This window comes from Thamnophis sirtalis, unplaced genomic scaffold, assembly GCF_051295495.1.
Source record: "Thamnophis sirtalis isolate CommonGarterSnake01/CBP01778 unplaced genomic scaffold, rThaSir2_p1.2 scaffold_9, whole genome shotgun sequence".
NCBI classification, from domain to species: domain Eukaryota; kingdom Metazoa; phylum Chordata; class Lepidosauria; order Squamata; family Natricidae; genus Thamnophis; species Thamnophis sirtalis.
Window position 1 is genome coordinate 48,095,045 of NW_028261389.1, and position 144,179 is coordinate 48,239,223.

The 144,179-nt window shown below is 39.3% G+C and overlaps 2 protein-coding genes and 1 pseudogene across 9 annotated transcripts; all 3 read right to left on the bottom strand.

Annotated features, from left to right (window-relative positions):
• Positions 1 to 14,159: 14,159 nt before the first annotated feature.
• On the bottom strand, positions 14,160 to 78,762 carry MSRB3 (methionine sulfoxide reductase B3). Of its 8 annotated transcripts, none has more exons than XM_087723485.1 (9): positions 72,796 to 72,937; positions 71,820 to 71,925; positions 70,762 to 70,882; positions 70,273 to 70,399; positions 59,646 to 59,754; positions 56,976 to 57,053; positions 54,204 to 54,232; positions 20,214 to 20,311; positions 14,160 to 18,057 (listed from the first exon to the last, which is right to left on the bottom strand). In XM_087723485.1, exons 4-9 carry the CDS (start codon positions 70,346 to 70,348, stop codon positions 17,893 to 17,895), a joined length of 555 nt encoding a protein of 184 aa, XP_087579611.1. In that variant the 5' UTR covers positions 70,349 to 70,399; positions 70,762 to 70,882; positions 71,820 to 71,925; positions 72,796 to 72,937; the 3' UTR covers positions 14,160 to 17,892. The 8 variants fall into 8 exon arrangements, with proteins under 8 accessions (XP_087579611.1, XP_087579612.1, XP_013914816.2 ...); XM_087723486.1 differs by having other exon boundaries at positions 70,745 to 70,882; XM_014059341.2 differs by lacking the exon at positions 71,820 to 71,925 and having other exon boundaries at positions 72,796 to 72,934.
• Positions 78,763 to 80,762: 2,000 nt separating this feature from the next.
• Positions 80,763 to 120,012, bottom strand: LEMD3 (LEM domain containing 3). The gene is made up of 13 exons (XM_014052873.2): positions 118,466 to 120,012; positions 115,126 to 115,154; positions 114,090 to 114,153; positions 110,124 to 110,191; positions 107,070 to 107,149; positions 103,118 to 103,266; positions 95,147 to 95,248; positions 94,767 to 94,869; positions 94,466 to 94,644; positions 88,707 to 88,788; positions 83,118 to 83,223; positions 82,956 to 83,034; positions 80,763 to 82,801 (listed from the first exon to the last, which is right to left on the bottom strand). Exons 1-13 carry the CDS (start codon positions 119,982 to 119,984, stop codon positions 82,638 to 82,640), a joined length of 2,724 nt encoding a protein of 907 aa, XP_013908348.2. The 5' UTR covers positions 119,985 to 120,012; the 3' UTR covers positions 80,763 to 82,637.
• Positions 120,013 to 135,049: 15,037 nt separating this feature from the next.
• Positions 135,050 to 135,112, bottom strand: LOC148044112 (U4 spliceosomal RNA; annotated as a pseudogene).
• Positions 135,113 to 144,179: the final 9,067 nt, after the last annotated feature.

Consider the following 144,179-nt stretch of genomic DNA (forward strand, 5'->3'; position numbering starts at 1 on the left):
ATTATTACCTAGACAATATCATGTTATAAGAGAGGACAATATACATGTGCAATCATCTTGCTTTAAAATCAAGCCTAGTATACTTCCCCCCCCACCCTCCCCCCGAGCCCCCACAACTTACCCTCCCCCGGACTTCCCAGAACCCGTACATGGCATAGATATTTAACAACCACAGTCTAAGATATATTGATAAAAAATAAAAGTAAGAAGTTAATAACATCTTTACGTTGAACTTAGCTCCACCTTGCTAAACTAACTTGAAAGGTTAACTAGGTTTCTTTTATGAACATTTAGCAAAATATTAGACATCATTATACATATTGATGCAACTATTGTCTGCAAATACCAAGATTCAAATATTCATACATATCATGCTATACTCTTTTAGGGTAAGCATATTAGATAAAATGCAGGGTGAAAATAAGAATCAGAAAGCAAAATAATGAAGGATATAAAAGGAAATCCAAGTAAGTCTAGTTTATTCCAGCACTGGTCATTCTCTTTCTCCCTATCTTCTGTCCCTGGAAACTATCTTTGCTCCTTCCATACACTGTCCTGTGTTCTTTAACTTTTTTTTTTGAGAAACTTATCACCTCCATCCAATCACAACTTTCTTAATCTTTCTCTTCCTCTCAAGTCATTCATTTTACCTTCATATATTTATTTTATGATTTGATCCTCATACATTCGCTCGGTATGACAAACCATCTCAATGAACTGCTTTCATACTATATCATTTTTAACTAGGGCTCAGATCTTTCTGTAAATCTTAGGCAAACTCTCACTATTCACTTTCAGCTCCAGCAGGGTTCTCTCAACCAATTGAGCTCTGATAGTGACTGGAAAAGCCATAGGATTTTATATTCAAATTTATCCCAGATGTCCTTGAGGATCCCAATGACTCAAGAAGGCTAAGAGACAGTATTTCAAGGCAGCGAACCTGCATTGAAGCCTTTATCAAAACCAGGTGAAAATCCAGCTTTAAGGAAACAGATATGCTGTGGGGCATACACAATGAAGACTATAAACTTTTTGTTTGAATAACTCCATTACGGCCCACATTATAAACTTTACAAACCTATGGGACTTAGATTAAATGGTTCGTAATCTTGGTTACACAGATCTCAACTGCTGCCTAATTGCTTATTGCCATTCCTGGAGGAGGAGAAAGGGTAAAATGCAAAGCAATATTTGCCAGACACCCACATGCATACTATTCCCAAGTGTCAGTGCCCAGAAAGAGACTTTCAAATAGTTGAGACTTCATTTAATTAATGCTAATGTCATCAATTTTCCACAAATGATTGTCTATATTTTTGAGAGAACACAACTATTTTTATTGTAATGATCGTGAGGTAATTATCTCCATAATACAGAAAGTGGCCTGAATCAACATCTGAGTCTCATTTGAAAAATAAAAGAATGAGCACACTGTCTGCATGCAACCAGACCAACAAATTATGTACTAACATAGAACAGTAATCTTGAGCAGGTTAACACAAGTCGAAAAGTAAATAGAATACCCTGTTTCCCCAAAAATAAGACCTCCCTTTGTTAATAAGCCCAATTTGGCTTTTGAGTGCATGTGCTAAAATAAGCCCTCCTCAAAAATATTACAACACAGCAGCAGCTATGAAGTGACCACGTTTGCCGCCTCATGCAACTCAAAAATAATAAGACCTCCCCAAAATAAGGCCAAGTGCTTCTTTTGGGGGTCAAACCTGGTAGGTGCCAGAATACAGCCCTGTTTCAACTGTTTTTGAATGGGAATAAATAAATAAATAAATAGTTCAATTTCTTTTGAACCTGTCTGTCAGCCTCTGCTTTGCTACTGCTTCGGCTGCCATTGAAACGGGGAGGGGAGGCATGGTATTTGGGAGGGGAATCATTGTTGTGCTGGAGGAAGTTTATAGACACTGAACTGACCACCTTACTGCACATGTCGAGGAGGAGTGTTTCCCGCCAAGGCCAACAGTCCAGCATTCCATCCTGGTGATGCCTTTCAAAGTTATCTCACACCTGACATTTGGGAGAATTATGATTGGACTGTGCACGGGGATGCCAAGGGGAGGGGAATGAATTATACAATATATTATTCGCTTTCGCGCCTAATTAACCAGACTTAGCTTAGCTTCGTATCTGTTCATTTATAATTAGTAAAAGTACAATTGATTTCAACAAATGGAGTACAGTGGTTTTCTTTCCTGATTATTGAATGAAGAAAGGCTGACAATAAGCTAAGTCTCATTTCCACCCCACCCGGAGCTACAACCTACCGAGGGGGGTGCCCCTCACAAGAAGAAAAGAAATGTCTTTGCATGTGAGTGACCAAGAAGAAGATGAGGGGGCAACGGCAGGACCATCTTTAACTGAAAGGCTGGCTGGGCTAAGAATGGAAGAGCCTACTGTTCGTCCCAGATGGACTTTGGGTGTGGGACAAAAAGAGGAGTCGGAGGAGTTGGATGCTGGAGTCACGAGAAGGAGACCAAAGAAAAAGTCAGCGGATTGGGGTGACTCTGGGGAAGAGGATTACAAGCTGTCCCACACCATGAGACTCCTTGAGGAAGCTTGATCTGAGCGCAAGAGCCGTGAAAGAGCAGTGGAAAGGGAGCCGGCTGAAGATCTTGAGCAAAGGTACTCGATGCATAGGTTAAGGGAGGGTGAAGAAGCCGAGGGGGGTTGGGCACAAGAAAACCCAGAACCAGCCTCCCCCTCTCCAGCTAGGGCCACTCAAAGAATAGGGGGGCCCCAGGCGACGTCGAATGGCAAAAGTCCCTCCCTTAACTGTAAAATACGATGGAGATCCTAAGACTTTAGGACTTTTTATCATTCAGGTCTGGAATTATATGGAAATCTATGGACCTGATTTAGAGACTGATGAAATGAAAGTAAGAATGGTGTTAATGTCCTTAGAAAAAAAGGCAGCCGAATGGATGGTGAGCCTACACAAATGCAATTCCCCTCTCCTGAGGAATTTTAATGACTTTATGGCAGCCATGAAGAGGAGGTTTGATGACCTGCTGACCGAGAAACGCGGGCGCCTGAAATTTATGGCCCTGAAGCAGGGAAATAATTTGGTGGCAGATTATGTCCAGGAATTTCAACAGTTGTCAGCCTATATGAGGGGGTGGTCAGAAGACGCTTTGTTGGATCAGTTCGCTGAGGGATTGAATGAAAAAATTTACCAGCAGTGCATAAACAGACACATTCCTCGCCGGGTGACTGCTTGGTATGAACACGCGGCAGATGTTGAGTTGGATTTGGCCAGGCTTCAATGCATGAAAGAGGGAGAAGCGGAGAAATCCCCCCCAGCAGCTCCAGAAGCCCAGAAGTGAGGGAAAAGGGAGTTTCACCAGCAAAACCAAGCCTTTTATGTGCTTCCGCTGCGGAAAGGAAGGCCATTGCGCCATGAATTGCTGCGTAAAATTGGCTCAGACCGCTCCACCCCCTCCCCGAAAAGAGGGAAGAGCAAGTAAGGCCCCGGGCAAGAGGAGAGAGGTTGCATGCGCCACTGAATATGTTCCCCAGCATTTCCAGCCGGAGGAGGAGGGAGGCGTTAGCTCCAGCTCATCTGACGAATCAGATGAGGACCAGTCTCATCACTGGATAAGTTCCAAAAGGGGCCCCATGCTTATTCCAATTGAACTAAGAGTGCCACCTTCTGGTGCGACTGAAAAACTTTTAGCTCTCTTGGATTCGGGCTGTTCTCGCTGTATGATAAGTCCTGACATGGTGGGAAAACTTGGCTTAAAATTGAGGACTTTGAAAACCCCTATTGTTTTTTGCCAAATTGATGGTTCTATTGCAGGAGGGGGTCCTGCTCATTTTTCATCTCTAAGGGCTCAGTAGAAAAATGAGCCCCTTATTTTGGGGGCCCTTATTTTGGGACTCCCCTGGCTTCGTAAGTGGAACCCTTGCATTAACTAGAGAAAGGGGTGGTTACGTATTTGCACTAACACACCCCCTGAATGGGAGGTTGAGACTCCAGATGCTGCTGATTCTAACCCCGCATTGGCCGCCAGGGGGCAGGAAAGGATCGAAGGGGAGGAGAAAATTCCGAAAGAATATTGGGACCTAAGGGGAGTGTTTAGTGTGAAATCTTCTGATAAACTCCCCCCCCCCACAGACCCACTGATTGCACCATTGATATTTTGCCTGGGGTAAAGCTTCACAAGCCCCAAATATATTCAATGTCCCCTAGGGAAATGGAGGAAATGAGAAGATTCATTGATAAAAATTTGGAAAGGGGGTTTATAGAACCGGCTAGACCCAAGGTGGCGGCTCCTGTGCTATTCAGGGAGAAGAAGGATGGCTCTCTTCGTCTGTGTGTTAATTTTAAGAACCTTAACGGAATATCGGCTCAAAACCTCTATCCGCTGCCACTGATGAAGGACATGCTGGCCCAATTGGGGAAGGGCCGCATTTTCACTAAACTGGACTTGAGGGAAGCATAATATAGAGTCCATATAAAAGAGGGAGACGAGTGGGAAACAGCTTTCAACTGCCCCCTTGGCTGTTTCCAGTTTCGTGTAATGCCGTTTGGCCTACAGGGGGCGCCTGCGGTCTTCATGCAATTAATTAATGAGGTATTACATGACCATCTTTACAAAGACGTTATCGTATATTTAGATGATATCCTTATTTACACGGAAACACGTGAGGAACACGTAAAGCTGGTTCGTACCGTGCTGAAGAAACTTTGGGCCGCAGAGCTTTACGCCAAATTGTCCAAATGTGAATTCCATCAGGAGAAGGTTGACTACCTGGGCTATCATAACTCACATGCAGGTGTTGAGATGGTTCCCGCTAAGGTCAAAGCGGTCACTGAGTGGGAGGCCCCTCGTACACGCAGGCAATTGCAAAAAAATTTGGGGTTTGCCAATTTCTATCGCCAGTTCATCCCCTCTTTTGCTAAGATAGCTCTTCCCATAATTAACCTTTTGAAGTCCAAAGGTGGGACGAAACCCAAGCCTAGCAAGCTGTTGGATTGGACCATGAAATGTCAAGCTGGCTTTGAGAAGTTAAAAACTGCTTTTTGCCGAGGAACCTGTCCTCAAACACCCGGACATGGACGCGCCTTTTGTGGTTCAAGCTGACACCAGCGACGTGGCAGTGGGGGCCGTATTGCTTCAAGCCAACAATCAAGGTAACTTACAATCCTGCGCATACATCTCTCGCAAACTGACTGACATGGAGAGACGTTGGGCCATTTGGGAGAAAGAGGTGTTTGCTGTTCGTTGGGCTTTAACCACTTGGCGCCATTTTCTAGAAGGTGCCAAACACCCGTTCGAGGTGTGGACTGACCATACAAATTTGGAAGCTTTGAGAACTCTCAGGAGACTTTCTCCTAAACAGATGTGCTGGGCTCAGCATTTCAATCGTTTTAATTTTACCCTGAAATACATTCTAGGGGGGAAAATTTTTATGGCTGATGCTTTATCCAGGCTTCCTCAGTACAACTGTTCTAAACTCAGCATGCTCCAGCCTCTCTTTCCCACGACGAGCCTCGCTGCTCCAGTTGTTACTAGGAATCAGGCACGCTCTAAAGTGGAGATGTCCCAGGACTTTCTTTCTGATCTCAAGAAAGCCCTCCCGGATGATGATTGGTTCCAGCAGCACGTGACTAAATGTATTATGAGGGACGAGTTGCCCTGGATTTGGGCAAAACTTTACGTTCCTGCGTCTCTTCGATTAATTGTTCTTCAGCGAGCTGATGATTCCCGAATGGCAGGACATTTTGGTTTCGTTCAAACGCTCCATCTCATCAAAAGACAGTTTTGGTGGCCTTCTTTGAAAAAGGACATTGAACGGTATGTTGCCAGTTGTCCCATTTGTGCTGCTGCTAAACGCCCGTCGGGGAAACCGCAAGGACTGCTCCAGGTTGTAGCTCGCCCTGTCGCCCCTTGGAAGGAGATCTCTATGGACTTCATTGTCGAATTTCCTGAGAGTCAGGGTCACACTGTTATCTGGGTTGTTACCGACTTGTTCTCCAAGCAAGTCCATTTCATCCCTTGCTCCAAAATTCCTTCTGCTAAGACTCTTGCTAAGATGTTCATCTCCCACATTTACTGCTTACATGGGGTGCCCGACCGCATCATTTCGGATAGAGATGTGCAGTTCACCTCCATATTCTGGAAGGAGTTTCTGAAGTGGATTGGCTCAGCCCAGGGCTTAAGCTCCGCCCACCACCCTCAGACTAATGGGGCTTGTGAGAGGACTAATTCTGTACTGGAACAATATTTACGTTGTTTCATCAACTACCAGCAAGATGATTGGGTGGATTTGTTGTCGCATGCGGAGGTGGCTTATAATAATTCTGTGCATAGCAGCACTGGGTTCACCCCTTTCCATGTGGTGTTTGGCCAGGACTTTGTGCCCATTCCTGAGGTTCCTCGTGAGCAGCCCCAAGTATCGTCTCTGTCCGAGTGGAGTGATCGCCTTCGTCGCATTTGGCCTTTAGTTCTCCGAACTTTGGATGCTGCGCATCATGCCCATAAGAAACAGGCTGATAAGAAGCGGACTACGCCATATGATTACAAAGTTGGTGATCAAGTTTATTTGTCCACCAGGTTTCTTCAGACTCCACAAAAGTCAAAGAAGTTGGGGCCTAAATATGTTGGCCCATTTCCCATTGTCAAGATCATCAATCCTGTTTCTGTCCGGCTGCAACTGCCTAAACACCTCAACCGGGTTTACCCGGTTTTTCATGTTAACCTCATAAAACCTGTCTGCACTTCGTCGTTGCGTCTGCCTGCTCCTCCACCTCCCTCTCCGCTTTTGATTGATGGTGAACAACATTTCGAGGTTCGTAAGATTTTGGACTCTCGTAAATGCCAGAATCGTGTCCAGTACCTGGTGGCTTGGAAGCATTTCCCCGCCTCTCACGCAGAATGGGTGGACGGGTCCCATGTTCGGGCCCCTGTTACTCCACAAGTTCTATTCTGCTTATCCTGACAAGCCCTGATTTGGCCAATTTCCTGACAAATTTTTTTTTCTCTTCTCTCTTTTCTCTCTCTCTTCTCCCTTTTTCCCCTTTTCATGTTTTGTTGTTTGTCTGTTTGTTTGTGCTTTGTCGTTTCTGCAGGTCTGACTGCCTTTTTCTGGAGGAGGGCCGGATGTCAGCCTCTGCTTTGCTACTGCTTCGGCTACCATTGAAACAGGGAGGGTATTTGGGAGGGGAATCATTGTTGTGCTGGAGGAAGTTTATAGACACTGAACTGACCACCTTACTGCGCATGTCGAGGAGGAGTGTTTCCCGCCAAGGCCAACGGTTCAGCATTCCATCCTGGTGATGCCTTTCAAAGTTATCTCACACCTGACATTTGGGTGAATTATGATTGGACTGTGCACGGGGATGCCAAGGGGAGGGGAATGAATTATACAATATATTATTCGCTTTCGCGCCTAATTAACCAGACTTAGCTTAGCTTCGCATCTGTTCATTTATAATTAGTAAAAGTACACTTGATTTCAACAAATGGAGTCCAGTGGTTTTCTTTCCTGATTATTGAATGAAGAAAGGCTGACACTGTCACTCATTTTTGCATTTAGGCATTCACAGAAAATAAAAATGGAGGCTATAGTATAGTACTTTGTTTGAAACTGTTCTCACTAACCTAGAACAAAGACAAACTGGGATAATAAGCAATCTCAAGCGGTAAATCCAAGATGAAAAGCAGAGTTATACTTTTCTTTTTGTTTTGCTTTTGTTTTTTGGCTTTTGTTTTTTTTTCCTGTGGAATGTTGCAGCTCTTCCAAGAGAGCATTACTCTGAACCATGCTCTGAATATTTGAAATGTTCCCTATAGCATTTCTTACCAATAGTTACTCATTTCTAAAGACACCGGAAGAATCATCTGAGATTAGACCAGCATTCCATTCCCTTCAGCAATTCACCAGATGCCTTAGAAAATCCATCTGAAGAATATAAATATAACAGCATCTACCCACTAGATTCTACAACTACTGACATTCAAAGTAAGGTAAGTCCTAATTATAAATAACCACAGATAACTTTGTCCTCCATAAATTTATGAAAATGTTTTAAGTTCATGACCATGTAGCACGTGGTCATTTTCTCATCTGTGGTTGTGAATGTCATAAATTTAATATATAAAATTAACTTGTTGGAATTCATTACTATAAAATTAGTAAAAGTACTTGTAGAGAATCTGACAAGATACATTACCTTTTTGCCAGTCTTCAATATTGTTCTGAATCCAAAATAATGCTGGTTTCTACTATTCTTTAAAAAGGAGAAAACTATCTATTCACTTTTGCATACTGTGAAAAATCTTTTATAATCATATCACATATACTCAACATAGTTGTCAACTCTTTCAAATTACAAACAAGAAAAGATCATGACTTTTTCTAAGTTGCTCCAAGTTTGTTCTGTACCTGTTCCAGCACTAAATCTTTTTTAAAAAGATATAGCTATTTAGATTTAACCAGTACTCCATGTATGACAGTATGATTAAAAATGCTTCTATCCTTATGGACTACAGTTTCTAAAAGTGTACAAATTGTCAGAAAAGTAAGCTAATATATAAAGAACTCAAGGGCTGGTTCCTCCATTTGGCAGAATAACCTCACAATATCAGAGGACAGGGGACATGAAGCATGTAGCAAGCTATTGAGAATGGAACTATACGCGCAAACATACAAACTATTCTGCATCCCTCAAGCTAATATGCTACTCTAAATTCTATTGCTAGTTTATAATACTCAACTACCAGTATATTTGGTTTGTTATTTTCCATTAATGGGCTAAAACTGCCTGTTTTCAACCTACCTCTGCAAAGGAGACTGGACCAGGATGGAATTGCATTTTAGTATTAACTGCATCATGCTTTTAACTTATGACTCAACTAGAGATCACCATCAAATAAATGATGTATGTAAAAGTAAAAATCATTAGCATGAAAGGAGGCTTAATTATATTGTTTTATAAAATAATAAAATGCAAAAGTAAGCACATGGCATAACTCTACATATTATTTTCCTTTCAGTTAAGCGACTCTTAGACACTCAATTATAGTTTTGACTATAAAGCAACTATTATATGTTAGCCTGAGATTTCCAGTTACTTTTCAACCCCTCAGAATTAGGTACTTGAAAACTAGATCCATCAAAATCAATATGACAATTAAATCACAGTAAGTTCAGTGGATCTGTTGTGCACCACACTGAAATTGGTTTCAAATGTATATTGATCCCAATAGTTGCCAAGACTTCAGCTGAATCACTTAAATTTCCATGCTTAATTTTGAGATTCTTTATTTCAGTGGATGACCCCATTAAAATATTCAAAGGAATAAGGGCAAGATGAGGAAATGATAGCAGAATTTCTTCACTGCCATTCTTTCATATGTATGTGACAAGTAATGTTGATTTCATATTAATTCCATAGGGGCCTTTATCTTTACTTTTTAAAAAAGTCTATTCTATCTGCTGAATAAATTATTATTCAGTAGATGCATTCAAAGATTGTTTTAGAAATATGTTTGAAATTTTCCCCACATATAGATTGGACCTGTAAGATTTAGATTTTAACTACCGTATTTTTCAGACTATAAGACGCACCGGAGTATAAGAAGCACCAAGATTTTGAAGAGGTAAATTTTTTTTAAAAAGTTTTTGCCCTCCCTCCCCCAGGAACACTAAAGGCCTCCCAAACTCTCTGCATGCCCTGTTTTTCTGCAAAGCGCTCCTGGGGGCCAGGAAGGGCAAAAATGCAATGCATGGGGGGGGGGGTGTTGGGAGGTAAAAAATGGGCCAGTTTTTCATGAAAATGGGGCGTGCAGAGAGTTTGGGAGGCCTGCAAAGTGCTCCTGGAGGCTGGGGAGGGCAAACACACCCTCATTTTTGTGGAAAACGGGTTTGTTTTCTACTCATTTGTGGCCCCCCCCAGCTCCCAGGAGCACTCTACAGGCCTCCCAAACCCTCTACACGACAATTTTTGCGAAAAATGGGATGTGCAGGGTGGGGTTTTGGGAGGCCAAAAATTAAGACGCACCAACATTTCCATCCTCTTTTAGGGGGGGGGAGGTGCATATTATACTCCAAAAAATAGTGTATATGATTTTAGCTTGAAAAATCTTGCTAACAAATCATTTATATACTGCAGCTGACAGCCCAGAGATAAATATTCAGCTAGTGGGCAGGGGGGAAAAAAACAGAACATAGTATCTACAGGGAAAGGTAAAAATGCAGCCTCAGGAGCTGAGATTGGACTGAGGAAACCAGATTATTCCATGGAGAGCAAAAGGGAGAGAAACAAACATCTCTAGCAAAACACCTTAGTGATTCTTACTGCTTTTCAAGGCCCAATGTAATTGGTGCCTCTTTAGCCCAGCTGGTGCTTGTTAACGTGAAGGCAGCTATCTCTCCCAAGATGCCTGCCCCTTAGCTTGGAGCTTAACTTGGAGCTGCTCCAGCCTTTGTTCTTTGATTTGGTGGTGTCACAGGTTGTGACTTTGGGTCAGAGAACTGAGCTGCTAGGTTTATGGGATGTGCAAAGCTCAGAACTACATCATCTTCCACTCTTTCTGAACTTGGCAGCTCCACCAAGTATTTGCTTTTAGATATCTATCCTTCTGAGCAGCTTCCAGCTGAAATATACCTCACCACAAACTTCCACTTAATGTTCTAACAGTTAGAACTGAAGATGTTTCTTGGATGAGAAGAGAGAATGTTAAAAAAAAAAAAAAAACCAAGGATGTCCTTTTGAGAAAAAGCACCTTTGTGACAATCACGACCTGGATGACTGAGAATCTCTACAGAAGGCAGAGGGAGCTAGAAATGCCAATGTCCCATAACTGTATCATCTCAACTGGAATTTCTAGTTCCAAAAAGAAACTGTAAATCACAGCAGCAACACCTTATTTTAATTTGAAATCCTTAAAATTTTATCCAATTTTTTTATAATTTCACTTTGTAGAAATTATAAAAAAATAGGATAAAATTTTCAGTTTCATTGAAATTGGTTGCTAGCTAAATAAAAATATAGTTAAATGTTTATGAATTTCCCCTCTCAAATATTACCAAATTTTTGGTTTAATCAGCCCAACACATTTTGCAGAGCAGCAGACAATGTTATGTCCATCCTAGATAAGGAAAGAAATATTGAAGGGACATTAAAATGAGGACCCAAATTGTTGGGGGCAATATGTTGACTCTGTAAATCACTTAAAGGGGGCTGTAAAGCATTGGGAAGCAATGAAGCAGTGCTATTGCTATTAATTTATTTTAGCATTTGAGGAGGAAAGTATTAGAATCCTAATTTATTCTCCACTTCCTTACAGTTACAAATAAATTGTTTAGGGAACAATATTGCTGCCCTTTTACAACACAAATCAAAACATATTCACTTGCCTAATAGTAGATGCAAAAATGCTTAGTTATTTTTACTTATTAAAATAACTTGTCCTTTAAAAAATGTTTTCCTTGAACAACTTGCAGTCACTTTAAAATGACAATAAAATATTAAATAAAAACACTGGGTAAAACTACAGAGCATATAGACATAAAGAGGTAATATAAATATAATTAGATACAGAATTCTATTGCAGAATGTTATATATTAATTATTTCAATGTTTGTCTAGTCCTAGAAAGAAAATATGCCACTGGATGTCCCTTATAAAGGAAACAATATGAAAACTGGGAATTAGTTAAGAAGGTTACACCCTTCTGTACAGTTGCTTCCAAACCTCAACAAGACAGGACAGCTGATGCCTGGCCAAGGTCCAGGGTTTGGGTTGGAATTTTCAGGAAGTGGTTTTCTTCAGATACTGAGACCCAAGTCACAAAGGATTTTTAGGTTAATGTTAGCAACTTGAATCTGGTCTGTAAGTGAACTGGGACCAACCAAAAATACTGCAGAACTGGCATAAAATGGCCATAAAGTTCCAGTTAACATAATGCTATACTGATTCAAGTCTCCAGAGCATCTTTAAAGATATACCTACATATAAGCCACTGCAGTAATCTATAAGGGCATTAATGGACAGTGATTAATGAAGTATTTGTTTATTTAGAGGAAATGTGTTAAGTCATCCATCAAAAGCAAAATATCACTCTATGGATTATGGATTAAGAAAGATGGATGCCATTTACTTGTGTCAGTTTCAATTTATTTCACAGCAAATTGAGATTCTTTGGGGAAAAGGTACCAATACTTTTGGCTGTGCCTTCAAGCACTATGGAGAATAATGCACAGCTATTTAGAAATATTTTTAAAATGAAATTTGTGATCACATTACTTTGTGTCTATATTCTAAATTATATCTGTCTCTTTAGAGGCACCTTCTTCACGTGCCAATTTTTGAGATTCCAATCCAACAAAGGAATACTACATTCTTATGCTACTTTCTTTGTTCAGTGCAGCACAACATTCAGATTATGGCCACTTTTCAGAATAGAAGGTTTTCTAAAGTATTTAAAATAAGTTTTAAATTAAATAAACATAAAATTATTTCTTCCTTGGGATTTTAAATGCCACTTTGAACTTAGTGTATATTTTAACAACCTGCCCCAAACCTAACAGACCTTTAAGTTCAAAAACCTTTCAGAATTTTATAAAATCTTGACAATATTTATCATTCATACAGGCGTAGTTCATGAATATATTAATAAATGAACATTGCATAGATTTCAAAATGTAGAACTATGAATAAAGTTGACACTATATGCTTGAATTTTTAGAAAGTATTTCAACTATTTGGTCAATAACTGTAGATATGAAAACATTTGTCCAGAATGAACAAAGCTTCTTGAAAAGCATACATACCAATAGTTGATAGTTTAATTCTTTTGCATGAACTTTTTCAAAATAACCAACATAAAATATTTCACAATGTTATTTTTGCTTTACTCTGAATAATTCTGAAGACATCCTACAAAATTTCTAAAACAAATGAAGTTGTCAGTTCAAATATATTTTTTAAGTTGGGTGCAATATGAACCCACATTATCTGTTTCTCAGAAAGTATATTCTTAGTTAATGTCTAACCTTTGAAATAGTAATTCCTTCAGCTGATTCCAGGGCAGAGGTGGTATTCAACTGCTTTGGACCTGTTTGGGCGATCCAGTAGCAGAAATTTTGAATAGCTTGGAGAACCGGCAAATACCACCCCTGGTTGGCCCTGCCTTCCCGCCCTCGTCGTTGCCTGTCCTATATTCCCTTGTTTTTTAGTTCAGCTGATTTGTGCAGCAGAGCGGATTACCACGCTTCAGCTGAGCTAAAAAACAGCTCAACTCACCAACCCTGACACCGAGGGCGGTCTTTGAGTGCTGTGTGCGAAGTGCTCTCTCATAGAACCAGTAGGAAAAGATTTGGAATCCCACCATTGTTCCAGGGATATCAAAGGATTAACCTGTAAACAATGCCAGATTTGTTTTTTGCAAATGTCCTGTAGTTGGCTTCTTATTCTTCAAAACTTGATATTCTTGCTGAAAATAATAATACTAATAATTGTTCTTTGTAATGCTAAACAAACTCTGTGGACTTAATACTAAGAAATCCTATCCTTTTGAATTCATTGAGCCTCGATGAGAAACCTGTTGCTGACAATAAGTTCCATTAAATCTGGCTAGGGTGTTTTAATTCAGCAATTTTATACAAGCCATGTTTCTCTACCAAGTCAAACATGACTGAATCTCAGCCAAACCTCTAGGATTATATAATAAAAATTAAAGCATCTGCATTTGAGAAATAATAAGTATATCTTTTAATGGTTTTTTGGCTATAGGAGCAGTATCAAATCCCATTTATGATAATTACATTGATCAATGGATGAATAGCTTTTCATCAATTTCAGTGAGAACTAAGAAACTTAATTTTGTATATCCCCCCTCCCCCAAGATAAAATTAGAGTAGTTTTGTCAATTGCTCCTCCTTTCAACTACAGCTAAAAACATGAAGTATATTCCTGGGAACATGGCATGTGCAGATAATTATATTCTATATTATCAATTTGCTTTTCTTCCTTTTAATGCATGGGTGGTGAACAATGGCCCTCTGGGAATTGAAGTCCACAATCCATAGTTTCCCAACCATTATAATGACTGCTTAATACCAGAGTGCCCCCCCTCCCCACATAGGACCTAAGATATAGACCATTCTTGAGTGAGAAATAATGAATCAAAAGCAGAGAATATAGAGAGAAATATTTATTTATAAATTAAATATATATCTGTGTTCAGCAAACATATTAAAAGGCATCTTCACTGAATAAAACCTAATGTTTTAAAAGCAAAAAACTAGTTCTGATGGCAAGTTCCAAATATACTAAAATAATCACTTTCTTTTTTTTTCAATATCTGTATAAACTCTTATATAATATAGATCAGAGCTGTCAAACTCCCAGCCTGTGGGCCGAATGTGTCAGGTGCTGGTCACACCCACACCTGGTTTAGCCAAGGGGGAAAAAGTCCTGATATGTCACGTGACGCCGCCGTGACATGAGTTTGACACCCCTGATATAGACTGAAACATGTGCATTCAGTAGTATCAGTCACACAATACAAAATATCCAGGAGACACCAACAGATTCCCCAGTCACATATTGCGCTCAATCCAAGGTATAGCAAAGCCATAAACAAAGTGATATTTTGGGCTCTGTAGTATTGTAAGTGTTACGCTCACATTATTTCTAACACATATTATTAATGGAAAACAATCTATACCCAGGGCTTCTGTTTATTAATGAAGTTATACTCTTATAGCATACCAATATGTGGCCATACTGATTCAATTCACTGCATTTCATAAACTGTAAATATAAATTAACTTATGAAAAGCTTACATTATTGCTTATTAGAGTCTGAGGAATACATTCCTTTAAGAAGACAGAAATAGGTTGAAAGTGAAACATTAACTGAAAGTTATCTCAAAAATCAATGCCCCATATTTTCACTGATGTTACAAATCAGTGATTTCATTTCAGAAAATATAATTGGAGAAAATTAACTAGTAATAAAAATACAATCTCTTGGCAAATGGCAAAGATTCACCCAACAAATGAGAAAGCAATCACATGCCTTAGAATAATGCTATAAAATAACTCTTATGTATATGGTTGCATTCCTAAATCCTATATCAATCTATAATTCAATTTTTGTTGTTAAGAGGCATGAGGCTAATAGATAGCAATTTTAACTATTTGTGTGCCTGATACAGGTGATCTGTTTGATACAGATAATGAATTATAGTAAAAATATCTTAAATAGTAGGATAATGTTATACTTCGCAAAATGCTGCTATTCTCAAGCATGACAGTTAATTTTCACAGCAATCACACCAATTTCCTTGCAACATGAAGTAGAAAGTAGGAATATCATTGCAAGAGATTTCTGTCCTACATATACTAAAATCTGAGACTAATTCACAAATTATATGTTCATCACAGCTGAAGGACAAAATGTTTTCTTGCCAATACAAGGACTGAGATTGACTGTACTGACTTTTTAGTTGTTTTTTTAATCAACAGTGAGGACAGTGTCATGTTCCCACCCCACTTTGGGAGACCCAGGATAGGTCCTATGGCAAACCCAATGGTTAGGGTTAGGGCCACACTTCATACTCAGCATTTCCTCTGTAAGACAAACTTGCTCACTCTTAACAGAACCAGGCATCTCACATCAAAACTTTACCACAGACCACCAACTTTCACTGGGTATGGCTACTCATTGCTATGGTTTTTATTGTTTATGAAAAAGTATTGTCTCTTTATTCTAATGCAAGTGGACATGACACAAGGATAGTGGATCTTCATATAGAAGTTGAAAAGGAGCAACAGAATACAGCCTAAGTGATTATCTCCCAAATAGTAATAAAAAGGTAATGTAGGCATAGCAATCTGATGCTTACAATAGGACTTTCCTATCTACACACTGTCGCTGTTAAGGGAAATTTCAGGAAGATTTGTACCATTTAATGAGGTATTAACTTTCCCAGGACAATGCTAATTGGTAAGGCAATACATGTTTTTTAATTTGCATAGGATCACAAAATAAAATAATCTTCCTCATGTTTGCAGACTATTCTATGATTCCTCTTTTGACTTTTTGAGGAGATAAATACATTTTGAGGATTGAGGATTTTTAAAACTGTCATTACAAGTGTGAGGAAACTGGTCTATGATTACCAGTCTTCATCCATAGCTTTTAAAAGTGTATTGTGACTACTCTGGCCTCTTAAGATGTTCCAAAGGAAAGCCACCTGCTACATAAAGGAGTAAATTTACTATCTTTTCTAGGCTGTTTGATATAAATGTGATCTTATTTAATTTTTTAAAAAAAATAGTATTTATCTAACTGAAGACTGGGATGTATGGTTGCCATTTATGTAGTTGTATACTTTGCAGAAATCCAAGACAAAATTGGGTTGATTATACTAAATTATACAGCCTCATTTATGGAGTGGTACAAGAATTACAGCCAGTTAGTTGACTACATGTAGTCCTCAAGTTACGAATATAATGGAGCCTTCCCATTCCATTTATAACCCGAGGATTAGTGGGAGTTAATCTTATACCTTGAATGGGTATAGCTCACTCACTCCTTTTGCCCACGCATTCACTAATCAGATGCGTGGTTCGTTAAGTGCACATGAGATATTTCAGGGTGGGAAATGGGGGGAGGCCTAGTGATGGAACAGGCCACCTGTTTAAGACCACCCAAGGCCTTCCCGACCAACTGAAATATCTCATGATCCCCACAATTGCTTTTCCTCCCACCCAACCTGCCACGCTGGGTCACTTACTATGCGAAGATCTAGCAAGCTGTCTCCTCTCCAGCCTGCCACGCCCTTCTGAAACTCCATTTTGGCATGTGCAGGCCTTGTCCGGAATTTTACAGCCCAAAGGAGCTTCATTTTGGGCTGGAAAGTGCTGGACGAGGCCTGCACACACCAAAAGGGAGCTGCGAAGCTCCATTTTGGGTTGCAAAGGCTTTTTGCAAGGATGGTAAAAGTCTTTGCAAATGGAGGGAAAGTTTTGATATTTCAGGCCTTCCCTCGGTTTGCAAGGCCTTTTTCTGAAGATCTCATCCAGGCCTTCGTTTTCAGAGAACAGAGGTCTAAAGTATTGTGACACCACGATAGATCAATAGCATGAGATCTCACAATACTGATCTCACATGATCTTGCAGTACTTTAGGCCTAAACAAATGTATTTCAAATACATACAGTTTGATTGCAATTTGTACAAAGTGAATATGTTTATCTATAATTCAAATGGAAGAGTCATATTTTTAGCATATTTCTGCGTACTCACCAAGGGCCTGAAGTGCCAAAACAGACCAAGAAAGTGAAGGGTCTCTAGATCTTCGCAAGGTGATTATCCACAGGCCTAGTGCCTTTGAAGACTGGGTGGGGGGAGGAAAATAGGCAGGGTGAATGTTGCAGAGCCTCTGTGGTCATTCATAAGGGCTGCCATGAAGCTGCACTTTAGTAGTTTCAGGACTTGTTCATAAACACTAGGGGAGCGCTTATTGCGTATGTTTGCTAAGGGAACGCTCGTAACCATGTATATGTGCAAATCAAAACAAAATCATCTAAGTAGCATTAGAAAACTGTTTTCTTACTATGGTTGTGTACTGAATGAAAAGAATGAAAAATATGAAAGAATATAATTCAGACTTATCATAAGAAAAATGCAAGTAATCAACACCATAGTGTCAAAAGACAATTTGTTATGAGATCAAAGCACAGAAGTTGTGAAATAGTTATGCCGGGTTATATAAGAAAAGAAATTAGCATCTCATTTTGATCAGGGAAAAAGCTGTATACATTTTTGTATATTTTAAAAATAGTATGTAAGCTAGAAAACCATTTAGAAATATTCTTTCCATGTCATCTAGGAAAACAATGTTAAGCAACAGATTCCCATTACAACTCTGTCTTGTCTGGTTGTGCAGATGTAGAACTAGCATTGTCTTCTCCAGCATGATTCTTGTCTACAGGCTCAAAAGCTAACGAAGCTGAATTTATGCAATATCGTTTTCCAGTTGGACGTGGCCCATCATCAAATATATGGCCAAGATGAGCACCACACTAAAAGAAAATAACATTATTTGTGTTTATTTTTAAATATAGAAAATATAGTGGGAAAACGTAAGGTACATGTATTGTTGTTTGAAAGTTAACATACATGAGCTTTATTTTTAAATTTGTTAAACTGGATTTAATTTAATCTGGGGATTTAAAATGATGGCCTTCAGTCATTATTCCTTTTTATTTAGTCCTTTCAGAAACTTACTCTAAAGAAATGTATTTCAAATACATACAGTTTGATTGCAATTTGTACAAAGTGAATATGTTTATCTATAATTCAAATGGAAGAGTCATATTTTTAGCAATACAAATGAAAGAGATTAATGTAATAATGTAAGATGTACAGTTAGTTTAAGATTGCCATATTGTTCTTTTCTGTCCTCTTCAAATGAAATTAATTCTGAAGAGGATGTTTAACTACAGTAAGTAAACACTACAACAATGTAACATTATAATATTCAAAAGTGTTTCCGGTAGATGACTTACTAACTCTACAAAGAGGTCCCGCAAAAGCTAAAATAGCTGCTTGAACAAGAAGTGCAGGATTATTCCATAGAATTCTGTCAGGATTCAGGATATCATTTCTGAAGAAGGTCCCTGAGTACTCAAAACTTCCAAGATAATTTTTATACAGAAAAAATTATAAATAGTATATTCTTTTGTGGCAAAATAGTTCATTCTTATCACTTTACAATTAAAGAACTGTACGGTACCCAAATAAAGGTAGTTTTGAGACACATTAATATGTTCATAGTTCATTTAAACCTTTATAGTTCCCAGCTAGGAATAGCCGCTCCAAAGACACACCTATGTTGTCTAGCAAATTTATTTTATATCAAGACCACATTTTCACTTTAGCTATATTGGATTTCTATTTCCCCCTGGAAACTAACATAAATTATGCAAAATATATTTATTATCTATGCTTTTAAAAGAATACTTGATTTTATATCTACTAATCTGCTACTTTATGATTTACTCTCCTGTTAAATACCCTATTATAATAATGTACTATTATTATATACCATTGCAAGCTACCTTCTGATTGCTTTGGAATGAAAAGCAGAAAAACAAATCCCAGAAACAGGAATATATGAAAGTGGTTAATTGTCTACATACACACAAGTAATTTAACTGAAGGGTTTAAGTCGAAGAAAAAGATAAATACAATTATGCTTTTACATCAAAGCTTCCCATGTAGATTTTTTCCTATAGAGTGCAGCTCTACTAGCACTGAAACAATTTTATGATTTGTTTATGATGATTGCCAGTATGAAAACTCTGGAAAAAAAGTGAAAATAAGTGTGTAATATGTAAGCTCGCTTCTTAGCTTGTTCAAATGATTACTTTAATATCAATTTTTAAGTAATTCTAGCACACCGATATAGAAAACGTATAATAAAACCAAGATCAAACTTAAATTTCAATTGAAACTAGTTCAACTGCAGTAAAAAAGCTGAGTTAGAATTTTTATTCACCATTGCATTTGCCTTTCTAAATACTTCTACTTATGACTTTCAGTCAAATTTCTTTTGTGTTCTTTTATAATTGACCATATCTTCCTGTTTCTGGGATTTGTTATTTTGCTCAATAACCTTTTCTCCCTGATAAGTCTGGGTTGTGCCATTAATACTATGGAAGACAGATGATAGTAACAGTCAAAAGGAATTAGAATGAGGCATATAATGTAAAACAGTATTTAACATAATCACTCAAGTATTTTGGCAGAAGAAACTTGAAGATAAGGAGAAGATACATGAAGATACATAAGAATAACTCCTGGATTTCTGTTAGTACTGCTCCTCAACTATTCGTAATGATGAAAGTAACACCCATTATCCACATTTTGCATTTAGATTTAAGAGAGCAGAGGTCAGAAGGGAACCTCAAAAGGATGTTTGCCTGAAGGACAATTTCTAAGCCTTCTGATTTAGGTCACTTCTGTACACACTGTTAAATAAAGTTTAACCTAGATAACAATATAGATTCTCATTAGACTTTAACTTTTTATATCTACCAGCTGTCATGCTTATGACCAAGCAGACAATGGTTAATTTTGGGATAACTAAGTCTTTCTATGTGAATGGATGAACTAGAGCTGCTACAAAAATTTTTTTTTAACATTAGATCGGCTTTTTTGTTGTTTTTAAACTGACCTCAGTGCAGCTTGTCTCAACCCTGTGCATCCCAAATGAGAAGTCATCAGTACATGTAATTGTGTCAGAGTTGATTACATCATAGAATGAAGGCCAACCTGAAAAATAAAAAGGGAGAAGAAATTAATCAGGAATGATTTGAGGGTTAAATAAACTTCTGACAGTTTTAATCACAAATGTTATTCTCAGGCATTTGCTATACACTGAAGGAGCACATTGAATAGGCAAGGCAACGCAGTAAGTTTTCATATTGTGCAATACTGTACTATTTTATAATCCTATATAGTCTTAAAATGTGTGAACCCTCTGGAGAATTATATTCATTTATAACTGTCATTTTAAAATCTCCACTTTTGAAGAATCTAAACAAGAAACCAAAAGTTAACAGGCCTCCAAAACATAGGCATTCTTATCAAAGTGAGAGAAAAGGGTTTTCTCAAGCACTCCATTAAATTTCCATCACCTTCTACTTTTAAAAACAAGATTTCTGGTATAGCATATACACAAGCATGTGCTCTTATTCATGCACATGAGGGATGACTAGAAACGCATGTCATTCTGGCATGTTTTATATGGGAAAATGTCAAGGACCAACATTTTTCTAATGAGCTAATTAGGAACAGTTGTTTTTCTTTTTTCAAAAAAATTAAAAACATTATATCAATTAACTGCAAGTTTTATATGAACTGGGTTTATACAATACAGCCAAAAAGACAGTGTAAATAACATGCTTCATATCTTCCACTCACCTTCACCATTTTTTTCTATGAAGATTCTCATGGGAAAGTTAGTATAACTCCTATACAAAAACTAATGGAAACACTGCATTCCTACTCAGTCATGTAAAACTAATGATTTAAAATTACAGCCTAAAATGTATCCTACAAAGTATATCAGATGAGGAGATATAGAATTCTATAAAATCACTGAAGACGAAGACCAAAATGACACATTTGTCAGGTTGTGGACAGCTGCACCATAGATGTCTCCATTCCTGCCAACTCAATGGAAAAGAGCCAGGGAAAAGCAATTCTAGATTTCTCAGGAGGAACAGGGTCCCCATTAATTGCTTCTGGATTGAGCCTTTTATCTATTGTTAAAACAGACAATAGTGTTTGGAAGAAAAATGGCCTTATCATGTAAACAGGTTGAAACTTGTTCAATATTGAAAAAAAATTCTGAAAAGTCTATTATACATAAGTGACTAACAAGTATGAATACATTGAGAAAATACCCTTCTTATGAGAAAAATTACATTGCAGAAATGCTTCAAATTAGTTTCTTTCCAGTTTTGATATTAATAATAAATTACACACTGTAACAGATTTTTCCATTTGGATTCTGCCGAAAGCCTTTAAAAATTTACTATCCCATCATACGCTTTGAAGTCAGCTGAAAACTCATAAAAAAGATAGTCTCCTTCCAGTCAATCTTAGCTCTTGGTAACTGTATAAATATTTCTAGGTAGCTTTCTGGTCAATAACACGGGTTTTCCTTTTTTATGTATGTTGGTGTGTGCATTTCTATTTCTATTAATTATTACAAATTAATAAATTACAATAGTGTAGAAAGTGTTGCAATAGTCCAACCATGACATGTTCAAGGGTTGAGAGACAGAGCGCAGGGTATCCCAATTCAGGAAAGGGTACCACTGGCACACAACATGAAGTTGCACAAAGGCACTCTCAGTCGCAACTGCCACCTGCTTATCAATCAGATATCGCGAGTCTAGGAGAACCCCTAAGTTGCACACTGGATCTGTTTGGAGTTGTGTAACCTATCCAGAATTAGAGGAGCTTGCTATGGTTCAGTCGAAACTTGTTGCCCCACATCCAGACTCCAACAGCTTCCAGGCAGTAAAAAGCTTCATTTGGATCACCAGGGGTGGAAATATAGAGTTGAGTATATTATATACATACTGATGATACTTCAACCCATGATGATGAATGATCTCACCCAGTCACTTCATGTAGATGTTAAAAAGGAGAGAAAAGTACCAAGCCCTGCGGTACAACAAAATAAATGGCTGTGGATTTCTATTAGAAATTCTATTAAAAACAGTTTGCCTGGATTGTTAGTTCTTTTTTTTAATTAAACTTGTTTTAAAATATAGTTATCAGGGACTTGAAAAAGGAAGATTATATATATATATATATATATATATATATATATATATATATATATATATATATATATATATATGTGTGTGTGTGTGTGTGTGTGTGTGTGTGTGTGTGTGTGTGTGTGTGTGTGTGTATGTATATGTATATATGTATATATGTGTGTGTGTATGTGTGTGTATGTATGTGTATGTGTGTGTATATATATATATATATATATATATATATATATATATATATATATATATATATATATATATATATATATATATATATATATATATATATATATATTTACAACCCCTGGTAAGCCCAATTATGGGAGGAAGCTAACTGATTCCATCATCTGTCAATCGGCTCGTCACAAGAGTCCATCACGACAGAAACCCAATATTTTTACTGTTGCCTTTGTTATATTTGTGGGTTTTTTTTATTTGTGCTGATAAATAAATAAAGGGAGACTAGTATAGATCTATTTCAAGCTATTTAGCTCTCATCAGCTAGCCATATCCTTACTGGGATTTGAACCTGGGCTATATTACATACTAGGCAGACTTCTTAGCCATTAGGCCACAGGCTCTTATCCGTTATCAGTGAAGCCAGGGTGAAAGGTATCTATTACATTTTTACATTTTAGCCCCATAATTGGGGCTTACCAGGGGTTGTAAAAATGTATATATACACTTAAAGTCACAACCCCTGGTATGCCCAAGTATGGGAGGAAGGTCACACTTCCACTCTCTGTCATCTCTGGTTAACTCCCTGCCTGGGAGGCAATAGAGCACAGGTTCGAATCCCAGTAAGGATATGGCTAGCTGATGAGAGCTAAATAGCTTGAAATAGATCTATACTAGTCTTCCTTTATTTATTTATCAGCATAAATATAACAAATGTAACAAAAAAGGCAACAGTAAAAATATTGGGTTTCTGTCTGGATGGACTCTTGTGACGAGCCTAATGACAGAGAGTGGAAGTGTGACCTTCCTCCCACACTTGGGCATACCAGGGGTTGTGACTTTAAGTATATACCTCCCACCCTGGCTGGCTGATAAAAGGAGTCGTTCTCTGTAGCTCAAATGGTTAACTCCCTGCCTGGGAGGCAATAGAGCACAGGTTCGAATCCCAGTAAGGATATGGCTAGCTGATGAGAGCTAAATAGCTTGAAATAGATCTATACTAGTCTTCCTTTATTTATTTATCAGCATAAATATAACAAATGTAACAAAAAAGGCAACAGTAAAAATATTGGGTTTCTGTCTGGATGGACTCTTGTGACGAGCCTAATGACAGAGAGTGGAAGTGTGACCTTCCTCCCACACTTGGGCATACCAGGGGTTGTGACTTTAAGTATATACCTCCCACCCTGGCTGGCTGATAAAAGGAGTCGTTCTCTGTAGCTCAAATGGTTAACTCCCTGCCTGGGAGGCAATAGAGCACAGGTTCGAATCCCAGTAAGGATATGGCTAGCTGATGAGAGCTAAATAGCTTGAAATAGATCTATACTAGTCTTCCTTTATTTATTTATCAGCATAAATATAACAAATGTAACAAAAAAGGCAACAGTAAAAATATTGGGTTTCTGTCTGGATGGACTCTTGTGACGAGCCTAATGACAGAGAGTGGAAGTGTGACCTTCCTCCCACACTTGGGCATACCAGGGGTTGTGACTTTAAGTATATACCTCCCACCCTGGCTGGCTGATAAAAGGAGTCGTTCTCTGTAGCTCAAATGGTTAACTCCCTGCCTGGGAGGCAATAGAGCACAGGTTCGAATCCCAGTAAGGATATGGCTAGCTGATGAGAGCTAAATAGCTTGAAATAGATCTATACTAGTCTTCTTTATTTATTTATCAGCATAAATATAACAAATGTAACAAAAAAGGCAACAGTAAAAATATTGGGTTTCTGTCTGGATGGACTCTTGTGACGAGCCTAATGACAGAGAGTGGAAGTGTGACCTTCCTCCCACACTTGGGCATACCAGGGGTTGTGACTTTAAGTATATACCTCCCACCCTGGCTGGCTGATAAAAGGAGTCGTTCTCTGTAGCTCAAATGGTTAACTCCCTGCCTGGGAGGCAATAGAGCACAGGTTCGAATCCCAGTAAGGATATGGCTAGCTGATGAGAGCTAAATAGCTTGAAATAGATCTATACTAGTCTTCCTTTATTTATTTATCAGCATAAATATAACAAATGTAACAAAAAAGGCAACAGTAAAAATATTGGGTTTCTGTCTGGATGGACTCTTGTGACGAGCCTAATGACAGAGAGTGGAAGTGTGACCTTCCTCCCACACTTGGGCATACCAGGGGTTGTGACTTTAAGTATATACCTCCCACCCTGGCTGGCTGATAAAAGGAGTCGTTCTCTGTAGCTCAAATGGTTAACTCCCTGCCTGGGAGGCAATAGAGCACAGGTTCGAATCCCAGTAAGGATATGGCTAGCTGATGAGAGCTAAATAGCTTGAAATAGATCTATACTAGTCTTCCTTTATTTATTTATCAGCATAAATATAACAAATGTAACAAAAAAGGCAACAGTAAAAATATTGGGTTTCTGTCTGGATGGACTCTTGTGACGAGCCTAATGACAGAGAGTGGAAGTGTGACCTTCCTCCCACACTTGGGCATACCAGGGGTTGTGACTTTAAGTATATACCTCCCACCCTGGCTGGCTGATAAAAGGAGTCGTTCTCTGTAGCTCAAATGGTTAACTCCCTGCCTGGGAGGCAATAGAGCACAGGTTCGAATCCCAGTAAGGATATGGCTAGCTGATGAGAGCTAAATAGCTTGAAATAGATCTATACTAGTCTTCTTTATTTATTTATCAGCATAAATATAACAAATGTAACAAAAAAGGCAACAGTAAAAATATTGGGTTTCTGTCTGGATGGACTCTTGTGACGAGCCTAATGACAGAGAGTGGAAGTGTGACCTTCCTCCCACACTTGGGCATACCAGGGGTTGTGACTTTAAGTATATACCTCCCACCCTGGCTGGCTGATAAAAGGAGTCGTTCTCTGTAGCTCAAATGGTTAACTCCCTGCCTGGGAGGCAATAGAGCACAGGTTCGAATCCCAGTAAGGATATGGCTAGCTGATGAGAGCTAAATAGCTTGAAATAGATCTATACTAGTCTTCCTTTATTTATTTATCAGCATAAATATAACAAATGTAACAAAAAAGGCAACAGTAAAAATATTGGGTTTCTGTCTGGATGGACTCTTGTGACGAGCCTAATGACAGAGAGTGGAAGTGTGACCTTCCTCCCACACTTGGGCATACCAGGGGTTGTGACTTTAAGTATATACCTCCCACCCTGGCTGGCTGATAAAAGGAGTCGTTCTCTGTAGCTCAAATGGTTAACTCCCTGCCTGGGAGGCAATAGAGCACAGGTTCGAATCCCAGTAAGGATATGGCTAGCTGATGAGAGCTAAATAGCTTGAAATAGATCTATACTAGTCTTCCTTTATTTATTTATCAGCATAAATATAACAAATGTAACAAAAAAGGCAACAGTAAAAATATTGGGTTTCTGTCTGGATGGACTCTTGTGACGAGCCTAATGACAGAGAGTGGAAGTGTGACCTTCCTCCCACACTTGGGCATACCAGGGGTTGTGACTTTAAGTATATACCTCCCACCCTGGCTGGCTGATAAAAGGAGTCGTTCTCTGTAGCTCAAATGGTTAACTCCCTGCCTGGGAGGCAATAGAGCACAGGTTCGAATCCCAGTAAGGATATGGCTAGCTGATGAGAGCTAAATAGCTTGAAATAGATCTATACTAGTCTTCCTTTATTTATTTATCAGCATAAATATAACAAATGTAACAAAAAAGGCAACAGTAAAAATATTGGGTTTCTGTCTGGATGGACTCTTGTGACGAGCCTAATGACAGAGAGTGGAAGTGTGACCTTCCTCCCACACTTGGGCATACCAGGGGTTGTGACTTTAAGTATATATATATATATATATAGGAAGTGCCATTTAAAAATGTTTCAGATAGTTTTTTGAATTTACTAGCGACCTAGTACCCATATTTTTCCTCAAAAAAGAGGCTGAAAATCTGGATGCGTCTTATACATTGAATACAGCATTTTTTGCCACCTAAAGCCTCGCCCTCTTCACCAAAATGGCTGTGCATAGCCTTATGGAGGCTTTCAGAGAGCTCCTAGCGGCTGGGGAGGGCAGAAATGAGAAAAAAAGCGGGCCATTTTTTGCTCAATTCCCCTCCCCAGCCCCAGAAGCACTCTGTAAGCCTCCCTAAGGCTATGCATGCCTTTTGGGGGGGAAATGAGCCCGTTTTTGCAAAAAACGGGCCGTTTTGGGGAGGTTTGCAGAGTGCAAAAACTTTTTTTTTCCTTTTGGAAAGCTGTTTAACTGATTGATGAGAATGACATTGATCAAGTGCTGTGCCAACAGAAACAAAGTCTTGGGTGCTTCAGATAGTCAGCGATTTCCTTCTTCAGCTCATAGATAAATACACCTGGAAACATCTACCTACCTACTCTCTCTCTCTACCTACCTACTGTATTTCTCTCTCTCCCCCTCTCCATCTACCTACATACCTACCTACTCTCTCTCCCTACCTACCTATCTACTGTATTCTTCTCCCTCCCTCCCTCCACCTACCTACCCTCTCTCTCCCTCCCTATCTACTGCATTTCTCTCTCTCTCCCCTTCTATCTACCTACCTACATACCTACCTACCTACTCTCTCTCTCTCTCTCCCTATCTACTGTATTTCTCTCTTTATCTCTATTTCTCTCTCTATCCCTTTATCTACCTTCATACCTAACTATTCTCTCTCCATACCTACCTATTGTATTTCTCTCTCTTTCTCTCCCTCTCTATCTACCTACCTACTTTTTTTAAAAAAACTGCCTATTCAAATCCTTGGTGCTTCTTATACTCCGGTGCGTTTTATACTCCGAAAAATAAGGTAACTTCAATCTTAAAGCATTTGATTTTGAATACTATTTTTGTTACTATCTCAAAATGTAGTTCAATAAAATATCTCACATACTGCCCAAGTTACTGCCTTGCTCCAGGATGCTGTAAAAGTGTAATATGTATAATTAAGATTGTTCATAGTAAAATATTGTCTCTGGAGGCTCCTCTGCAGTTATTGAAGTCTATGATTATAGAAAGTTATCAATAAAATACAGTATCAACTCCATACATGAGACAAATTAAATTTTATCATTCAATTTAAAAGAAAAACTTAATCCTGGAGGAAAGTTCTCATTAACATGAATACAACATTTCTCTCTTTTAAACTACTGCAATTATTGTATGTAGCAGCTAGAATATGTTCTAGCCAAAATTAATCATTATTCTTACTAATCCAGTTATTTAAAAATTACAAACATATAATTTATTGGTTTAATTTAGTGGAAATTCAAACTTCAGGACTAACAAAAACTCAGAGACAAGCAGTTTTCAAAATATGAAGTGTACTAAAATTAATTTTAACATGATTCATTTGGATTTTTTCAAAAGTCATTACCAGGTAAAAATCACTTCCATTATGTAAGCAGAGATGGTATTTGTTACTTCTTTCTGCTTGAATACTATCAAATGGGTAGCATAACTAGAAATTAACAAAACTAATTTTTAATTAACCAAAAGACAAGCTCAGGATCCAAAAAGATCTTGACAAAGTTGAACAATGGGCCCTATCCAACAAAATGAATTTCAATGTGGAGAAAAACAAAGATTTACATTTAGGCAGGAAAAATCAAAGGTATAAGCACATATCAGTTGAGACCTGGCTCCAAAACAGTAACTGTGAGAGGGACTTTGGAGTCCTAGTGGATGATTACTTGAATGAGCAGCAGCACCCCAAAAGCTAATACAATCCTGGGTTGTGTAAACAGAGGCATAGAATCATTATCATGTGAAGTATTCATACCACTTTATAAAGCCCTAGTAAGACCATACCTGTAATACTGCAACCAATTTTGGTCACCATACTATAAAAAAGATGTTGAGACTTTGGGAAAGTTCATCGAAGAGCAACTAAGATGACCAAAGGCCTGGAGACTAAAACATATGAAGAATGGCTGCAGCAGTGGTGGGTTGCAGGTGGTATGCCCCGATACAGGCGTACCGATGCCTGCCTGGAACACTGGGTACCGTTCTGGTACGGTGCTCCAGAGGGCCCACCTGCCCACCCACGCTCCTTACCTGTCTTTAAACTCTTTGGCACTTCCACACACGCTTACAGTGTGTACAGCGCCTGTGCGATGCTCCGCTGAGCAGCTGGAGCGGTCACGGAGGCTCGCAGAGGCATCACTGGACAGTAAGATGCATGCACGCACTGCACACGTTCATGTGGAGGACCCTGGGCCCCGTTGCATACGGTTGCAACGAGATCCGGAACCCACCACTGGGCTGCAGAATATGAGTTTGGCTAGTCTAAAGAAAACAAGAATTAGGGGAACATGATAGCAGTATTCTCCTGTTTAACTCTGTGAAAAAAGAAAAAAATCTCTCTGGATTCCAAAACCATTTTAATCCTTCATTAGGATGGAATCTACAGATGTAAAATCAGTGAGCTTCACTAAGGAAGGTCTATCTTCAATCTTAAAAGGCGGACTATCTTTCTACCACATTTATTCAATATTTGTAAATAGTTTCTTAATCAATTTCTTGAGGTTAAGAGAAATCATCTTTTTGTGTTTTCTTGTTTTCTCGTACTAATCTTTAATCTGACTTTATTTTTAAGGAAAGGATGGAGGAACAACCACAGCTCTAAGTTCAGAAATATTTGAGGAGGCCACAGGTTTTTTTCACTTCATCTAAAGGAATGGAAAAAAGTAAAATTTACAAATTAGCTTCTGGTAGGTAATGGCAACCTCTAACTGAAATAAAGGGTTCCAAAAAGAAATCATCATCAGTGTTAATTTCTAACTCTTACTGTGGAATTATTCCTTACAAGTGGAATAATGTAGCAGCATCTGGAAGCTTATTACATTTCTGAAAATCTAAATTATCATAGTATGCCTCCATCTGGTGGCAACTTAAATTCTAAATGGAATATAGCAAATGTTCTATCAAAAGGCTAATGTTTCATATCTGGACTCCTGTCTCCATCTGGTGACAAGATCCTTCAAAACCCATGGCTTAAATACTAAAGTCCACCACACAAAAAAATGTTAGCAGATAACCTTGAAATCCTCTAGGTTTGCATACTTCAGACAATTTTTTAAATATCCATTTTATGAAGAAATGCATTAGGATGCAATACTTTTCCATAACTGAAGCATCATTTATCTGCAATGGAATGATTCTCAGAGAATGTATGAAAAATATAACACCAAGCTGTAATCTTTTCATAGATTTTTTAATGTAGCATTGATTCATTCAGGCAACTTAAAGTGAAAGTATTACTTCTGTTTATTATAGCAATTTAAATTACCTTTGTAAGTGTTGTCATAAACAGAAATATTTGAATAATTATGAAACATTCCTGGTTATGATGAAACACAATTCCAACGATACTGATATTACCGTAGTCACAGACTACAACCGCAGTGGACTTCATTAATAAAGTTATAACAAAACTCCCTGCAAATAAACAGGAATAAAAAAAAAATCAATCAATGTCCTGTGGTGATCTAATTTAGAGAATTCTTCAGCATAAGGGAGCATTAAAAAAAATTAAACAAGAAATAATGTAATGATGTTAGCTAATTATTCAGTGCACAAATGTTTGTGTTCTAATTGCCGCTGTTTATAATTACTATCTGAAATAATTCTTTCTACTTCTCTTTTCATCATTATTTTTCCTATTAACTATCCTGTGGTTATTTTTTTAATTTTATTTATACAGTCATATCTTTGCAACACATTTTACATCTTTTACATATCCATTGTGTTTCCTTTATCTGTACATGTAAATCTTATATAACTATATCTATATACATATTTTGTTTCTTATGTCTTTTCTATTAATTCCATATATAACATCCTTTATATACATTTAGTTCTCTCATGCCTCTTATTTCATACTAACTTTATCTATAGTCTATCTTGTATTTCCACCTCTTATTCATTTTACTGTTTTGTATTTGTTTTGTAGTTTCTTGATCTTTCTTCTTCTCTTTATTGCTTTCCTACTTTTATTCCTCTTTCTTGTAGCCAATTATACCATAAGTCCCATACTGAATAATACTCGGGTTCCTCTATCTTTTAGCTCTTTCATGAGCCTATCCATTTCAGCGCATTCCAATATTTTTTTATTACATTTTCTTCCGCTGGTATGTGTATCTGTAGATTCCATCTGTTGGTCCTGCTTTTCTTGACGAAGGAGATAAGTAGACTGCTGTGCACAATCGCTTTCCGTCCAGTGACTATACAACATGCTCCCAGATCACCCCTGCCAGGTAGGCCAGGATCTGAAGGGTGGGGATGACCACTGTCTCCACCTGCCCAGAGAAGGAGCATATCAGGTAAGAATCAACGCCCCATTCTCCAAAGTTGGTGGAGATAGCGCCATGCATTGAACGTACCAAAGCTGGCGTGTTCCCGGGAGGGCATGAGACTGGCCTAGGAGCTGGAAGAAGGAAGAACCTGTTGGAGGACTCGCCGTCCGAAAGCTGCATCTGCCGATGCATATCAATCCACCTTGTAATGTCATATAAACGAATTAGGAGTAGACCAGGTCGCTGCCTTGCAGATGTCGTCCACAGAGGCCTGCCGCGCCCACGCTGCCGACGTAGCTGCACTGCGCGTGGAATGAGCCATAATGTTAAGTGGAGGAGCGAGATGATGCGTGACGTAAGTTTGAGTAATGGCAGACCTGATCCATCGTACAATCATGGATGGAGAAGCTTTCAGCCCGTTGTTGGTAGGGTGGAAAGAGACGAAGAGAGTTTCACTGCATCTGAAGACTGCTGTCTTGGCGATGTAGATTTTAAGAGCACGCCTAACGTTTAGCTTGTGCCATTTGCATTCCAGACTGTGAGATGGAGCGGGGCAGAAATTTGGAAGAGTGAAATCCAGAGAGCGATGGAAAGGACGTTGGTCATACCTGAACGTCTATTTTCAGAGTGGGGGAGGGAGTGGTCACGTGTGGGTTTTCTCTTAGCCTGATTGGTGCAAAGACTGAGAACAAAGCTTTAAATACTGGTGCCTTCCAATCCTGGCCCAGATTCTCGAAGTCGAACGGTATAACTGAAACAACAAAAAACAACCACAACAAACCCCGGGAATGCCCGGGCCCTTCCCTTGGCCCCAACAGAACACAACTCAGGGCGGGTCGTGACCACTCCCTCCCCCACTCTGAAAATAGATGTTCAGGTAAGACCAACGTCCTTTTTCCAGAGGAGGGAGTGGTCACGTGTGGGATATACCCAAGCTAGAGTCCCAGGGAGGGAGAACAAGAACCACTAGGGCCCAAGGGGAACCTCAGCTGCCACCCCTTGCAAGACTCTCCGAGCGAAGGATGCGTCCGCAGACGCGAAGGCATCCAGACTATAATGTCGGATGAAAGACGTCGGGGAAGCCCAAGTGGCTGCATGACAGATGTCCTCAAATGGGGCCCTCGTGGCCCACGCTGCTGTGGTCGCAGCACTCCTAGTAGAATGGGCCGTGATCCCTGACAGGGCCGGCCGACCCAAAGCCCCGTAAGCCTCCACAATGGTCTGACGCAGCCAACGGCCAATGGTAGCCGAAGACACCCTCGACTCCAGCGTCCCCGGCTGGAAGGAAACAAACAAGGCCTCTGACCTACAGACCCCCTCGGTCCGCCGGAGATAGATCCGCAGAGCGCGGCGGACATCCAACCGATGCCAGAGTCGTTCCCGGTCATTGGATGGACCCTGGCAAAAGTCGGGCAGGACGATCTCCTGAGCCCTATGAAAGGGGGTATTCACCTTCGGGATGAAGGCCGGGTTAAGGCGAAGCACCGCCCTGTCCTGGTGAAAGTGACAAAGGTCGTCTCTGGAAGACAGGGCACCCAGCTCAGAAATACGTCGGGCGGATGTAATCACCACCAGGAAGGCCACTTTCAGCGACAAGAAACGTAAATGAACAGACCAGAGAGGCTCGAATGAGGCCCCCGTCAAGGCCTTGAGCACCAGGGGAAGATCCCAAGTGGGAAACCTGTGGACGGTGGGAGGCCTGAGATTAGCCGCCCCCTTCAGGAAATGCTTGATCAGGGGAAACTGGGAAAGGGAAGAAGACCCCCCCCACCCCCACCCCCAGGATCGAAGACAGAGCTGCCACCTGGCGGCGCAAAGAATTCTGCGAAACCCCGTCCTCAAGACCTTTCTGAAGGAAATCCAAGACGTTAGGAATGGTGACCCTATCGGGAGAAATGCCCCTAGGCGAGCACCATCGGACAAAGGCCGTCCAGGTGGAATTATAAATGCGGGTTGTCGACAGCCGCCGAGACGCCTCAATGGTATGAATGACCCCGGAGGACAGATGAGCCTCCCTCAGAAGCCGCTGTTCAAGAGCCAGGCGGTCAGATGAAGCCACTGGGGCTCTGGGTGAACCAGAGCCCCCTGCAGCAGGACTACCTCCCCCGCGGAATCCTCCATGGGGGGGGCACCGACAGCTGTACCAGGTCCATGAACCAGGGCCTCCTGGGCCAATACAGGGCCACCAGAATGACCAGGGCCCCTTCCGCCACCACCTTCCTGACGGTCCCCGGGATGAGGGGAATGGGAGGGAAAACATAAAGAAGGCCCGGGGGCCACCGGCTCCTGAGTGTGTCTGTGCCCTCCGCCGACCTGGACTGGAAACAGGTGAAAAAACGTGGAAGCTGGGAGTTCGCGGGCGACGCAAACAGATCCACCAGAGGAGACCCGAACCTTTGGCAGATCCTCCAAAACAGCGATGGGTGGAGTTGCCACTCGCCATTGTCCAGAGTCACCCGACTCAGCCAATCCGTCTGGACATTGGAGAATCCGGAGATGTACTCCGACACCAAGGACAGCAGGTGCCTCTCCGCCCAGAAGCTCAGCTGCAGCGCCTCCAACCAGAGGCCCCACGAGTGGGTCCCCCCTTGACGATTGATGTGTGCCTTGGTGGCCACATTGTCCGTCAGGAGGAGCACATGACGCCCCTCCACAGAGGACTGAAAGTGATGTAGAGCCAGTCGCGCAGCCTTCAGCTCCAGCCAATTTATGTTGTGGCGGAGGTCAGAGGCCGTCCACCTGCCCTGCACCATCCGAGAGCCCACCAAGGCCCCCCACCCAAACAGACTCGCATCCATGGTGACAGTCACCCTGTTCGGCTCCCAGAAGCAGCAGCCCCGCTGAATGGCCGGGGAAAGCCACTACGCCAGAGAGACCCGGACCCCCGCCGGGAGACGGAGAGTCCGAAGAGAATTGCTCTGAAAGGGGATGAGCTCCCACTGGAGGGGCCTGAGATGAAGCCTGGCCCACGGGACAATCCCGATGCAAGAGACCATCTTGCCCAATAACTGTGACAGAGAGAGGATGGAAGTGAACCGCCTTCCGCGAACACTTTCCGCCAGTTGACAAAGGCTGTTCTGCTGTTCCTGAGATAGACTCAACACCTCCGACATGGAATCTATGACTGTCCCCAGGTGGAGAATGCGAGTAGAGGGGGAAAGATGGCTCTTGGCGAAGTTCACCGAAAAGCCCAGGCTTTGAAGGCTCCGAATGGTGAGCCGAAGATCCGAGACTGCCTGAGGCAGGGACCCCACCTGAACCAAGACATCGTCCAAATAACATTGGAGCCGAACCGGAACAGACCGTAGATGAGCCGCCAGGGCAGCCAGAACCTTTGTGAAGGTCCAGGGAGCCAAGGCCAGCCCGAAGGGAAGAGCCCTGTACTGGTAGTGGCGGGACCCGTGTGAGAACCTCAAGTACCAGCGGTGAGCGGGCAAGATGGGAATGTGAAGATAGGCCTCCGTGAGGTCCACGGAGGCCAGGAAGTCCCCTTTCCTGATACCCTGAAGGATAGACTTGAGGGAGGACATTTTGAAGCACCTGTACACCAGAAACCTGTTCATGCGCTTGAGGTCTAGAATCGCCCTCCAGCCCCCCGTGCACTTCGGGACCACAAAGAGGTTGGAGTAGTGGCCCAGACCTCGTTCCCCTAGAGGAACCGCCTCCACCGCCCAAATGTTGAGAAGGTGGGCGATCGCCTGATCCGTCAGGCGGCGGCGCTCCCGACTCCGAGACGGAGGGAACGACCGGAAGAGGTTTGGAGGAGTGGAGAGAAATTCTAACCTGAGACCGTGACGAACCGTGGCTCAGACCCAAGCATCCGACGTGATCTCGTCCCATCGATCCGCATAGAGGGAGAGGCGGCCGCCGATGGGACGACTTGGGTTCGAGTCACTTCCCCCTGCAGTAGGGGTGGCCGCCTCAACCACGAAAAGGCCGCCTGGTCTGGCCCTGGAAACGATTCCTGTCCTGAAAGGACGGTCCGGAGAACTGCCTATCAGCCGGGAAGGAAGAAAAACGCTGGTTATAGCCATAATCTGCCTTTGCCTACAGAAGGGACGTGACTTAGCCTCGGGCTTCTTAGCATTAGAAGGAAGAACCTTCTTCTTGTCCTTATCCTCTACTAGGATGGGGATGAGGGCCTCCCCGAAAAGATTGGGCCCCTTGAAGGGAGGGGCCACAAAATCCCATTTTGCCTTGTTATCCATCTGCCAGTGACGCAACCAAACAAGCCTACGAGAGGTGACAGAGGTGGCCAAGGCACTGGAGGCAAACTTGACCGTATTCAGGGTCGCATCAGCAGAGAACTGGCAGGCCGCCATGATCTTAAACAGATCTTGGTGGAGCCGCTCATCCTGGATGGCACGGTTAAAGTAGGAAGCCAAGGCCGCGGACTTAATAGCCCACGCCGTGGCGTTAAAATTTTTCCGCAAGGTAAGCTCTGCACGCTTATCCTACGGCTTCATCTTATCAGCCACGTCGCCCGATACCACCGGAGAGGAGGAGACAAGGGTGGCCACTGGGTTGTCAATGGCTGGCAGCTGAATGGCCTGAGCAAAGGTCTGCTCCACGTTATAGTGCCGGCGGTCGTTACTGCCAGGAGCCGAGAAATTGGAGGGGCGAGCCCACTGGTTGGTCAAGACCTCCAAAAACAGGGGAGGAGCAGGAATCTCCTCCTTGTTGGTGGCCGTAGCAGAAAACATGGCCATGTCAGGATCCCTAGGAGGACATACTGAAGGATCCCCCGTCCCAACCTTAGTGGTCTGCCGTGCCTTGTCTAAAAGAATCTTGAACATGGCAGGAACAAAGAGGCCCTTAGAGGAGGGCTCATCAGAAAGGCCCGCATTCTCGTCATCCGAGAAGCCCATGTCCTGGAGGGTCTCCCTCCCCCAAGAACGAAGCCTCGCTAACCATGGAAGGAGAGGAAGCTCGATACTGGGCCCTGCCTAGCCCCCCATGCCTAGAAGAAAGAGAGCCCTTGTCTCGTTGGGCAATGCCCCATGAGATGGCTGCAGAAATAAGTCTTTTAATTCTTTCAGGAAGATTATCCAGATCCTCCACATCTCCATAAACAGAACCAGGCCCCTGAGGTGCCAACCTGTGAGAGGAGCAGGGGCCCCTGGACGTACCCTCCAGAGGATCACCTGCAGGGGAGGGGAAGGAACCAGATTGGAATAACAATAAATCCTACCTAAGTATTTCTCTAACAGTGCTTGGACCAAAGACTGAGAGAATCTGGGCCAGGATTGGAAGGCACCAGTATTTAAAGCTTTGCTCTCAGTCTTTGGACCAATCAGGCTAAGAGAAAACCCACACGTGACCACTCCCTCCCCCTCCTCTGGAAAATCCTGAATTCACCTTCAGGACAAAGGTGGGGTCAATGCGAAGGACTACCCGGTCTGGGTGGAACACACACAGGTCAGACCTGATGGAAAGGGCCACCAGCTCTGAAACCCTCTGTGCAGATGTTATGGCCACCAGAAAGGCAGTCTTGAGCGTGAGGTGATGAAGGGTTGCCGACCTGAGGGATTCAAAGGGAGGTTCCATAAGAAAGTCGAGGATCTTGGTTAGATCCCAGGAAGGGAATCGGTACATGACAGGAGGGCAGAGATTGGATGCCCCCTTAAAGAATCTGCAGACGTGGGGGTGTAATGAGAAGGGCTCATCTCAGTGAAGAGAGAGAACTGATGAGAGAGCTGACACCTGCCACCGCAAGGTATTCGGAGATAGTCCCTCTAGAAGCTGGGATACCGCAGCCTTCAGAGGATCTTCCCCTTGAGCCAGGCACCAAGCTATGAAGGTTTGCCATGTAGATTCGTATATCCTGTTGGTAGCTTGGCGACGGGAGGCCTGAATGGTATGGACTACAGTCTCGGAAAGGTTATCCGCCCTCAGGACCGCGCTCCAAGCAGTTAGGCATAGCCAGCACAGGTCAGGGTGGTGAATGGAGCCCTGATGAAGGAGGGACGGAATCATTGGTAAAAGCCACTGAGGTTCCACTGAAAGATTGATCAGGTTCGCGTACCATGGTCGGCGCAGCCAATGGGGGACAATTAGGATGAGCTCGGCCTCTTCCTCTATCACTTTCCAAATCACCCTCTGTATCAGGGGGAAGGCATACAGGAGACGAGGCCACCTACACCTGAAAGCGTCCGTCCCTTCTGCACTTGGTGTCGTGTATCAAGACAGGTACCTGGTTGTTGGATGATGTTGCGAAGAGATCCAGGATTGGAGTCCCGTACCTGGATGACCGCTGATGAAATATGCGGCGATTCAAGCTTTACTCCGCAGGGTCGATTGTTGTGCGGCTAAACCAGCCTGCTCTGGTGTTGTCTGATCCCGAGATGTGTTCGGCGTATAGGGAGAGACGATTGGCCCAAGTTCCTAGGTGAAAGGCAGATTCCATGAGAGACACAGCTCTCGTCCCCCCCAGGCAGTTGACATGCGCCTTGGCCGTAGTGTGTCTGTCCGGATCAGCACATGTGTGTTTTGAAGAGAGGACTGGAAATAAAGGAGTGCCAGATGGATGGCCCTAAGCTCTAGCCAATTCATACTGTGGGACAGATTGGAGTCGGACCAAAGCCCCTGAGCTACCTGATCCTCCAGGTGAGCTCCCCAACCCGTCAGGCTCCTGTCCGTTGTTACTATGAGACACGGAGGTTCCCTGAAAAGGGAGCCCTGAGCTATGGCTGGGAAGATCCACCAGTCCAGGGATAGCCGGACCTCTGGGGTCAGGCTGACCTTCACTAGGGAACAGCTGCTGTTGGTCTTCTGGAATGGCAGAAGAAATCACTGGAGGCAGCGGCTATGAAGCCATGCCCAAGGGACGATGGAGAAGCAGGAGACCATCTTCCCCGGCAGTTGAGACAGCTGAAGAAGAGGGACCCGCTGTCTCCCCCGTACTTCCTTGGCTAACTCCCTGAGACTGCTCTGGCGGTCCTGAGACAGAATGACTTTCCCCTGGGATGAATCTATGAGGGCTCCCAGGTGCACCAGGCAAGAAATGGGGACGAAGTGACTCTTCTCCCAATTGATGGAGAACCCCACTTCTTCTAACACCTGAAGGGTGTCCTGGAGGTCCCTGAAGGTCCAAAAGGATGTTGTCCAGGTAGCAGAAGATCCGGATGGGCCTGCCCCACAGATGGGCTGCTACGATTGACAGAAGCTTCGTGAAAACCCTTGGGGCTAAAGACAGTCCAAAGGGAGGGCCCGATATTGGAAGTGGAGGCCTGCATATACAAAGCGGAGAAACCGCCTGTGCCGTCTATGAATTGGCATGTGGAGGTAAACCTCGGTAAGGTCCACTGATGTGAGGAGATTGTGTCTGCGAACACTCTCCAGAATTGATAGGAGAGAGTGCATCTTCAATCTCCTGAACCTGATGAATTGATTTAAAAATTTTAGATCGAGGATTGCCCTCCAGTCCCCCGAATTTGGAGTAGATGGTGAACGGCCTGCTCTACCAAGAGCCTCTTTTGAGGGTCCCTGGAGATCGGACAAAGTGGTTTGGAGGGCTGGAGCACAAATCCAGGAGAAGGTCGAATCTGATCATGGACCTGACCCATGCGTCATTGGTGATGTCGTCCCAATGATCCGCGAAGGCTGCCAGACACCCCTCTATTGGGAGATTCTCCAGGCAGTCACTTCTGCCTCTTAAAGGAATGGTTGGAATTGTCCTTGAAAGGCTTTCCGGCCTGCAATCTCTGGTTGTTCCTGCCTGATCTATTGGAAAAAGAGGGGGCCTGTCTGGGTGGGGCCTGTCATTGGGGACGGGAGTTGGAAGCACTCCCATCCTGGCCACAAAAGGGCTGCCTGCGGTAAAAAGATTGGTTCCGACCTTCCTGCTTTTTAGTGGCTGGTTGCAGACCCTTCCTCTTATCCTTGGACTCTACCAGAAGGGGTTCTAATGGAGGACCAAAGAGAAGGGATGAAGAGTAGGGAAAGAAGGCAAGTCTCCACTTGGCTGCCTGCCACTGCTTTAGCCAGAGAAGCCAGCGGGTGGAGATGGAAGATGAAATGGCTTTAGATGCAAAACGGGCCACATCCAAGGAAGCATCTGCTGTGTATTCTAGGGCTGCCTTAATCTTGTTAATGTCCCTGCGAGCCCTAGAATCCCTGGCTGGAAGGTGAGCCTGAAGTTGTCTCAGCTACAGAAGAGCGGAGTGACTAAAGAAGAAAGCGGAGATGCCCGCTCTAATGGTCCAAGCTGAGGCCTGGTGACCCTTGACCAGAGTTTGTTCTAGTCTCGTCTTCAGGTCGCAGAGCTTCCTCCGGAGCTGCTGAGGCCACGTTGGGAGAGGAAAGGGCAATTATAGGCAAATCAATAGAAGGTACCTCAAAAGTCTTGGTGAGGTCAGGAGCGACATTGTACAGGTGCTTGTCTGAGGTATTGGGGAGGGTTCCGGTACCTGGAGAAGCCCATTGATTCTGGACAATATCTATGAAGAACCGTGGTGATGGGATCACCTCCTTTTCCACTGAAGGCTGGATGAAGAGTGGATCAGTGGTGTCAGCCTTGTCTGCTTCTGAACTCTGAGTTGTCTTCGGAGAGGGAATGCCTGCAATCTTCTTGGCCTTAAAAAGGAGAGCGGAAAACAGCAGGTTTAAATAAACCGACAAAGGGAGGCAGATCAGGAGGAAGACCCTCATTCTCCGAGAGATCTGAGTCTCTTGCAAGGCGTTCCTCTTCCCTGAAGACCAATGGTTGATTGGAAGTGCCAGGTAGCTCGTGCGACGAAGAAGCGAAGAGATCACCATCCCTGCGCTTGGAACTAGAGGAAAAAGCAGACCTGCGAGAAGCAGAACAATTAGAAGATCTGTGTTTAAGACCGGCCGCAATACCACATTCTATGGCCTCAGAGATCATATCAGCCAATGCCCGGTAAGAATGGCGTCGGCGGGGAGTGGGAGAAATATCTTCCTGGTAGAGGGGATCCTCATCAGGAGTGACACTCCTGCCACAATCGAATCATCCCCACTGCTGGCCAAAGCATCTGTGCCCCTAGCCTCCTCGGGCTGCAGAATTGATGCAGCAGGGGAGAGGTCATTCTCCGAATCCAAAGAAAAGTCGAGGGGACTGGAATGAACAGGCCTCTGGGCCTGGAATATGCGAGGCTCAGCATGTTTGGTCTTGGACCTAGCCTTCTTAGCCAGGGCCTGAGGGGCCCTGTCATCCACCTGAGGGGATGGATCCTCTATGCCCCCCTGATCAGGCCTTGGGTCCCTGGGAGAGGGCTCGATGTTATCAGCCGGAGCAGGCCTGCGCCTGTGGTCCTAAGAAGCAAGTGGTTCGGTGGTAGGGGCAGGAGCCAAGGAAGTTGGAGGCAGTTGAGGCTCCCGAGGAGGAGAGGAGGCCGTAGCCAGTACTCACAGTTCCTTGAATGCTCAAAATGGCCACCAGATGACTTTCGCACCAAAATCAACGGCCGCTGAGGCTATAGCAGTAGACTTATATACCGCTTAAGAACCTATGGGCCGGCGCCATGAGGTAGCTGAGGCCTCATGGTGAGCGTGGGTGGTTTAGGCTCTGCGGCAAGGCCGAGGAGCCAAGGGCGAAACTGCGGACGTGCAGCGGTCGTTGGAGCGATGAAAGGGACGGCAGGGAGGCATAGTGGCTGCAGCGGCATTTCCCAGCGGCGGGTGGCTCTTTGCGGCTTTTATGAGGCTTCCCGCAGCGTTCGGAGGCTGCTGGAGGCGGTGGTGGCAATCAGCAGCGCAGGTGGCAAGGTAGAGGCCGGGAATTCTGCCGCTGAGAGCAGAGCCTCCCACGACTATTTCAGCTAGCACTGCTGAAATATGAAGCCTCAGAAGCCCGGAGGCCTTCAAAGGCAAGCCTCTGATGAGGCGCAGCAAACACTCTCCAGCCCCCAGAGGCTATTGAGAGTCCTAACAGGAGCCCAGTTCAGAGATCAATTTAGAAAAATAATTTCCTTGCTTGGTTTGAGAGAAATCCAATTAAATCCAATTAAAGTATTCAATTATCAAGTATTAGTTGAGGAGAAAGCGATTAGCACAGCCAGTTCCAATCGAACTGAGTCTAAAAATGCGGGAGCATGCTCCTCAGAGGCAATGACATCACTTTGGTAGACTCAGTTCTATTGGTTACTGACTGAGTTAACCCATGCATGACCGTTGTCTCCACCAGCAGTCATGCATGGGAGAATAAGGTATTTAATTCTTTTCTCATGTTTCCCCTTTATTATTCCTAATAAAAATTGTTCCGGTCTTAATTCTATTTCATGTGCCATGATCTCTTCCAACCAGTCTTTTATTTTTGTCCAGTATTTTTTTGCAGATATGCAGGTCCACCATATATGATGGTACGTTCCATATTGTTTATTGCAGGCTGGTGAACATTCCGGGAACATTCTTGCAATTCTCGCTGGTGGTAGATGCCACCTGTAGAACATCTTGTATATGTTCTCCCTGTATGTTGTTGTCATTGTTAATTTATAGTTTATTTCCCAAAAAAAATTCCCATTCTGCCAATTCTATAGTATAACCAAAATTCGTCGCCCACGTTATCATAGTCTCTTTCACTACTACTTCTTTCATCTTGAATCTTAATAAGTAGTGATATATTTTTTTAATCAATTTCTCTTCGGTTCCCTGTAGAATTTTATCTAATTCTTGTGGCTCCTTATAGAATCCATCTCTTTTCTCAATCTTTTTTTGTCCCTCGCCTATATTTGTAGATATGGCCACCAGTCTATATCTATTCCCTCATTTTTTAGTTCTTGCCTTGTTTTTAACCTCTCCTGATTGTCTATCTTTGTATCTTATTATTTTATGTCTAGTACATTTGAATAGATCAGTGCTTCCATAGTGGATAACCAGATTGGAATTTTATTGTAGTGCTTTCTTTTAATTTTAGCCATGTTTAAAGTAGTGTTCCTAATTTGATATCTTTGAAAGTAACCATGAGTTTTGTCTTTCCCATCCAGATAAAGGCATGCCAACCCAATTCTAAATTACGTCCTTCAATTGTTAATATCCTCTTTTTCTTTAGGTTAATCCAGTCCTTTATCTAGGTGAGAGCTGTTGCTTGATAGTAGAGCTCCCAATACAGGAGCCCAAAACCTCCTTTCTCTCTACTGTCCTGTAATAATTTTAGCTTGATTCGTAGTTTTTTCCCTAGCGAGATGAATTGTGCTATTTGATCTATGGAAAAAAAATCCCTAAATTAATTAGTACCGCCTGAAACAAGAACTAAATTTTTGGTAGGACGTTCATTTTAACTATGGCGATTCTTCCCATTAATGATACTTGAAGTTTTCTCCAATTTTCCAAATCTTTTTTTAATTTTCTGAATTGTTTTATCATAATAATCTTCTTTAATTGTTGAGCATTTCCCTGTCAGCCAAATTCCTAAATACTTTATACCTTTTTTACTATCTGCATTCCCATCTTCTAATTCTCACTCTTGTTTTTTGATAAGATTTTTTGCGATGATCTTTGTTTTGCTCTTATTAATTTTAAGTCCCACTACTTTGCCGAATTCCTCTATTTTTTTAATTTAGTTCCTGTTTCTAACGGCTCTTCTATAATAAATACTATGTTGTCTGCAAATGCCTTGGTAAAATAAATAATAAGGATGATAGTCGGCATCCTTGTTTTATTCCTTTCCAAATATTAAATTCTTCTGTGGTATCCCCATTTATTATTACTTTTGCTGTTTGTGTCAAAAATATTGTTTCTATCATCTTTGTAAAGTTATCTCCAAATCTCATTGTTTTTAACTGCGTTATTATGAACTGCCAATTTAGATTATCAAAGGCCTTTTGGGCGTCTAGAAAAACCACTGCTGCTTGTTTCCCTGGGTGTTCTTCGTAATATTCTAATGTGTTCATAATTACTCTCATGTTATTTTTTAACTGTCGTTTTGGCAGAAAACCATTTTGGTCTGTGTGGATAATTTCATTTAATATTTTTAAGTCGCTCTGTCACAGTAATTTTTTTAAATAATTTTTTTATTTTTAATTTTCAAAACAAACACAACACATAAGGTGCTAGTCGTTACTTTTAAAGCCCTACATGGTATCGGACCTGGTTACTTGAGAGACTGCCTCCTGCCAATTACCTCCCAAAGACCTATTAGATCCCACAGACTAGGCCTCCTCCGAATTCCATCTGCCGGCCAATGTCGGCTAGCAACTCCCCGGGGGAGGGCCTTCTCTGTGGCTGCTCCGGCCCTCTGGAATGATCTCCCTGTTGAGATCCGGACCCTTACCACCCTTCCGGCCTTCCGCAAAGCAACTAAGACCTGGCTGTTCCGGCAGGCCTGGGGCTGTTGAAATTTCCAGCCCAATCCGAGGTTACGACTGTTGCTGTATTTTAAATTGTTTGTCTTTTTATTTTTACTTTGTACCCCTCCCTTTCAGATTGTTAGCCGCCCTGAGTCTTCCGGGAATAGGGCAGCATACAAACTAAATAAAACCTAAACATAAAATCTTCCTTATTTACATACTGTAGAAAGTATATCAGTTGGTTACAAAAGGCTTTCGTGCATCTCTTCCACAGTCATCAAGCATAATTCATATTAACTCAAGTATTTTAACTCAGCTATTTATACATGTTACCATCATCATACCTCCATTTTCATTTGACTATAATTGTTTAAATGTCATTCATCATAAAATATACCAAGATTTAATACATAACCACATACTGGCATTTCATTTACTATTTCTAAAATCTTCCAATAACACTGAATCCTTATGTCCTATTCTAGCTAAACATCCATAATATTTAGTAACAAAATTTTCTAATCCTCCTTTCCAAATCACTGTTTACAATTGACATCCAGTTTCCTTATGTTGTACCCATACATATATATACGTTATCATTATCCCTCCTTTATTTGATATATCCTGTATTATAACATTTTCCCCCTAATAATCAAGACTTAACTGAATCTAACTTAGTTTTTTATTAACCTTTATATATAATCCAAAAGGATTTCTAATCTTCTTTTGATGGGTACCATTCAATATTCATATCCAATTATTACTTATAACACTACACATTGTATACATTATCATTATCAATTATTTATTTAACTATATCTATTGTCACTAAATTTCACTAAGTTTAACTATTTTTAAATTATATACTTCCATCTAGCAACCTGTATCTTTCCATTCCAAACTTTTCCACCGCTTATTTCTTCTGTTCTCCAATTTAAATTAATTTTAAGTTTTTTATAGGCAGTCTCTTTTAAAACAGTAAAAATTCCTCACCAGCTGGAAACACTTTCTCTTTTCGTATCCTTCCGTTTTGGAGCCGCCCCAACTTGATCAGCCTCTCTCTGGGACAGTTTAGGTCTGATTGGACCACCCAGCGGCAAAAATATCCGCTGCGGTCTCAGAGACCGTATGTCCGTATCATTGCAACGTTGGATCCTCCTCCAGTCGCTCTGCCATTATTGATGTGAAAATTTTATAGTCTGTATTCAATAATGAAATTGTCTGTAATTTTTTATTTGTTGATAGTCCAAATCTTCTTTGGGTATGAGTGTTATATACGCTTCTCTCCATGTTTTTGGTAATCTAGCTTCTGCAAGTGCTTCATTATATAGGTCTAACATTACAGATTCTATTGACTCGTGTATGTTTTTATAAAATTATAAAATTCTACAGGTATACCATCTGGGCCCAGTGTTTTGTTATTTTTCTGTTTCCTCAGTGCTTCTGTTAGTTCCATCATTGTAATTTTCACATTTAACAATTCTCTTCTCTCCTTCTCGATTTCTTGTAGATTCTTTTTTTGTAGATACTGTTCAATATTTTCTTGCAATATGTTTTCATTACTATAAAGTTTTTCAAAGAAATTCTGTACTATATATATATTTTTCTCCTTCCGGTATTGTATATTTACTTTTTCATCCTGTAGATGGTGTATTATTTTTTTTCCTTTTCTTTTTTAAATTTGTGAGCTAACCATCTCTCAAAATTTGATTTTCTGGGCCATCTCGTATAATCCCCGACCTCCGGTCCTTCCGACGCGCCCTAAAAAGTTGGCTTTTCCAGCAAGCCAGCCTGGCCTGAACAAAACAAATCAAATTATTGATTACTGTTAATTTTAATTTTAATTCTTTTTAAAAAAATGTGTCATTGTCAATTTTAATTGGGTTTGGGATATCCTGTTTAATTTCTTCTTAACTTTTGTATTATATGTTTCTTTTAATGTTGTACGCCTCCCTGAGTCCTTGGGAGAAGGGCGACATATAAATTGAATAAACCTAAACCTTTTATTTTTATTTCTTGTGTATCTTTTTACAGATCTCGTTTTTTGAGTTCTTTCTCTAGTGTTTCTTGCTTTTGCCTCTTTTCCTTATTCTTCCTTGTCACGTATGCTACTGTCAGTCCCCTAATGAATGCTTTTGTGACGTTCCATAAATTTTGTAGTGATGTTTCTTTTTTTATATTTACTTTGTAAAAAAAATCCATTTCTTTTTCTATCATTTAAATGTATTCTTTATCTTTCAATATTTTGTCCATATTATTTTTATTGGATTATGGTCTGCCCAGGTGTTTGTCATTATTTCAATCTCTTCTGTATCTCTTCTCAGTCCCTGGGTCATCCAAGCCATATCTATCCTTGACCATGATTTGTGTGGGTTGGAATAGAATGTATATTATTTACTTTCAATGTTTATTTCTCGCCATACGTCATATAGACTCAGATCTTGTGCCATTTCAAAAAAGGTAATTGGTAGTGTTCTTTTTTTCTTGTTTCTTTTGCTACTTTTAGTGTCATTTTTGATGTCTGTTATTGCGTTGAAATCACCAACTAAACATATGTTCTTGTGTTCTATTTCTATTATCTTTTTGTGGACTTTGTTGTAGAATTCTTTGTAGTTTTTGTTTGGTGCATAAATCGCTGTGAGAAGGATTTTTTTTGTTCTGTTTCTATTTCTATAATCAAGATTCTCCACTCTTCATCTGCATAATTTTTTTCATTTATCCAAACTCTGATGTATATTGCAATTCCCCCCTTTTTATGTGTTAATGCTGTGTACAATTTCCCTAATTTTGGATACTCTAATAATTTGTTATATTGACTTTTGATATGTACCTCTTGGAGGCACAGAATGTCCATATTCATTTTTTGTAATCTAGTCATTTTTTGTAATTTGTCTTTTTTCAGATGAGTTTAGTCCATTTATATCCAATGAGAGAATCTTGATTTCTTGTTCCATTGTTTTATTTATATGCCGCCCTTAATTTCCCTGTATCCTTGTCTCTATTCCTGTTCTGATCTCTTGTTCTATTTGCTCTCTTTCCTGTTTCCTTCCTTCTTCTCTTTCCTTACTTTCTACTAATTGTTCTTCTTGGCTTCTATGCTCTGGGTCCTCTCTACTCTCCTGTTCTTCTTCAGCTGTGAAATGGTGCTCGAAGAACTCATGTGTTATCTATTGTACCTATTTTGTACCTTTTTTCTTGCCAGGTGATCATAACTCCCTCTGGTGTAAGAGATCTAAACATTATGTTATATCTTATTAGTTGTTGTGTAAGAAACTGGTCTCTAACCATTTTTGGTATCTGTCTCAGGATTTATAGTTCTCTTCCTTTGTATGTTATTTGTTCTTCTCTCACTTTCTTATATATTTCATCTCTTACTGATTTTCTTGTGAAGTGTACATGTATTTTGGAAGCCTATGTCTCCTGGCATAGATTGTAGGAATTTGATACATCTCGTCTTATTTCTTGTTTATTTTTTGTAATATGTTTGCCACAATTGCTGTAATTGTTTCCCCTAGGTCCTCCTCCTTCTCTTCTACTATATTTTGAAAACGAAGAAAGGAGGCAGCTTTTTCTATTTTCAGGAAGACTGTTTTTTCTCCTAATTCCCTGTTTAGTGTAGTCAAACTTGTCAGCCTCTGCTTCACTTGCTTGCTATCGGCTGCCATAGAAACAGGGAGGGTGGGGGCATGGTATTTGGGAATTATATGGTACTGGAGGAGTTATGTAGAAGGGAGTTTCATTCTCACCATCTTCTGTGCATGCTGATGGCCGATGTTTGGTCATGGTCAAGGCCAACCTTCTCGCATACCAACCTGATGAGATCTTTTGAAGATGCACCCCATATGACACCTTAGGGAGTTGCAGATTGGACACTGGGCTGGGTTAATTGGAGGGAGGGGTAGGGGTAATCATTTGATATGTACTTGTTCATGCCTTTTTGGCCCAGATCTTACTTTTGGCCCAGTCCTCCGGGATTGGGCGGCATGCAAATCCATTAAAATTGAATTGAATTGAAATTTTCTTTTCGCTGCTCTCCTAAACCTAGGCCTGGTAAGCCTCTGAACTGGACTATGGAATGTCAAGCAGCTTTTGAGAAGTTGAAGCAACTGTTTGCAGCTGAACCTGTTTTGAAACACACAGACATGGATGCACCATTTGTGATTCAAGTGGATGCAAGTGACATGGCAGTGGGGACAGTGTTGCTCCAACAAACACAAAGGGATAATTGCAACCTTGTGCGTACACCTCCCATATGCTTACAGGAAAAAAAAGGAGATGGGCCAAAAAGGAGATGGGAAAAGGAAACTTTCACCATCCAGTGGGCCCTGATGACCCGCGCGACATTTCCTGGAGGTGGTGAAACACCCTTTTGAAGTGTGGACTGATCATAAAAACCTGGAAGTGTTGAAAACCTTGCGTAAGCTGTCACCTAAACAGGTACGTTGGGCACATCATTTCAACCGTTTCAACTTTACCCTAAAGTACATCCCTGGATGTACTTTATGGCAGATGCCCTGTCCAGGCTTCCCCAGTACAACAGCACCAGACCAACTGTGGTTCATCCAGTCATGCCAGCTAAGAATTTGGCTGCCCCAATGGTCACCAGGAGCCAGTGGATTTAGATGTAACCATGGACTTGATGCACAAACTAAAGGGGGGTCTCGCATCTGATGACTGGTTCAAGGAACATTTTGACGAGCGCACCATGAAAGATGGCCTGGCTTGGGTAGGAGCTAAGCTGTATGTTCCTGCCAGCCTGAAAACTGTTGTCCTTCAACGAGCCCATGATTCAAGGATGGCGGGTCATTCTGAAATTGTGAAAACTTTGCATTTGATTGAGGCAGTTTTGGTGGTCTTCCCTGAAAAAAAGACATTGAATCCTATATAGCCAGCTGTCCTGTTTATGCAGCCGCAAAGAGACCACCAGGAAAACCTCAAGGCCTCCTTCAGAATGTTGCCCGACCTAGGGCACCGTGGAAAGAAATATCTATGGATTTTATTATCAAACTATCAGAAAGTCTTGGAAATACCTTTATTTGGGTGATCACCGATCTGTTCTCCAAACAGGTCCACTTTGTACCTTGTTCCAAGATCCCATCAGCAAAGTCGCTGGCTAAATTGTTTATTTTACATGTGTATAAGTCACATGGAGTTGCTGAACGCATTATTTCAGACAAAGGAGACCAATTCACCTCCCTCTTTTAGAAAGAGTTCCTGAAATTAATAGCCCAGGAACTAAGCTCCACCCAGGGATTAGCCCAGTGACTAAGCTCCGCCCACTATCTGCAGACTAATGGGGCTTGTGAAAGGACTAACTCAGTTCTGGAGCAGTACCTTAGGTGTTATGTCAATTATCAATAGGATAATTGGGCTGATCTTTTGCCACATGCAAAGGTGGTGTACAATAATTCAGTACATAGCAGTACTGGAATGACCCCTTTTAATATTGTGTTTGGTCAGGATTTTGTGCCCATTCCTGAATTGCCTCAAGAGAAGCCACAGATTTTGTCCTTGTCTGAGTGGAGTGATCAACTTCAATGGTTTTGGCTGATGACCCGTAAGGCCTTAGATGCGGCTCACCAAGCACACAAAAAACAAGCTGACAAAAAAGGGGCCAAGCCAAAAGAATACCAGGTTGGGGATAGAGTATTTTTGTCCACTAAGTTTCTGCAAACCACCCAGAAATCAAAGAAATTGGGTCCGAAATATGTGGGTCCGTTTCCCATTGTCAAAATTATAAATCCTGCATTAGTAAAATTGGAATTGCCAAAGGCCCTTAGGAGGATTTGTCCTGTATTTCATGTAGACGTACTGATACCGGAACACACTTCTGCCATGCATCCACCCCAACCCTCACCCCCTGTTCCCCTCCTGATTGAAGGAGAGCAACATTTTGAAGTTAAAGAAATCTCAGATTCCAGGAAACATAGAGGATGCACCCAATATTTGGTGCCCAGGAGACATTTTCCCTCTTTCCAGGCTGAACGGGTGAACAAATCCGATGTTAGGGCTCCCAGACTTTTACAGAAGGAGAATATCTGTCAGGAAAAGTATTTTTAAAAGAACTGTGGCTTTTCCCACTGCCCGGGGCTACAGCAATGAGTCTGCAACATTTAACTGTGAGCCACCCTCTTACCTCTGCAGTGGAGCCTCAATATTCTATTAAAGCTGCCAGATTCAGCGGATTGCGATCCGGCACCCCACGAGACGGCGACGATGCCTGACGCCTCCCTCGCTCACCGCAACACACAATCAAGGTTTTGAAGAAAAATTTAGTATTAAAGATCGAGTTAGCCTAACCAATTGTCTATTTTAGTAAAGATTGGAAGAAAAACAGCAACAGTTAAGAGGCTACCAGCCTATTTGGACCATAGACTGAGAGGAACTGGGCAGAAGGAGTAGAGGCATGGCTGCAACTATTTCTCTCAGTCTATGGACCAATCAGGATTGACGATAGCCGATGGTAGCACCTCCCGCTCTCTATCATTGAGAAACAACCGTATCCCATTACGGTCGCATATTGCGATGGCATTAAGTAAAATGTTTTAAGAACACATACATTTACAAATTATAGAATGGGAAAGGTCTGTTTATGTCAGTAAGTCAAATTCTCTGCTGATTCCAAATTAAAGCATTCAAACTAATGGACATTTCCCTTCATGGGAACTCTTCTAATGAAGTTAAGCTCATAATGACTTTAGATAATTAGTTCCATCAAAGTGCTCTTATACCCAATCCCTTAGATTATTACTTTTACATGCACAGTGTGTCAAGATTGAAGCACACTTATGCTGTTGGAAACATTATCACTTTTCAACTTGCCAAAGAACTAGGGGGGAGGGAAGGACGAGATGGAATACAGACTCTAGTCTTCAAACAGAAGAGCTGTGAGTGCCAAGGACACATCAGCAGTGTCTGCCAAGACCAGAGACTTTTGTCATAACAAAAGAATGGAACTCAATTGGGCAATTTACTGCTAAGAAAATATCAATTACATGTCCCAGAGACCCCAGCAAGATCCACTCGAGTCCAGATCTTTATTTGCTTACACCTAATAGACAGAATCTTCACATATTAAAGCTATAAACTTCTAACCTAACAGATATGTCCTGGTAGATTCTAGGGCGTGACTTGCCCCTCTCTGGAATGTGCTGCCTCCTCCCTGGGAAGCTGTTGCGCTACTACCAACATTCCCCCATCCCACTTCTCCTTCAGCTGCACATTCCATCTCAATAAATACATATATAATTATGCTGTGAAAAGGATGTAGCTTATTTCTTCAATGAAGTCTCTAGGGCAAAATGTGCTTTATTTTGTACAATGCTAATCCTCGTCCCCTGACAATTTTAAAATAACAGAAAAATGCAGGATATATGAATATAGAAATTCTCCCTTTATTTTAAAAAATACATATCCATAATTTTTGCCTATTTTGTCTAAGGATACAGATGTTTAAGGATACCAACTTTCAGTATCAAGAGAGAAATAAACATAAATCTACTCATATTACCTACTTACACCACTATAAAATATTTCGTACCAACTTATGTTTAATTACACTTAAGAGATACAATAAGTAATAAAATCAAAATAAAATAACAAGTGCAAGGTATGTGGAACATTGTATTCTAAATAAGATTTCATCAGTACAATTCCTCCTAGCCAACAATGATTCATTGTATACTTATAGTAATTCATTTTTTTCCCCTGAAGACACTGGACTTTTCCCTGTGTCAGATCTTCATGGAATACCAATTAATTCAACTTTTTGCCATGTGATTCATATTATTAAGATGGCACATTTATTATACAAACATCTAAAAACTTTAAGAACAGAAAATATTTTTTCCACATAAAAATATCAATATACAACCTCTTTCAGCAAAAGATGTATGTCTCTGCTACAAAAGTAAACATGATCACCAGCTATTTGTTATATGTTTGCATGATAACTATTGATGGTTACTTTTACTTCGAAGTAAAATTTTCAGGTTCAATTCAGTTTGAGAAGACTATATTTTCCTCATTATTTTAGTACTATGTTTCCAGATTTCCTGGTTAAAATTAACAAACTGAAGCCTTCATAAATAACCATGCTAGATTATGCTTTCATTATAAGAAAATAAACCTGTATTGTTAATCATGTTATGTTCATAAAACAGCACTGAGATAAACAGAGGGATAGAATCAAGATCACATGAAGTGTTAATATCACTTTATAATGCCTTAGTAAGGCCACACTTGGAATTCTGCATTCAGTTTTGGTCGCCACGATGTAGAAAAGATGTGGAGACTCTAGAAAGAGTGCAGAGAAGAGCAACAAAGAGGATTAGGGGACTGGAGGTTAAAATACACGAAGAACGGTTGCAGGATCTGGGTATGTCTAAGTTTAATGAAAAGAAGGACTAGGAGAGACATGATAGCAGTGTTCCAATATCTCAGGGGTTGCCACAAAGAAAAGGGAGTCAAACTATTCTTCAAGGCACCTGAGAGTAGAACAAGAAGCAATTGGTGGAAACTAATCATGGAGAGAAGCAACTTAGAAATGAGGAGAAATTTTCTGACAGTTAGAACAATTAATCAGTGGAACAGCCTCCAAAGGTTGTGAATGCCCCAACACTGGAAGTCTTTAAGAAGATGTTGGATAGCCATTTGTCTAATGCAGAGTGCATCCTCTTTCAAGATCTCCAGAAACTGGATGACTACATCAAAAAATGGTGCCTCCAACCAAGCCTAACAAAAATAGAAGTAGCCACATTCTACTCAAGAACAAGTATGCAAATTACCACCCTTCAGTGTAGTTCTGGAACTGTATTTTACAATGTAATAACTATCCAAAGTACCTGGGGGTAATACTGGACAGATCACTAACCTTCCAACAACACCTGGAAAAAATAGCTATAAAATTGACTAGCTGCAACAAGTTACTGAACAGATTGACTGGAACATACTGGCATGCTGATAATAACATTTTATGAACAATAACCTTGTCTTTGGTTTATTCCACAGCTAAATATCATGCCAGTGTATTGCTTAATGGTTCATGTCCAACTCCAACAGTCCAATGCCTATCATTTCTGGCACACTGCATCCCACTTGTGTACATAGGTTCCCAGTACTTAACAATATTGTACCATCTCACATTAGAAACAACAAGCTCTCATTTGGTTATGTTAAACAAGATCCTCCCTATTTACCCAGACAACACACAGCCCATCACAAGATTGAAATCCCATAGGCCATCTTGGAAAACAGCTATTCTCTTAACATTTGCCCCTTTAACTCTGACAATGCCTGGAGAGAGGAATGGTCTAAGGCAGGGGTGACAAACTGGTGGCCCGCGTACTGGATGCGTCGCACAGGCCACGCCCACCCCGGCTCAGCAAAAGCAAAAAATACATTGCAATACATCAAGTTTGACACCAGCAGTTTTAAGGTGCCTTCTTGTGGCCTGATCATTAGTGATTCCTTTACCAAGCCACCTGGTTTTGACCTGCATCGCTCTGTCTGGTTGAAATTGAACAGAATTAGGTGTGATACTGGAAGAAGTGCCTCTGCCCTGTTTCAGTGGGGATGGAAAGATTCTCCTTGTTGTGATTGTGGTCCTGATATGCAAACTATTAAACATATTGTGCAAGATTGCCCACAACATGAGTTCTCTGGTTCCCCAGAAGATCTGTACAAAGCAACACCCCAGGCAATTCCCTGGATAGTTGAATTTGACATCCAGTTATGAGGCCACTGCCACACCCCCATAGAGATTCTATATATAATTACATGGACGGTTTATATATGTTTACTTCTTTTCTGTTATTTATCTCCTCATCCGCTAAATAATAATAATAATTAGCACTGAGATTTCCTTTCTGCAGAGGATTAGTTAAAGGGAAAAGAAAATCACTATTGTGGACTAGAATGCTGAAATAGTTATTTACACATACTTCATTCAATAAGAAAATTTTCAGTTAAAATGATATAGAACTCCAATTCTATACCATAAAATAGAAAAACCACAATTCATATAAAATTCTAGAGTTTTGACGTGATTCCCATCTTAAATGCTTTTGGACAACATATGATAAAGCTTGACTCTATGCTTTGTAAAAACACAAAATATACTGTCTATCTTGTGGGCTCATAAAAAATGGGCCAGATGGAAGGAATCCACTTCTCTCGGGAGCCGAGGTGGCGCAGTAGTTAGAGTGCAGCACTGCAGGCTACTTCAGCTCACTGCTACTAGCTGCAGTTCGGCAGTTCAAATCTCACCAGCTCAAGGTTCACTCAGCCTTCCATCCTTCTGAGGTGGGTAAAATGAGGACCCAGATTGTTGGGGAAAATATGCTGACTCTAAACTGCATAGAGAGGGTTGTAAAAGCACTATGAAGCAGCATATAAGTTTGAGTGCTACTTCTAGTATCAGCTCTCATAGAACCTCAGAAGACCAAATAGCACTGATTTGTCTCATGTGGATACCAGTGTTTTTTCACTATGCAAACAGTAATAGGCACCTTTTGGTATGCCTTGATAGGTATGGCCACTTATAAGACGCTAATTTATGATGACCAAGAACAGGTAAATTTGTTCACCAATATGTAGGGTTGCAATCACCCACTTCTATTTTTTAAAATTATTTTTAAGAATGCTTTTGTGGGTAATTAGGGGCCACAAGGTAATTTTCTAAATAAAAACATTATAATCTTCAGTTTACTAACTAGTTAAGTAATAAAGGTGAGATAAAAAATCTAATAAATAAATAAATAAATAAATAAACAGCATGCACATTTTGGGATTACAAAAGCAACCAGAACTGCCTACATTGCTGTTGCTAAGTGATGTAGTCATGTGACACTGTACTTTACAACTGTATCACTTAGCAATGGCAATCCCTGCCCTAATTGTTATAATCTGAAGAGGGGTGTATGTGTGTGTGTGTGTTTGCTTTTCTCAGCCTCCTATCACTGAAACGGTGACGAAGAACTGATTTCCCCAGTCTCATATAATATAAAAGGATAAAATTAAAAAAATGATGTGGAACTAACAAAAAAATCCACTGACATTAAATCTATTGCAGCATCCTGAAACTTGATATTGGTTTAAAATTGGGTACTCCAAATCTAAAGTTAAAACTAAACATTAAGTGATAAATTCATCTTTTGAAACATGAAAACAGCATGTTCTACGTAAGATTTTAAACATACCTGAATTGGAGTCAAACTTTGTTTCAGACCTAAAACAAAAAAAAAATGAAGACATGATTTCTACAGTCTGTAACTATAAACATTTTTTAGCTTAAAAAATCCCCTCACAATAAATCTCAAACAACAGCCACAGAATCTTTCTTAATACACTTGACCCAAATGTATCCCTTCATTCTAGAAATATTATTGACAAACATTTTCATTTACAAGATTTTCACCCAAGTGAAATATTCAATGTCAAAATTACAAATAGCACATTTTAAATATTTCACTTTTAAAACTGTACTATTATACTTGTGATAAGGCTTCTCTTGGAGATCATCATTGGATAGTTATTTTATTTGGTTTCTTTAATCCAGCCCATTTCTGTTACATGTTGTCTCCTACAGTATTTAAGCATTACACATATTAACAAAAATATGTATATTAAATAATGAGGAAGAAGAAAGATGGAAAACTAGCCTTTCGAAGAATATCATGTTTCAGATATAGATGAATAACAGTCCTAAATTCAAATGCCTTTGAACCTGTTAGATGAGCTATGGGAAAATTTAAGTTGGGTAATTACTTTCAAGAAGCTCCTGAAGTGCTGCAAAGCAGAACTAACCCAGGGACAAGGCCTATCTGAACAAGATGTAAGAAGCATTGTCTAGATCTAATTCTCAAACCAATTAGTGGGCATGCTCCAGCCAGATTTATATTACAAAATAAAAACTATTGGGGTATGCCTGTATATGGGACAGAAGAGAAGAAAAACAATTATCATTTTATAGTTAAAGCTTCTAACTATAAAGAGCATGTTACTTTAGAATATATTCAAAGGAGCTTCTCCCAAAGTCCTTGAGGAAAAGGCAGATTCTTTCAATCAATATATACATATTTGATGTGATTATATAAAAAAACAAAATTATAAAAAGCTAAAATTCTATAAAGAATCATCATTTCAACCTAACCAGAACATGTGGTTTTTTTCCATGACATTTCCAGAGAAATATCAGTATGTTCCACAATTCACAAATAGCAAACATTCAACTAGTAACACATTTTAATAATCCTAAATAACAGGAATATAGTAATACAAAATCAATATCCATGTCAACTGAATGCCCTTCTCAGTTGAAGGCCTGGTAGTGTTATGTAAGTGTTATATAGAAATGTAATACACATGTTAGCATGGAAGTGGTGCATTTTAAATACAAAAATGTATTCAAAGCAAATATGACAAGCAGACTAGAAAAGGCATTCAGAATCTGGCTCAAGATCAATGGACCTCAACCTTCCTAATGCCACAAACCTTTAATACAGTTCCTCATGCTGTGGTGACCCCCAACCATAAGATTATTTTATGTTTTCCATATTTTTTTGAAAATATGGGTTTTCCAATGGTCCTAGGCGACCCCTGTGAAAGGGTCGTTCGACCCCGAAAAGGGGTCCCGACCCATAGGTTGAGAACCACTGCTCTAGATGGAGAACTAATTAGCTATTGTTACTTATTTGGTTTTCAAACAGCTAATTACAAAAATGCAGTATACTAGTTAATGGCAAAGGAACAAAAATAAATTATCTTCTAACTCATGTATTATAAAGGGATATGAATATCATTTTATGAATAATGCACAAAATGATGTGCAGCCTTGGTGTCATGGTTCAATTATTATGTATTTGTTAGGATTTATATGATCCCTTTTTTTCAAGGATATAATGTTAGTTATCTCTCTTCATTTTTCATCACAATTGCAACTCTCAATTGTGAGTTAAATTAGATTATAAGAGAATCCCTGCCCATGGCTGATATTGGTGCTCCCTCTCATTCATCCCCATCTTCCCATATCAAATTGATTAATAAACATAGAACATAATATACTAGAAATCTGATGTGTATTGTATATTGCTCCTCCTACTTTGTACAGTATTTGTATCAAAGTATTCTGTACTTGGCAAAAAGACGTAATTTTAGATTCCTGATAATTTTAGGTCCAGCCTGTTTAGGGTGCTGTAATAAACAATGTTCCTCACCACACGTTTTAGCACAAGATGTATACAGGAAATAATTGTTATGTTGCCCAATCAGAATAATATATTGCTACCCACAGTCTTAAGTGTGTGGAAATCTGATGAATCTAGGAATTCAATTATATGAATAAATTGGGGGCCCACAATACACTCTCACTGTCCTATCATACTCTCAATGCACACAGTATTCAAGAACATTTCCTGAGTGTTACACCTCATTTTGAGTTAAATGTCTGAAGACCACTGTTGAATTAAGAAAAGTTGCATGTCAATTTATGTATCTGAAAGATTTCTTCATAACAATGTCAGAGAGAAGTTGAATGCTGATTTAAAGGTGAGGAAGGCCAATTCTGAGTATGTCTTTTTCAATCAGGTAATATAAGCAAAAACATTGTCCACCACTGAGCACACAATTTGGACCTTAACCACTTCACCAGTGATCAAGGCATCAAATTTGATAAGAGTTAGTTTTAATTATAATTACAACTAAAGTCTGTACTCTGTATACTCAACTCTGTAATTAAAGAGTAGGTTACTATTGGTAAAAATGTTCAAGGCATAAACTGGGTTATTTGAGGGACTCCCTATCTCTGATAGTTTCTGCCCTTGACCAAAGCATCCAGAATTCTAAGCCAACATTGCTTAAAAAAACAGATTACATCTACCCACTTCTGTCTAGTAACTACAATCAAAGTGTAATGTTTTCCCAAACTAGTCAAATATCACAAACTGCACATTTATTTTGTTCAATCTACTTACTTGAATAAAGGGCTTCCACAAACAACACATTTATATATTCCAATGGCTTTATTATATGTATATTCTCCTTCAAAAGCACTAGAGCACAAGACAGAAATAATTATTTAGTATGCATATTTACAATTTCATAACCCTATTTTCTTTTGGGTGAGGCAACTTTATGCAAAATGAAAGAGATAAGAAATAATCAACCAGATAGTTCTCGGCTTTCAACTGCTATTGGCACTGAATGTCTACTCACAAATTGTTATGGTAGTTAAGCTGAGGCACTGACAAACATGGACCCAATTTTATGATATTTTTGCAGCAGTCATTAATTGAAATCATCATGGTCATTAACGGAACCTGTCACCATAAGTGCAAACACATTCTTCTAAATGGGCAATTTTTGCAGAAATCAGCAGAAAACATCTCATGGCTGCAGGAGGTTATAACTGTAAAGATGAGATGGTTCACAAGCTCTGGAATGCAGTTATATGACTGTGAGAAGTAGGTGTAGCATTACATTTTATGATGGCAAGAAGTGCCTTACAAGCCATGAAGCATCCATTCCAGGCCGTTGCATAGTTGTTAAGTGACCAGTCATAAATTAAGAACTATCTATAAAGAAGTGTGTTTTATAGTTTTTGCAGATTTTGGGAAGTTTAACCATAACTCTGCAAATTTAATCTCAGAAGCTGCTTCCAATATAGAAATAACTTTTGCATTTATAGGCAAATTGTACAAATGCTGATCTCAAATCATTTTCCCAATTTTTTTTTTTTGAAAAATGCTAATACAGATCTGGTGCTACTATCCCCTAGACCTGGGGTGTCAAACTCGCGGTCCGTGGCCCAGTTTAGCGAAGGGAGGAAAAGTCCAGATACGTCACGTAATGCTGCCATGACAATGCGAGTTTGACACCCTTGCCCTAAATTGCTACAATTCCTCCTGGATCTCCAGTTTTAAGATTTCTGAGGATTGAAATTTCTGCTTTCCTGGCTCCAATTTTTCCACCTGTAAGGGGGGAAAAATACACAGAAGACCAAAAAAAAAATGAAATTACCTCTTTTTAAAAGCCCATCTGAAAGGGGAATCTTTCTATTCCCAATTGGCTCTTTAGAGCTTGATTTTTCTGAAGCTCTGGTTGTCTCTACCTACTATTAGATTTATAGATTAGATTTGACAGCTGAGATATAAATTTCTCTTTACTGTTTCAAGTCTGAACCTTTGAGGATGAGATTTCTTTTCATTCACTGTAAACTTGTGTTTTAAAGTATAAACATACATGCTTCCTGGATGAAAAAGCTTTTCTTCCAACACATTTTCAATTAAGATTTAAAATTTTCACTGCAAATTTGTTTTTTTAAATCCTATTAACATTTTATAAACATACTTTATTTACCTTATGTTAAACCAAAGTAAAATATGCTATTTTGATCATTAACCAGATTTACAAAACATAAAAATAAAAGATAATTTTAAAATGGAATTTAAAAAATTGCATATGGCTAGCACAGATGAAAATTTCTTAGGTCAGGTAACTCACTAAGACTTTAGAGAAAAGACCATTATACATCATAATTATAGCTAGAAAAAGAAAGAGAAGAAATAACCATTTATTCTTATCATTACATTTTGATTCGTTATTTACCTGATACCTTAACAAATAATACAGTAGCGTAAGATCCAAATGGAAGACAGTGTGTAATCATACTACTAAAAGAATCAATTTTAACGTTGGATTATGATTGGCTGAGGGGGGGAGCTGAATTCCAAGCTGGGTGAAAGTTGGGAATTTTTATATTCAAAAATAGCTTTACTGCTTTAAGGATACTTTTTAAGTTAACCATTTAAAAAGGTTAGGAGGTCATTGTTCTAATAAAAATCAGCAGTTATACAGATATTTTTAAGTGACCGAATATCTTACAGTTTTCATGAACTACATTGCTGTGCTCATCTTGAACACAACAGAAAATGATTTGGCTGAAGTCATGGAAAGTGCATGATCAACAGTCCATGTCTAGAGGCATAGGGAGCTTTAGCACCCAGAGATCTTCATTCAGCAATTCTAATTAAAAATAGAATATTATGAATTAATTGTAAATTAAATATTTAAGCATATTATTAAGCTTACTGAATCAAAATAATTCAAAACCATCTTAGTACAGATATCTATTTTTCATGAATCAAATGGAATAAACTACATTCATTATGTGATCCTTGAAAAAGAACTGTCTTTTTTCTTTTACTTTACCTTTTATCAGAATATAAAAGCTGCTTAAGGACACAATTAATATTTTCTACCCGGAAGTTTCAAAGAAAAGAAACAAACAACAAAAAAAGCAGAATGGGAAAAATAAAATTATACCACATTGTCTTTTCTCTTTGATATTTACAATGACCCCTTCAAAAATATTGCCTTAAAGGTTATTTCCACTATAATTCAAATTTCCTTCCCCAAAACGAAAAAAATGACTTATGCTATTTGCACAAATGTTGTAGTAAAGTAAAATAAAATAAAGTTAATAATAACCAAGTTACATTGATCAGATTGCTGAACATAGTGCCCATGCTACAAACTTTTGGCTTTCTAAAACAGAATTACTTGAAACCACTTGGGAGAAAATTACAACATAATGAAAAAGAAGAATCCCCATTTTTATTACCATCTACCCCCTTGCTATATACCTTTCAGTTCCTTTCTCCTGAGTAACATGGTACTGCAAGGGTGTCAGCCGTTTTCTCAGTTCTTCATGAGAAAAAGTCACCTTTTTGTTCTTTTTCCCCCTACATGACCCTGCAAAAAGATAAAATATGGAAAAAGGAGTCTTTTCAATTTAAAATCCTGAGACACTGCATGCTAGCCAAGTACAGCTTCCATTGTACATTCACTTTTCCAACGGCTAGACTGCATCCTTATGCATTAGAGAGGTTCAGTGGATTGTTCTTTCAACCCAACTTTTAGAAGGCTGTTGCACACAAGCAGGTGTGCATGTGAAAAGAATGTGAGGCAGCCAAAGCTTTCACTATGCAGAAAAGTCAACACACATTTGTGAGATCTGACGGTCACATTATCCTTTGCAAGACGGTAAAACCTGGAGCCTAATATTGTCTTCCTCAGGTCTTCTCAATAAATACTTCTCAATAGTTTTTAAACCCTATAAGACATCGGTAAATAGGTAAAAGGTAAAGGGCATATTACGTTTAACCAGAATATCTTCTTATTGTTCCATGTAGTTTATTTATATTATTGTTTGTATTTTAATTGTTATCATTTTTATTTTATTGAATGATTATGGTTTATAACCACTGAAATTTTCTTAATGGCATACAACTCAAATAAATTTGAGGCAAATATTGTGATGACTGCAATATAGATGCAAAATTAGGGCAAAATTCAAGGATATAAGGGAAATGAATATGATAACCATGAATTCAGAAAATTGAGCTAAGAATTAGGAATTTAAGAGACTAAGAATTCTAGAGTTTAGTAAAATGTATATTGGTTTTAAAGAGGAGTTAAAACAAAACAGAAGGTAGATTCTTAAGAACATGTGTAATTATCCTCAATAATATAAAAATATTGTTTGTAAAAAAAGCCAAATAAACAATCCTAGAAATATTATAGTTATGCAAAGTATTAAAAAAGATTTACAAAATAAAACCTTTTTCTCCAATGAAACTGATAAGCATAAAATAGCTAAAGAATGCCACTTAATATCTACAATTTGATTAAATAAGTTTCTTTAACAGTTTATTAATAATATATTTACCATATAACAGTATAATATAGAGGTTTAATGTTGTGAAAGATCTCTCAACCCGTAGATTAGGAGAATTTTAAGGAAGCTTATTGAGTTGACTCCTGATAATGAACAATTTAAAGATCATATATGCAGGAAGTGAGACTAATATGCATTCCTCTGCTCTACTTCCTTTCCAAAGCACAATAATTTGCATTTTTGAAATCCAATTAAAAATCAAGCAGCAAACAGATAAGGCATATTGTACACAGAGGAGGATTATACATATCTGCTCCTCAGCAGAATATTTTAGGGATGAATTATTTAATTTATCTCCAAACATAATGAAAAGAACTACAAGAATGTAAAATTAACATATTCTGCATATTTTATGCAGCACTCTAGCTGAAATGGAAAAAGACAATATGATTTGGAGAATGAATCAAATAACTGATATATAAAAGAATACCAACATAGTTTCCAAGTGATATTCATTCCATAGAGGAAGCTCTTAAGATACTGGATGAAAATTTTAATATAAATATTTCTAATATTTAATGGATGCAGCTGTATAACTAAAAAAATAAAAATAAAATATTTTCATTCTGCAAAAGTTATCTGTTCTTCATTTTCCAAAAGTGTTCAGCAATCCTGCATTTGTTAAACTGTGAATCTTAGATGAATTCATTAATCATATGGTTTGTGAACAAAAATTAAACTTTTATTTTGCAATCCTTTACATACTTCTGAAATATAATTCACTTTGAATTTAAGCAGATTACTTCTAAGATTGCTCTTTCATTTTAGAAATTTCTCTCATTATTTGATAAATAATAAAATGTAGGCTAGTCTGGCAAGGCAACAAGATGTATAGCTATAGACTTACAAATGTAGGCAGATATGCAACACAAATAAATATTGAATATCCTAGTTTCTCATTTCCAAATGTTTTAGACTATAAATATGTATAGTGAATTTTTCTTAAAGTATACAGGTGTTTAAGAGATTAAGATCTAGCAGTTATATTTGGCTTGAACAATTAACGTTTTTCAAAATAAACTTTTCTCCCAGTTATTGAAGGATTTATGCTTGATTACAATTCTACAAAGGGTTTTTTTTAAGCAACAGATATATACCCCCATAAAGAAACAATTGTATTCTCAAAGTAGAATGATCCATCTGTATGTCATTTAGTATAAGGAGAGAAACAGCAGGTTTAAATTACATGGTATTGAATTGCAATTTCCTAACATTGGGCGCTTTTCTGCTTTTTTACCCTCAATCATTACAAAGTATCCGCAAAAAGTAATTTTAAATTTAAGTAAAGATGTTTCTTCCTCCTCTTATATACCATGTAAAAAGAAAGTTAGTTAGTGCTGGTCTCTATCAACTAACCACATTGTCTGTACACATAATTCTTAATAGTACAGAACCTTGGCTGTTGGTTGTAAGGTCTTGAAAAGGAACTTTTTTATTTCACAGAATATACATTAGTTTTGATTTAAGCATTGTTTAAAAGTAGTCTTTTTGCTGTAAGGACTATATTTATTTCTGCAGAACTTATTTTAATGGAAGATGTTGAAGACCACGGCTTCCAAATTAGAAAATTTTTCTACATCCTGGTTTCTAAACCTAAAATATAAATATAATTTCCTAACAGTAAATGAGGTATCTGCTTTATAATATTGTTGCTTATTTTAAGAACTCAAATATTGGAATCTTATATCCTCAAACTATGAAACATTCTTTTATTTGAAAGCAAAAAAGATTGCTCTGTTAGAAAGGCAATGTTAAAATTCCCACAAATGTTATTATATAAACTTCAGAATTTAAGCCATTACAATACTTGATCGTATATCATATCTATAAAGAGGCTATTTGTTTCATTTTTTTAATTGTCTATTCTATTTCAGGGCACAAAGCATAGAGGAATGAATGAATAAAAACATAAAGTCCAATGTAGCATGGATATATTCTCTTATCTTATTTGCTGTGGCAAATAGAATACACCATTTATGGGACAAAGAAATCAAATGGTAACAGAACAATAAAATTTTTTTTAAAAAAAATGCTTATCTGAAATAATTGTACTACAGTTCTTGGTGACATACATTTACTTTTTAAAAAATATATAAAATAAACCTCAAGGTAAAATAACAAATCTAGCCAATTATGAATAACAACATTTTAGATTATCCTCAAGCTCGGAAACAATTTGCTGCTTTTGATATTACTTTATGACTGTATGTCAACCAAAAAGCTCACACACACAAACCCATTTTTTAAAAATGTGTAAACCACTTTTGGGGCCCTTTGGGAAATATGGAAGCTTGTTCTTTGCTAAATTCCTGGGAAAGAGGATTTGAAAATTCTGGGGTTGTATATAGATTTGAGTTCAGTCAAATTTAAAAGCTAAGTAAATAAGGTCAAATAAGATAAATATGGTTTCCATAAAAGATTGAGACTACACTCAAGATTATAAAACTGTAAATAATTATTACTAATTATTTACTATTGAGAATAAGCCAACAGTTTCTTCCAAGTATATGAGCAGCCTCTGCAATGTAAATTTATTAACTCATTGAAGAAGCACATAAACCTTACATTTCAAGAGATCAAATCAATAAACTAATTACTGAATCTGCTTTTTTTTTAAGTAATTGAAAGTCTCAAGTCACACTTGACACTTGATTTCCATAAAAATATCCATGTAGGTTTTTTTGGCAACAAAATAGAAGTAATTATCTTCTGCCTTCTAAAGGTTTTTTTTCCAATTCTTTTATCACTTTAGTATTTTCTCCCATCCAAGTATTTAATGGTTTGTTTAGAAGCAAAGACCAAAATATTACACATTACAACAGAGTTCAACACAGGTAAGAGAAGTATATAGATAATCAAGATAATGGATTAGTTAAGTTAATGTTTTTAATTTATGGCTAGATAGCAAGCTCAATTCAATGCTGCAACCTGCTAAGATATTATTCTAAAAGTCTACAAAATGTTTGACATTTTCTATATCATATACCAAGATATTTTCAAGTTATCACACATTATTTCAAATTCAATACTGAGGATTTAAGAAAAGAAGAGCAAAGTTACGTGCATGCTACTTTGCAGAATCTGGTATCATTACGTTTTGGGAAAGCAACTGGGGAGTGCTATGCTGAGGAAAAGTTTAATAAAGAATAGCAAAGATTCACATGAGCACAGAATATAGTGATCAAACATGTAGATATAAGCGGTGAGTTTTTTGCAGACAGATAATTGCTTGATTCAGTGATTTCTTGGACACACTACAGCTCTTAGAACTCTCTTTACTCCTAAAATCATTCAGACATACTTTAAAGCTTATGAAGTTTTGTTCTTTAAGTGAATTAATAAAGAATTTTGGCTTATTGCAAATATAATGAATAAAATGTGTCTTAAAGAAATATATAATACAAAATATATGCCATCTAGCTAAATCTATTTAAATGCATTTTATATATTACAGATTTAGTTTTCAGCAAAAAAAATAGCCTTAGCTATTTTGAAAACATAAGAATGTACTTGATATGAAAATCATTTGATACAATGCAAAAGCCAGAGTCTCCTGTAACCACTAATAACCAGCTGAATGTAGGACATAGAGGACTTCTCAACTAGAGCATACATCCCAATACAATGGTACCTTGGTAATCAACTGCTTTAAAAATCGTCACATTTGATAATCAACACATTATGATATGAACATTTTGTTCCGGTCCTCATTGTTTGTTTGGTATTCAGTGCACAAACTTGTCGAGGTCAGCTGCCTTGTGATTCACTACATTAATCCTTAGGGAAAATGTGTTTGGTACTCATTATTTTTGATATTCAACTTGCTTCCTGGAACCAATTAACGATGAGTATCAAAGTACCATTGTATATACATTATCCATTTCAATAAGCATTACGATAGGCACAAAGTTGAATAAGTTCTATTGATAAATGAATAAAAATTTGAAATATCTTACATAATATGCAGCTATTGTTAATATTAATCATGTCACAATTCTCTGCTAAATTCGCTAAAAATATATTTTGGTTATTATCTGTATCACTTCTACTGATATTTCAGAATTGGGCAAATGGTTGTATTCAAGAAGGGCTAATAGGTACTATAAGTGTAGTAAAAAAAATCCTGTCTTTTTTTGTTCCTGTTAATTTATTGATTTTATTACATTTAAATGGTTGCCCATCTTACTTGCATGGAACTCGAGGGTGGTGTAATAAAATCATAGTTTTCTAGTATTAAAAACAATTAAAAAACAAAAGCTACATCTAAAACACAACAATAAAAAGACAGAGGAGAATGCACTCTAACTATATACAATATACTGTAACCATTTAATGGGCTCCACCCTTCCTTGGGGTCCCCAAGTCCGAAGTTACATCCAAGTTTTGAGGGTCTTCCAGAAGGCCAATCTCACTGGGGCGGAAGGGGGAGAATAATATTTCAGTTATTTTTGTTTTATTAATGTTCTATATAATATTGTTGTAACTGTCAAGAGGTGTATTAATAAAAGATGGGACATATGCAATTAATAATAATTTAAAAATAAATAATAGCATATGTTAAAACCATTGATAAGGGCACTATATACATGAAATATAATTAAATTGCATAGATATAAAATACAATATTAAATATGTATAAACTATCAAACAATTAACGTGATATGCCCAGTACCTTCCTATAAACGTACTGTAATTTTAACTGTGAACATCAAGAAATACAAACAGCACATAAATATTCTGCCAATTAAATACACAACACTGTATTTAAATATTTATTTAGAAAGCGATTACTTTGGAGTTAGAAAGCATTTGTGCCTTTCAAAACATATTCAGCCTTAATTTAATTAAAATTATCTAATTACTTTTTCCACATTTTAAAGAGCAGGAAAAGAAAGCATTCTACTGCATGCAAGAAGTGATGAAAGCAAAGAACAGTGTTAAAAGGGGGAAAGGTTACATTTTTAGAGATGAATCAGCTCATACAATACAAACTCACAGCAAAGCAAAAGTTTTTCTCCTATTTAAATGTGGCACTCTGCTACAGAAAATGTTTTTTAGGTTTATGCATAAAATCAAAATAAGTAGATGTTTACTGGAAGACAAAATCACAGGAGGAAATATTTGTTTTTACCTTCCAAATTACAAAGTTAACAAACATAAAGAGTCAAAACAATAATTTACTAGTATTGTTAAAACTTATTTTAAAAGCACTTCACTAGTAATACTACTTATTAATTTGCTGTTTTTCAAGTTATTTAAAACCACTAAATTAAATTAAATTATCTATCTAAAATACAAAAAAATGTAGTCAGACTTAAATTTAGATTTGGGTATTACACAACAGTATTTTGATAATATGAAAAATAATACCTGATTAGTGCCATCTACTGGAATTTGAGAGCTATTGTCTTTTAAACTGAAATTTCTCTAACTAAGATAGTAAAATAATCTATTCTTATATGTATGTATTCAAATTCCAGCGATTAAAAAATTAAGAATTTCTAAAAAATAAGTACATAATATAAAAATTGTTTGCACTTTAAATAACATTTGGAAGAAAATAAAATGTGTAAATTATGATGAACTTGGGACAAGATAAATTTATTTATATGAAGGTGTTATCTTTTTTTAAAGGATATACTGCATTATATGGATAATTCTAAAGCCATCTAAAAGTATATGTATACATCATATTTAAAATGAAAGGGCTGAATATATTCTTAATGTCTTAGCTCAAAAACTATAAATATATAAACAATATATATTGTGCTTACCTAACAGAGGTGGGTTGCTCCTGGTTCGGCCCAGATCAAGCGAAGCGGTAGTAGCAGCGGCAGGAGGCTCCACCCACCTGCCCGGATGCTTCTGTGCATGTGCAGAAGTTTTGCGTGCAAGCGCACGTGTAAAAAAAATGGAAACCCACCACTGTTACCTAAGCCAATTTCATGGCCATGTCATTTATCAGTTCCAGTATCTCTGAATAATTTGCCTTTATGACTATTTATATCATAAAGAGGAGATGCAGGGTATGAGAAGCCATCTCTCCCCAATTGAACAAACCCATTCCACTTGTGCCAACAGAAGAGGCCCTCTATGGATCTTGGAATTGAAGCAAGCGGGGTCAAGAAGAGCCTTTTCCCTGTGGCCCAAGCACTGTGAAACATTTTACTCCAAGAGGTGAGAATTGCCCTTCTCTTCTGGAAGACTTTGCCAGTTAGTCTGGGGCCCCGAGGGAATGCTCACCACTAAAGGTGGCTGATAGGGTAAGAAGACCTTATCCCCATCCCAATCATCTCCTAGCTCCCTTAATTTCAGTCTTAGTACTGTTTTTAATAATATTTTAATCTGTGGAGAGGCAGTGCCTGATGTCGCTACGACACGATATGCAATCTTGGGGCTCCAGGATTGTTGTCGATATCTGTTGCTGGATGATCCTTTTGGATCTAAACTGTTCTGAAGGAACGGTGATAAAGAAGGGCACGTCCTGCTGATCTCAGGGGCACCGCAAAGCCTCTGATTGATCCAGAAAAAGCTTTTTGCCAAGAGAAGCAGCCAAAATGGCTGCAGAGGGTTGGGACAGACCCCTGAAACGAAAGCAGAATAGAAGAGACAGTGTGTCAAAATGGTGAGAAAAATCCTTATTATTAGAGAAAACCCCAAAGACTTAAGAGTTAAAATAAAATTAAAGACAGAAGGAAGCAAGAATTAACTCTGGTTTAAAACTATTGTGTTATCTTTTTCATTTTCATTTTGTTTGTTTTCTATGGATGGACTTTTTACAACTGCCTCTTACTTTTAAACTGGACTGATCTTTTTTTTCCCTTCTTCCTCTATACTTTTTCCATTTTTTGTATTTGTAGATTAAACGTTTCTTTCCTTGCAAGGCTCAGCCGGATCGTAATCTTTAAATTTTTTTTTCTTCCGCAGTTTGGAGCTTAGAAAGAGAGGCAAAAACAGAGGGAAAGGATGTAACACTTCCATCTAGAGGCTAGAAGCTTGTCAACATCTGATAATACAAAGCTATTGGCTTTGTTTACTGAAAGGGTCAGTGGAAAATGTCTTGTTTATACGTCTTGTTTCTTTGAAGGAAAGAGAAAGCTTTGATCTGAAAAACTTTACTGAATTTGTTTGAAACCTAGCAAAAGCCTTGGCTGTTTTAGTGGCAGGGTTTATAACCTGGAAAAATGGCCCAATATGAAGAAGAAAAGGGATTAACACTGCAAAGAATTATGCTAGAAATTCAAAAAGTCTTAATAATCACAGAGAGAATTGAAGAGACTTGAAATTATAGATCAAAATACAGAAAGTATGGAGAGAAGTGTTGAGAATACTTATAAAACAACGATGAAATTTGAGGAGAGAGTTCAAAAAACCAGAGACATATGAAAGTGATAAGAAAATTGTTGACACTGACAGCAAATCGAGAGTGGAGGGAAATGATAAGTGCAAAATATGGAAAGGAGAGATCGATGAACTGGAACTCTATCTCAGATGTCAAAATGTAGATGAAGAAAGGGGAGAAAATTTGACAGAAACAATGAGAGTAATTTCGGCAGAAGCACCAGAGATAACAAAAGTCAAGCTGATGAAAGGAACAGATAGAGGGTTTCGAATCTTTATAAGATATGCAATGAATAACAAGTTGTCAGGAGAAGTCCACATAAGACTTATCAAGAAAACACTTAGAATACAGATTCTACAAATGGCAAGAGATATTGGACTGCACTATTTCTGGAAGGATACAGGATGATGAAATGAAATGACACAATAAAATTTAGTTAAATGTAGTTAAATTTTGAGTACTATGTATAAGACAAAGTAATAACAGCTATAGTCAAATAAATGATCAATAATGATAATAAAGCATTTATATATACTAGATTGATAATATGAAATTTTATACAAACAGTAAGTGAGGATGGAGATGATGTTGAAAAACCTTTTTATAAAAGATAAATAATTCTATATAGAATAGAATATAAAGATGTAATATCATTGGATGATTTCAGGATGGAATGAAATGCCATAATATAAATTTACTTCAAATTTAATGTTTCATATAAAAAGGATATAATAATAGCTATGCTTAATGGATGTTTAGCAATTATAACAATTTGTATACATGTATATTAGATTGATGATACTAATAATGGAAAAAACATGGAATTGAAAATTATTAGAGAATGTTATCAATGCTGAAATAATAGAATGACTTAGAATAGGATATAAAAATTCTTTATTATTGGATATATTGAAAATGATATAATGAATCATTATAATATAAATGGATACATATTTAGAATATCTTGTTTAAAATGGAGAAACAATCGTGATAATATAACAAATGAAGTATAATAATAATGTATATAAAGATATTTGATTGACAATATGTGATTTTTGATAAAGCTCAAGTGATGACTATGGGAAGGATGCAGAAAGACCTTGTAACCAATCGACACACTGTATGCAGTTGAAGAGGTTTTTATGTTATATGTTTTGTGTGTTTGTGTTTGTTTGAAAATAATTTTATTAATAATATTTTAATCTGTGTAGATTTTAATATTTTAATAATCTTTTACTTGTTTTATAACTTATAAGCCACCCAGAGGGGAAGATGGGCATCATAAAGATTTGATAAATAAATAAAACAGATGAGAACTTTTTCTACTGTTGTGAAACATGTTGACATGTTGCCTGTTTTCCTTCCACCATTAATGAGCTCTTATATCATACTTTTATTTGGCACTTCAAACATAACATGGTAGAAAAATGTTATTTGCTACTTCACTGGTAATCCAAGTGGAAATGTTGTCTATAAATGCTCAAAGACATGCAAATTGAGGGAAAGCTTCCAAAACCATGACAAGCCTTCAAGAGACTAAGGCTGCATCAACATTTCAAAGAGTGATTCTTCACATGCACCAGTGTGCTATGTGGATAACCCTTTATGAATGGCACTGTTATTTATCCTTATTTTTTGCATTTCAATGAGATTTCTGCTTGATTTGCAGAACTAACAAATACAACGATAAAGTTATGACCAAAAATTGTGGAAATACAGCAAAATAGTGGGCTAAATTAGTACAGAATTTTACAAGAAAACTTTCATTTGCAACAACTTGTAAGAACTTTGTGTTAAATTGATTTTTTATTCTTCTTAAAATGTCACTGAATGTTTCCTGAGATCAAACATATTGCCCCTCACCAGATTATAGTATTCCCTTGATAAAAATATAGAGCTAGACTATTTAAGACTACTGTTATATTTAAAGACAGCAAAGTGCCTATTTATTTATGATCTAAAAATACAATCCAATTTATCAAACCCTATACAGAAGCTAAAATGCTTGTTACCATTTTTTTTTTAAAAAAAAAAGCAGTGATGTACAATATAGTTGGAAAGACTTTCAGCTTAGTTGGCTTTAAATAGCTGATTCCTTAGCAAACCACAGCCTATTATTTCCTGTAGCAGAGATGCCTACTCTAGTAGAAAGAACCTCCATATGCATAACCACAAGTAGCACCCAGTCAACCTGAGGGAAGCCCACAGGCTTGCAGGGCCACTGGCTGGCTCTTTGTCACCAAATGCAGTAGGTTGAATGCAGACATCACTGTAATATCGTCATCAACACAACCAGAGGCAAAGAACAGGGGCAAGAGCTGAGTAAGGGAAAAAAAGATGAAAATGAAATTAAAACTTCAAAAAATTAGATACATTCATAGCAAAAATGATGATTATGACTTTTTTTCTGAAAGGAAACGTACAAGCTTAATAATACAAATACACATGTATTAAATGAGTTTCTCTCATTCCTTGCACAACAATATAGCAATTATTCCCAAGAAATAAAGGAACTTACAAACATATATACATAACAATTTTAAGAAAATGATTTGAAAATTATCACATAAAAATTTCAGAAACATGGTATTTTGTTCATTCATTTATTATTTTATAGTTAATTTGCATCTAAGTTCTAAAAGTTTGAAAAATAGGGAACTTACTATTACACAATTAGTACCTTAAAGTAGTTGCATTTTTAATAATACCCTTTTCAACTATGCCTGCAGCAAGACCTTTCTTTATAAATGAAAAAGAACTCCATGTGCATTAGACTGAACTCCTCAGAAGATAAAATCAATCTAAGGAAAGATATATGAGAGGCCCACATTAAAGGTGTTCTATATAATGACTTCTTGCTGCGTTACATATTTTTAAAACAATTTATAACGAAGGTAACAAAGATGAGAACCCATCAGAAACATCTAGTGAAGAGTTCCCCAACTGGCGCGGAGTGGGAGAGGGAGGAAAGGGGGGATTATTTTGTGTGCGGGGCAAGTGCAAGTGCATGTGTGGGAGGGACAAGTGCAGTATTTGTGACATTTGCAGAGACGCTCACCTGAGTAGGACTGCAAGCACCAATGATGAAGCTTGCACAAATGGGGCCACAATGAGGCTTGTGTGAGTGCAGTCATGATGAGGTTCACACGAGTGGGGCTGTAAGTACCAGTGATGAAGCCTAGTAGTGGGCCGCGGTCCACAGGTTGGGGACCCCTGATCTAGTGGACAAGTACATTGTGCAAGAATCATACACAATTTCTTGTGCTGTACCCATCTACTTTAATGCTTGTTTACAACAGAACGCATTACAAAGTCTCAAATATATTTATATCAAAAACTGATAATTATTATTTAGAAGTGCTATCAATTTCTCTTGCTGATTTTCTATTGGATAATTGACCAAGCCAGATCAGTACAGAAATATGGTTTATAGGCACTGTAAACAGCAAAGCTGCTATAAACCAATAATACATCAAGAGAGTGACCTGGATTTTTTTTTTTTTGATAGGAATTACAAAAGAGGCTTGTTAAAGTTCTGAGGAATATTGTGAGAAGGGACAAAGAAGAAATATAAAATTGGTTTATTTGATCAAGGTTAAGATATGTTATTTCTGGTAAACCTTAGTGGACTTTCATTGTATTAAGTTATTTAGGGAGTGAAGAGATTCTAAAATTGTTTATACTTGCGATGAACTCAGATGTCTATATGTCTACTTTGTTTCCTTGCTATATTCTTACTTTTCTTACGCTTTTCCTTCTGCACATTAAAAGATATTTCAAAATCCTCCATTGAGTGAGCTGAATATCTTCCGCTTGAACTTGCTATACAATGATCAGCCTTAGACTGTTAAAAAAAAATCACTAGAATAATATCAGTAAATGCCAACAATAGTAGATCAGATCACATTCCAACTCTAGTTCACCTGCCCAGAAGTGTCAGCAACAAAGCAGGATAGGCTATACCTGGCGTGACATCATAACATAAACCCCTTCTTTCTGTGTCTGCAATATGATACTGATGAAAAGTGGAGTATTCATAGCGACATCACTGTGTGCACCCATACACCTTGAAAGCGCATCTTGTTGGGCCCGCCTAAGCTGTTTTCTGTTGGCAACTGTCCCTGACTGGCTGTGAGCAGACTAGCTCAAACTGCTGAATCTTTTTTGCTGGCAAGGAATAATTAAAGCATTATTTTACTTACTTATTTTGCTTGCTCTCTAGTTCGACTTTTTTTAAAAATTTCCTGGAAATCAGTACATTGATTATATTACAGAAGCCTATGCATCTACCACAAGCTGTTCAAAGGTTTACTCAAAAATCTCTGGGCAATATTTATGAGGAAGAAACAGCAAGAATCCGTTGCATAGATGGTGTGATTACATAGCTTTAGATCCAAATCTCTGTACTGGATGGGTAAGTGGAGTGCTATCCCCATCCCTCAATTTGTTTCATGCTATATATTTTTCACTATATCTTGAATTACTAATTTAATTTAGAGTGTGAGTAAAATACTACTTGGATTAAATTACTTCAAAGGACAGGAGCCAAATGTTTATAGAAGCAGAAGTGGAGACAATAATGAGCAAGAAAAGATAAACATGACAACTGGAGAAGGCGATCAACTAATAAAAAAGGACTACACATTCCAAGTAAGCAAATAAAAATGTATTTTCACTTTGAGATAAAAAAAGTGTGCAGTGAAAATGTAATTACCTAGCAAAGCTGTAGTCTTACTGGGATTCAGCAGCTGATCATAAAAGGTCTTCCTATTCTGTTTCATCAACTGTAGCACCAGGCAGCCTGCACGCCTACCAATTGCAGCCATCTGGCATGTGTCAAAGCCTGTGACTCAAGCAACTACAGTGCAACAGGGAGAAAGGCAGTGATGTCACTCTTCAGGTCAAGCAAAGAACAAGGATGAATTCTATCTCTAAAAAGGTGGGGGGGGGCAGAGGAGAGAGTTTCTAGAATACTTTAATTTAGCAATTTATGATTAAAGATGTTCTCTCCATTAAACTAACAACAGACCACCCCCTAGTGGTTAGCAGGCAAAAAAGTGCAAACGGCAATCTTGTGTTGCTAAAGCTAGATAAAATAGCTTTTGCAAGTCAATGTAAAACAAAGAATAAAGTGTTGATTGACTTGCCCATGGGGAAAACAATTACATGTTTCAAAAATAGAATACATCCTGTGATGAAAGATAATTGAATGTTTTAATGACATAATACCACTTCAGATTGCACATGGATGTTAACGTTTTAAATCCTTCCCCACCTAAAAATAATCCCACACCTAGTTTTAAAACAGATTAGTTGCTTTGTGCTGCACTGTTATGGGCAACTACTATTATTACTGCAAGAAAAAAATCTGGTAAACACCTTTTCAATTAACAAATTTTAAGTCATAAACTTTCATGAACTGCCTCATTTTATCAAATGCATAAATTTCATAGTCTACAAACTAACTTTCCCTCATGAAAGTTAGCAAAATTTCTTAGTCTGAAAAGATACACAAGACCTGATATTCTGCCAGACTCACACAGTTTTCTAAAATTTTCAGAAGATGACCAGATACCTGCAGACCTTCAAAAAGGATTCTCTCAGATTCTAACCATTTTCCAGCATAAAGCTATGCCAGTGAAAGTTGAAGTAAGATTATGACCTACACTTTTTAATTTCTTAATGTTTTCTTACAATCTACCTTAATGATTTAATTTGAAGGCAAGATGTACATTATAATGCATTTTGCCAATCACATGGAACAGAATTAAGCATAGAAACACACACACATATTTGCAGATGCATTAAGAGACTTAATGAAATATTAAAAACATAGAAGTTTTTGGGAAAATAGGGAAGAGAAGTCTACAAAAACAGAATATTACTCTATACTGATGTATGAGAGCAGAATTTAGAACACGAGCGTCAAACTCATGGCGTCACGTTGCCATCACGTGACATCTTGCCATGTTTTTTCATCACAGAGCTGGGGTGGGTTGGCCTGCACATGATGCATCCGGCCCACGGGCTGCCAGTTTGACACCCCTGATTTAGAATATGCTGGGTAGGGAATTCTGGGAGTATCAGCATCAAAATGGTAACTTTGATAACTTTCTAATATAAGTTATGTGCTTGGATTTTTTTTTTCTCTTTTGAGATTATTTTGGGTTACACTGACAATTAAAACAGGACAATACCTTGGCTCTGTTATTATATTCAAGTACAAAAACCTAATAACTAATAGGGAAAACCTAATGGCAATACTTTACTGAGTATTTACAGAGGATTTAATACACTGTATATCTAATTAGAAATTTTTTTCAAAAAAATATAATAGTAAAACTTTTGCTTGAAACTTTTAAAACTGCCTTGTGTGTTCCATCCTAAATTCACTTTCAAACATTCACTAATTCCATCAAAGGATAAGAGCTGACATACTGCCTGTTCTTGGCACAATTACAGAAAGCCTTATCTCAACCAGCAGCTGGAATGAGAATTGGTCCTATGTGTCAGGATAACTGTAACCTAAGAATAATACCGTAAATACTGTAGAAGGTCAAGCAGGGCTTTAAAAACTTACAAAACAATTTAGTTATAACTTATCACTTGTATTTCATATGGCCAATAAAGTACTTTTCTTCCTTCTGTAACAGGGTAGTATAGGCAGAAAGCACATAGGCAGCTAGATGATAAAAAAATATTTGGTTTAGAGTAAGATTTAATGCAGGAGATACCAAAAAATTAACTTCATTGGCATTTCCTGCATTAAATTTTACTTTAAAGACCCAATATGTTGACAGGTCAAATGTATTTTCTTAAGCACCATATTAGATACTTAACATCATTGGCATCTCTTGCATTAAACCTATTCTAAATCAGATTTTTTTTTATCTACTATATACCTAACCATGTGCAACAATTATTTATTCTTGCCATACAACTGTGTCAGTTGTAAAGGACTTCATCAACAAGAAAGCCAAAAATATGTTTGTTGTGTCCTGGCCAGCAGATGGAGGCCAGCGCTCCTCCTTCTTCAGCGGCGGCCACACCTTTACTGAGAAGCTCACAACGTGTGTGCAGAAGCCCCGAATACCTTCACGACTACACATGCGCAGTCCAGGGGAAAGGGGTGTTGTGTCCTGGCCAGCAGATGGCGCTGCACAAGGCGCCTCTGATTGGCCAGGACGCGCCTGCCAGCTGGCGGGAGAAACCGGGGTTTCTCATTGGTTCCCCGTCTGACAGCTCCTAGTATAAATAGCTGTCAGACGGGGGTTGTTCTTGTCTTGCCTGTTCAAGTGTTGAATAAAAGGTTCTTGTTCAGTTAACCGGTCTCCTCAGTTTGTGTCTCTCAAAACTTAAAAATGTTAACTATAAATAAATCAATATCAAAACTCAAAAATAACCATAAAAAACAAAGATAGGCACCTGCAGTCCAAAAGACATAAAACAATTTCAAGCTGTTTAGGGAAATGTAGCAAGATGGGGATTACATGTACCTCTGGAAGTAGAGAATTCCATCAATTGATGACTATTACAGAGAAGGGCTACTTTCTCATATCTTACCATGTCCTGTTTTCAACAGGCCCCAAGACTGGCAGATTTGATAACATCAAGTGGTGTGTCCTGATTTAAATAGCCATGTACACAAACATCGTGTCCCATGCAGGATAGTATCTCGTTTATATATTTTATCCAAGGTGGAGTTACAGAACAATTTATAATTTCAATTCCAAAATGCTAAATTGGAATCTCACACATTAACAGCAGACTTTTGTTGCTGATGATGGATGCTATAGTATACATTTTTTTTCCCCAAAAGAGGAGGAGAAAGAAGACTAGAGACATTTAGGGGCTGGATGCTGATAAATAAGTCAGATCACAGGAATAGCTCTTTCATTGTTCTGGAAGCCAAAGCAAGTGCCAAACTGAATATTTTTAAACAGTGGAAACTGGTAGTTTAGAAAGTTCACTGCTTTTCATATAGATGGCACAATGGGAGGGGGTACCCTTGCCAAGCAAGTTGGTTTCTATTGCTTTATCGCCTGCTTTTCATACTCAGTGCATGAACAAACTATCAGCAACTGTTACAGCCTCAATTTAACTAAAATATTCTTACATTTTTAATTAAACAAATGGTTAGTTTTCTGCTTGGCAGAAGACATACGGGAAAAACACTACAATATTTGAAATAAAGCAAAAGCTAAAATAATAAAATAAAATAAAGTTATAAATAGTAAATAAATCTTAGTTTTAGCAGTTTGGAGAAACCAGTAGTAGAAAGAAGATTTAGCTTTGGACATATTTCCAAATGTACCTTGTTAATTTAATGCATATAAGTGTTGGCTGCCATAAAACTCTGCATTTATAACTCTGATTCTCACCTCCAAACAGGAAAAATAAATAGCTTTCCATTGTTTTGTAAATTTAGAGCAAAAAACATAACACAACCTTTTCCTTCACCCAGTGAAACAACTTATCTTTAAGAAGTCTACACTGAATATGTTTGAAGAACTGATGAAAACAAATCTAGTAGTACTTAAAAGATTAATTATGATGTAATTCTGTGTTGGGGGAATAATTTCAAAACTTTAATTGATTTGTGATACTGTAAACTGCCCAGAGTTGCTGGATAGTGAGATTGGTAGCATATAAATTTAATAAATAAAAAATTACCCAATTATCAAAAACTTTTATATTTTTATTGTGTTGGAAATATAATTCAATAAAACACAATCAGAATTTTAAAATAACATGAGAATGTTTTGCTTAAACTATCAAGCATCAAAGAGCATTTTTGGAACTCCTTTCTCTCAAATACATTTAAAACAGCATGACATAATGACAAAAAACATTTTTCAAAAGCAAACACAGTTTGCATAGGAGTCTTAAATAAAAAGATAAGCAACATTGATATTAATGTGCATTCAGAAAGCTGTCTTTGTAATCACTTGGCTTTCTTCCTCTCCAACCTGGATTTCTTTAAAAAAAATATTTTAACTAAAAAAATTGGTATGCTGCAAGAATACATGTTGTCCTTGCAAAGATCCATCCACACTATCGGAACAGCCTGCAAAAACAATGGAATTCTAGAAGTTGAGTGCTTTGAAATTGATCATGCCACCATGACATTCACATGGTGAATATACTTTATATGGCTATTTGAATATTTATAATATATAAAATAAGGTTCTGGCCCAAAACATTTGCCTAACCCTACATAAGACATCATGTGGCTTGTTTGGTTTCACCATACCATATTAAATGAATCTATTATTGTTTGTAAATCATGGTTTATTTGTATTGTATTAACCCAGTCAATTTTGATTTATCCAGCAAAACATAGCTATAAAACAATCTGCTAGTTCTAAACTATATTATCTCTGGTAAAGACTAAGACATCAGAAGAAAACAGATGGTCAATATGAGAACTGAAAAGCAATATATAAGATGGTCTAAACACCTTAAACATATTTAGATTATATTAAAGGTTGATTCTGTTAGACAAAAATCTCCTTTGTTAACTTGCATTAACTGAGAATCCTGAGAGAAAAATGCACTTATTTGTGAACTCTAAAATAGTTAGTCTAATCTCTAATCCCCACAGACAAGCAAAAATTACTGGATTAATAACAAAGTTTTGCATATTAATGTAATGGAAACAACAGCATGCTAGTTGGAACTCTCACACCCCCAAACCTGGCAAATTGTCAGTGGCCTTATTTCTGTGTCAAATGCTAATACTTTATATGAACCTTTAAAGAGATTATTTCCCATCCAGAAAAAATGATTTTATTTTTATTTTTAAAAGGAGGGCTGGCTTCCCAAAGCAAACTAATTTAGAAAAAAAAATCTTAAAGAACTCCATACTCCATTATTCCCCATTCCAACCTGAATATAAAAAAGCAGCCAAGATTCATACTTTGGTTACATATTGAATACCATCACATAATACCTGAATTTAGTTGCAGCCACCACCCAGATTCAGCCTAATCCTGAACAAGTACTCTTGGTTTGATTACATACATTCAAAACACAGATGGGAGGCTTGAATCATCCCAATCTCATCCTTGTTTAATCAGAGGCATGCCCTGTGGATATTGACAGGATTCTGGAAAGCAAGTAAGGCCAGAGTAATAAGAAAGAAAGGTGTCCTTAAATTAAGACACGCTTATAACCGCTTATTCGACTGCGCTGGACCCGAATGATAGAGAGTACAATTTTTGATGGAACTATATATCTGGATAGTCAACCTGACTTCATTTGACCAGAGGTGAAGGAAAGCTACCGTGGCTGGACGGCTGCTGGCTGGAATGCGCGTCTCGTGGCAAGAGGACACCTCCACCTTTTTCTTTCCTTGCTCCTCCCTGCCACAAAGCGGCTTCACCAAGCCGTCGCCCTTTGATTTTCAACTCACCGCAGGCCGGATCGAACAATCTAGAAATCCGAAGAGAGAGAGACGGGAGGATAACCTGGCCTTTGCCAAGGGACCACGGTTCCCCTAGCTGGTATCTGCGTAAGCGCCGCCGCCGCGCAGAATCAATTCAGGAGCGAGGGAGGCTCGGCGCGCATGGACAGGCGAGGCAGCGAAATAAAGCAGCGCAGCCTTGGCAGGAGAAAAAGTAGCTACTGTTCCCGCAGCCGCCTCGGGCCAAAGGCACCCTCCACCCCCACGGCCCAGCCAAGCAACCTCTCCAAAAGGCACGACGGGAAATTCCTTGCACGGCAGCTGCTCGATCAGCTCCAAATATGAGCATAGAGCCCAGAGACCGACGCCGTCCCAGGACGGGGCGGAAGGAAAGGGTGCGTATTTCCAGGGCTTTATAAGTCTTGCGTCAGCCAGCAAAACTTTACTTTCGGCTTTCGCTTTGTCTTCAGTTGCGGCAACTGAGTTCATAGAACCCATATAGAAATGTATAGAGAACTTTAGTATAACCAATCCCCCCTCCCCCGCCTATAAATTTGGTCCAGATATGGTTCCATCTAAATATAGCACACAAATTCCTGATACTTTGCCAATATCTGACCAAAGTCCATTTAATTCAGAGATGTTTCCAATTCAGTGGCATGACACAGGAAGCAATACAGGTAGTTCTCAATTTACAACAGTTCCTTTAGTGAAAGTTGTTACAATCTTGATCTTATCTCTCAAGTATCATAGGTTAACTGCAATCCAGTCCACACTCATATTTATCCCTGGTTTAAAACAGAGCAAAAAGTCTAAATTTCCTGAGTTTTTTCTCACAATCCAAGTGCTTTGTCATTGCATTCTTCTGGTATTTTTTTCTCAATGTCCAATTGTAGCCCACAGTTCTGGAATTTCTCACTCAAGTTGCTATTAGCTTTTTTTGACATGATCAAGGTGAATTAAATGCCACCTATTGTAAAAAAGCAAAATAAGAAAGCCAATCTTCATTGGAGTTCCATTAATGTTTTCAAGATAAAACCTTATAAAACAATACCTCTCGGATCCATCCACTCTAGATGGCTACAGGTCTCCAATAAGATTCACATGGAAGAAATGGTCGTCCTGATATTCTAGTTCCAGACCATTTAATGCTTGTTACGTTGATTACCAAATATGAGTAATCAACTGGAAACAAATGGAAAATATGTCCAGAAAATTATTCAAGAATTGGAATTTGTTTGGATATTGGATGAAAAAGAGAAGAGACTCTCTATCCCTAACTAACTTAATCCTAGAAGTCCTACAATATTCAGTGTTGAAGATTAGTGGATTTCCTGAAGGTTCAACCATGTTATGATTACAGCATAGGCCTCAATTCAATTCTCATTATAAAAGAACTATGAAGGATCTTTCAAAACCAAAATCAGATTTGAAACCAGTTTGAAAGGTTGCTACTATGGATGTCTCTAAAGTGACCTCTCGTAAATAGGTAATGCATAATTTTAACTTCCATCATCCAATTCAGTCTATTAACTTTTATAAAGCCGACTGGACTTGTATACAATAAGTCATTGACATCTTTTCAACTTATTTGTCCACATTCTCCATTAATATTAATTAACATAGATGTAGGAAATCTAGAAAAAAATCTATTAAATATTTCATATAAGAAATTCCAAAATTAGCATGGATAGAAATCCTCTAAACATCCTGCAAACATATTTTTACATGTAAAAAGTGCACTAATTTCTGCAAATGAATAGGTTACAGTAATAGCAATCGCACTTATATATACTTCTTTACAGCCCTCTCTAAGCAGTTTACGGAGTCAGCATATTGCCTCCAATAATCTGGGTCCTTATGTTATCTTAAAGATATCAACTTGAGATTTTGTCATTATTCTACTTTTCAGAAGAGTCTAGAAGTAATTAGAAGAAGTCCCAAAGGTACTTTCAAAGGTTCTTCAGCTAAAGAAGCTTCTTGGATGAGAAGCGAAATGTCGTCAAAGAAAAACCAAAAAATCCAGTTGCTTCTTGAAAAAAGTATCTTTGGGACAACCATGACCTGGATGAGAATCTCCATAGACATTTAATTAGAAGATATAATGAACAGAGTAGCTGTTCACACTTAAAATACACATGATAAAATGTAGTTGTTGTTTTGTGTTTAACAATCATCCAACTTTCCTGTGCTTCTAACCAGTGCAAGAGTTGAAAAAATCTATTTTAACTATTATTATCCCCAGATGTTAAAAGACCTAAAGAACTGACACAGTGTAAAAAGCCCTAATAAATCTTTAATTAGTTTTGTTTTGCTTTTATGTTTTTACAGGACAAATTACAAACATCTGACTTTCTGAAGTGGTATTATACACATTTTCATCTGTCTTGCAGGGAGGAAAACAGGTCAACATTTTAATGGTAAAATAGGCTACATAATGGTACAGTTTACAATAACAAATGTACAGAGTTAACACATAGTTTAGAAGAAGATGCATCTGCATCAAAAGGCAATGTTTGCCACAATTTAATTTTATATTCACACTTGCAATAGGTCACAAAATGGTTACTAAAGTCAGAACAATAAATCACTATGATGCACAAATACAGCAAAACCTAATTATATACATATAAATACATATACATGTATATTATACATATTTGTATATGTATATAGTAAGTTTCATGAAAATCCTAACATTTGTCAAAATCTACTCTTGTCAAAAATATGTACTTGTTCTTTGAGAGTAGAACTTTGTGTGGCTGATTATATTACATATATTTGTTAGCATCCTAGACAAAACCGACCATATTTTTTTCCAGATAAGAAACAGTCCATTATTAAATATGTTGCCCACAAAAAAAGCACAAGGATAAGGCACAGTAGGATTTTTCATTACACAAATGTGTGTCATGTTCATTTATCCATAAGAAAACGTGCATTATTTGTGCAAGTTCATGCTGCAAGGTCATAGCTACAATAAAAAATGGACTATTTTTTTTAAAAAAATGGTTTTCCATCCCATCACCTATATAATATTCAACTGGATCAAGACATTATGTTGCTTCAACAGGAATTACTATATCAAATTATTTTATATTTTCAGGTTATGTTTCAAAATGTTTTGGGTGTTTATAATTTTAAAGGTGTAAACAATGCACACATTTAATATAGAACACATAAAAATCTCTATTTACTGCATTTCTACCCTCTATCAAGAATTTATTTCCAATATGCGCATTTTTTAAAATTTGTGCACATTTAGGTAGCAAATTTTAATGGAAAATATATTCCCCATTATTATATTGTAAGAGATTTTCTTTTGTAGTAAATAACTTTTCACAAAGTGAGTACCTGCCAATTACTTCTTTATTGCTCACATGATTTTGAATCCATTATCACATTAACAATACTAGACCATTCACACAAAAATCATAACCATATATTTTAATATAAAACCTACAAAAGATATTTAACTTGTATAATACTTCAAAGGTATTTGGCCCTTGGATAATAATACAGCCAAATTAAATAAAACATTGGTTATGAATAAAATAGGAAGCTTATTCACTGCTTTGAAGCAGACATCCTCACAAGTTACTTGCTGTGCTGCCACCACCAATATTTATATACAAAACCAGCACATCTGCATTCAGTTGTTTTCTGCTCTAAAACTACTAAAGCCAGCATTCTTCCCATTCCCAGACTGACACAAATAAAGTTTTTCAGCAACAAAAACTAATTACTGGACAGAAATTAACACATCTATTCATCTTCCATCAAAAATTGTAGGTGGCTTTTGTTACAAAATACCCACAAGATTATTTCACAGGAAACTATGGAAATACAGTTTACCTCCATGCTTTTGGACTGTTATCATAACTTGTTGGTGCAAAAATTCAACCATATCTGAAAATGCTTAATAAACCCAACATTTGTCATGCAAAACATAATATATTGATTTGCTTGGACTCTAAAACATAGCCAATGTTCTTTTAATTCAGTACTACCCATTACTCAGACATTCTAAAAAATGAGACTGAAAAATGATTAATGTAAATGTTAACATACAAAAAGTAGTAAAAGTGGAAGACAAGGCCAGACAGGAAAACCTCCTGCTGCAAGTCAACAGTTCTAGTACAATAAGTGTCTCAGGAGTTTCCCTGGTTGTTGGCTGTGCCTGTCCGGAGGCGAAGATGAGACATTGAGTTCATATGTGTATTTGATGGCTTCAGAGGCGCACTGCAAGCAGTAGCCTGTGGAAAACGATGATGATACCGATCTAATCGCAGATACTTTACTGTTACCAATTTGCCTGGAGCAAAAGATAATTTAAAACATTAATATCATTTTAAAAATGCAATGTGAATAAAATTAATTTTTACAAGCATTATTATGTCATATGCAATATTTTTATTTAACAATTACTGATGCTTGCTGCTGAATTATTTGTAAGGAAAACATCTTACCATCAAACCAAGATCCGTGCAATGCTTTAAAAGCTTTTCCAGCATATTCTGGAGATAAACACTTGACATACACACAACCCTGGTGAAAAAATAAAATTTTGGTTGATATCCAGCAGAAATATTGAATACATGAATTATATACTATCTTAAATCACTTTTTACCTCTCGTGAATTTTTGTCCACTGCTATGTGAACTATTCCCTCATTATCACTGCACTTTTCCAAGATTGCTTCTTGAATAGCCAAATGCCAATGATCACCAATTTCCCTAAAAACACAACACATAAAACTTTATTAATGCCTGTATCTTAATGTATTCAAAATAATACAGCAAACTAAAACAGAAATCAATAGATTGCAATTAAAAAGATAAAAAGACAGTGGCATTCACATAAATCTGCAATATTTAATAAACATATCAAGGAAAGGGTGATTTGTGTCTCAACTTCCAGTTTCTTATAACACAAATTATCAATGCCTCTGCAGACAAGAACTTGTTGATCTCAAAAGCAAGCAAGATAAAAATCTTTTCACCTTTAAGAGGTAAAAACAACTTTTATTTTAAAGCACAATTTACCAAGAACTTTACAGATCTCTTTATTTAAAACTGGCTACTGCATCCTTCTCACATAAGTACAATTAAACTATCACTTCTATGGTTGGGTTCTATTACTAGAACCCAATTAAAATATCACTTCTATGACAGTACATGCCAAAAACTTTCACAACTTCCATCAGATATTGATATTCTCTATCAAGATAAGACCCATAGATTTTAGAATACTGCTTGTAATAAATCTCACATTTCTTCTTCTGCCTGTCAATAAAAATATTTCATCATCTTTTACATTGCCAGTAGGGGTTGTAATGCTTATTATTTTTAACATAGTTAACATTTAAATAATGTTAACACAGAGTTACAAGAAAATGCTATGACTCAAGAAAGTCCCTGCCAATCAGAATAATGATTATGAACTACAAGGAACAATAATTGTTCTATCTTTAATTCTTAATTGAAAACTTGGGTGATAGAAGAAATTTGTAGGGACAAAATAATAAAAAGCAAGGCTGTTCAAAACATTAAGAGATACTGTGCTAAGCACTTTAGTTCAAACAAACACTTCTTCTCGAAAGCTATATGGAAAGTGACAGGTAATGAGGATTTAATAGCTGCCAGCTAATGTAAGGTTGTAAACTGTAAACTGTAAGCTGATGCAATGAGGATGATTCAGCAATACATGTATCACCTATTTAAGACTCTGATGGGGTCCATACAAGTCATTTACCCTTTTAAGAGGTGTCTATATATAGGTGGCCATTAGAGGGCATTTTCTCTTTCTCGTGTGTATCTCATTTTTCTTCTTGTGTCCGTAGCTGAGTGGTAAGGGATTTATCTACCATGCATCTATCTGTATATATGTATATAAACCACTATTAATTGTCTAAAGCTGCTGTGTGCTGTGTTTTGTTCCTGGGTTTATCTCATAATAATAGTCATGCTGCCAAAACCCAACAGATTAGGAGCCCAGTCCAGAGAGAGGGTCAGAGTGACTAGAGAATTTAGAGAGAGGAGTAACCCAGTGTGAGCTTACACCAGAGTAAGTGGTTTAAATTGTGATTAGCAGGCAACATGGCCTCTGTCAGCATAATGGGAGGAGGTTACCTGGTGTCTCAGTTGAATGAGACAAACTACCTCTCCTAGAATGTGAAGATGGAGAAGTACCTGCGAAGGGAGGAGCTGTGGACAATTGTTACTAATCCACCAGCCAAATGGGCGGTTCCTACTGCCGGTTCACACATGGTTGCACAGCGCATGCATGCGCAGTAGTATAAAAATACTTCTGTGCATGCGCAGAAGCCAAAAACAAGATGGCGCTGTGCATGGCACCACCAGGAAAACCAGTTTGGCAGCGTGGCAGGCCTGGGTTACTGCTGGTTCCAATGACCCAGGCCGCCAAACCACTACTGGTTCTGCTGAACCAGTCCAAACTGGTAGGAACCCACCACTGACCAGCGGTCCTGGATGATAGTGACCAGAGAAGAAACAAAAAAGCATTAGCCAGCGTAATTCTTGCTTTAGAAGACAGTCAGCTGCTATAGGTAAGAGGTCTACAGTCTGCAAAAGATTGCTGGGAGGCATTGCGCAATGTGTATGTGAGAGACTGCTGGTAGTAAAGTGTTGCTGACTAGGAAACTGTATAAGGCACAGCTGAAGCCAAGAGAGTGTATGTCCACACATTTGCAGAATATGAGGACATTCCTTGAGTTGGAAGAAAGGGGAATGACTTTTACTGAAGCACACAAGGTGTATGTCATGCTTAGTTCCTTGGACAGTTAATGGGATGCTCTTGTGACTAGTCTAGAGTCCATGCAAGAATAGGATTTAATCATGGCATATTTAATTGGTCGATTGTTGGAGAAGTAGAAAAGGAGGAGAAAGCATTAAGCAAAGACCAGCATCTGCAACAGTCCAGGATGCTGGCAGAGCAACTGAAAAAGTTAACTTCATGAAGAGATACTACACGTGTGGTTCTACTGAGCATCTCCAGAGACGTTGTCCTGAGAGGAGGAACAGAGGAGCAGCGAAACAAGGGTGAAGATCTAAGCAGCAGATGTGGAGTAGTTCTCCAGCATCACTATCCCTAGCAGCATCAACAACTGAACACACCAGGAATATGTGATTGTTGGACAGTGGGGCAAGCCAGCATATTAACAATCCACATGTGTTTTCTGGTTTGAAACCAACAAGGCAAACATGGGTTAGTCTGGCTGATGGACAGAAAGCTTCTGTAAAAGGGGAAGGTAATGTGTATGTACTAGAAATAGATGCTACATTGTACAACGTGTTATGTGTACCTGCTTTAGAGCACAATTTGTTAAGTATATCCATGTTAGACAGGCAGGGTTCCGAAATAGTATTTGCTGGGGGACTATATATCATTAAGAAACACGGTCAGGTATGTGCACAAGAAGTTAAAAAGGATGGTCTGTACGTTCTGCAAGAACATACCATATTTTTCAGACTATAAGACGCACCGGAGGAGAGACCGGAAATAGTAACACAGAAACACGTAAGTCCAAGAAGATTTAATAAGGGTGTACTTCCTGAACAGTTTACTGCAAGTGGTCAAAGCACAGTGTTGGGTATGAACCTCAGAATTACCAGGAAATGATGTTATTGCCTAAGGTAGAACAAGATAAATGGAAGAATGCTATGGAAAAGGAAATGAAATCTATGGATGTGCATCGGGTATTTACACCTATGAGATTAACAGAAGGTAAGAAAGCAGTAGGGTGCAAATGGTTATATAAGAAAAAAATGTTACACAATAATGAATTACAATATAAAGCATGATTAGTGGCACAGGGATTCACACAAAGAAAGAATATCCATTATGATGAAGTTTTTGCACCTACTGTGAAAAGTGAGACCATAAGGCTAGCAATAGCACTAGCAGCTTCATATAAATATTCTATGTATCATTTTGATATTTCTACTGCTTATTTGAAAGCTGACCTGGCAAAGGAGATATATATGGCTCAAGCTCCAGGCGATGAAATTGCGATACCTGGATATGTATATAGATTGAATAAGGCAATATATGGATTGAAACAATCAGCCAGAAATTGGAATCAATGTTTAGATACCTCTCTTAAAAACTTAGGATTAAAGAGCAGCAAAGCATATCCCTGTTTATATATGGCACAGTATGAAGGAGTAAAGTATTTGCTATTAGCATTCGTAGACGACATATGTTTGATTTGTAAATAGTGGTCACAGGCTGATTGTTTTGCTACAGTTGGAAAATGAATTTTGACTAAAAAGCCTAGAGGAAGTAAAAAATTATCTAGGGATAGAGATAAGTAAAACACAACAAGAAGGATATATAATGAGACAAACAAAGAAAATAAAACAATTACTGGAGACATAAAATATGTTAGACTGCAATAGTGTATCAACCCCTCTGCTGTTAACTTTCAGAACACTGTGGTAACAGAAATCGACACAGAATGTGGTAAATAAATGTATCAGTCTGCTATAGGTAGTTTATTATATCTATCCCAGTGGTCAAGGCCTGATATCACCAATGCTGTTAGTATATTAATTCGGCACACAGCGGCACCAAGACCACACCATTGGTTGGCAGTAAAAAGAATATTAAGGTATCTGAAAGGAACAATGAATTTAGGATTGTGGATAAAGCCATCCGATGATCTCAGTTTAAAATGCTATGTGGATAGTGACTGGGCAAATAATATGTAAGACAGAAAATCGACCACAGGGTTTGTAGTGCTGTTTGCTAACACCGTAATTGGATGGAAATCCAGAAAGCAACCATCAGTAGCACTCTCTATTGCTGAGGCGGAATTCATAGCTTTGTCTGAGGTGGGTTCTGAGATAACATGGTATGTGCAATTACTGAAAGATGTAAATGTTAATGTAAAAGATGCTGTACCAGTGTTTGAAAACAATGCTGCATGTACAACAATGGTGACAGGAGATCGCATTGGAAATAGAAGTAAACATCTAGACATTAAATGTGATGTGCGAGACGCCTTAAAGGAGAAACTGATCAGATTACAGCATTGTTCTAGTGATTGTAATATAGCTGATATGTTAACAAAACCTGTATCTGTAGAAAGTATAGACTGTCAAAGCGTTTGGATTATCAGATGTTCAGCTTTAAATGGGAGGAGTGTCAGGTAATGAGGATTTAATAGCTGCCAGCTGTTGTAAGGTTGTAAGCTGTAAACTGTAAGCTGATGCAATGAGAATGATTCAGCAATACATGTATTGCCTATTTAAGACTCTGATGGTGTCTACACAAGTCATTTATCCTTTTAGGAGGTGTCTATATTTAGATAGCCATTAGAGGGTGTTTTCTCTCTCTCATGGTATATCTCATTTCTCTCCTTGTGTCCGTAGCTGAGTGGTAAGGGATTTATTCACAATGTGTATATCTGTATATATATATGTGTGTGTATATAAATAACTATTAATTGTCTTAAGCTCTGGGTGTTGTGTGATGTGTTTTGCTCCTGGGTTTATCTCATAATAATAGTTACACTGCCAAAACTTTGACAGAAAGCATTTCTCATTGTCTGGGCATATTGGTGAATGCAGAGTCAAGTATCATCTATGCATGTACACATATGCATATTCACACCCACCCACAAAGAGAATTAAGAAAGCCCTATCCTTTAGCCCTAGTGCAATATTGTCACATAACCTGGTAAGAACTCTGCATGTAAGAGAACTCCAACATATCCCTGAATTGAGAAAAAATATTTAAAGAGGAATGGACCAAAAGTTCATTTCAGGTTATGTGACAATATTGCACTGGGGCTAAATCTTCAAATCCAAAATTCCTCCAAGTAAATGTGCAGACCGACCCAGAAAAGATTTGGTTTAGGTAAAGTTTGTTAAATCTAAAGCTCTGCATACATTTTTCAAAAAGGCAACTAATGTTAACTCTGTATTCACATATTAATCTCTATTAGTTTGGTTTGTTTAACTAGAAATTCTTCATCTAGGGCTGAGATGAAACTTAGCTCATATTGTAAATCACAGAATTGCAGAATTACTGATAGTTCTAAAGGATTCACAAACTTTTTTTCATTATATGTATGGTCAGTAAAAAAAAATGAAATACAATTCTCTCTCCTAAACAATTTATTCTATATTTAAATAGATATTCCATTTGTATAAATGTGAACATTTTCTATATGTAAAGAAAAGAATATACTTACATTACTGGATCAAACATATTGCGAATCTTTAAGCAAGGTGTCAAACTATTTGGTGGTGAATTTCTTCTATCTAAATGAAATGCTACCAAATATATATATATATATGTGTGTGTTAGTAATAAATCATATTTTCCATATCAAATATTTTAAAACCAATCTAATCCTTATTGGTTATCAGAGGTGGGTTGCTGCCAGTTTGGCCCAGATTGGCCGAACCAGGAGTAGGGGCGGCAGGAGGCTCCCACCTGCCCAGATGCTTCTGTGCATACGCAGAAGCGTGGTACACGCGTGGGAGCACGCCTGAACCGCTGGAAAAAAAATTGGTAACCCACCTCTGCTGATTACATAAATTATAAATGACTAATGCACAATGCAGAGTAAATTAATGAAACTGTAACGTAACACTACCATAACACACATTTCAGATTACTGCTAGAAACATGCCATCCTCAATACAGTTTTACAATGCATGTTACTAACTATATTATTACGTTTTCAGTAACACTATTAGACAGCATTATTGTGATTTAATGAAATAGTCCTTGGTACAATGGAAATTGGCTGTAGTACTTTATACCTCAGCTTTCCTCACATTTACCTTGGCATATGAAACAAACAAGCTTTTATAATAGCAAATAATAATAATAAAATGTTATTATAAGTGACTTGAACTAAAACAGAACTATGAGAAGTGGAAGAACCTAAAAAAAAGACATGCAGAATGTACTCTTTTTCAAATGCATAGAAGTCTTATGTTCTACCTTTCTCAAATATGATATATGATATGATATATGATGATAGGTTTGTTTTAAAAACAAATAATATTTTAGAAGAATGGAATATTATATATAATATATAATAAACATTTTCAGCTACTTAATTAAAAACTACAAGCACTATAGTCTAAGCTTGGTCCTAAGATTCATTAGTAGGAAAAATAGTGGCTTTAATGGGGATAAGTTAATAAATAAACTATACATTCTCCATGATGGAGAGCGGAGGGTGCTACCATCGGGCTATCGTCAATCCTGATTGGTCCATAGAGTAAGAGAAATTGTTGCAGCCATGCCTCTTCTCCTTCTGCCCAGTTCCTCTCAGTCTATGGTCCAAATAGTTTTTTATTAGCTTGTGTGAAACTATCTTTCCAATAGTGTTAGTATCAATAATTTGTCTAATTGGCTTCCCCCAAAATTATTCTAAAGTTCCCTTCAAGAGTTGTTATTGTATCGCTGCTGCAAGCGAAGGAGGTGGCAGGCATTGCAGCCGCCTCACTGAGATGCTGGATCGCCAGCAGGCTTGGATCTGGCAACCTGCTCTTCATATAGAGGAGAGTGAGGTAAGCAGAGACTGGTTTCCATATAACTGACCGGCTCACGCGGCTGTGGCCCCATATAGCAGGGGAAAACCGCTCTTTTAAATTCAGGTTTTGACTGCCGTTTTTTCTCTCCTTCCTTTGCAGCGAGCCGTTTAGCCACCTCTCCACCTTGTCGCACCGCTCTGAGGGCCATTTGAGGCACCATTCTGGCTTCCATTTGAGGTGCCGTTCTGGCTTCCATTTGAGGTGCCGTTCTGGCTTCTCAACCTGCAAAATTGGCCAATATTAATTTGTTGCATTCCTAGTTGCCTTGGAGCAGCTGCAGGATTTCCCGTCTTGCAATAGTGTATAAGATATTTTGGAATTTTAAGGTTTCCTCATCTAAGTATTGATCCATGTTTCCAAAACAGAAGAGAGAAAGAAAAAGAAAAAATAATAATAATGACTGCAACTCTAGTCTTCCAGGCCTCTCTTACTTTTATTTTAAATTGACTTGAACACAAGTTCTTTTATACTCTTCAAAGGGGAAGGGTTCTGTTCTTTCTTTCTTTCTTTCTTTCTTTCTTTCTTTCTTTCTTTCTTTCTTTCTTTCTTTCTTTCTTTCCCTGCTAAAATAATTCTCAGAGGCACCTGTGAAAACAGTTCGTGCCCTTGGTTCTTTATCAGTTTCTGTAAACAAGTTGCAAACCCTTCAGCTACAAAGTTAGTGAAGTCAAGTAAGAAGAGAGATACGTTGACCGCTGAGTCGCAGTTAATTTTCACCTTCTGTAGGAAACAAAGTTCCTTAGATTTCTTTTAGTGTGGTTTAATAACAAGTAGTAGGAAGAATTGTTAAAATAAAAAGGAAGGTTTTAATCCAGAAGTCAAAAAATAAAGCAACAAGAAGCAGAAGAAGAAAAAAAAGTCAATCTGTTCACTTTAAGAGGAGAGATGAAGAATGTTAGGAGTATTTCAATCCACAAAAAATAGTTAGAAAGACAAAGGGGGGAAAAAACTTTCCACAGCGATCCCATTAGGATTATTTTCGCCGGTCAGTTCTTTTGTTTAAGGATCTAATTTGGCTTTGAAACATTTCTTTGGGCAGTTTTTAGCAAAATAGAAAAAATACCTCACCAGATGGGCTTCACTTTCTCTTTTCACTGCCTTCCTTCCAGAGCATCCCGATTTCATCAGCATAGGGGCTGCCTGTTTACTGCGGGCTTGAAGCACTTCCCTTGGGTCTATCAGGGATTTTGCAATATCCCTGAGACCAGCAAGGCTTTGTCTTCCTGATCACCATCTCTACGGGATGGTTTAGGTCTCAATGGCAAAAGTATCAACGGCGGTCTCAGAGTATCAAGATCGCACGTTTTAACACCACGACATGGCTCCTCCTTCTACCCAGGCCCACTCTTATGAACAGGCTGTAACAGACCTCCAATTCACAATACACACCCTCCAGCAAGTGGGGGTTTTGGTCAACTTTGCTAAAAGCCACCTCACTCCTTCCACAAGGTTATTACATCTAGGAGCAGTAATTGACTCCAGGGAGGGGGTGGTCTTTTTGTCACAGGAACGTAGGTCTAAGTACAAAGCATAAGTGATAGGTGGGTGGTGCCTGTTTTAGATCTTCCTCGCCTTTTAAGTACTATGATATCTTGTATAGGAATAGTCCCCTGGTCACGTTTTCATACCAGTGGGCCTTAATCCCATATCAGAGAGAGATGATGAGCAATTCACCTTTGGCTATTCCAGTCTCTCCGCAGGTCCGCCTGTCCCTCCAGTGGTGGCTATCCACAGCACTCAACCGGGGATCAGTTTCGAGAGCTGACAAGGGTAATCGTGACTACAGATGAAAGTCTTTATGGCTGGGGGGGGGGGGTGTTGATGGGCTCAGATGACACAAGGACGATGGTCAGCCACAGATCTGCATCACAACATAAACTAGCTAGAGATCAAGGCAGCACGGTTAGCCATATGTCACTTCCAGAGAGACTTGCAGCACAAGCATGTGTTACTTCTTACCGACAATATAGCCACAAAGGCTCATGTGAACAAGCAGGGTGGAACTCATTCCAAGGCTCTGTGGACAGAGGCACACAGACAGATTTTGTGGGTGGAGGCACATGTGCTATCGATCACAGCGGACCATATTTCTGGGACTGCCAAACACCAGGCGAATTGGCTCAGCCGAGGACCACAGGGAGTGGCAGTTCCACCCAGACATTTTCCAACACATCTGTCACAGGTTCGGGACGCCAGTACTTAATCTGTTTGCAACCCCGGCGAATACACAACTGCCGAGATTTGTGACAAGATATCGGAGGCGAGGAGCCGAGGACACAGATGCTCTGAGATGCTGATGGCCGAGGGGCCTTCTATACGCTTTACCACCCCTTCCCCTCCTTCCGGGGACCATCAGGCAGGTGGTGTCAGAAGGGGCAGAGATAATCTTGTTAGCACTAGATTGGCCCAAGAGACCGTGGTATATGGACCTGATCCAACTGTCAGTGTGCCCTCCTTGCAGGATTCCCAGCGAGGAGATTTGTCTGTGCCAGGGGGTGTTGTTACACCCAGAGCCCCAATGGCTCAAAATAACCACCTGGCACTTGAACAGAACATTCTAGGCAGGGCCAAGGTTTCTGATAGTGTCATTTCCACGCTGGAGTCTTCCAGGCGACCATCCACCACTAGAATTTACAACGCCACGTGAGCGTTTGTCAAGTGGTGCACAGCGCCGTCCATTTCTGCAGAGGACGCCTCGGTGCCTCAAGTGCTAGATTTTTTACAGGACGGTCTAGACAGGGGCCTTGCACACAACACCTTGCACTATCCACTATTCTACCAGGGGAAGGTCAGGTCACCTTCCCTTAGTGAGGAGATTTTTGAAGGTGGTGGCCAATCTTGCGCTCCCTGTTATACATAGGCTACTTCAGCTGACTGCTAGATCAGCAGTTCGGCTGTTCAAATCTCACCGGCTCAGGGTTGACTCAGCCTTCCATCCTTCCGAGGTGGGTAAAATGAGGAGCCAGATTGTTGTTGGGGGCAATATGCTGACTCTGTAAACCGCTTAGAGAGGGCTGAAAGCCCTATGAAGCGGTATATAAGTCTAACTGCTATTGCTATTGCTATTCCCTACATGGGATCTGCCTTTAGTTCTTCAAGCAATGACGGATCCTCCATTTGAACCGATTCGCTCAGTTGCCCTTCAGTTCTTGACATTGAAGGTAACATTTTTGATTACCATCACATCGGCTAGACGTATTTTGGAGCTTGGGGCTCTTTCTTCTCGCAACGATTTATGTATTTTCCATCAGGATAGGGTAACCTTAAAGTTAGATCCCGCTTTCTTGCCCAAAATTAATACTCCATTCCACAGGGCGCAGGAAATTGTATTGTCCAATTTTTGCCCAGCTGCTGCTCACGCCAGAGAATGTCTTTGACACAGGCTGGATGTCCGGAGGGCATTGAGGATTTACCTCAAGTGCACGGCTTCATTCCACAAGTCAGAGGCACTCCTGGTGTCTTTCCAGCCATCCACACAAGGAGGTAGGGTAACTTCTAACACAATAGGCAGGTGGTTGAGAAAGGTTATTTCCTTGGCTTACGAAGCTAAGGGCAAGTTTCCGCCATAGGGTATTACTGCGCATTCTACTTGCAATGCAGCCACCACGGCGGCATGGGCAACTAGAGTGCCGTTTGAGGACATTTGTAGGGCTGCTTCCTGGGCATCCCCTACTTCTTTTATTAGACACTATCAACTGGATGCTTATGCGTCTGCTGAAGCATGCTTCGGATATAGAGTGTTGCAGCACGTAGTGGCTCCCCTAGCCGCTATAGATCCATAATCTATTCCCTCCCTAGGGACGGCAGTTTGGGTACGTCCCGATGGTAGCACCTCCCGCTCTCCATCATTGAGAACGATCGTTGGTACTTACCTGAACGTAGATTCTAATGATGAGACGGGAAGTGCTACCTCCCACCCTAATTAGTGTAGCAGCGGAGGGGGAGGTATCCTTGTTGTGATTTTTATCCTGCAGATTTGCTCCCTACAACCTCGAGGAACTGGGCAGAAGGAGCAGAAGCGTGGCTGCAACAATTTCTCTCAGTCTATGGACCAATCAGGATTGACGATAGTCCGATGGTAGCACCTCCCGCTCTCATCATTAGAATCGACGTTCAGGTAAGTACCAATGATCGATCTAATCAGCTTATTCTTAGAAAGATTCTCCTCTTAGCATTGGCTCTATAATATATTATTGGATAGAGGAATAACAACTAGAACGAGAATTAGACATATACATCTACTGAAGTAACCCGCTAAGCCCGGCAACTTACCTAACAAAGACAACAAAAATCATTTTATATCAATATCATTATAATTAATTAATCTAGAGTTAGCATTAACTGAAAGTATAGTAAAGAGAAAATATTTTACAAAGTATAAATGTACAGTATTGCATACCTTGACCTTGCCACACTTTAGATGGCATGATTAGCATTTTATCACATGATGCAGATGGCTGTATCCATTTCCACACCAGAAAATCAGCACCACCTACTCTTCGTGTTTCTGTGCGAACTCTAGATTCATTAGCAGCAAGGAAATCAACAGATCTTTTCCATACTTTTTCCATTTTTTTTCTGAAATATGCAGAATATTTTGGCAAAATATTTTATTAACATGTATTAAGAATCTTTCCCCAACATTCATCTTTGGGGTAGCCTGAATAAACTGGTAAATATTTTAAATTCTTTGAACATACCTGTCTTTTGGTGCAATCAAAGAATCTCGAACATGGGGAATAGGCATATATGGTTGTAATTCTTTGTTTTCCTGACATGCTTCATTGTGAGATCTTAGAATATCTGAAAAATATTGTGTTAACTAATTGCTACATCAAATTGGAATCGCAAGTTATCTAATGAAAAGTATTTAAGGTTAACACAAATTACAACATTTTCTGTGATTAGGCATTAACTACACTCCTGACAATCAAAGGTTATCTAAATGTATATTACCTTCTGTATGAATAGGGAGGAACAAAATATTACAGTCCAACCTCTGAAAAGTCTCACAATTATTTATATGACATGGTACAAATAGTGAAGCACACTATTAATTAAGAACTTAGTTAAAACCTACCTATAATTTTTACAATCATGTCATACATTTGCCTGGTCTCCTCCTCTTCTTTGTACCATCTATACTTCATATATTTTATGACTCCCCAAATTATTCCAATACCTGTGTCAAATAAAAACAGAGATATCTAACTAACAATTCAAATATTACAATTGCCAGTTTTTAGCTTAGAAAGTATGTGAATTCAATGACATTTTAGCTTGCAACAAGTATTTCTGGCATTCCATTGTCAAAATACCTATTTAGAACAAACCATTGTTAGTTAGTCCGAGTGCCAATGCTTTGAGGATTCCATTCTGTTTTGGAGATATGGATTACTAAAGGTGTTCACTATTTAGATCCAAAGTGAGAAAGGCACTTTGGATCCAACACAGACCCTTTTGTTATACCTGCTGGCAGCATTTAGGAACCCAAGAAAAAGCAGTTACTTTAAAGAACATCCAAGAGTAACAATAAGCGCACCTATCCTACATTCAAAGCATTTTCCCCACTTAAATTTTAATGTTTAATGTTCCTCTATTGATTGGAGTTTTGCCTTGCATTTTGTAATGTTTTAAAAAAATACCTCAGTCTTGCTTACTAAGGTTGGATGAGATAATCAAGAAGAAGCGTGCTAGGGAACAGGTAGATGCAAGCAGTCATTTAAACAGAAAATTATCGCTATCACTCTGAATATAATTCTTGTTAATGAAAGATTTAGACCTATCATGAGAACAGCTGCAAGAAACCTGTCACTTAGACTAACTATTGTGCTGAAGTCTATGTATGTCTGGCAGCCTGAGGGTCTTTCCTATGGAATTTTAATTTTGGATTTTATTTTTTATTTTAAAGCAACTTAATGGAACATGTGGATTAAAAAAAAAAGACAGAGAAAAGCCAAGGAAAACCCAAGAAAGTCCAGTTGCCTTTTGAACAGTATCTTTGGGACAACTATGACCTGGATGATTGAGAATCTCCATAAACACAAAGAAAAAGATTCACATGACCTACCTTTCTGCTGTTTAATTCAACTATTTTAAAATTTAAAATGATATTTTCTTTCTTTTCTTCCTCCAAAGCCTCTCCTTCCAAGTAAGTTCTATTTATCTCTTTGAGGGAATTCTTCCAACAAGACAGTAGCTATTACACTATTACTGAACTATTTACTATGCTTGGCTATCTCTCCCCACAACTACTTTCCAGCAAATTTCAGCTCATTCTTAACTGATTAACAGAGATGGAAGGGATCTTGTAGGTCATTTACCCACTGCCCAAGCAGAGATCCTACACCATTTCTGACAAATGGCAGTCCAGTCTCTTCTTGAAGCTGCCACAACTTCTGAAGGGAAACTGTTCCATTGGTTGATTGGTATCGCTGTCAGAAAATTTCTCCTTATTTCTAGATCATATTCATATAAAAATTATACCATCCAAATAAACTATGCCTGGGAAAGAGTTAAGAGGGGTAATCAAAGGAAAAGCCCAATTAAAAGGTAACAGGTTAAGGAAGACTGACTGCTACAAAGAAACTTGTTTTAGCACAATGCTTGCTCTGCTAATGCCCACAATATTACTATAGGGCAGTGAACCTGAAAAGCAGGAATCAATTTATGAAGAGAGGTTCGTAAGTCTACAAAAACAAAAGATAAAACAATGCTGACTCTTTGCCTAGCTAGCACACATCTCTCTAATAGCAACCCAGGAGCGAAAAGTGATTGACACGAAGAGACTGAAATCAGGGAAGCACTCACCATCATATCAGCAGACACACAGTTTGAACCTGAAGACCCATGCTATGCTGCCTGCAATCACTGCTAGGCAAAGGTGGGGGAGGGACCCTCAACCTCAGAAATCTGCTCTGGTATTACCAAAGTATCTTAACACAACTAATAGTAGTGGATAATCTTATACTAGCAGTTAACAGCAAGATAATTGGTCTCAAGGACAGCAAAGTGCCTGCACAGTAGTTAAAGTTGTCACTGAGTACAGTATGATCCAAAACCATTAGCCATGATATAAAAGATCACAGAGATTATGGCTGTGTATGATTATCCCTTTTTAAAGTGGAAAGTTTTGGATTCCAGTGCCTTCTCCCTATTTATATCAGGCAGATGTACACCCATGTGAAAAGTGTCATGAATACTATAACAATAAATTCTATCACAGGTTTCTACCTCATAAATTTAATTCACACACAATACAGGAACAAGTCAAGACAGTCCCTCATTGAACCCCCCAGATGACGAACTTATACTATGAGAATGTGGCTCACACAACAAATCAAATGATTGTGATTAAGACATCTGGATGGCCAGATCTTCACTGTGGCACCAACATTAATAATAATAATAATAATAATAATAATAATAATAATAATAATAATAATAATAACAACAACAACAACAACAACAACAACTCCGCCGTTGCCGGTCCCAACAACAACAACAACAACTCTGCCGTTGCCGGTCCCAAGCCCGGATGAGAAAGGAGGAGGGTTGGGGTCAGGTTGGCAACTGGCCCCATAAAAAAAACCGCCAACCCATACAATATGGTGAAAGAAACGAATAAAAATTTTATACCCCATCGGTCGTCGCACGGGTTAACAAGGGCAGAGGCGGATGTTGGGGTCCCTGGACATCTGTCGACAAGTGGGCTACAAGTGGACCAGCCAACAAAACGACAAAAATATAGTACAGATGAAAACCATGCCATAATGGCCTGTTACTACAACTCAGAGCCAGAAAAAAGAGGTTATTTAAAGCGAATGTATGAATTATGGAAACAACAATATCCAGATTCAAATGTTAGTGAACAACAACTAGCAGATCAAAGGCGATTTATTATACGGAATAAAGTGTTTAGTGAAGTTGAACTTGAGGAAATTCAGGCAATTTGCCAAAATAAAAAAACAACATCACAAGCGGAAATAACTGATATTCAAGACACAACTAAAGACATTATAGTAGAACTCCCAGAAGAAGCTGTCGGGGAGGAAATAACAACACTACCACTAGAACCAGTTATCACTGAACCAACTGATGAACTAACTCAAAAACAAAAAGAATTGAAGGATAAGATCATCGAGCATTTTCTGCTTAATGAGGAAAGGCAACGTTTACCATCACTAAAAGCTGTGCCTAAGAAAATTTTGGCCCCTATCATGAAAATGGTTAATGCAGTGTTTTCAACAATTGAATAAGGATCTTGTAAACGAACCAGTTAATGTACAGTGCAGTTGTAATAGTCACTAATGAACTAGGCATTAAAATCAAAGTACCTACTCACACAATGGAAAAAGCATCAAAGCCAAAGTGGAAAATCCGATTAGAACAAAAAGTCAAAAAATTAAGGGCAGATGCTAGTAACTTAAAGAACATACATGAGCAACAGCTTAAAAACAACAAAATAATAGAGCGGCTAATCAGAAGATATAGATTGGATACAAGAAACATCAATGAAGCTGTAGAGATTGTAAAACAGCAGATAACAGCAACAGCTAGAAAAATTGAAAGATATGAGGCACGAATCATCCAATATAAACAAAATCAGCAATTCTGATCAGACCAACGGCGTTTTTATCAGTCTTAATGTGAATGGTGACACCAAAAGTGAAAAACCAGAAAAGCAGGCCACAGTTGAATTCTGGAAAGAATTGTGGGAAAATGCAAAGGACTACAATAAGGAAGCAAAGTGGATACATGACTTTGAGAAAAGCATTGGCAACAAACAAATGCAAGTATTAGAAATAACAACTGAGATGGTCAAAAATTGAGTAAAAAAGGTAAAGAATTGGACATCACCTGGAAAGGACCAATTACATGGTTTCTGGCTCAAATATCTGACCAGTTTACATGCAATATTGGCCAGGCAACTGAATGAAATTTTACAAAAGGGCCAAATTGATGAATGGTTGACCACTGGATAAGCATACTTGATTCAGAAAGATGCAACTAAAGGAACAACACCTGAAAACTACAGACCAATAACATGCTTGCCAACAACCTTCAAATTACTCACAGGCATTATTACAGATAACATGATGGATTATTTGGAAACAAACAATACCTTGCCAGTAGAGCAAAAGGGCAACAAAAGAAGGAGCAGGGGCACAAAAGATCAGCTCCTAATTGATAAAATGATATTAGAAAATTGTAAGAACAGAAAAACGCATTTGAATATGGTCTGGATTGATTAAAAAAAGGCATTCGACTCATTGCCACATAGTTGGATCATAAAATGCTTAGAAACAACTGACATTAGCAAAAATATTACATCCTTTACTGAAAAGGCGATGAAACAATGGAGAACTGAGTTGGCAGTAGGGAATGAGAACTACGGAATGGTTAATATCAAGCGAGGAATTTTCCAGGGTGATTCACTTTCACCTCTTCTCTTCATCATCGCCATGATCCCACCATCAGTAATCTTTTAAAAAATGAAATTAGGCTATCAAATAGCCAAAGAAGCTGAAAAAATTTCGCATTTATTATATATGGATGATTTGAAACTCTATGGAAAGTCAGAAATAGAAATCCAATCACTGACAAACACAGTCCGAGTATTCAGCACCGATATTTCAATGCAGTTTGGCATGGAAAAATGCGCCACTGTATGCATAAAAAGGGGCAAAATCATGAGGGAATTGAAATGCCCAATGGCCAACTAATTAAATGCAGCGGAAATGAAGCCTACAAATACTTAGGCATTCTGCAGTTGGATAACATCAAGCATGGAGAAATAAAAACTATTGTCAGGGGAGAGTACACCAACAGAGTTAGGAAAATTTTGAAATCTAAATTGAATGGTGGAAATACAATCAAGGCCATAAATACCTGGGCAATACCAGTTATAAGATACACAACTGGTATAGTTAACTGGACACAAGCTGATACGGACATTTTGGACTGAAAAACCAGGAAACTAATGACAATGCACTACAGTTTACATCCACATGGTGATACTGATTATACCTGCCCCGAAAATCAGGTGGCAGAGGATTATTACAAGTGAAGCAAATAGTTGAAGAAGAAAAACATGCACTGGCTGATTATTTAAAAGAAGTTCAAGAAGATCTATTAATCGAAGTAAAGAACAAAAATCTATTGAAACTCCAACAGACGAAACAAGAATACAGAAAAGATGTGATAAAATCAAGAATGGAGAGTTGGCAGAACAAAGCATTGCATGGCCAATTTCTGGAAAAAATAAAAGCTAAAGTGGACAGTGAAAAAACTTGGTTATGGTTAACAGCAGGTACATTAAAGAAAGAAACAGAGTCACTAATCCTGGCTGCCCAAGAACAAGCTATCCGCACAAATGTCATTAAGGCCAAAATCGAAAAATCCTCTGATGATGCCAAATGCAGACTTTGCAAAGAAGCTGATGAAACTGTTGATCACATACTCAGCTGCTGAAAAAAAATCACGCAGACTGATTATAAATTGCGGCACAATTCAGTAGCACAAATGATCCATTGGAATTTGTGCAAAAATTGTAATATTAAAACAGCAACAAACTGGTGGGAACATCGGCCTGAAAAAGTCACCGAAAATCAGATGGTCAAGATCTTGTGGGATTTCCATATACAAACGGACAAAATACTACCGCATAATACACCAGACATCACACTGGTTGAAAAAAATAAGGTCACAATCATAGACATCGCAATACCAGGTGTTAGCAGGGTCGCCGAGAAGGAACATGAAAAAATAGCAAAATACCAAGAATTAAAAATCGAAATTCAACGACTATGGCACAAACCAGCAGTGGTAATTCCAGTGGTAATTGGCACACTGGGTGCTATTCCAAAAGCACTGGAATTACATTTAAAACAGTTAAAAATTGACAAAATCACCATCAGTCAAATGCAAAAAGCCGCACTGCTTGGATCTGCACGCATATTACGAAAATATGTTACGATGTCCTAGGCCCCTGGGTGGGGCCCGACTAGTAACCAATGCCAAATCCAGCGAAACAACTGGCCACTGTGATACAATTGTATAATAATAATCATAATCATAATAATGCAGACTGAGATGCAGTTTTCAGGAACAACTATGGATTGCCCACTTAAGCTGTTCATTCAAAATGATCTGATCTGAAAATGACTAGGCCAAGATCATCCCAGGAGGCACTACAGTTAGCCCAACTATGGAGAAATACTATGCTGGCTATTTCCACCAGTCTATGAAAAGAGAGAACACTTAATTCCAGTTTCCTAACACCTGATTCCCCAAAATATTCTCCCCTAGTAAGCTCACCTTCACAAAATTCCAATTTTATATTATGGCAAGTGGTCCCAAAACATTCATTATATTGGTTTTGGATAGCTATGGCTTTTGTTAGTGCTGTAATATAATAATGTCACAGTAGACTTAAAATGGCAAAAGGATCAGACTGATATAATTGATTTGTTATGATAGTCCTTTGCATATACTTGTATATGTTCTGATGCCTGATGTGAAACTTTTAGAGTGCATTTAAAAATGCAATAATACTTGCATTTTGAGTATGGACTCATTGTATGCCATTGTGCTTTATTAAAAGGGTTCATATAAGAAACTAAAAGGGATTGTATTGATTTGGTTGCTAGTGGAAAATAGAGCATAGTTTTATTTGTTTTTATGATGAACTATGAATATACTAGTGTTGGCAAAAATATTAGCAGTGGGAGTAGATGGCACTGATTTTTATACTGCTATGCCATTTATAACACTGGCCACCCAGTTAGGCACTACCAGTAAACGACAGTGGCAGCAAACGATTAAAGAAAACCCAAAGCAAAGTGGGAGATACTGATTCACGCTAATTGATGAATGTGAGAGAATTGGCTCTTGGTGGGAGGAATACAAGTTTTTATTCTGTCAGTAAGTAACCCTAATTATTATTATATATATATTTTACCATCATCCCTTTTACCAATTTTTCCAACTGGCAAGGAAGAAATATGACTATTCTTTCTACCTATTGATACGGTTGTCAAGTGAAAAGTAAGAAATTAAGAAAGTAAAACTATTGTTAGCAAATATTCAAACTGTTTTCAGTTTTTTTGTTACAATTAAGATGTTCTGATCTAACATTCTTAATAAGTAACTTATGTAACTATGTCCCAAGTTCAAAACAAGTTTTCCACTTCATGCATATTTCATAAGAAAGTATTTTACATACAACAGAACAAATTATAAATACTGTATATATGAAGAATTATATTAGACATTAAATATCATATTTTAAATGTAAAAATATCAAATTTCTTAAGCATTAAGTACAGGTAGTCCTCAATTTGCAACACTTTGTTTAATGACCGTTCAAAGTTACAACAGCACTGAAAAAAGTGACTCATAACTGTTTTTCACACTTATGACCATTGCAGTATCTCATGGTCATATGATCAAAATTCAGATGCTTGGCAACTCACTCATATGTATGATAATTGCAGTGTCCCGGGGTTATATGATCACCTTTTGCAACCTTCTGACAAGCAAAGTCAATGGGGAAGCCAGATTCACTTAATAAGCATGTTACTAACTTAACAACCACAATGATTCACTTAACAATTGTGATAAGAAAGGCCATAAAATGGGCCAGATTAACTTTACAAGTGTCTCACTTAGCAACAGAAATCTGGGCTCACTTGTCATTAAGTCAAGGACTATCTATATCCGTATCTTTAAATGTACAAAACACACTTAGATTATACATTTTCACTGTACTAATGCAGGCAGCAATCATTATATGTACTACTTTACAAACTACTAAAAAGATATTTATATGAATTATTTCCTTATAATTCCTTCCTTTTATATTGGCATTTGGATGTAAATTATTACATTATACAATATAATGTTTCAACACAATGCTTATCTACTTTTATAGAGGGTACAGAATCTACTGGGGGAAAAATTGAATTGTCAGTTAGCATCATTATTAAGAAATGTTATGTCACAAAAGTGTAAATTAAAGCTTCAGAATAAAATACTAAATAATACTCACCTATCAGCAGAATAAATGATCTACAGGTTGCAGTAATAAATGCACGACGGAAACGACATGTAAGGGTCATCTGTGGCCTAGTTGATACTAGATACTTTATATCAGTTATATCGGTTATAGACTCTTCATCTGAGCTGTTACCAACATATCTATAAAAGAAAATTTATTCATAGAAGACTTTAATGCAATTGTAGAGACAGAACTTGACTATAAGAGCAGTAAAATAGGTAAAAAGGCTAGAAAAACTCTCCCAAAAACCTTCTTTAAAATGATGGAAGAAATAGGAACTCAAGTTGTATGGAGAGAAACACATTCTTAGAAAAATCAATATTCATTCTATTCAAATTGGCATAAATCCTGGTCCAGAATAGATATGGTCTGGATGCCATCATAACTGAAAACATGCGTGCAAGAGATAGAAATAAAACTCAGTCTTTGGGCAGATCACAATCCGATGTATGGAAAGGACAAAAAAGAAAATGGAAATTGACGTTAAATCAAGCAATACTGCAAGATAAAAAATTCATACAAAAGATGGAAAAAGAATTGGGTTTTTTTTCGAGGAGAATAAGAAGGAAGGGACCTCCCTGCAAATTGTATGGTATACTGTTAAAGCATATATCCAGGGATTAGCTATAACATATATGGGAAAGAAAAGTAATGATGAAACAAAATAAGAAAATATTAGAAGAACACAAAGGATTAGAATTAGAACTACAAATAGAATCACACAAAAAAAGGAATTGAAAAAATCAAATAATAAAACAAAATGAATCTATTGGAAAAAGAAGAACTGGCACAAAAAATTAAAAGTGCAAAATAATTTTTTTGAAAATGCAAATAAGCCTGGAAGATGGAAAAAAGAGGGGGGGGAACTGATACATCAACCAACAGATGAGAAAGCGACTCTTCACTATTAGAATGAGGAGAAAAAAACTATCATAAAAGTGTACTAGAAGTAATTATATGATAAGGAGAAAATTTTGGAAAATAAAATACAATATTTGGGACAATCTGAACTACCTAATATACCAGATACAGTTAAAGATATGCTGAATAAAGGGATAACCATGATGGAATTGACAGAAGCAATTAAGAGACAAAAAAACCAATAAAACACCAGGGCCCGATACGGCAGAACAACTAGAAGAAGTATTAAGCCCAGTGATGTTGGAACTTTATAATGAAGTACTAATAGAAGCAAAAATACCAAATTCAAGGATGGAAGCAAATATTACTCTTATACAGAAAGATTATTCAGATTTAACAATGATAAAGAACTACAGACCAATATGTTTACTGAATTCGGACTAGAAAATATATCCTTTGATAATAGCAGAGAGATTTAAAAAGTACTTGAACAAATTTATACAGCTAGATCGTAACGGATTTCTGCCAAAGAGACAGATTAAAAACAATATGAGAATGATTCTAAATTATGAAATACACCCTTGAAAATAAATGATGCTGATGTTTTTAGATGCACAGAAAGCATTTGATAATGTTAACTGGCAATCCATGTTCTTACAACTAAAACATATAGACTTTGAGGAGAGATGTATTAATATGATTAAAGCACTATACTGTAAACAATCAGCCAAGGTAATGGTAAATGGAGACATGGCAGAGAACTTTGATATCAAGAAAGGCATTAGACAGGGATGTCCACTGCTATTTATATTGACTTTGGAAGTGTTAACCGGGATCATTCGGCAAGATGAAGAAATAAAAGGAATGGAAATAAAAAAAGAAATACAAGCTACAGGCATTTGCAGATGAATTGGTCTTTATACTAGAAGACCCCTTAGAAACTGGACCGAAGCTAATTAGAAAAATAGAAGAATAGGGGGAAGTAACAGGACTGAAAATAAACAAGGATAAGACAAAGATTTTAGTTAAGATACACAAAAAAGAGTTGATGGAAAGAATTAATATACAGATAGTTTAAAAAGTGAAGTACTTAGGAATACAACTAACAGCAAAATGTGCAACAATTAAAAAGAATAATTATATGAAACTGATGAGGCAAATTTAACTAGATCTGGAGAAATGGAAAGATGTGCAACTGTCATTAACAGAATAGCTACTATAAAATGAATATCTTACCATGACCATTATATCTATTCCAAACAATTCCAATAAAACTGGAGATAACATATTTTGAAGAATTAAATAAAATAATATCAAGATACATTTGATTAGAGAAAAAAGCAAGAATAGGCTTGAAAATATTGCAGGACACCAAATAAAGAGGGGGCTTTGGGCTACCAGATGGGGTACTATCAGGCCTCCATACTCACATGGGTGAAAGAATGGATCAGCTTGAGACATACAAGATTATTAACTTTAGAAGGCCATGACCTCCAACTAGGTTGGCACGCTTTCTTGTGATATGGGAAGAATAAGATACATTGTTATTTTCAAAGGTACTACATTAGGAATGCACTGTTATTAGTTTGGTGTAAAATAAAAGAACAACACTATTTGAAAATACCAGTCTGGCTTTCCACTATAGAAGCATTGATAAATCCTAATGTTAACATGGAAAAAATTGTTAAGATACAAAGATATTTTGAATGGAAAGGAAGAATTAAAAACTAAGCAGGAACTTAAGAGTAGTTAATGAGCCGAGGTGGCGCGGTGGTTAAATGCAGCACTGCAGGCTACTTCAGCTGACTGCTAGATCAGCAGTTCAGCGGTTCAAATCTCACCGGCTCAGGGTTGACTCAGCCTTCCATCCTTCCGAGGTGGGTAAAATGAGGACCCGGATTGTTGTTGGGGGCAATATGCTGACTCTATAAACCGCTTAGAGAGGGCTGAAAACCCTATGAAGCGGTATATAAGTCTACTGCTATTGCTATTATTAAGGGATGGGCACTGCATGGTGGCCATTCATGCAAATACAATCTTGTTATGAGAAAGATGCTAAAATGTATTGTTTTAACAAAGAGTTGACAGAATTAGACCAGATATTAACTGGAACAGATGAAAAACTGATAAGGAAATTATATTGTTATTTATTAAGTATTAAACTTGAAAGTGAGCAGGTAAAGGAGACAATGATTGCTTGGGCTAAAAACTTTGGATATGCAATAGAATTAGATAAATGACATAAACTATGGGATAGAAATATTAAATTGACTATGTCAATATAAAGAAATTTTGTATAAAATGTTTTATAGATGGCATTTTGCACCAGCAAGACTGGCAAAAATGTATAAAGATAGATCCACTAATTGCTGGAAGTGTAATCAATCATCTGGTTTATATTACCATATGTGGTGGACATGCTCAAAAGCTAAAAATTATTGGATGAAAATATATACTTGGTTAGAAAAAAATGAAAAAGCAGCATATAGGCTTGAAACCAGAGACATTTTTATTGGGCATCCTACCAGAAATATATGATAAAAGGACTATATATCTGGTTTTACATATACTAACTGCAGCCAGAATTGTATTGTATAGCAATGAATAGATTAACACTGTTAAGGATAAAGAAACTAATTTTTCATATGGGACGTATTTTATCAATGGCTAGACAATAGAAATAGACAATTAGAAAGGTGGAGACATAAAAAGGGGAAAAGTTAAAGTGGAGAGTTGTTAAAGAAGATAATGTTAAGTAATATTGTTATTATATTATTACATTATCAATATTGTGATGAATACTATATCAAATATGTAGATTATGACTGCTTAAAAACAACTGTATCCAGATCAGAGTTTGATGGAAATTGAATTTTTATATGTTATATAAATAAAATAAATAAAACGGGGGGGGAGGGGAGATAATTTAATCTTTTCTCATACTTATGTTTCAGACCATAAACAAGCTTCAAAGTTGTACACTCCCTTCTATGGCTTTTACTGTTTAACAATCTTATTCTATTATATGAAAGACAATCTATAATTAAACTATTTCTTGAAAAAATGAAATAAAATGACTTACTTTATACCAACATCTTCTCCACTATTTAATAACCATTGCAGGGATTCATTAAATGCATTTTCATATTCTGGACCTAAATTCTAAGAGAAACAAGGAAATCAAGTAAAAATAAAGAAGACCACGAATTCTCCAGTCATTGCTCTACACTAAACATTCAGTAATGAGAGATGTTGCAAATTTCTAAAATAAATAAATTCTGGTATAATGTAACAATGTTATATAAAGCATTCTAATAAAACTATACATAGTTGTATGTACATACATATAAAATTCAACTATATTTAATGTCACTTTATCATTAACTTCTAGATATTTCATCATAAATATATGAGCAAAACAGTGCACAAATTCTAGATTATTATTTGGACATGGGCTTTATAAGGAGACAACAAAACCTATAAAAAACAGGAAACACTATGTACCCATTCTATCTGATAATTTAGTGAAGAACTAGACACATTCTGTAGCTAAACTTGATGATGATCACTTCTAATTCTAATTGAATAGTGAGTATGCAATTAGCTGTTTTTCAGACAGGTTTACTTTAATGCTGAAAGGGACCGTTTTCTCTTTCCTTCCCTGTTGCCTAGCTATTAGGCCTTAAAAATTTTGGCACAGCCCTGTCCTTGTCAGAGAGAGACAGGCTGAGCCAAGTGGAAAGTCGAATGGGGAATTAGTCTGGACACAAGAAGGCAAATATGATTCCCTTTGAATGCCATAGAACCTTATCTAGTCTGACCTAGGTGCAAATCAACAATCTGAGAAGACCAATTCAGCTTCCTGTATTCAATGAGAGACAGTAGGCACAAATGTTTCCAAAACATTTAAAACAGTTGCTTTGTCCTTAAAATAGGTCTTTGTACTCAAAGTAGGGTGTTCTGTGAAACTTAGCACTCAAAATACCGTAAAACATTTTGCATATCTCTTTCCCTAATTTCACCTGGAGAATAAAAATTTTATATATAAAATTTTATATATAAAAATTATATATATATATATTATATATATATATATATATATGTGTGTGTGTGTGTGTGTGTGTGTGTGTGTGTGTGTGTGTATATATATATATATATCATTTTTATATATAAATATATATATACATACATACACACATACACACACACACACACACATATACATACACAAAACTATATATAATTAAATAAAATAAGGACCTTACCCTGAATAATCTACCCCACCCATTTCAGTGGAAAGGAGGACTATTTTAGAACCTTTCAGCCAAAGAATTTTGGTTAATTGGGTCCTAGAGAATAACCGTTTCTATTGTGGCCCCAGCCTCTGGAATAGTCTTCCATCAGAGGTGAGATCCACCCCCACACTCCTGGCCTTCTGGAAGAGGCTAAGTTGATTCTCTTGTTTTGCCTGGGGCAGGGGTGGGTTTCAAAACTTTTTACTACCTATTCTATGGGTGTGGCCTAGGCTTGGCAGTCATGTGACTGGGTGGACGTGGCCAATTTGACGTCACTCACCAAGAGATGTCATGGATTGGGTAAAATGTGGTGAAGCTCACTTAACGCTCTTGCTTAGCAACCAAAATTTTGGGCTCAATTGTAGTCATAAGTCAAGGACTATCTCTGCCTTCCTCAGCATGGCAGTCTTGCCCTAGTAAATTCCTTTTCCTTTCTGGCAATTTTCCTCTCTGTTAGAGGCACCAAAATAATTCAGACAATGTAAGGTTTCCTGCTGCAGCAGGGGATTGGACTAGAAGTCTGAGTAGCCTTCTAGCCCTATATTGCTGTGCTGTTTTTCTTTCTTTCCTTCCTTCCTTTCTTCTTTCTTCCTTCCCTCTGTGGGAAGGAAAGCAGAGGAAACAGCTGACTGTTATCTGCAGTTCAGCGGTTCAAATCTCACTGGCTCAGGGTTGACTCAGCCTTCCATCCTTCCGAGGTGGGTAAAATGAGGACCCGGATTGTTGTTGGGGGCGATATGCTGACTCTGTAAACCGCTTAGAGAGGACTGAAAGCCCTATGAAGCGGTATATAAGTCTGCTATTGCTAACCCCGTCCCCAAATAACTGCTGAATGTTACTTTACGAACCTCTTTCTGAGCAGCTTTTCAATTTAAAACAGGACTTCAAAGTTTGCAGCTTTAAGACTTGTGGACTTTAACTCCCAGAATTCCACAGCCAGGCATGGTCAGTTCCAATTTAAAGCGATAGCATTTGTTTTTCTCATTTGTTGAATCTCCCGGCTGAAAAGTGAGTTTTCTTCTTTCGTTCTTTTTCTTTCTCTTTCTTTCTCCCTTCCCTTTCTTCTTCCCTCCCTCCCTCCCTCTCTCTCTTTCTCTCTCTCTCTCTCTTACTTTTTAAAGCTTCCCCCCCCCTTGTCTGACCCAGCAGGGGGGAAAAACTTTTTAAAAAGCTTCTGATGAAGCTTCTGATGGGACAACAGGTTTGGGGGTGTGGCCAAGCCACCATTATTACTACCGGCCCTATCCAGTATGTCAGATTTTCACTACCTCTTCTGGTGTACTGGACCATACAGGGAGGAACCCACCTCTGGCCTGGTGCCCCAATAGGAGCCTGCTATACCAAGGGAGGCTAATGGGGTAGAGAATATTCTCATTCCCCAGGTTGTCCATCATCGTAGCTCTTAACTTTTAATATTTTATTCTAATTTTGTTTTTAGCACCTTTTATTTTTTTTACTATATTGTAAGCTATCTAGAATCAATGTAATAGTGAGATGGGAGGCATAGAAATGTATTTAATAATGTTTTGATCCTTTAAAATGAGGCATGCTTGCACATACTTACTATATAGAGCTACAGATCAAAAGTGTTGCAGAATTTAGAAGGCATATTAATTTATCATCATACCAAAGGTTATAATGAATAAAATGATAAAACAAGAACATACAATTTTAAAGCCTATACATTTAATATTTCTTGTGCTTAAATATTAATACTTAAAAATTCAAAATGACTTATTACAAGCAAATACATTCATGCAATATACTATCACTATTTTTAATTACAGTTTAAAAATAAAATTTAAAGAGTGGAAAATATGTTTTAAAATTAATTTGCTTACTTTTAAATAAGTAGCTGCTTCTTGAATGGAAAGCCCCTTCTTTACAGAATTTCCACATTCATGATCACCTGGGAAAAATAAATTTTCATTTACTGTATTTATATATTTATATATATTTATATATATTTATGTGTGTGTGTGTGTGTGTGTGTGTGTGTGTTTCTTTTTGTGCTGATAAATAAATAGAGACTAGTATAGATCTATTTCAAGCTATTTAGCTCTCATCAGCTAGCCATACTCTTACTGGGATTCGAACCTGTGCTGTATTGCATCTTAGGCAAACGTCTTAGCCATCAAGCCACAGGTCTCCTCCTTATCAGCTGAAGCCAGGGAAGAAGGTATATATTAGTGACGAGCCGATTGACAGATGTTGGAAGCAGTTAGCTTCCTCCCATAATTGGGGCTTACCAGGGGTTGTGACACTAATATATATATGTGTGTGTGTGTGTGTGTGTGTGTGTGTGTGTGTGTGTGTGTGTGTGTGTGTGTTTATTTGTGCTGATAAATAAATAAAGGGAGCACAAATAAAAAAACACAAATATAACAAAGGCAACAGTAAAAAAATATTGGGTTTCTGTCGTGATGGACTCTTGTGACGAGCCGAAGGACAGATGATGGAAGCAGTTAGCTTCCTCCCATAATTGGGGCTTACCAGGGGTTGTAAAAATCTAATAGATATATATATATTAGACACACACACCTTTATATTACATGTAGGAACAAAATCTATGCTATAAAAATGAAAAATGGTGTTCCATCTAATACAGTAGTTTTCCACCCTCTATTTTTATATATTCCTAAACCACTTTTGGAGGGCAGGGCAACTTATCAGAGAAAATTTAGGATACGTGTTGGAATTGATGAGAGTAATTGAGAAAATCATACTGCATATTATCTGTTTATAAATTCTATCTACAGTGCAGAAAATCTGAATGTAGTTCTGTAGTATGGTATTGTTCACAATCTGTTTGAATATTAATATAAAAGGATGCTAATCTGGTTACACAAAAATAAAGGAAAACTTAATTCTTGTCAAAATATTGAAGAGACGTATTTTTTAACTATTCCATATTTGAGTAATAAAACATGTTGTCAAGCTCCCAGCAATCATTCAAGATCAAAGAAACAAAGGCTGTCCAAATTTTAATAAGGTAAATCTTTAGGCTATTCAGGGATAAATATAAAAACTTGAAAGTTGCAAGAAGGATTTCCTCCCCTCTGACAAGATGTACATACAAGATGTACAGTAGTGAGTTATTTAAGGTCAAATTTCAGATTTCTGAAATTATCTGAAATGCTTCTTTCCAGGTTTGTTTCCATTTAAGTTGTCCCAAAGGTGCTTTTTCAAAACAGATTATTGAAAATCTCCAGACATTCCACTTGGGCTATGTTGCATTTATGAGATAACTGCAACCGACCTGTGTCTGCTATCTCACTTGTTTATGTATACTCTTTCATTCTTGTACCAACTTTCCACAATCTCTCACTCAAAAGCAGATAACTATAATCATTTTTTATATACAGGTTAGTCAATTGCTATGATATAAAATAACTTTCAATTAATTAAAAAAACAAAGTAACACAAACATTTTTTTAAAAATGGGATTCATGTCTGTAGAACCAGCAGTATCAACAAAAAAATAAAATACTGAAAAGTACTTTTCTTTAAAAAGAACTAAATAATAAACTAAATAATTATTAAGTAGATCATAATAAACTAAATAATATTTCATACACAAGATGAATTTCTCTTATTGTCAGTGGTATTAGTCTTTAAAAGGAATGATAATTGGTTGAAATAAAGACAGTGCTTTACTAAAGATTGAGCTTTCTATACTTGTCTCCACCCAAACATACACTTTAATTCAATCCTTATTTTATTTAAATTTTGATTACATTTTCATAATATAATTAACAAAAATGTGTCTTGTATTACATCAAAAATTTAGTAAGAAATTTGACTTTTCAAGATTGAAGATAGTGTCACAAAAATGGAGCTGGAGACCATTGCAAAGAATAAATTGCTGGGAAACCGATGTGTTCTTTGAACCTCTGCAGACAAAGAGAGGATGGGAAATCACCATGAGTGCTCCTCCTCATGAGGAGACAATGAGACAATGGTTTTGGAGCACTGGGAGAGGATGGAATAGTCATCTTATTCAAATCACAACTAATGACTTTAAAATGACATTGAGTTAATATATTTTCTTTTCTAATAACATTCAGATATTACTTAGTATTACTTTTCAGCTATTAGAAAACTTTAGATTGACAAGTCTAACCACCAAGTAAGTCTACCTTCAATCCTGTATGAAAATGTTAACTACATAGTAAGAACTTAAAAAATGTGATAAGCAAAAAGTAAGTTAAGGTTGAAGTTAGAAAGTTATAAACGGATTAAGGGCCCAGATAAATTTGAAATTAAGATTTTGGAATTAATTATAAAGAATCCTTCCCATGGGAAAGTCAACTTGTTTTGAATTTATTCTAAGACATAAAATAAACAATTTTTAAAAATGGACAATCAAAAAAATATTCTAATTGAAGGAGAAAAATTGTCAGCCTCTGCTTTGCTGCTGCTTCGGCTGCCATTGAAACGGGGAGGGGGGGGATGGTGTTTGGGAGGGGAATCATTATGTGCTGGAGGAATATTCTAGAAGCTGTTCTGACCATCTCATTGCGCATGTGGAGGAAGGGAGTTTCCCGCCCAGGTTAACTGTCCAGCATTCCACCCTGATGATGTTTTTTGAAGATATCTTCCACCTGACAGTTGGGTGAATTATAATTGGACTATGGACTGGGGTGCCAAGGGGAGGGGATTGACCTATATGATATTCATTGCTTTCACGCCCAATTAACCAGACACAGCTTAGCTTTGCTACTATTCATTTGTAAAAAGTAAAAGTACACTTAATTTCAAACAAATGGAGTTGAGTGGTTTCTTTCCTGATTATTAAATAAAGCAGCACCTGACAAAAATGCATAATCTAATTAAAAGCTACAGAATGATACAAAATATGGTAACAATGGAAATATTGAAATATACTTTTGAAGAAATAGAATTAGAAGTTAATATCAATAATGTCAAAAGTAATGTTTGCTTCTCTGGATAGACTGGGTCCAAAATGTCTTAGGAAAAAAAGGAACAAGTTTGTCAACAGTGGATCTACAAATGACAAGCTACAAGAATAACAAGGAAAAATATGTTTAATTGGATATACAAAAGAAGCTGGTTGATGCTTTAAAAATCAAAAGGGAATTACAAATACATCTGGATAATATTTATATTTGGTTTATGAAAGGTTTGTTAAATCTTGAATTAATCTTTTGAGAAGGGGTAAAAAAGAAATCAAGTTATATATTAGTTGAATGGACTAAACCAATGGTGTCAAACTCGTGGCCCGCATGCATCACACGCTGGCCACGCTCACCCCGGTTTAGTGAAGGAGGGGGGAGTTGCAATACGTCACATGATGATGTGTCAGTGCAAGTTTGACACTCTTGGACTAAACATTAAGATTGTTAGAAATAAAATAAAATAATAAAAAGTTGGCTTATTTGATCAAGATTAAAATAGATATATTATTTCTGGCAACCCTTAATGTACTTATGCTGACCCCAGGGCTGAAATGTGATGGTAGATAGGATGAAGAGATCATTGATTGTAAATTAAGAGTTGAAAAATTATTAAAAGTGTTTATACTTTTTTCTATTCTTTTCCTTTGATTTTTAACTTTCTACTTCTTGTATTTTTTTTACAAGATACTTTTACAAGATACTTCTTGTATCTTGTAAAAATACAAATACCTTGTATTTTTTCCTATTGCAATTATCTTTAGTAAAATTATTTTAAAAAGGTAAGAAATCCATATTGTTTAGTCTCATATTTTGTTCCTGAAAGAATCAAAATACTCTTTTACATTTGAATTTTTTAAATTAAACTATGTATTAATTTTAAAGACTTACCTGCCATTTGTGCCAACTTTTCATGAAGTCTATATAAACAGTTCATGAGAATTGGTTGGTCTACCTAGAGAATTAAAAAATGAATTAACCTATTTTGTTCTGAAAGTGTTGGTTTTTTAAAAAATATATGCCTGAAATAATTCATAATATATGACTATTTAAATCCAACAATTTCAACTAGAATTTTAATAGTATGAGTTAGCTGTTCACCCAGGCCTTTAGTGATGGGAGCGTGAGAATTCTCGCTACATCACACATGGCATCTTTTATTTTTACTGATTTTCTTAGCTGTGAGACACACAGAATGAAAGTTAAATAAATATATATTCTTCATGTGTTCTACGGTGCAGCAGAGTACACATTTTAAAGAGATATACCCTTAACTTTCTGAAATACAGAATTTTGATAAATTCCAGACAAACTGATTAAGTAATGTTCTAAAATGTGCATTTCAAAGTATATGCATGCCCAAAATTTGTGCATAAAATATTACTAAGTTGTAGAATGTACATAACCAAATTCTTATGAGATATATATCAACTTCTATAGTCACTACTATTGTCAAAAAATATAAATCCAGGGGTGGGATTCTACCGTTTCAGGTGAACCGGTAGCTGTTACTATCAGCTGGCAACGAACCGGTTCGCTCCGATTTTGAAGTGGGCCCGCCCACTTGCCCCTCTGCTGTATTTCCTTGTCCTATATTTCCTTTTCCAAAGCCCAACTGATCAGCGCGGTAGTGAATTGCTGCACCTCAGCTGTTTTCCTTGCCAACAGTAATGTGGAAGGTGAGTTTCCTGCAAACTGTGCACATGTGCAAAAGCAAAGCGTGCGCATGTATGCCAAGCACACACTCAGTGAACCAATTGTTAAACCAGTAGGATCTCACCCCTGTATAAATCCCTTATAACTGATATATCAAACAACCAAGCAAAATTTGTAGGATAAATTTACTTTATAAATTTAAAGCCAATAATCTATGTAATTTAAATAAAAGTTGTGATAAATCTTACCAATGTTATTAATTCATACTTACATTGGGTTCTCCAATGGTTGGATTATTATCTATAAATGAAAAGAAAAATTAACTAAATATGCCAATTATTGTAATTATATTACAGAAATATTCAGCGATCTCCTTAATGCAGCATATTTTGCAATAGAAATGACAGAATTCAAAACAGGTTGATGTGTCAATGATATCCAGCATACATAGTATATCTTGGTAACTTCTTCCATTACGTACTCCTTATTTAAATAGCAAAATATGTATTGCCAGTAAATAAAAGTTCAAAATGTTTAAAAGCATGCAAAATATAACCAATGTATAGTTGCACACATGTAATTCTCAAGGACAATGCAAATTCTCACTCTTGATGTCTAATTAAAATAGCAATTAAAGATCATATTTGATTATTCTAATGTAGATAAATTTAGAAAGTGAACATAAAATGCAATTACATGATATTATAACAAGTTAATTCAGGAAAGGCTTCTTCTGTTCAGCTTTGTATGCAAGTTGTCTATTTGGCAAAACCATAATGAGTACAATTTGAACTCAAACTATTAACATACGTTTAAAATCAACTTAAAGACAAGCTTGACTGCTGGTGATTTCATAAACACACCCATTCTATTTTCTTTGCAAAACTGCTATTGCCTTCTTCCAGGATATTTTTGTTTTTTCAGTCTAGCCTACAGTTAAACATCTTATTTAGTAATAATTTATTACGCACTTTTACCAAGACTCAGCACAAATCAAAAAGGGAACCCAATAATTATTTTTCCAATTAAATTATTTATATCAGCTAAACAATAAAATATTTTCAACAAACGAACCTCAGCACATGTTTAAAAATGTCCTACATCATACAAAATATTTATCTGAACACTATTAATTGTCATGATAAAACAATGAAATAACCAAGCTTCACACTAACCTACTAGCCAAATAAATAGTATTTAAAGCACCTATAAAGGTGCGGTTGAGTTGTTGCTCCCAAATGCAGTCAATAAATGAAGACTACTTATATGTCAATATACCACTGCTATATGAGTTACAGTGGTTATCATTTGACTTCAGGATGCTGGTTATAATGTATAAAGCTTTACATGCCATAGGGCCTAGCTACTGAATAACTTACTATGGCTCACAGCACTACCCACCCATCCTATATACAATTGGCTAGTTTTGGGTCCCATCACTGACAAAATGTCACCTATTGGGATCCAGGAAAACGGCCTTTCCTGATGGTTCATCTGCTCCTTAAAATAGCATCTCTCTGGAGATTAGCATACTGCTCACATTACCTAACTGCAACTGTCCCTTTAAAAAAATCCTGACTTTTCCCCTAGGCCTTGGGGATGCTGGGATAGACCACTCTGGTGTTTGTGTGTGTGTGTGTGTTGTTCAGTTGGTTATTCTTTCATTATCAGCTGATTTTTCATCAAGATCTCAATTAAAACAAACTGGACAATCCAGGAGTTCTGGAGACAAATTGAGGACACTTTCCATTATCAACTGGAGGCAATAAGAGAGCACCAAGGTAAAATAATCCATCATGGCTGATGGAACAGTGTTACAATCTCACTGTATGAGTGAGACTGAAATTTTTTATCATGAATCAGGACAATCAAAAGTATAAAAAATAATTGAAATAGCAACCAAATACTTGTGGAATACCTTGTGGAATTACAAGGTGAAATTCTTAGGATTTAATCCTCCACCTAGTACTGCAAAAAATAAAAATGGGAAGACAAAGACAAACTAATCAAGCCAATTGTTTCCAAAGACCTAGGCATTAATATCTGATGCTTGTGAAACAAATCTAAAAGGATTAGGGCAATTAAGGTATCTAGTCTCAGCCACCAGAACTTCATTAAGAACTTGAAATACTGCTTTCAGCTAAATGACTTGGTTCAACCCATGACTAATATGACAGGAGAAGGCTGCTAGAAGATAAATAACAAATCAATTGTGAAGGGCAACTAAGAGCTCTGGATAAAATAGGGGAAGAGCAGAGTAAGTTAAAGAGTCATCCACAAACATTTCTTTCAATAAATCATGAAAAAGAACAATATTAAAACAATCAGGGAAAAAGCCAGTGGACAAAGAACAATTCACCAGACAGGAAGGTAATAACAGCATGAGATAAGAGAAAGGAAAGGGGGGAAAGGAGGTGGGGATCTCTCATTTTGAAACAGAAATAAGTTCAAATGCAGACAGAAGAAAAGAAGCACAACAGACAAAAGCCAATGAAGGAAAGTAATAAATATCCATTGCTGCATTAAACATTTTTTTCATGTCTCAACTGCAACAGTTGAACTAGACAGAGATTCAAATGCAATTCTAAAATCCCATTTATTAAATACTTCGGACAGGCGATTCTAGATTAAGAGAAGATACATGTAATAATTTAAAGTGAGTGCTTATAGCAATACATAATCCAAATATAATTTCATCTCTTTAAATAATTATGCACCTGAAGACTCAAACAGCAAATTAAAAATGGTGGTTTCACTTTTAAGTCACTTTTCCACTATGCTAATCATAAATTTAAAAATGAAGCAAGGCATTTTCCTTATCAGGAAGTAACATTTAAAAATTTGAAATAATAAAGCAAAGCACATGAGGAAAAACCAAAGGCAAACTAATATTTTCAAAACCAAGAATTAGACCATTAATATACTCAATAATAAGAATTCACTTGCGAATACTACTTTGTCTTGAGTGGGAAAAGAAAAACACTGTATAAAGTTCCTTTTCTGCTCAGATATACTGAAGTCAACTGTGCTTTATTTGAAACACATATAAGAACTGCTTTAAGTTAACTAGTTCATCATGAACTTCCATTGTTAAAACCCTTCAAATAAAATCAAACATGTCACTAGTGATCAAAATTAAAGTGCAAATGCACTTCAAAGGATATAGTTGTCAGAGGAATATGTTTTAGCCTCTAGATCATTGAATACATTACAAAGTGCTACATAAGGAGTACAAGGAGTTTGTGTATTTTGATTATACAACTGCAATGTAAACATGCATACTATATAATTCTTGCATACATTTATAAATTAAAGTATTTCATGTGCAAATCTTATGAACAAAAGCTTTCTAAATGACATTAACCAATATATTTTGAGTGTCAAAAAGTCACACTCTTTGGATCAATTATTTGATCCAAGCAGACCATCAACTCTCTGTCTCTCTCTCTCATGTATGTATGTATGTATGTATACCCTTTTTAAAAGTCAACATCAGCATAACAAAATATATAACTTGGATACACATAGAATTCCCAATTAATGTTTGGCACATGTTACTCAAATGGCAGGTGACATCGCAAGGAACTATTGTTCTCCATCCTAATACTTACTCTCAATTCTCATATTCTCAGCTATTCCAGAACCTCTCATTCTCAGGTAAGTGAATCCCAACACCAGAAAGAACAAACATGCAGCAGTTAAGAGGAACATCGACAAATAATGAGCACTGAAATTTCCTGTGGTGGATATTTCTTCTCTCTTAAACTGCTGCAACAGATCCTCTTCAGGTTCCGAAAGCTTTGGATTGTAAAAATTTTTCAAATAGGTATGATTGGAACCTGTGTGATTGGAGTGATTGATTCTAGTGGATGATGAGCTGATAGCACCTGAAACTAGGCTGCTAGCACTATAAATGCTTGGTTCAGTATTGTAGCCCCCGATTGCATCGGGGAGAATATGATTGTTGGCCCGTTTCCTACTACTGCTTAAGGGATCAGTTATTTTGCTATGATCCGTGTCAGGTAGCAGTGGCGGCAGTAACAGCGGATTGCCTTTCTTGGAAGAACTGCCGCTGTATCGGGGGCTGCGCGGACTCGAGTCCAGATAATCGCCATCTCCTCTGGCTGATAGGATTTCTTCTTCTTCCTCTTCGTCGTCCTCTCGCCTGTCCGCTCTTTCGGCGGTTTTACTCCCGCCGGCGGCCCTGACGTTCCCCGCAAAGCCACCGCTGACCGCAGAGCCTTGCCCTTGACCTGCCTCCAGCAAGCCGTCGCCGGCCGCAACACCTCTGCGAGCGGAAAAGGGGCTGAGCGATTTACAGAGGTTCTTCCTGCAGACAGAGTGACGAGTGAAGGGCTCCTCCTTCGGCCCCTGCTGTGTGGCCGCCGCCTCGTCCTCTTCCTCCGAGTCCGAGTACTGGTCCCTCATATTTGTGCCGCCGGTGAGCAGCCTATTCCCGTTCACTGCTCGGCTCTTGTGTCGCTCCCGCCTCCGCTCGGCCTCCTCTTTCTGGGCGTCTTCCTCGTCCCCGGTCGCTCTCCCGCCCTCCATCTGCTCCAGAGTCCTCGCCGTGACCGTCGCCCGTCTAGCCGTCGCTCCCCACCAGGCATTGGGCTTCCTGCGAGCCGGCGACTCCGCCAAGGCACTGTGGTTGAGGCAGGAGGCGGCGACGGAGGCGCCCGCAGGCCTCGGGTCCCGACGAGAGGTCGAACCCCGTTCCCTCCGGCTGGCAGCGGCGCCAGGCTGGCCCCTGGGACTGGCCTCCACATCCGATTCGTCGGAACTGAAGCCCAGCAGGACTTTGCCACCGCCTCCGCCGAAGGGAGTTGTGCGGGCCCGGATGCCACCCCCGCCAATCACTCCGGACAAAGGCGAGAGGTCGGGACTGCCCAAGCGAACCTTCAAGCCGCCGCCGCCGCCTGCCCCTGGGGTATTGTTGCTACTGTTCCGGGTCTTGTTGGCGACAACGCCGTGGGCCCCAGACGTCCGCTCTTCTTCCCGCAGTTTCTTCAGCTTCTTTACGTAGACTGGCCTGGTGCTTTCCGTCACGGGCCCCGGCGAGAAACCGAGTCGCTTCAGTTCAGAGAAAAGCTCCTCATCGGTGAGCTGCGCGGCAGTGGCCGCCGCCATTTTGCTCCTCCAGCACCCGCCGTGGCCACTTCCTACCCACGCGCCGCGCTCCTGTAGCCCCGCCCAGGGGATACAGTCTTAATGGTTCCCCGACTAGAATTCTGGCTCCGCTATTGCAGTTGGCAGTTGCCGCCATGTTAGGGGGCTGTAAATGCATAAGAAGAATGTGTACTAGAAAGGTGGATTGCCCATCTCACAGGATTCAAAGCTTTCTCCTCCCCCTAGTATAGTTATTGTGATTTTTAAATGTATCATAACGGCCATCATAGATAGATATAATGATAGGATGCTTCGCTTCTTGAATTTTTGATTGACATTCAAATTACCAACAGCGGACATTCAATTAGTTTTAACTGCAGAGAGAGGAGTGCGGACTTCGTCACAGTAGAAAACATTGCTTTGAAAATTGTCCAAGCGAAAGTTTTTTATCTATCCATTTTTATTTTTTTTTAAAGAAAGGACAGATTTTCCCATTTTTCATTCGCTGTGCATATATTGGTGTCTACTGAAACCTGGGCAAATGCCCCCCTGGTCACAGCTGACAAGTGGTGTTCAAAAGTCAGCCTGGACCTTTCGTTTTCCTTATCTCTTTGACCGCCGCCGGGCGGAACTGACGCGTGCGCACTAGACCGTGGCCTAGGTCCACCCAAAGCAAGGGGAGAGGAGGAATGAAAGAGGCGTGGGTTTAGTTATTAATATCGGAGCACGCCCTTCCAAGTTCACTTGGCTTTCTTAACGGCTTTCGCGTTCCACGATTCTTCGAGTCTAGTGCGTAGTTTATTTGCGACGCTTTAATCCGAACTTCATGCGTCTTCTGCGGCAAATAAGTCAAGGCAAATTTAAATGCTGATTGGAAACCTATGCAGAGAGGGTCGTTTACTTACTGAAATAAACTCGGCTCGAGCGGCACTTCAGGGGTTGCAATTCCCACTTGATGCTACTTAACAAAGCGGAAAAAAGCAGTTGCACACCCCAGTGCATGGAGGTACTGAAAGGATGGTCTGGGAAACCGATTGTGCAATGGTGTAATTAGGCAGGTAGAATCAAAAGTTTTCAGCTATACAATCGCTCCGGCTAAAATGTTTTGTTAAGTGACTATAAATAAAGAATTTATGCAACTAAAATGTTTCTAAACACTATCGTCTTCCGTTAAAGAAAAAGGCATACTAATAGGTAGCACTTTGCATCTTGGATCTAACATGATATATAAAGGTTACTCGGTTGCATCAAAAAAATTGCAAAAAAAATTCATGTAAATATATTGTTTTTATGGACAATGGAAGTTTCCGGGTGGTCTTCAAGAATAGTTCCTTGTGGATAACATGTCAATAATTGAGCTGAGGTGATTAGAACATGAGTGACTACTGAAGGGCTTCTCAATCTAGGATGGAGCAAGCATAAGTGGTACACTAGATCAGTGGTCTCCAACCTTGGCAACTTTAAGACTTGTAGACTTCAACTCAAGTCTTAAAAGTTGCCAAGGTTGGAGACCACTGCACTAGATGAAAATAGTGCTAGACTAGTTTGGGGTCAAAAGATAAAACTGGGTAAAATCAGAATATTGGTGATACAGGACTGACAGACTGACAAATTACCTCACCCACTGCTTTCATGTAGCTGTTGAATAAGACAAGAGAGTATATCCTGCAACACAAAGCAACCTCTTCCTCCTCAACCAATAGCTACTAAAACCAGTGCTAGGAAGGGAACCACTATAAAATGATATCAATAAAGGAGAAAACAGTACCCCAAATTTGAACTGCACAGAACCTGCCCAACATACTATAGGTGACAGTTTCTGAACTGCAGAGTGATAAAGGAAATAAGGATGAATGCACCATCTCCATCCCATCCCGAATGAATAATAATGAATGAAAAATAATGCCGCAGTGGCATTGTCAATGGATAGAAATTATGATGCACTAGCAACTGGGATTAGTTTTTTGTGAGGTGATTAAAAGAAAACCCTTTAACCATCACATACTGCAATGCTAGCACTTGCAGTGATAATAATTGTTAGTGCCACAACTCAGATGCCGCTTTGCTGTTGTTGTAAAGTGTGGGTTTGTAGGTTGGAAATGAATTGTATTGTGAAGGTTTTGTTATTTTTTTATGTTGGAGTTCCTTGAGACATGAAAATTATTTCAAGGATACTTCCAAAGTTAAAAAAAGGATGTGCTAGAAGCCCTGAGGTATTGGTTAGCATACTTTAGCATTTGTTCTTTTCATTCAGTTGGCAGATGTTGCTGTGAGAAAAAAGTGTTGCTGTTGTATGTAAAATAGAAGCCTGCAAAGCACTCATGCTGCATCTGAAGCAAGGAGAAAAGTGAAGAATGTAGTCACAACATTGTGATAGCCAATAAACCATTGGCTCATTATTATGATTAAAAAATTAAACATTAATGCAGTGTTTCTCAACCTTGTAAACTGAGCCCTGAGATCAGCGTGGCTGACTTGCTTCCAATTCCTCAGAGTGCAATGATCAGGTGTGGGAAGTTATCATCCAGCCCTCTCCCGGAGAAGTGAAATATGCTAGGAAGTATTGAAAAGGCAGAATATTTCTCTGAATGTGAAAAGAAAGAAACATGCTTTAAAAGACAGAATAGTTGCCTGTAGCTTCTTGCCCACCCCCACTTTGTCAATAGGCCCATTAAGAAGGCCAGGCTAGCCCACTTTACATAATAAAGACTTCCCCACTGCAGCTGTAGGGGGAAGGGATATTACTCAACTCTCCACATGGCATCTGAGAACTCATCTATGGATTCAAAACAGCCTAGAGAGTAGCCCCCTGCATGGCACCATGGGAGTCTGACAACCAGTCAGAGTACATTTCTTACACAGGAACAGGAAACAGAGAGGTGGGACTAGGCAGGGTATAAAGAGCCTGGCAGGCCCCTTCCTCGGCCCTTCTCTTCTTCTCCATCAACATTGAAACATGTGATCACCTTTTCTGTATAGGGCTCAAGCCATATGGCCCTGTCCAACAATAAACCATCTTTCTAAGCAGCCTCCATGTCTCCAGTGTCTTCTTCCCCACTTGGAGCTGAACCCAGAAGGACATTTCTTTCAACAATTGGCACCCCCACAGATGGGACTCCAAGCTAGCCTAACAAATGGATAAGCCTCCCATGCCGGCACAGACCCCATTGAGTCTGTGGGTGGACTTTATCTTGGCCTTAACCATTGGATCTAGGCTTTAAAGGGGTTTTGAGTTTGAGCTCAAAGGCTGCCTGGAAAGAAGGTGAGTACCTCTAAATTTTAATTCTCTAAAATTTAATTTAAAGCATGGCAAAGCATGGGAGATGTGTGTATGCGTGCATGTGTGGGATCCTGATCACAGCTGGACCTTGTTTCCTCTGTGTGTTTTACCAAGAGAGCCTGGAAAGTACTAGGGTCAGGCCAGAGCACAGGACCTTCTGTTAGGGAAAGGAGAGTGTGTGTGAAAATGGATGGAAAAATGAATGAAAATTTTATTGTTGCTGTTGTCCTGTGAAAGCAAAAAGAAAAAGCAAAGGCTCATTGTGTGTAAAGAGAAGGAGGTGCAGGTACTAACTGTAAAGGGACAGAGGTCCGCCGGAGATTACCCTTTTGATCTGTAAAACCCCAGCAGAAATTCCCTAGTAGGAAGGGACCGAATACTTCATTGGGGAATTTGAAGTCCTTCCCAGAATCTTTTTTTTTTTCTGAAAACTTACGGGGCGGTGGTCACCCGGCTAAGCCAGTGAGCCCTGCATGTAATGGGTCATGGGAAGCGTTAGCTAGAGGGTGACAGGAAAATCCCTTGGAGATTTCCTAGAAGCCTGGGACGCCAGGCACATGGCTATCTTGGCAGGCATGAAGGCAAGGAAATCGTGTGAGAAATGGGCTTTGCTGAAAGATAATACAGGAAAACTAATTTGGCTACATAAAGGTACTTAAAAGAAAAGGGAAAAAATGTTGGGGTTTCTTTTACTCTTGTGTTTGTCTTTGTCTTCTATGTAACCACATGGTTTGTTTGTTAAGATTTGTGCCTTCCCTAATTTAACAGATTTGTGCTGGGAATGTGGGATGTGAAAACCTGAGAGTTCTTTTTCCCCCTCTTATTTTCTCCTTGTCCTTGTGTAAATGTGTGCCTAAGTCTTTGTGCACCCTCAAGGTAATTGTAACTAAGATGTCTTCAATCCAAAAGACAAGGATTTTAAAGTGTTCAATGAAAGAAAAGAGTAAACTGGCAGAAATTGCCTTCGCTCAGTTTGTTGCCCCCCACCCCAAAAAAAACCCCAGAGTACAGAGGAGGTTTTTTTTCCTTCCTTCCTTCCCTATACCTTAAAGCAGTGATGGCGAACCTATGACACGCGTGTCAGTGCTGACACGCGTAGCCATTTGGGGTGACACGCACAGGATTTCATGCGATTCATCCTCGGCTCCTGCACGGCCGCCGAGGATGAAAGAATCTGTGCTGGAGGAACGGGGGGGGCGGGATGTGTGATCTCCCCCGCCCACACTCACTTACTGTATCGCCGCCGCCCCTTTCTGAGCGCAGGGGCTGCTGGTAAGGCGTGCGTGCCGTGCGCACACACGTCATCAGCGCGGCGAGGGAGGACCCGCAGGAGAGGAGCGCGGGAACAGTGCGCGCCTCTCTCCAGTCAGGCTGGCACAGAGAGTTCATATTCTTCGCCCTCGCGTCACTAGGAATATTCATAGCAGGGGCGGGCTGGAGCGGCATGTTGATGAGGACGTGGAGCTGGAAGCAGCCGACTCCACAGCCCTGGTTCACGGCACCCCAAACAAGTTCAATAATATCAAGGGCAACATACGAAATCGACTGATGAACAAAGAAGTTACTAAGCAGGTATGTTAAATAATTTGTTTTTGGTTTATTAAATACAATTATATATTGCAATTATACATTTTTGTAGTTTAAACTATAAATTGCGCAAAATTATGTTTTTGTCGAAGTGACACACAACGCGAGTTATGCTCGATTTTTTGCCGATTTTTGACACACCACGCCAAAAAGGTTGCCCATCACTGCCTTAAAGTAACAACCCAGGAAATGTTTTAAGTTCATTTACAGGAAAAGTTTCATCCTTGCATTTATTGTGTGTTTAAATGATTTTACCTGTTTATTTCCTTCCTGAAGCATGTGAATCCAGACCCCATTTCTCATCTGTGATATCCCCATAATGTTATCAGTTTATCTGTTTAGTAACTGATGGTTTCTTTTTCCAAACTCTGCCTGCAAGCTATCTACCACCCCCAACTCTAATCCCCCAACAATGCCTTTTCTGTGGGGGAGGGAACCTTATGTTCATGTTTTTCAGGCCTGGAAGATTTACTCTTCAGGTGAGTATAGATTTTTTTTTCCTTTTGGGGGGAGGAGGAGAGTGTTGCCTTGTGTGTGCATGTATAAGATGAAGGAAATTCCTACTAAAGGTTTGCCTTCAACCTGAGCAAAAATCCTCTGCACATCTATCTGGCCAACCTATTCGAAACCTGGCCTCTAGAAGACAGTTTTGATTTAGATTTTGTAACAAGTTTGCTGATTTTCTGGCCACCATCAGATGAACTGAAGAGAAGTTCTAACTGAGTTTCTTCCCTAAAGTGACTAAGGAGTCCACAGGGATATGTTAGAAAACTGTTGCAGCTGTAATAGTTGTTTTTTAAAATAAAAGTAGAGCTGGAGCCCCACCCAGATGCAAACAGATGTGTTAATAAAAGGTCTCTATAAATCTTGATCTTTAAAAATATGCCAGCGTTGCTGGGAGATCAAGATAGAAACGGAACATCCCAGGGCAGAGACAGGTATTAACAATTTAGTGCTTAAGGAGATAGAATGGCATAACTTTGAGCAAAAGTAAGAGAGTTAGCAGGTAATAAGGTAAAGCCTGACTGAATGGGAAGACCTAGGTAATTGGACTTGATTAATTTGATGTAATCTTGAGTGTTGACTCAAAGTACCTCTTTTTTTAATTGCAATTTTTTTTGAAGCTGTTCTTCTTTCCTCCTTCTTTTACGCCTGAGTGTATTTTTAAAAGCTTATGAGTCAAGGTGCTCTACCCTATGATATTTTGTTTGTTTGTTTGTTTGCAACACAAGTTGTTGTCCCTTTTGGAAATGTATTCATCTTACTGCAAAAGTGTTTCAATCATAGAGGCAGTGGGAATGTCATGTTCCATGAAATTTACATCGTCTGCCTTCTGGAATAATGTTTGGATTTCCACACTTGGACAGAATGGGTGAGATTCCACAACATGAGACTAAAGATATGTCTGTAAAGAACTGTATACTTGGCCTCTCCTCTTTTTCTTCACCTCAGAAACAAAGGACTGCTAGCTCAAACCATAACTCTTGAATTGGCTGTTGGTGATTGCATCCTAATAAAACATGACATGAGGGGAAAAAAGTTAGCCAAGCCTGGGACAGACTCTACCAAGCCTGACTGACCACTCTTACCAGCAAGCTAAGCCTAATGCCATCCAGCAGATATGAAAGAATGGACCCTGAGATGGAGAAGTAAAGACCAAAAGACTTTCTTCTATCCCCAGAAGACAGCTGTAAAGACTATAGGGGAGGGTGAAAATTGATCCTAAAGTTTTCTTTCTTTGCTTCCTTCACAGAAATTCTTTGTAAGGTTTCTTTCTTGTCTCATTTATATTATAATCAGTTTAATGTATTCATGTAAGAATTGTATTTGAGAATGGCTAGCACAGCAATTCTGAACACCTTAGATTTCTGTCTAGTGGGAGGGAAATTTTGTCCCAAATGTCTGTATTTTCTGTATTGTAAAAGCAGCTACACACACACACACACACACACACACACACACACAGAGAGAGAGAGAGAGAGAGAGAGAGAGAGAGAGAGAGAGAGAGAGAGAGAGAGAGAGAGAGAGAGAGAAGAGCCTATTCAGAAGTAGATTGAAACTATCTCCTCCACACACAGTTTTTCCTAGGTTGATTTTTGCCCTGGCACAAAAGCCTAAACAGTGATTTCTCCCTTTTATTCCAATGGGGAAGGGTCAATTCCCCTCAGGCAATTCCCCCAGTTGAAGAGCTGGTAGAGAGGATCTCCCAAAACAATCCCAAGCCCTCACTGTGACAAAACAAAAAAACCCACGCTGTCCAGTAAAGCAGGATATGTTGCACTGGTGGTCTCATGAGAAGGAGTCCCCAGGCTCATTCTGTGTAATTTTACAAATACTAAATAGCCTGGCTTGCACACCAGCTAAATTCAATTTGGCCTCACTAAAATAAGAGCCAGGGCAGGTTCAAGAACCATCCCTTTGAAATGGGCCGGCTGTAACTTAAAGAAACAGCATGGCTGTGAACAATTTTGGGATTTCTGCTCCCTTAAAACCTGTCTGAGAGCTCACAGAAGGTGATATCTGATTTGGCATGGAAAATTGGATACTGTAAATTTCTTTCCCTGGTTGCTAGACCTTCATGGTTGAAAGCTATCTGGGAGCCACTGAAGAGATCCTTCTGCTGTATCTCTCAATGCTTTTTCATCAGAAGAATTAAGTCTCCCTGATCTGACCAATTTTAATCTTTTGTCAAAACATGTGCGTTCCACTCACATGTTTTGGAAAAAAAAAAGGAGGGATTGTGAAGGACATTTCTTTCAACACAGGAACAAACCTTGTCTCAGGAGAAGCATCCCAGCAATGATATTGCCTATAAAAGATGTGCTAAAAGTATGTTTTTTTCACCTAAGATTTTGAAGGATAATTGCCAGAACCAAACTGCACATTTAAAAGAGCATTCTTATTATTTATTTATTGAATTTATAGGCCCAATCCCGAAGGACTCCAGGCGGCTTACAAAAAGGGGAAGAAAAGAAAAGGAAAATAAAAAGAATGGTTTAAAATTCACAACACACATTCGTTCTAATCGGGGCTGGACCTTAACAATAAGGTCAGCAGCCCCAGGCCTGCCGGAACAGCCAGGTTTTAACAGCTTTCCTGAAGGCCGTGAGAGTGGGCAAGACCCGGACCTCTGGGGGTAGCTGATTCCAGAGGGTCGGAGCAGCCACAGAGAAGGCTCTCCTCCGAGGGCCCGCCAGCCGACACTGACTGGCTGAAGGCATCTGAAGGAGACCCAATCTGTGGGATCTTATCGGCCATTGGGAGGCATGTGGCAGTAGGCGGTCTCGCAGATACACTGGTCCTAGGCCATGTAGGGCTTTAAAGGTAATAACGAACACCTTGAATTGCGTCCGGAGACCAATTGGTAGCCAGTGCAGCTCGCGGAGGACAGGTGTAACATGGGAGTACCTCGGTACACCCAATATCGCTCATGTGGCTGCATTCTGGACTAGCTGTAATCTCCGAATGCTTTTCAAGGGTAGCCCCATGTAGAGCACATTGCAATAATCCAGCCTTGAGGTGACAAGGGCGTGAGTGACCATTTGGAGTGCCCCCTGATCCAGGTAGGGCCACAATTGGTGAACAAGGTGAACCTGGACAAAGGCCCCCCACCCGACACAAGGCGAACCTGGACAAAGGCCCCCCACCCGACAGATGGTGTTCCAGTGTCAGCTGCGAATCCAGGAGGACCCCCAAATTGCGGGCTCTCTCTGAGGGGCATAAGTTTTTGCCCCCCAGGATCAAGGATGGACTGTCTGGGCTGTCCTTCGGGGGCAACATCCAAAACCACTCAGTCTTATCGGGATTGAGCACCAATTTGTTCATCCCCATCCAGATCCTGACAGCTTCCAGGCATCGGCACATCACGTCCGCCGCTACACTGAGCTGGCATGGGGCAGATAGATACAACTGTGTATCACCTGCATATTGATGGTATTTTATCCCGTGCTGTCGTATGATCTCACCCAGCGGTTTCATGTAGATGTTAAACAGGAGGGGGAACAAGACCGAACCCTGTGGCACCCCACATTTGAGGGGCCTAGGGGTCGACCTCTGCCCCCCGACCAACACCAACTGCGACCTGTCGGAGAGGTAAGAGGAGAACCACCGTAAAACGGTGCCTCCCACTCCCACCTCCTCCAGACGTCGCAGAAGGATACCATGGTCGATGGTATTGAAAGCCACTGAGAGGTCAAGAAGCACCAGGATAGAGGAATGCCCTCTATCCCTAGCCCGCCAGAGATCATCGATCAGTGCGACCAAAGCGGTTTCAGTGCTGTACCCAGGCCTGAAACCAGACTGAAAGGAATCCAGATAATCCGCTTCATTCAAGGTCCGTCGGAGTTGAAGTGCCACCACCTTCTCAACAACCCCAGAAAAGGAAGGTTGGAGACAGGATGATAGTTTTTCAGGACAGCTGGATTCAGGGAAGATTTCTTGAGGAGGGGTCTCACCACCGCTTCCTTCAATGGTTGCGGGAAAGACCCCTCCTACAAAGATGCGTTGGTAATCGCCTGGAGCCAGCCTCGTGTCACCTCTCTGCTGGTCGAAACCAGCGAGGAGGGGCATGGGTCCAGTAAACAGGTGGAGGCACTCATCGCTCCCATGGCCTTGTCCATTTCCTCGGCGGTAACAAATTCAAACTCATCCCAGGAAGTCTGATTGAGACTTACCCTCGGCATCTCAACTGGTATTGCCCAAGCGGAGTCAAGGTCTGTCCGAAACTGAGTGATTTTATCCGACAGAAACTGAACAAATTCCTCAGCTCTTCCCTGCAGGGGAACCTTTCAGGAGGGAGCGGGTCACCTAAACAGGGTGGCTGGGCAGGATTCCGTGGACGCAATAAGAGCGGAAAAATGTGTGCATTTTGCCACCTGTATCGCTACTAAGTAAGTCCTAATAAAGGCTCTTAATAGTGTTCGATCAGATTCAGAGTTACTAGTCTTCCAACGTCGCTCTAGGCGTCTCTTTTGGCGCTTCATCTCCTGGAGTTCCTCGGTAAACCAAGATGCCCTCCTGGATCCATTGCTGCGGAGAGGCCGCAAAGGCGCAATCTAGTCCAGTGCCTCAGTCGCCGCAACATTCCAGGCAGCGACTAAGGATTCAGTCGGATTGCGGGCAAGGGAGTCAGGTATCTCTCCAAGCTCCCTCTGGAATCCAGTCAGGTCCATCAGGCTCCTGGGGTGGAACCACTTAGTCGGTTCCACCTCCCTGCAATGGGGGAGTAGTGTCCCGAAGTCAAGCCTCAGCAAAGAGTGATCTGGCCATGACAAGGGCGAGGTCTCTATTCCCCTTAATTCCAGATCACGTTTCGACTGCCCCGAGAGAAACACAAGATCGAGTGTGTGTCCCGCTCTATGAGTTGGGCCCTGAACTACTTGGGTCAAGTCCATGGTTATCATGGAGGCCATGAACTCCTGTGCCCCATCAGAGTGTTCGCCAAGCGACGGTAGGTTAAAGTCCCCCAGCACCATTAGCCTGGTGAACTCCACCGCCAACCCAGCTATTGCCTCTAGCAGCACAGGCAGGGCTGTTGTGACGCAGCTGGGAGGTAGGTACGTCAAGAACAAGCCCACTTGAACCCCTAGGTCCAACTTCAAGAGGAGAGACTCACACCCCACAATCTCTGGCGCAGGGACTCTGCGAGGAACTAACGACTTTCGGATGACAACTGCTACTCCCCCACCCCTTTTTCTGGTGTCGTGGTTGGTGGAGCACCTGGACCCCATCTGGGCACATTTCTGAGAGGGGGACTCCTCCCTCTTGGCCCAGCCAAGTTTCAGTTATACATGCCAGGTCTGCCCCTCCGTCTAATATTAAGTCCCGGACGAGGGGAGCCTTGTTCACAACAGACTTGGCATTTAGCAGCAGCAACCTGAGACCAGGGCCCTGATCTCCTCTGCCACCAGGTCTTTGAGGTGAGCCTGAGGGGCCGGAACAAGGAATCGCTGTAATGTAACGAGTCCTTCTTCCCCGGTAATGGCTAGCTCTACAGCTCCCGTCATATCTGCCCCTCCCAGTTGTAACCAGAATGCTCCAACCCTCCCCCCCCCCGTAGACCCTCCCCCCTCTCTCACGGCCACCATTCTTCCCGGTAGGCCACACACACCATTCACTCTAGGGCGGGGGGCGGGTCCGGGCCCCCATCCACTTCTGCTTCTGCACTCAGTGGAGGGGGCTCCAGGTCGCACCCCCAGTCCTATCATACTCACTAAACAAACATTCTACTCAGTCACACCCCACAATAATCGTTAAAAATACAACACAGTGATATAAAATTAATTAAATTAAAAAGTGGGTGCATTCTCTCTCACAATCGTACCATCATACACTCAACAGACTAGCTAAGAACACAGTTCTTAATCTGCGAAAACAGAGGCGGTCAGCGCAAGTCTGCTAACATCTTAGCAAGAGTCTTAGCAGAAGGAATTTTGGAGCAAGGGATGAAATGGACTTGCTTGGAGAACAAGTTGGTAACAACCCAGATAACAGTGTGACCCTGACTCTCAGGAAGTTCGACGATGAAGTCCATAGAGATCTCCTTCCAAGGGGCGACAGGGCGAGCTACAGCCTGAAGCAGTCCTTGCGGTTTCCCCGGCGGGCGTTTAGCAGCAGCACAAACAGGACAACTGGCAACATAACGTTCAATGTCCTTTTTCAAAGAAGGCCCCCAAACTGTCTTTTGACAAGATGGAGCATTTTAACGAACCCAAAATGCTCTGCCCTTCAGGAATCATGAGCTTGCTGAAGAACAATTAATCGAAGAGACGCAGGAACGTAAAGTTTTGCCCAAATCCAGGGCAACTCATCCCTCATAGTACATTCAGTCACGTGCTGCTGGAACCAATCATCATCAGGGAGGGCTTTCTTGAGATTGGAAAGAAAGTCCTGGGACATCTCCACTGTAGAGCATGCCTGATTCCTAGTAACAACTGGAGCAGCGAGGCTCGTCATGGGAAAGACAGGCTGGACCATGCTGAGTTTAGAACAGTTGTACTGAGGAAGCCTGGATAAAGAATCAGCCATAAAATTCTTCCCCCCGGAATGTATTTCAGGGTAAAATTAAAACGATTGAAATGCTGAGCCCAGCACATCTGTTTAGGAGAAAATCTCCTGGGAGTTCTCAAAGCTTCCAAATTTTTATGGTCAATCCACACCTCGAACGGGTGTTTGGCACCTTCTAGAAAATGGCACCAAGTGGTTAAAGCCCAACAAACAGCAAATGCCTCCTCCCAAATGGCCCAACGTCTCTCCATGTCAGTCAGTTTGTGAGAAGTGTATGTGCAGGGTTGTAAGTTACCTTGATTGTTGGCTTGAAGCAATACGGCCCCCACTATCTCGACCCCTTCCAGTCAGGCTTCAGACCTGGTTACAGCACAGAAACCGCTTTGGTCGCATTGACCGATGATCTTTGGAGAGCCAGAGATGGAGGCCATGCCTCCATCCTGGTCCTCCTCGACCTCTCGGCGGCTTTCGATACCATCGACCATGGTATCCTTCTGCGACGACTGCGGGAGGTGGGGGTGGGAGGCACTGTGTTACGGTGGTTCTCCTCCTACCTCTCGGACAGGTCGCAGTCGGTGTTAGTGGGGGGGCAGAGATCGACCCCTAGGCCCCTAACATATGGGGTGCCGCAGGGTTCGGTCTTATCCCCCCTACTATTTAACATCTACATGAAACCGCTGGGTGAGATCATTCGGAGGCACGGGATAAGATACCATCAATACGCGGACGATACTCAGTTGTATCTGTCCGCCCCGTGCCAACTCAATGAAGCGGTGGACGTGATGAACCGGGGTCTTGAGGCCGTTATGGACTGGATGAGGGCTAACAAGCTTGTACTCAACCCGGAGAAGACAGAGTGGCTGTTGTGTTTTCCTCCCAATAATTCGATCAGTGTTCCATCGCTCAGGCTGGGGGGTCAAATTTTATACTCCTCAGAGAGGGTTCGCAACTTGGGAGTCCTCCTGGATCCACAGCTGACTTTTGACCACCATCTGATGGCTGTGACCAGGGGGGCATTTGCCCAGGTTCGCCTGGTGCACCAGTTGCGATCCTACCTGAACCGGGAGGCCCTCACAACAGTCACTCGGGCCCTTGTGACCTCTAGGCTGGAATACTGCAATGTGCTCTACATGGGGCTGCCCTTGAAGAGCATCCGGCGACTTCAGCTAGTCCAGAACGCAGCCGCGTGAGTGATTGTGGGTGCACCTCAGTTCACCCACATAACACCTATCCTCCGCGAGCTGCGCTGGCTGCCTGTTGATCTCCGGGTGCGCTTCAAGGTGCTACTTGTCACTCATAAAGCCCTTCATGGTAGTGGGTCTGCGTACTTGAGAGACCGCCTCCTGCCAATTACCTCCCTGCGACCAATTAGATCACATAGATTAGGCCTCCTCCGAGTTCCATCTGCCAGTCAGTGCCGACTGGCAACTACACGGAGGAGAGCCTTTTCAGTAGTAGCTCTGACCCTTTGGAACGATCTCCCCGTGGAGATTCGTACCCTCACCACCGTCCAGACCTTCCGCACAGCCCTTAAGACCTGGCTAGCCCATCAGGCCTGGGGACAAAGATAACTGTCCCCACCCGAATGATGAATGAATGTTGCTTACTATTTTACCTCTATGTATTGTTTGTGTCTATTGTCTGTATACCCCCCCTCATTTTATGTAAGCCGCCCTGAGTCCCCTCAGGGAAAAGGGCGGCCTATAAGTATTAATAAGTACAAATACAAATACACTGCCACGTCACTGGCGTCAGCTTGAACCACAAAAGGCACGTCCATGTCCGGGTGTTTGAGGACAGATTCCTCGGCAAAAAGCCGTTTTAACTTCTCAAAAGCAGCTTGACATTCCATGGTCCAATCCAACGGCTTGCTAGGCTTGGGTTTCGCCCCACCTTTGGACTTCAAAAGGTTAGTTATGGAAAGAGCTATCTTAGCAAAAGAGGGGATGAACTGGCGATAGAAATTGGCAAACTCCAAAAATTTTTGCAATTGCCTGTGTGTACGAGGGGCCTCCCACTCAGTGACCGCTTTGACTTTAACGGGATCCATCTCAACACCTGCGTGTGAGATACGATAGCCCAGGTAGTCAACCTTCTCCTGATGGAATTCACATTTGGACAATTTGGCGTAAAGCTCCGCGGCCCAAAGTTTCTTCACGGTACGAACCAGCTTTACGTGTTCCTCACGTGTTTCCGTGTAAATAAGGATATCATCTAAATATACGATAACGCCTTTGTAAAGATGGTCATGTAACACCTCATTAATTGCATGAAGACCGCAGGCGCCCCCTGTAGGCCAAACGGCATTACACAAAATTGGAAACAGCTAAGGGGGCAGTTGAAAGCTGTTTTCCACTCGTCTCCCTCTTTTATACGGACTCTATATTATGCTTCCCTCAAGTCCAGTTTAGTGAAAATGCGGCCCTTCCCCAGTTGGGCCAGCATGTCCTTCATCAGTGGCAGCGGATAGAGGTTTTGAGCCGATATTCCGTTAAGGTTCTTAAAATTAACACACAGACGAAGAGAGCCATCCTTCTTCTCCCTGAATAGCACAGGAGCCGCCACCTTGGGTCTAGCCGGTTCTATAAACCCCCTTTCCAAATTTTTATCAATGAATCTTCTCATTTCCTCCATTTCCCTAGGGGACATTGAATATATTTGGGGCTTGGGAAGCTTTACCCCAGGCAAAATATCAATGGTGCAATCAGTGGGTCTGTGGGGGGGGGGAGTTTATCAGAAGATTTCTCACTAAACACTCCCCTTAGGTCCCAATATTCTTTTGGAATTTTCTCCTCCCCTTCAATCCTCTCCTGCCCCCTGGCAGCCATTGCGGGGTTAGAATCAGCAAGATCTAGAGTCTCAACCTCCCATTCCGGGAGGGTGTTAGTGCGAATACGTAACCACCCCTTTCTCCAGTTAATGCGAGGGTTCCACTTACGAAGCCAGGGGAGTCCCAAAATAAGGGGCTAGTCCATTCCAGGTGCCACAATAAAAGTGATTAATTCTTGATGGGTCCCCATTTTCATCTCTAAGGGCTCAGTAGAAAAATGAGCAGGACCCCTTCCTGCAATAGAACCATCAATTTGCCAAAAAACAATAGGGATTTTGAAAGTCCTTAATTTTAAGCCAAGTTTTTCCACCATGTCAATAGCAATAGCAGTTAGACTTATATACCGCTTCATAGGGCTTTCAGCCCTCTCTAAGCGGTTCACAGAGTCAGCATTAATCGTGCCTCGGATAAACCTCATTGGCTACGATACTGCCACTGCGCAAAGCTGTGTCAGGACTTATCATACAGCGAGAACAGCCCGAATCCAGGAGAGTGAAAAGGTTTTCAGTCGCACCAGAAGGTGGCACTCTTAGTTCAATTGGGATAAGCATGGGGCCCCTTTTGGAACTTACCCAGCAATGAGACTGGTCCTCATCTGATTTGTCAGACGAGCTGGAGCTAATGCCTCCCTCCTCCTCCGGCTGGAAATGCTGGGGAACATTTTCAGCGGCGCACGCAGCCTCTCTCTTCTTGCCCGGGGCCTTACTTGCTCTTCCCTCTTTTCGGGGAGGGGGTGGAGCGGTCTGAGCCAATTTTACATGGCAATTCATGGCGCAATGGCCTTCCTTTCCGCAGCGGAGGCACGTGAAAGGCTTGGTTTTGCTGGTGAAACTCCCTTTTCCCTCACTTCTGGGGCGGAGGGGGGCTTTTGGAGCTGCTGGGGGGGATTTCTCCGCTTCTCCCTCTTTCATGCATTGAAGCCTGGCCAAATCCAACTCAACATCTGCCGCATGTTCATACCAAGCAGTCACCCAGCGAGGAATGTGTCTGTTTATGCACTGCTGGTAAATTTTTTCATTCAATCCCTCAGCGAACTGATCCAACAAAGCGTCTTCTGACCACCCCCTCATATAGGCTGACAACTGTTGAAACTCTTGGACATAATCTGCCACCGATTTATTTCCCTGCTTCAGGGCCATAAATTTCAGGCGCCCGCGTCTCTCGGTCAGCGGGTCATCAAACCTCCTCTTCATGGCTGCCATAAAGTCATTAAAATTCCTCAGGAGAGGGGAATTGCATTTGTGTAGGCTCACCATCCATTCGGCTGCCTTTTTTTCTAAGGACATTAACACCATTCTTACTTTCATTTCATCAGTCTCTAAATCAGGTCCATAGATTTCCATATAACTCCAGACTTGAATGATAAAAAGTCCTAAAGTCTTAGGATCTCCATCGTATTTTATAGTTAAGGGAGGGACTTTTGCCATTCGGCTTCGCCTGCCCCCCCCCCTACTCTTTGAGCGGCCCTAGCTGGAGGGGGGGAGGCTGGTTCTGGATTTTCTTGTGCCCAACCCCCCTCGGCTTCTTCACCCTCCCTTAACCTATGCATTGAGTACCTTTGCTCAAGATCTTCAGCCGGCTCCCTTTCCACTGCTCTTTCACGGCTTTTGCATTCAGACCAAGCTTCCTCGAGGAGTCTCATGGTGTGGGACAGCTTCTTATCCTCTTCCCCAGAGTCACCCCAATCCGCTGACTTTTTCTTTGGTCTCCTTCTCGTGACTCCAGCATCCAACTCCTCCGACTCCTCTTTTTGTCCCACACCCAAAGTCCATCTGGGACGAACAGTAGATTCTTCCACTCTTAGCCCAGCCAGCCTTTCAGTTAAAGATGGTCCTGCTGTCGCCCCCTCATCCTCTTCTTGGTCACTCACATGCAAAGACATTTCATTTCTTCTTGTGAGGACACCCACCTCGGTAGGTTGTAGCTGCGGGTTGGGTGGAAATGAGACTTAGCTTATTGTCAGCATTTCTTCATTCAGTAATCAGGAAAGAAAACCACTAGACTCCATTTGTTGAAATCCAGTGTACTTTTACTAATTATAAATGAACAGTTGCAAAGCTAAGCTAAGTCTGGTTAATTAGGCGCAAAAGTGAATAATATATTGTATAATTCATTCCCCTCCCCTTGGCATCCCCGTGCACAGTCCAATCATAATTCTCCCAAATGTCAGGTGTGAGATAACTTCGAAAGGCATCACCAGAATGGAATGCTGGAACGTTGGCCTTGGTGGGAAACACTCCTCCTCAACATGCGCAGTAAGGTGGTCAGTTCAGTTTCTAGAAACTTCCTCCAGCACAACAATGATTCCCCTCCCAAATACCATGCCCCCCTCCCCGTTTCAATGGTAGCCGAAGCAGTAGCAAAGCAGAGGCTGACACTTCTAAATTTTAATTCTCTAAAATTTAATTTTAAAGCATGGCAAAGTGTGGAAATGTGTGTAGGCCTGCATGTGTGTGAGTGATGAAATCTTTCTCCCAATCACAGCTGGATCTTGGTTCCTCTGTGTGTTTTACCAAGAGAGCCTGGAAAGTATTAGGATCAGGCCAGAGCACAGGACCTTCTGTGAAAGGAGAGTGTGTGTGAAAATGGATGGAAAAGTGAATGAAAATTTTGTTGTTGTTGTTGTTGTTGCTTTTGTCCTGTGAAATCAAAAAAGCAAAGGGCTATTGTGCGTAAAGAGGGAAGGAGGTGCTGGTAGTAACTGCAGAGGGGCAGAGGTCAACCCCGGATCACCTTTTTGGATCCGGAAAACCTTAGCGGAATTCCCTACAAGGAAAGGGACCAAATACTTTGTTGAGGGAGTCAAAGTCCTTCCCGGATTTTTTTTTCTTCCGAAAATCTATGGCGGGTCACCCGGCTAGACCAAAGTGAGCTCTACATGTAAAGGGTCATGGGAAGCATTAACTCATGGGTGACAGGTATTTCCCTTGGAGATTTCCTTGAAGCCTGGGACGCCAGGCACATGCCTATCTTGGTTGGCATGGAGAGCAAGGAAACTCTGGCAAACGGGCTTTGCTGAAAGATGATACAGGAAAACTAATTTGGCTACATAAAAGTACTTAAAAGAAAAGGGAAAATGTTGGGGTTTCTTTTTTCCTCTTGTCTGGTTGTCTTTTTCTCTGTCTTCTATGCAACCACATGGTTTGTTAAGATTTGTGCCTTCCCTAATTTAACAGATTTGTGCTGGGAATGACTAGGGTGTGTATACCTGACAATTCTCTTCCCCCCCCTCTTATTTTCTACTTGTCCTTGTGTATATGGGTGTCTAAGTCTTTGTGCACCCTCAAGGTAATTGTAACTAAGATGTCTCCAATCCCAAAAGACAAGAATTTTAAATTGTTCAATGAAAAAAAAGATTAAACTGGCAGAAATTGCCTTCGCTCAGTTTGTTGAGCCCAGAAAACTGAGTGAAGGGGGAGGGGAGTCTTTACTTTGTGTTTGTTTGGCCAACAAAAACAGAGTAAAGTAACAACCCAGGAAATGTTTTAAGTTCATTTACAAGAAAAGTTTCATTCTTGCAGTTATTGTGTGTTTAAATGATTTTACCTGTTCATCTCTTTCCTGAAGCGTGTGAATCCAGACCCCATTTCTCATCTGTGATATCCCAATAATGTTACCAGCAATACTGGTGGGGTTGGTTTTTCCCCCCCAAACTCTCCCTGCAAGCTATCTATCCCCCCCTTACCTCTAATCCTCCAACAATGCCTTTTCTGTGGGGGAGGGGACTTTGTTCTCATATCCCCATAATGTTACCAATTTAACTGATGGTTTCTTTTTCCAAACTTTGCCTGCAAGCTATCTACCACCCCCACCTCTAATCCTCCAATAATGCCTTTTCTGTGTGTGTGGGGGCCTTGTTCTCATGTCTTTCAGCCCTGGAAGATTGTACTCTGGTGAGCCCTGGTGAGTGTAGATTTTTTTTCCGTTTGGGGGGGGGAGGAAAGTGTTGCCTTGTGTGTGCATGTATGAGATGAAGGAAATTCCTACTAAATGTTTGCCTTCAACCTGGGTAAAAACCCTCTGCACATTTATCTGGCCAACCAACTCTATTGGTCCTAAAGTAGAAACCTGGCCTCTAAAAGGCAGTTTTGATTTAGATTTTGTCAACAAAATTGCTGATTTTTGCCCACCTAAACTGCTCTGAGTTTCCCCACTGCTTGGAGAATGAGCCACATGTTCCCCAAGGAAAGAAAATTGAAGATTTAAAGGGACAGAACCTCCCCCAGACCTGAAAGTGTTGTTCCATGGTATTTGTGCATGTTTTGTGTGTGTGTGTGAGAGAGAGAGATCATTTCCAGATCTGGAGGGAAGTTGAGATCCCTTAATAATAGAAAATGGAGCTCATTGGCTTATGTACAGCCCCCTGAAATAATTGTAATAACTGCTTTGCATGAAGAAAGAATGAAATGGGATTTTTTTATATGAAATTAATTTACACAAGCAGTCTGATTACAGTGCAAATGTGAATATGTTGATGGTAAAAGTTAGTATGAATGTACTTTGATTCCCTTTCATATAAAGAAACAGTAAGTTGCAAGATTGTTTAATGGTATGTGTGTCTATGCATGTGTGTTATCATTTCCAAACCTGAAAGGAGGGTGAGATCCTCTAATAAAAGAAAATGAAGCTTGGTGGCTTGTGAAAAAAGCTTCCTAAAATACTTATTATGATTGGTTGGCATGAGCAAGCATGAATGTCTGATTGCAGTATGAATGTGAGTATGTGTCCCCGATGCCCCAGGGAGTGATAAGTGAAGGGATCCAGAGACCTGTGATTGCCTGCATGAATTCCCCCCCCTCCCCACTTCTTCCTTCTGGGTCATTCTTTGTAGGAAGCAGGAAAGATGAGGAGAGTGAGTGTCTGTTCATTTTACCATGAGTGTTTGTATGAAATGCCCCCAGTGATACCTGTGAATGCCTCTGTGCATCCCCCTCCTTCTTTCCCTCCTTCCTTTTGGGTCATTAAAGGGGGCTGAAGTTTTTCTGCTCACATTAACCACTTTTTTCTCTTTCTCTTCAGAGAAATTGGGAGTAAATGAGTGACCTACTCCTGCATCTTTACCTTTCACTGTTGTGATATTTTCACCTGCATATAAAAGCTATGCAGTTGCAGTTCCTTATCTGCTCTGAATACAATTTTGATTTTTTCTTCTGGAATTTTTTGAGGTTTAAAATGTTTAATTAAACCTATAAAAAGAAATGATTTTGAGATATTTTGCTTACATTTGTAAATGTTTTAACATACCTAATGAGAATTTGCTTCCATCTGAATGGAATCTGGTATTTTGGAGTGTTGACTCAAAGTACCTCTTTTTTTAATTGCAATTTTGTTTGAAGCTGTTCTTCTTTCCTCCTTCTTTTACGCCTGAGTGTATTTTTAAAAGCTTATGAGTCAAGGTGCTCTACCCTATGATATTTTGTTTGTTTGTTTGTTTGCAACACAAGTTGTTGTCCCTTTTGGAAATGTATTCATCTTACTGCAAAAGTGTTTCAATCATAGAGGCAGTGGGAATGTCATGTTCCATGAAATTTACATCGTCTGCCTTCTGGAATAATGTTTGGATTTCTACACTTGGACAGAATGGGTGAGATTCCACAACATGAGACTAAAGATATGTCTGTAAAGAACTGTATTCTTGGCCTCTCTTTTTTACCTCAGAAAGGACTGCTAGCTCAAACCATAACTCTCGAATTGGCTGCTGGTGATTGCATCCTGATAAAACCTGACATGAGGAAAAAACTTAGCCAAGCCTGGGACAGACTCTACCAAGCCTGACTGACCACTCTTACCAGCAAGCCAAGCCTAATGCCATCCAGCAGACATGAAAGAAGAAACCCTAAAATGCACAAGACCAAAAAACTCTCTTCTATCCCCAGAAGACAGCTGTAAAGACTATGGGGGAGGGCGAAAATTGATCCTAAAGTTTTCTTTCTTTGCCTCCTTCACAGAAATTCATTGTAAGGTTTTCTTTCTTATCTTATTTATATTGTAATCAGTTTAATGTATTCATGTAAGAATTGTATTTGAGAATGGCTAGCACAATAAGTTCTGAACACCTTAGGTTTCTGTCTAGTGAGAGGGAAATTTTGTCCAAAATGTCTGTATTTTCTGTATTGTAGAAGCAGCTACACACACACACACACACACACACACACACAAAGAGAGAGAGAGAGAAACCCCATTCAAAATTAGATTGAAACTATCTCCTCCACACAAAATTTCTCCTAGGTTGATTTTTGCCCTGGCACAAAAAAGCCTAAGCAGTGATATCTCCCTGTTAATTCCAGGGGGGGGGGTCAATTCCCCTTAGGCAATTCCCCCACTTGAAAAGTAGCAGAAAGGATCTTCAAAACCTGACTGACTAAAAAATGATGCTGCCCAGTTGCCCAGTAAAGCAGGATATGTAGGAATCCCCGGGCTCATTCTGTATAATTTTAAAAATACTAAATAGTCTGGATTGCACACTAAGGTTAAGGTTTATTTAATTTGTATGCCGCCCTATTCCCGAGAGACTCAGGGCGGCTAACAATCCGAGGGGAAGGGGGGTACAAAGTAAAAGTAAAAAGACAAACAATTTAAAAATATGGCAACATTCATACTCGGATGGGGCTGGAAGATTCAACAGCCCCAGGCCTGCCGGAACAACCAGGTCTTAATAGCTTTGCGAAAAACCGGAAGGATGGTAAGGGTCCGGATCTCGATGGGGAGATCGTTCCAGAGGGCTGGAGCAGCCACAGAGAAGGCCCTCCCCCGGGGAGTTGCCAGCCGACATTGGCCAGCAGATGGAATTCGGAGGAGACCTAGTCTGTGGGATCTAATCGGTCTTTGGGAGGTAATTGGCAGGAGGCGGTCTCTCAAGTACCCAGGTCCGATGCCATGAAGGGCTTTAAAAGTAACGACTAGCACCTTGAAGCGTGTCCGGAGACCAATGGGCAGCCAGTGCAGCTCGCGGAGGATAGGTGTGACATGGGTGTACCGAGGTACACCCACAATAGCTTGCGCGGCTGCATTCTGGACAAGCTGAAGTCTTCGAACACTCTTCAAGGGCAGCCCCATGTAGAGTGTGTTACAGTGGTCCAGTCTTGAGGTCATGAGGGCATGAGTGACTATCCGAAGGGCCTCCCGGTCCAGGTAGGGTCGCAGTTGGTGCACCAGGCGAACCTGGACAAAGGCCCCCCTGGTCACAGCCGACAAATGGTGTTCTAAAGTCAGCTGCGGGTCCAGGAGGACTCCCAAATTGCGAACCCTCTCTGAGGGGCGTATAATTTCACCCCCCAGACTGAGTGATGGAATAACTGGACCATCTTTGGGAGGGAGCATCAATAGCCACTCGGTCTTGTCGGGATTGAGTGCAAGCTTGTTCGTTCCCATCCAGACCCTAACAGCCTCCAGGCACTGGCACATCACTTCTACCGCTTTACTGAGGAACGCACATGCTAAACTCAATTTGGCTTCGCTAAAATAAGAGCTAGGGCAGGTTCAAGAACCATCCCTTGGAAATTGGCAGCCTGTAACTTAAAGGGAAAGCATGGTTGTGAAGAATTTTGGGACTTCTGCTTGCTTGAAACCTGTCTGGAAGCTCACAGAAGTGATATTTGACATTAATTGGCATGGAAAATTGGATACTGTAAATTTCTTTCCAGAAATTGTGCTCTGATTGCTAGACCTTCATGGTTGAAAGCTCTCTGGGAGCCACTGAAGGGATCCTGTCTCTCTCAATGCCTTTCCATCAGAAGAATTAAGTCTCCCTAATCTGACCAACTTTAATCTTTTGTCAAGAACATGTGTGTTCCACTCACATGTTTTGAAAAAAAAAGGTAGGGATTGTGGAAAGATATCACAGCTCTCTCCCAGAGAAATGAAATATCCTTGGAAATGTTGAAAAGGCAGAATAGATTTCCCTGGATGTGAAAGGGAGAAATGTTTTAAAGAGAAACTTCCTGCAGCTTCCTGCCTCCCCTTTTGCCAATAGGCCATTAAGAAGGCCAAGCTAGTCCCTTTACACAATAAAGAGTTCTCCACTTCAGCTCCAGGGGGATGGGATTAAGGCATGATAATATTGGCACTTTACCCAACTCACCACATGGCATCTGAGAACTCAACCAAACCTGGATTCAAAACGCAGCCTAGAGAGTTGTCCCTGCATGGCCCCATGGGAGTCTTGACAACCAATCAGAATACAAGGCCAGAGGGCATAAAACCAGGGACTCAGCATCTCAGTCCTTCTCTTTTCTCCACCCAACATTGAAGCATGTGATCACCTTTTCTGTTCAGGACTCAAGCCATGTGGTCCTGTCCACCAATAAACCATCATTCCAAGCAGCCTCCATGTCTCCAGTGTCTTTTTCCCCCACTTGGAGCCGAACCGAGAAGGACATTTCTTTCATCAAGAGTATAAAAAAACCCAGCAAGCCCCTTTTTTGCTCCTTTTCTTCTCCACCCAACAGCTGGAAGCATGTGATCCACCTTTTCTGTTCAGGACCTCAAACCATGTGGTCCTATCCACCATTAAACCATCTTTCCAAGCAGCCTCCATGTTTCTAGTGTCTTTTTCCCCACTTGAAGCTGAACCCAGAAGAAAAGTTTCTTCCAACAGCTGTTCAGCCTCTTAACTATAATTTGAGGGGGCTGAATGCTTCATGAAACATTTAAATTTTAAGATGAGGAATCTATTTGCAGGTCTTAATTTAAGAGAAATTAGTATAGATGAATCTCTAGGTTCAGCATTTGAGGAATATTGTGACAATATGTGTCAGTAGAGTAAACTGATCAATGCATATTTACTTTGTTATCAGTGACTCATAGCTAAATATATGAATTTGCTGAAAAGTGCCTCCAGTAGATGAAATTTCCTTTATTGCAAACACCACCTTTGATATAATTCCAAGAACTTGGGTCCCAATTTGTTGTGAATTCGGGGAACTGGGTTGCTTTTAAATAGAAACATTTCCAGCTTGAATACCTCTTTTTCTGTTTGGCTGTGTCTGTGTCCAGTGGTGTATTAACCATTAAGCAGACTAAGCACCTGCTTAGGGCACCAGGCCCAAAGGGAGCACCACAAGGTTGGGAAAGAAAAAAAAACAATGAAGATTTGTACAGTATATACAAAGGAGGGGCACCAAGATTTGTCAGTGCTTAGGGCTCCAGTGAGCCTTAATCCGCCACTGTCTGGGTCTGTGAGTAATCATGTTTCTATGTGTATTGGAGCTAGAATTTAGGTAATTTTCTTCCTTGATTATGTGGAGATAGAAAGGCTTTTGAAAGCTGTGAATTTGTGTAGTGAACAATTTTATATTTGTCAACTGCTGTTACCATTTCAGTAATGAAATGAACATAGGAAAGAAACATAATTTTAAATCTTAATTATTTTGGGTGTGGTTTAAGCTGGTGGTTATTATCTATTGTTGGAAGTTAAATCTGGTTCGTGTCTTATTTGAAGCTGAGAGAGAAAGGCAGGCAAAGGAAAAATAAGTTAGAAGCAGGCTGCAGTTGGAAAAGGGGATTGTTTGTTTTT

Excerpts from the sequence above, each read along its gene's own strand:
- MSRB3 (XM_087723483.1), bottom strand. The coding sequence starts at position 72,907 with ATGGCTGCAATTGGTAGGCGTGCAGGCTGCCTGGTGCTACAGTTGATG. Across the intron at positions 59,755-72,795 it reads TAAGACTACAGCTTTGCTAG|GGTCATGTAGGGGGAAAAAG; the intron begins GTAATTACATTT and ends ATCTTTTTGCAG. Across the intron at positions 20,312-54,203 it reads AAAGTTTGACTCCAATTCAG|GTTGGCCTTCATTCTATGAT; the intron begins GTATGTTTAAAA and ends TTTATTTTTCAG.
- LEMD3 (XM_014052873.2), bottom strand. The coding sequence starts at position 119,984 with ATGGCGGCGGCCACTGCCGCGCAGCTCACCGATGAGGAGCTTTTCTCT. Across the intron at positions 88,789-94,465 it reads TAAAGTGTGGCAAGGTCAAG|CATTTCATTTAGATAGAAGA; the intron begins GTATGCAATACT and ends TATATTTGGTAG. Across the intron at positions 83,224-88,706 it reads AATATGTTTGATCCAGTAAT|GGAAATTGGTGATCATTGGC; the intron begins GTAAGTATATTC and ends TTGTGTTTTTAG.